Here is a 144,179-nt window from a genome sequence, read left to right as displayed (position 1 = left end):
ATAAAGTTTGCAACTTTATGACTCTCCAGGTCAATATGACCTTATAGTGACTTGGATCTGGTCTTTAGTCAAGTTTTGATGCCATGCATGGAGTTTAGGTCATATTTTCCCTTTTTGACCCATTTTGGTTTCAAGACATGCATTGGACATGCATGTCTATATAGCACCAACCTTTGGGTCGATTTTGAGGCTAGAATCTCTTTTGGAAAGGTTGGATTCCAGATCTCAAGGATTTTGTGCTTATTGGTTAAGCCCTTGAATCTTCAAGCATTGTGGATGGGTTTTTGAGCACATGGAGTAGCCCTAAAGGATAAAGTTGGAAACTTTATCCTTTTTGATAGCATTTGAGGTTAGATATGAGCCTTGGAGTCCCTAAAATCATAGGATCAGCTGAATGTATTAAGCTCGGGCAAACTCGGCGAGTTTGCAAGCCAACTCGGCGTGTTGGCTGGGATTTTACCGACCTTCTAATTACTGTAGGAACTCAACAAGTTTATTGGTACACTCGAGGAGTTGGGTCAACATGGACTGTTGACCTTGACCATTGACCTTGGCTTTGACCATGGTTGACTAAGTTTGGCTTTTGAGGGACTTATGGGTATTTCGGGATTTTGATGGAATTGGTCACATGGTGGTTGTACGCATTTGAGTCGGGAGCTGAGATTTGGAGTAAGACCTTATCAGTTCTGTACTACTTGTGAGGTGAGTTTTCCTCACTGTACTTACATGTCGAAGGCACCAAGGCCGGCCCTATGGATTTGATATCCTGCTATGTATACTCTAGTGTTGTAGTGATTTGTTAGATCAGTATCCTGGTATTTAGGATGTTGTTATGCTTAGTGATCTGTAAGATCCGTCTGTCTGTTTGCTGACTGGTTAGTAGTATGTTTATCAGTATTATGTGCACATGATTGGTTGGTGGCTGAGGCTTCACTGCTTTGTGGGTAAGCCAACAGGCCAGGGCATTCCAACCCGATAGTTGAGGGCCTAGGGTATTCCATCCCGATGATGATTGTGTTGGATTAGATGTCTACGCCCATAACTATTATTGGTATGTACTTGACCCGAGAGTAGCATGGTCCATTTGGGTTTCATATCATCAGGACAATTTATTAGGATGGACTCTTGAGAGAAGGTTATATATGATTTATTAATATATTATAAGTACTAATATATTAATATGAAATCATATGGTTTTAATTAGTATTGATCAAGAATTAATTTAGAATTGATTTAGTGATCAAAAGGAGACTAATTAAATCTATGGGGACTAATTATGTTAATTAGTTATATTTATGTGTGGTGGGCTTATGATCCATGTTGGACCAAGTTTATGTATGGATACAAAAAGAGTTGGGCCACATGAACCATGGATCATAAGACCCATGGGTATGGATTTGGGTTATATCCATGACCCTAGAAATCCCACATATAAATACATACTTCATTGCCCAAAATCGTGACTAGTACATTCTTGGAGTTCATGGTGGTTTTGGGTGCATGGAGATTATCTCTCAAGTTCCTCATTTGTCCATGATGTGTTATGATTCCACTTGAGGCTTCCAAACTATTGGGGCTAAGCTCTTAAGGCTAGATACATCAAGACTTTAATCACTACCATAAGGTGTGTTATCCTAACTAGATTCTTGAGTGGTATATAACAATTGTATGCTAGTTATAGATTTAATACCTTGGAAACTCCATTGCATGTATAATTAGTGAAAACATAGATCCAAGGTATTTAGGGTTGCATGAACACCTTAGGAGTGTTAGAATGCTCAAAACCTAACAGTGGTATCAAAGCCTAGGCTTGTTTTCAATTATACTTGATGTTGTTTGCTGAAAATGTCGAAAAACTGCTCACTGGACAATGGAATCGCTGAGTCCATGAAGGAACTCGACGAGTTCATGTGTATCTTCAACCAAGTCGCCGAGTCAGTTCATGCACTCGACGAGTTGGTGCTCCTGAGTGCAGATTTTCGAGTTTTGGTGCTGGAATTTGTTTAGAATCATTACCTTTAACTGTTTTGCACTTATAAAACCCGTTTTTAAATGTGGTAATGATTATGGTAAACCAATTTCAAAGTTATTATCAAAGTTTCAAGTTTTATATATGTTTATATGATTCTTGAAAATTGTTGATATGGATGATTCACGCTTATGAGTTTTAGTAGATCATAGGAATTATGTGCAAGTTGTTTGTTAGTGTATTTTTTGATCTCAATGACATTGAACGGACTCCATAACTTGTCCTCAAGTTATGGAACACCAAAAGTTTTGTGTTACCTTGTTTTATGAGTTAATTTAGATTAATGAAAAAAAAATTATGTGTTAGTTGTTTTCAATCTAAATTGATCTAAAAGTAGTTCATAAAATGTGTTTTTGTAACTTGTCCCCAAGAAGATTATATGAAAAGTCACATTTATGACTCTTAAAACTCATAAAATTGTCATAGGTTACAAAATGAAGAGTCTTTTTGTCATAAATAGTTTTATGAACTCCATAACTTGTCTTCAAGTTATGGATGTTCAAGAGTCTCTTCATTAAAGATTGTTAAACCCTTCATTAAACTCATAAGTTATGAAAATCTAAGAGTTTTGAAAAGTTTCAAAACTTGCCCTCAAGTTTTGGAATTTGCAAAGTTACCTCCCCATGTATACTTTAATTCCAAATTAAAACTTAGAATTTTAAACGTTTAAAATTCAACCTTATACTATTATAATATTAAAAGTTAATGGTTATATATATATATATATATATATATATATATATATATATATATATATATATATATATATATATATATATAAGATAAAGTCAATCTTACCGTTAGTAGGCCTCATTCATGAAGCCGGTCTCTAAGGGGGGGTACAAGGTTACTGCCTATAAAATGACAGTTTAATGGGTGTCCACTCTCACCCACCGCTTCCTTGACTGGTGGAGGGTCGTTAGCCGAACGGGTAGGATGGGACTCTAATTCTCCTTTCATTAAAAGTATAATGATAAATACTAAGTAACTAAACACTTATAAATTCCCAATCTTAGTTACTTAGGAAAATGTGAAATGGTGCTAACCCATGATATTACACTTTGCACCCTTGTTAATTCGTTAGTGGAGCGCGTGTGGTTAACCGGCACACCAACATGGGACTGACAATGTGTGGCAAAGGGTGACTTAAGTTTTATCATAGATCGGTGGAGCGCGTGTGGTTAACCGCCACATCGATTAGGTGATAAAATTAAGGGTACCAAGTCAATTTGCATGGTTATTCACACCTTGTTTGTGATCCTCGGCATCCCAGTCACAAACTTGAAAGGGCACAATCGAGATTTAAACATGCCATTGAAAGTTCAATGAATCTCAAAAGATATAGGAGTTTCAATCCAATTAAAACTTAATAATTTATTTTGTTTTTCATGGTGGAAATTGGTAAATCGTCATTTACCTACCTTCAAATATTTTGTAGCTTGGATTACGACATCCCTCTTCCAAGTTATAAAATAGTTTGTTGGGTCCTAGCCTTAATATTTCATATTGGGTGTTATGTTAAGGACTTAAATCAACTGAAACTTGAATTTCTCCCTCATAGATGTCTAAGTTCAGACAACTATGGTCTTCCTCATCCTTTTAGATAGAGCTTCACTTCCTCCACCTCCTGCAATAAGTCTCCCTGACCCACAAGTTCAAGGTCATTCAATCCCTAATTGGCAAGCAAAGTCTATATGTGCTTACATCTTGGAGATTAAGTCACATATTGGCAAGCCGTGATGTGACAACCCGAAACTTCTATCATGTACAATTGGTCAATTATATCAATATTAAACCCGATTTAATCACCATTTAACATCGTTTAAGAGTTTGATAAAGCATTCTAAGCCTCGTACAATCAAAGTTTGGGGTCTAGGTCGAGTAATACCAAGTCATAGTACAACATTCAGGCCAAACACTCTCTCGGGAGGAGTGTACGGCCATACACATGGGTGTGCGGCCGCACACCTACCCCTCAACCGTACACCCACCTCTATATATAGGAGGAGACCCCTTCATTCATTCTTTTTCCCTTTTGACTGCACACTACTTTCTCTCTCTAGAATCTTCATATAAGGACCCTCCAAAGGCTTCAAAAACGTAAGTATTCCATCATCTAGCTTGTTATACTTGTAAGACTTCTTGATCTAAGCCTTAATTCATCAAGTTTCATCATGTTATTCATCCTTTGAAAGTGTACGGCCGCACACCTTCATAAGGTGGTCGTACACACCTTAAAGGCTCTCCAAAGTGAGAGTTTGGCCTCCATTTGCTTGTTGGACTTGGTATTAGCCTTGAAGCACCTCAAAATCGACATTTTGGGCATAGATGAAGAGTGTACGGCCGCACACCCCTCTGTACGGCCGCAAACCCCTCTGTACGGCCGCACACCCCTTTGTACGGCCGCACACACATCCTCATGGGCCGTACACACCCAAAGGGTGGTCGTACACCTCCCTCATTCGATCATACCTGGTTCCGACACTTAGTTCAAGCATTTCCAGGTCCTTAGGGTGTTTTCCCGTCATGTTTAATCATGAAATACCCTAAATCTAATACATATATGTGTTACCATATGTTAATAGGATCCACTTGCGTACGAAACATTAGTTGACACTCAGCATCCACACCGACCTTACGCTCGGATCTTACGTCAAACAGTGAGTTCATACCCCTATGCTTTCATAGTTTTTAAAACATTTTCAGGGGGGAATACAAGCCAAACATAAAGGTTTTCACAAGTTATAAACTAATGCAATTTCAACGGTTTTACATTAAAAATTTAAATACTTTATCCCTTTTGTAATATGCGGAGCATAAGGGACGTTTTCCTAAACATAATTGCATAAGTTTTCAGAACAGTGCATGAACACAACTTACCAGTCAAACTATAATAGGTGTAGTTTGGGGAATTCATTAACGGTTTTACAGATTTCAAACTACGTACTAAGTCAACCACATAAACTATGACATATTTAGTTTATCCATTGCTACATATAGAAAACAAGAGTATTTTGCTAGATAATTATTTTTTTCTGTATAATTATTTATACTCTACACCGTATACAAATGATTTCGAACTCGAGAATAACCGAACTACACGTAAACTAGTTAATACAGGATTGTGAGACCTATCTTCATGGTACCCCTCGGGGTACTGGTAAATCCTCACATTTAGTATAACCAGAGTCTCCTGGAGGGAGAGGATGAAATTTGTGAATAGATCTATTCGGGACCAACAATCCCACACCTAAACTGTTAGCTACAGTTAGGCAGGCATGCTTGGGGTGACAAATTTTGTAATCGTACGACGCCTGAAGAAACGTCAAGGAGGTCATCAGTCATTTAGCATGGTTATGCGACTCACAATAAGTATAAACTAACCTTTATTTACGGGATTTTCCTTCTTCAATAGTTTTATTTTAAGTAATAAAACTACCTTACTTACTGGCGGTAGCCAGGGTTTTCAAACGGAACATACTTTACTTATTGGTGGTAACTAGGGTTTCGATACAAACGATATTTACTTATAATGAAAGGAAATCAATTTTACAAATTCAGTGACTAGTTTCCAATACAAAAACATGCTTATGAACTCACCAGCTTTATGCTGATACGTTTTCAAAACCGCTTGTATTCTCAGGGCAACGATAGACGGAGCATTTTTGGAGTCTCGTCTTTATCTTTTGCTACTTTTGATGTATACATATTATGTTTTCAAACAAAATGTAAATATACATATTGTAATGTAATGGTTGTGTTTACTTTGATTGCTATGTTACGATTGTTGTGATACTACGCATGACGTCACCCGCCCCCTGAAGTTTCCGCCGTTGTTTCAGACGGTTCGGGGGTGTGACAGATTGGTATCAGAGCCATTGTTTATAGTGAACTTAGTATACCGAACCTTACATGGTATACAACTATAAACACTAAGGGGCCGAAGCGATCTGCACTAAAAGTATACTTTAAAATATAAGTATTTTACAAGAAGTATACAAGTATACATACGTACCAGAAACAATATCATGAGTAGAACAAAACAAAAGTATTTGGATGTTGGACACTGCGGTCAAACCTGGGCAGTTATGTAGTCATGTCTAGGGTCAATATAGCATGATCAACTATATTTGTTCGAGACATGACCAACATGTGCTTGGGAGTGACTGTGATGTTGCAGCAGGCCTAAAACTTACCAAGTATTCATACCACAAGATATCGACATAACAAAACATACAACTTAAAATACTATATGAATATTCTAATTAGAGTCAAATACGTTGCAGAAACCCATTTCCAGTGTTGCTACTCATTCCTCTTAGCAATATTTTACTTGCATTAGTAACTTCTTCTTGATTATCGCTTAGTAGAACACTTTATCTATCAGATTGGGATATATCTTGTTTCATATATCTTTATTCAAATTCTGGGGGACTTATCATCCTCTTCTTCCAGATTATTTTTTTTATAGAACAAGATGCCTCCAAGGAAAAGACCCAGCAAAAAGAACAACAATCCCCCAACAGATCCGACACCGCCACCTCCTCAGTTTGATCCTGTTATGTTCCAGGCAGCTGTTATTGCCGTTGTGGCTGCCGCAATGTCGCAGATTAATCCTGGCGGATCTGGCGGGCCGGGAGGTGGTACTCATCCCCAAAATCATGAAGGTAGTCAAGGACACCAGAAGGAGTGCTCCTATAAAGACTTCATGAATGCAAAACCCACATCTTTCGACGGCAATGGAGGTGTTATTGCTTTGACTCGATGGTTTGAAAAGATTGAGTCTATCTTCGAGATTTGTTCCTGTTTCGAAGCCAACAAGGTGAAATTTGCCGCTTGCACTTTTACCAACAGAGCACTGACCTGGTGGAATGGTCGGGTCAAATCCCTAACCCTGCCAGTAACGAATGCTATGGGTTGGGAGAGCTTGAAGGAGCTCATGCTTGCTGAGTACTGCCCAAGGGGCGAGATGCAAAAGCTGGAGCACGAGCTATGGAACTTGAAGATGAAGGGTTCCGACATTGCTGCCTACACCACTAGATTTGAAGATCTAGCACTTCTTTGCCCGGGAATGGTCACCCCGGAAAGCAAGAAAATAGAAAGATACATTTAGGGATTGACGCCCCCAACTCAAGTAAATGTCTTAGCTGCCAGGCCAATCACTTTTGATAGCGCCAAATGCCTGGCGCAGACTCTCATAGATCACGGAGTTGATCTTGATAAAGTGACAGCCGCTCCTAAACCAGCGAGAGGGAGTGGTGAGAAAAGAAAGTTTTGGAAGCAGCGAAAGGGCCAGTCTTCGCAGCAGCCTTCTAAGAAACAACATACGGTGGCAGTTCACGCTGCTACTACTCCTGCCGCTACTCCTGCAACTCAAGCACCTACCAGTGGATATATTGGTACCCTCCCTTGGTGTAGCAAATGCAGTTATCATCACCGCATCCCCGGCCCATGTCGTGAAATGCTCTGCAGCAACTGTGGCAAGAAGGGCCACACGGCTCGAGGCTGCAGAACACCAGTCCAACCAACCAATCAGGCCTCTGGAGCAGGTATTGGTCATGCTTGTTATGGCTGTGGAGAAATCGGGCATTATAAGAGAGATTGCCCCAAGGCAACAACGACCGGTAACACGGGGAGAGTACTATCTATGGGGCAAGAGGAGGCAGTTGCTGACCCTACCGTTGTTACGGGTACGTTCCTCCTCGACAACTCTTATGCATGCATTCTTTTCGATTCTGGTGCGGAGAGAAGTTTTGTTAGTCATGCATTCAAGCATCTTCTCAAACATAAACCCCAACCTTTAACCAAAACATTTACCGTTGAGATGGCTAACGGTGAGAAAAAGAGCATTAACAACATGTTCATCGGATGTACCCTTACCCTAAACGATCATTCATTTCTCATCGACCTTATGCCAATGTCCATAAAAAGCTTTGACGTCATCATCGACATGGATTGGTTGAGCCCCAATCGTGCTGACATCCTCTGTTACGAAAAAGCTATCCGTCTCAATTTACCCTGTGGCGAAACCCTCACGATCCACGGCGATAAACTCAGTTCAAACCTCCGTATTGTTTCGTGCATCAAAGCCCAAAAACTTCTTCAAAAGGAGTGTCAGTCATTCCTAGCCCATGTCATTAACAAGAAACAAGAAGTTAAAGACCTCGAGAGCATCCCCGAAGTCTGCGACTTTCCTGATGTCTTTCCCGAAGAGCTCCCGGGAATCCCTCCCGAACGCCAAGTCGAATTTCGCATCGACTTAATCCCCGGAGCTACTCCCGTAGCTAAATCCCCATACCGTCTGGCGCCAGCAGGAATGCAAGAGTTATCCAGTCAGCTCAATGAGCTGCTCAGCAAAGGATTCATCAGACCGAGTTCCTCACCCTGGGGAGCCCCGGTTTTATCTGTGAAAAAGAAAGATGGATCTTTTCGGATGTGCATCGACTACCGCAAACTGAACAAGCTCACTGTCAAAAACCGTTACCCTCTTCCTCGAATCGACGACCTCTTCGACCAAGTTCAAAGAGCCAGTGTGACATCCCCATTTTCACGGCCAGAAAAGACCGATTTTGTTTATGCTTTATAAAAATCAGAGTACTTCTTTTAATAAAAATGTTGCGGAATTAGTTTCCAGTAAAACATGATAAATACATTATCAAAGCATTTTCGAAGAAATGTATTTTTATTCATTTTAAAACATTTGGGATGTCATCGTCAATACAGAAACATAAGCATAAACAGAACTTACATTCATTTACACTAGTGATCTACATCTCTTTTAAATCTCTCAGTGTAAAGTAGCTTCATATTGACACCTGTGATACAAATAAGCTTGAGTGGGTCAGGTTGGGAAACCTGGTGAGTATATAGGGTTTTCAACCCACAATAATATAATTATTATGTTTAAACATCAAACAATCAACCCAATTACCCATCCCCATTATCTTCTTTACTCTTAAGGATCTACCCTAAGAATCAACTATTCCTCGTTCATTCATTCCTAAGGAATCGGCACGAAGTCCATCGTCACCGGGGTTTAGGCACTAAGTCTGCATAGTCGCCAGGATTTATACAATAGGCACTAAGTCCGCATAGTCACCAGGGTTTAGGCACTAAGTCTGCATAGTCGCCATGGTTTATACAACAGGCACTAAGTCCGCATAGTCGCCAGGGTTTTGGCACCAAGTCTGCATGATCGCCAAGGTTTAGGCACCAAGTCTGCATGATCGCCAGGGTTTAGAGTACACCGGGTGAACACATCGTTCACAACACCTACAGGTTGCGAGTCTGCTAGCGTTCCACTGGACTGTCTAGAATAGTCCGTGGTTGTCATCCATACTCTGCTAGATGACGGGGAAATCATTTGGGAAAAAGGCTTCTCACATCGTCCACCTCTCACCCTTACCTCATGGTCTAACTCATCATCCAACTCATATGTCATCTACCCATGTTCTACCCAACATATTATGTAGATATAAATACATATACAGTTTAAATCATATAAAAGTTGTATAAAATCGTTCCTCCAGCATAGATAGCAAGTATACAGATAATATGCACACATAACACGTAATTTATATAAAATACTTCATATCTATGTGTAAGATGAAAGTAACTATGCACTCACTTGAAAAGGTGGTGATTCCGAACTCAGACAGCGCTTCGCTTCTTAAAAAAAATAATTTCCTTCGACGAAACCTAGTATTATTACCACTAGAGTTTAGTCTATTATTCGCCGAGACTAATTAATAGTCTAGCTATTATTACTATTATATAAGCGTTAAAAAATACTTATATAACCCATAATAATAGCCCAAGTACTTATTATAAGTTCCTAATAACGTTACTATAATTAAATAAAAGCTATATTAAAAATAGCGTAGGCGTAGCTCACTTACAGCGGGTTTTATAGAAAACCGGGCTTTGCTTGGAGCAGCGTTCCCGAGCCGAAAAGCTCTTCTTATCGGATCCGTCGAGTACTCCGGGGCTTCCGCCTCGTGCTAGGGAGGTTCCCTAGGCTTCTCGGGGGGTTTCGGGGCTAGAGAGAGGTTCTAGAGAGAGAGTAAAGAGAAGAAAGGGTGGAGGTGTGAAGAAATGAGGGTGGAAGGGGTTGTATTTATAGGGTGAAATATGGCTGAAATTAGTGTCACATGTCACCATCTAGTGGCAAGCCTTGGGGAGAAAGCAATGGCCAAGATTGTGCCACGTCACCCCTTTTGCAGCAGCACCCTGCCGACTTCTAAACCCGGTAACTTTCGCATACGAGCTCCGTTTTCGACGTTCTTTATATCCACGCATAGGTAAATATAAGATCTACAACTTTCATTTTGACTCCGTTGGCTAATTCTCGACCGATCTTAAATTTAACAATACGAGGAGATTATACTGTTAAATGTCCGCGTAAAATTCATAACTTCTACATACGGACTCCGTTTTCGTCTGTCTTTTTACCGTTAAGTTCCTATTAATGAGATCTTAAATTCTCCTTTAGGTCGCGTAGGCCAAAAACCGCTCGATCTAAAATTCGAGTTTCGGGTCGTGCACTGCTATACCAAATCTTAGAAAATTCATAACTTCCTCATACGAAGTCAGATTTTGGCGTTCTTTTTTGTATGTTCTCGGTTTAATGTATACTACAAATTTTGCTTAGATTTCTAAGGCTAAAAATTCCTCCATCGTAAACTCACTATTTATGTCTCCCGGTGCCATGCCGGTTTTGCCGAAAAACTTTGACGGGCCATAACTTCTTCGTTATAACTCGGATTTCGGCGTTCTTTATATGTACAGAACCCTTGTAACATATACTACCATTTGGTTAAGATTACTCCTTCTAAATAATCTTCCATCAAAACTCATTTTTGATGCTTATTGTCTCTAAATTGACTAGCCCGAATCTGCGGGCGTTACAGCCAGCTACTTCTCGAAAATAGACCTAAGATCAGGGTACCATCAGCTGCGAGTCCATGAGAGTGATGTCCCTAAAACAGCATTCTGGACTCGATATGGTCACTACGAGTTCGTAGTAATGGCCTTCGGTCTAACCAACGCACCGGCAGTGTTCATGGACCTGATGAACCGGGTGTGTCGTTCTTTCTTGGACAAGTTCGTTATCGTGTTCATCAACGATATACTTGTCTATTCCAGAAGCGAGGAAGATCACAGACAGCACTTGAGATTGGTGCTGGAAACTCTAAGGATGGAGAAGCTATATGCGAAATTCTCCAAGTGCGAATTCTGGATTCGAAAGGTAACCTTCCTAGGTCACGTGGTAAGCGAGGAAGACATACACGTGGACCCCTCCAAAATCAAAGCGATAGAAAACTGGTCGGCACCGAAGACGCCCACAAAAATTCGTCAATTCTTGGGCCTCGCTGGCTATTATCGCAGGTTTATCCAAAAATTTTCCAGAATTGCCAAACCCTTGACCACTCTGACTCAGAAAGGCGTACCCTTTTGTTGGAGTGAAAAGCAAGACACTGCGTTCCAAACATTGAAGCGGACCCTATGCAGCGCACCTATCCTGTCTCTGCCCGAAGGGACGGCAGACTTCGTTGTCTACTGTGATGCATCCAATCAGGGCTTAGGCTGTGTGCTCATGCAGCGAGGAAAAGTTATTGCTTATGCCTCGAGACAGCTGAAAGCACACAAAGTCAATTACACAACACACGACCTGGAGTTGGGAGCAGTGATCTTCGCATTGAAGATATGGAGACATTACCTCTACGGAACCAAGTGCACCGTCTTTACCGATCACAAGAGTCTACAACATATCTTCGATCAGAAAGAGTTGAACATGAGACAATGGCGATGGGTAGAGCTACTTAGCGATTACGAGTGCGAAATACGCTACCATCCCGGCATGGCCAATGTGGTGGCGGATGCTCTTAGTCGAAAAGAGTACACAGGTCGCAGTGCGAAAGCACTAACCATGACTATCCATTCCCACTTATCTGCACAAATCAGAGAGGCTCAGCTGGAAGCCCTAAAACCAGAGAACGTGACGGATGAAGCCTTGAGAGGAATGGATAAGAACCTAGAGATCAAGGGAGATGGAGTCTATTATTTCATGGATCGGATCTGGACCCAAAAGTTCGGTGGTTACAGGGAGGTTGTCATGAACGAAGCTCACAAGACTAGATACTCCGTTCACCCAGGTTCGGATAAGATGTACCTTGATCTCAAGAAACTATATTGGTGGCCAAACATGAAAGCGGAGATCGCTACCTTCATGGGTAAGTGCCTGACTTGCGCCAGGGTGAAGGTCGAATATCATAAGCCCTCAGGTTTGCTTCAGCAGCCGGAAATACCTAAGTGGAAGTGGGAGAGGATTACTATGGATTTCATCACTAAATTACCCAGATCCCCGAGTGGGTACGATACCATCTGGGTAATAGTCGACCGATTGAGAAAATCCGCTCACTTCCTGCCAATCCAGGAGACTTTCAAAATGGAGAGACTCATGCGGATCTACATTCAAGAGATAGTTCGACTGCACAGTGCGCCTATGTCCATTATCTCCGATCGAGATAGCAGGTTCACCTCGAGATTTTGGCAGTCCGTACAGAAAGCTCTTGGAACTAAGTTGGATATGAGTACAACTTACCATCCTCAGACAGATGGGCAGAGTGAGAGAACCATCCAGACCTTGGAAGACATGTTGTGAGCATGTGTCATCGATTTTGGTAAGTCGTGGGACATCTATTTACCCTTGGTCGAATTCTCCTACAATAACAGCTACCACACCAGTATCAAGGCTGCGCCGTTTGAAGCCCTATATGGCCGTAAGTGAAGATCCCCTCTGTGCTGGGCTGAGGTAGGTGACACGCAGGTAGCCAAGGGACAAGACCCTGACAGCACTCTCACAGGCCCAGAGATCATCCGTTAAACTACAGAAAAGATCGTACAAATCCGGGTACGACTGAAAGCCTCACGAGATAGACAAAAGAGCTACGCCGATAAAAGACGAAAACCCTTGGAGTTCCAGGTGGGAGATCGTGTTCTGCTGAAGGTCTCGCCCTGGAAAGGCATGATACGCTTTGGAAGGCGTGGAAATCTAAATCCGAGGTACATAGGACCATTCGAGATCCTCGCTAGGATCGGTCCCGTAGCATACAAACTCCGTTTACCTCAAGAGCTTAGTAACATACATCACGTCTTCCACGTCTCGAATCTTAAAAAGTGTTTATCCGACAAAACCCTTATGATCCCTCTCGATGAGATTGAAATAAACGAGAATCTCAACTTTGTGGAAGAACCAATCGAAATCATGGATCGGGAGGTCAAACGAACAAAACAAAGTCGCATCCCGATAGTGAAGGTTCGCTGGAATGCCAAGTGGGGTCCTGAATTCACTTGGGAGCGTGAGGATTCAATGAAACAGAAGTACCAGCTTTTTCCAAGTCCATGATTTGTAGCGTTATTCTTGAATTTCGGGACGAAATTCCCTCTAACGGGGGGATGATGTGACAACCCGAAACTTCTATCCTGTACAATTGGTCAATTATATCAATATTAAACCCGATTTTATCACCATTTAACACCGTTTAACAGTTTCATAAAGCATTCTAAGCCTCGTACAATCAAAGTTTGGGGTCTAGGTCGAGTAATACCAAGTCATAGTACAACATTCGGGCCAAACACTCTCTCGGGAGGAGTGTACGGCCGTACACATGGGTGTGCGGCCGCACACCCACCCCTCAACCGTACACCCACCTCTATATATAGGAGGAGACCCCTTCATTCATTCTTTTTCCCTTTTGGCTGCACACTACTTTCTCTCTCTAGAATCTTCATATAAGGACCCTCCAAAGGCTTCAAAAACGTAAGTATTCCATCATCTAGCTTGTTATACTTGTAAGACTTCTTGATCTAAGCCTTAATTCATCAAGTTTCATCATGTTATTCATCCTTTGAAAGTGTACGGCCGCACACCTTCATAAGGTGGTCGTACACACCTTAAAGGCTCTCCAAAGTGAGAGTTTGGCCTCCATTTGCTTGTTGGACTTGGTATTAGCCTTGAAGCACCTCAAAATCGACATTTTGGGCATAGATGAAGAGTGTACGGCCGCACACCCCTCTGTACGGCCGCAAACCCCTCTGTACGGCCGCACACTTTCATAAGGTGGCCGTACACACCTTAAAGGCTCTCCAAAGTGAGAGTCTGGCCTCCATCTGCTTGTTGGACTTGGTATTAGCCTTGAAGCACCTCAAAATCGACATTTTGGGCATAGATGAAGAGTGTACGGCCGCAAACCCCTCTGTACGGCCGCACACCCCTTTGTACGGCCGCACACACATCCTCATGGGTCGTACACCCACGGCCGTACACACCCAAAGGGTGGCCGTACACCTCCCTCATTCGATCATACCTGGTTCCGACACTTAGTTCAAGCATTTCCAGGTCCTTAGGGTGTTTTCCCATCATGTTTAATCATGAAATACCCTAAATCTAATACATATATGTGTTACCATATGTTAATAGGATCCACTTGCGTACGAAACATTAGTTGACACTCAGCATCCACACCGACCTTACGCTCGGATCTTACGTCAAACAGTGAGTTCATACCCCTATGCTTTCATAGTTTTTAAAACATTTTTAGGGGGAATACAAGCCAAACATAAAGGTTTTCACAAGTTATAAACTAATGCAATTTCAATGGTTTTACATTAAACATTTAAATACTTTATCCCTTTTGTAATATGCGGAGCATAAGGGACGTTTTCCTAAACATAATTGCATAAGTTTTCAGAACAGTGCATGAACACAACTTACCAGTCAAACTATAATAGGTATAGTTTGGGGAATTCATTAACGGTTTTACAGATTTCAAACTACGTACCAAGTCAACCACATAAACTATGACAGATTTAGTTTATCCATTGCTACATATAGAAAACAAGAGTATTTTGCTAGATAATTATTTTTTTATGTATAATTATTTATACTCTACACCGTATACAAATGATTTCGAACTCGAGAATAACCGAACTACACGTAAACTAGTTAATACAGGATTGTGAGACCTATCTTCATGGTACCCCTCGGGGTATGCTTGGGGTGAAATTTGTGAATAGATCTATTCGGGACCAACAATCCCACATCTGAACTGTTAGCTACAGTTAGGCAGGCATGCCTGGGGTGAAAAATTTTGTAATCGTACGACGCCTGAAGAAACGTCAAGGAGGTCATCAGTCATTTAGCATGGTTATACGACTCACAATAAGTATAAACTAACCTTTGTTTACGGTTATTTCCTTCTTCAATAGTTTTATTATAAGTAATAAAACTACCTTACTTACTGGCGGTAGCCAGGGTTTTCAAACGGAACGTACTTTACTTACTGGTGGTAACCAAGGTTTCGATACAAACGATATTTACTTATAATGAAAGGAAAACAATTTTACAAATTCAGTGACTAGTTTCCAATACAAAAACATGCTTATGAACTCACCAGCTTTATACTGATACGTTTTCAAAACCGCTTGTATTCTCAGGGAAACGATAGATAGGTACCCTTGCCAGCTTTTGGAGAAGACGAAGCATTTTTTGAGTATCGTCTTTATCTTTTGCTACTTTTGATGTATACATATTATGTTTTCAAACAAAATGTAAATATACATATTGTAATGTAATGGTTGTGTTTACTTTGATTGCTATGTTACGATTTTTGTGATACTACGCATGACGTCACCCGCCCCCGGACGTTTACGCCGTTGTTTCAGACGGTTCAGGGGTGTGACACGTGAGAGTTGGGTGTGAAAGTCTTATGGGAGTTGACTGTTAACTGGGTTCTTCAGTCACTTCCTAAGTCATATAGTGAGTTCTTGAAGGACTACTATGTGACAGACCATGACATGACCCTTAATGATCTTACATATTTGCTCGATGCTACTGAATCAGCAATGATTTGCAGCAATGGTAAAGCAAATTTGATTGGAAGATCTACTTCTCATGCTTCCATGCACATTGGTAATGGTAACATTGAAAGTCCAGAAAAGCTTTCTCTTCTCAATGGAAAGGGATCGGCCATGGTGAAGTCATTTGACCTAATGGTAAAGAGAAAGGCTAAGTCTAGACAATCAAGTGTACCATTTCCAAAGAGTCCATATGTTTCTTTTGCCAAAAGAAGGGACATTGGTTGCGAAGCTGCCCAATTTACCTGAAAGATCATAAGGATGGTAAAGTCAAAAAGTTTGACTCTACTTCAGGTGAAGTCTATTATCTAACTCTATGAAGTCTCTTTTGGAGATTCTTAATACATGATGTAATGTAATTACATTTTGATGTTTTAGAAGAATCAAAGGAAACCTAAAAAAGGGTATGCTGATTTTGATCGCGAAGATGGATTTCAATCGCATGGTTCGGTGATCAGAATTTTGAACTGCTTCTTAAAGAGTTATGATAGATTGCTTAGGAATAGATAACAACATATTTTTCATATGTATTTGCACTGTAAGGATAAGTTTTTCCGCAAGTTTTGAAATAAAAGAAAAGTTTTGATTTTATTTCTTTTAAGTATCATTACGATGGCATTTATGAAAAATTGTTGTTTATATGATTTCATTGATAGCAATATTGGAAAATGGATTTGATTCTTTCATTTGTGGTAGTGTCATAATTTACCAAATATGAAAAGATCCTCATCACCAAAGTTTCAGTTGGATAGAAACCTGGAATCATGCAACTTGTATTGTATGATGAATGAGAATTTTCATCTTTTGTAAATTAAGACTAATTCCTTGTTCGCATGTACATGTGAGTCAAGTGAAGGACTAAAGGATCGGGTACATTGGGTTGTGCGCTGGTCAGGTCCACCACAAAGGCTAATAAGGTTATTCATTATGATTTACTAAAGTTTAGTAAATATGGCTATACTTATAAGTTTAAGTGTAATTCTGAAATATTGGAAAAGTTTCAATGATTGGCAAAATGAATGAGAAGAATCAAATTAGGCAGAAAGATAAAGGTTTCTCCAATCTGAAGAGATGGGAGAGTACTTGAGTATCTTGTTTTATGATTATCTTAGTGATTATAAAACCATATCACAATTGATCCTCTAAAGACACCTTAGTTCATTTGTGTGGCTAAGGAGAGGAATCATGAACTGTTGAAATGGTTAAATCAAAAGATAAATCATACTTCGTTCCAAAATCAAGTCTTAGAGTCATACTCTAAGACTGTAACTTGAGTGACATAATTCTAAGAAAGGTTTATAACACTTATCAAATGTAGAGTAACATGTTTCTTACTCTTGTACATTTGAAATTGGTAAGTTGTGATGTTTTGGATAAAACATAAACCAACTAAGACCAATTGTGAGAAATAATTATCTTGATAAGAATCCGCAGTAACTCGTGAATATTTGTTCTGTCAAGGAATGGTTCTTGACAAGAGAATATCATATGTCAAGAGGACAGCGGCTTTAAGAGCTACGATTGCTAGTCGGGTTATGAAGTTGTACTTGCAATAATAGTTTTAGACTTATCCAAGTGGGAGACTATTGGATTAGATGTCTACGCCCATAACTATTATTGGTATGTACTTGACCCGAGAGTAGCATGGTCCATTTGGGTTTCATATCATCAGGACAATTTATTAGGATGGACTCTTGAGAGAAGGTTATATATGATTTATTAATATATTATAAGTACTAATATATTAATATGAAATCATATGGTTTTAATTAGTATTGATCAAGAATTAATTTAGAATTGATTTAGTGATCAAAAGGAGACTAATTAAATCTATGGGGACTAATTATGTTAATTAGTTATATTTATGTGTGGTGGGCTTATGATCCATGTTGGACCAAGTTTATGTATGGATACAAAAAGAGTTGGGCCACATGAACCATGGATCATAAGACCCATGGGTATGGATTTTGGTTATATCCATGACCCTAGAAATCCCACATATAAATACATACTTCATTGCCCAAAATCGTGACTAGTACATTCTTGGAGTTCATGGTGGTTTTGGGTGCATGGAGATTCTCTCTCAAGTTCCTCCTTTGTCCATGATGTGTTGTGATTCCACTTGAGGCTTCCACACTATTAGGGCTAAACTCTTAAGGCTAGACACATCAAGACATTAATCACCACCATAAGGTATGTTATCCTAACTAGATTCTTGAGTGGTATATGACAATTGTATGCTAGTTATAGGTTTAATACCTTGGAAACTCCATTTCATGTATAATTAGTGAAAACATAGATCCAAGGTATTTAGGGTTGCATGAACACCTTAGGAGTGTTAGAATGCTCAAAACCCAACAGATTGGACCCATAGTATGTTGGCATTCCAACCCGATGGTTGAGGGCCTGGGGTATTCCAACCCGATGGTTGATTGGGCCCATAGTATGTTGTTATTATATTTATGTTGTTTGCTATGCATTGGTATTTGGGGGAACTCACTAAGCTTTGGGCTTACAGTTTCGGATTATGTTTCAGGTACTTCAGAGGATCACAGGAAGGCGAAGGCGTGATCATGCACATCCTCATGTTTTGTTATAGGATTTTGGGATTACTTTGATGTTTAAACTCATTTTGAAAACTACAATGTAAACAAGTATGATTTTTGGTTGTTCGAAAAAGTTTAACTTTTCATGAATTTTTATGAGTGTTACAAGTTGGTATCATAGCCTTGGTTTGAGTGAATTGGAGGAACAATCGTGTGAATCCATTCTCAAACTAAGGAAAAAGATTTTTTAAATGATTTTCAAACGATTTTCAAAATAATCAAGGAGGATGCGATGTGTATGATCAACCGGAGCTAGTAAATAGACCCCAAAATACATTGCTATTATTTGATATTATGATATGTTAAAACAACATGCTAGTGATAGGCTAGGGACCTTCAGGATGTATGCATGACAGAATTGCCTAATTATATGATGCCTGATAGCCTAGGTTCATTCTCTAATGAAATTGACATCATTACTGTAGTTGCGTAGTGTATGTATCATGGTCATACATAACTAAGATCTTATAGCCTGAGAATGTTTGGTTTGGCCTTATTTCCTATTCTTGTTTGATGAAGGGCTTAGGGTAGGATCAGATATTCGAATATCTATAGGGCCCAATATTATGTATGGCTAGCATACACGAGTGTTGCAGGGTTGGTGGAGGTTTCATGGATGAGTGGTGTAGGGTCAGCCGGCCAGTTTTCATATGTGTAGTTATCCTCTAGGGTGTGACGATTGAGAGTATGAGTACGTTAAGAATTAATTTTAGGGTTGTTGTGGTGATCCTATGGGACAACTACGGGTAGGTGTGGAAGGTAGTATGGGTCCGTACTACTGAAAGCACAGGACCCGTACGCGTAACAGAGAAGTCACAACCCCTAGGGCTTCTTGGGATTTGGTTCCCCTGTTATATTATGTATGTTATCTGATATCTCCCTGGCATATTTTCAGTATGGTGACAACGGGGCGAGTTGAGATCGGATCTGGATCGGGATCTGGAGCCGATAGGCAGATTGGGGTAGATAAGTTGGATGCCCGGATTAGGGAGATTATTCATGACGAGGTTCTGACCATTGTCCGGGATGATGGAGTTCTTTGATGACAGATACTCAGCCATTGTTGGGACTGCTACTGCTACAGCCTCCGCAGCCATAGCAGCTATTGGTGTTGGACCAGGTCGGGTTTTTCAGTATCGGGACTTTGAGAATACGAAGCCCCTGACTTTCGATGGGGTGCAGGACCCGATCATTACCCTGAGGTGGATATCTGATGTGGAGGGATGTTTCTTTAGTTTTTCATGCCCTGCTGACCAGAAGGCCATGTGCGCTATGAACCTTTTGAGGTCTGGAGCGAAGGATTGGTGGAGGCTCGCTACAAGTTCCTATTTTGCTGAGCAGAGGGCTGCCGTGACTTGGTAGTAGTTTTCTGAGATGTTCCGCTCCCGATATGTTCCGCCGGTGGAGCGTGAAAGGTTGGCCCAAGAGTATCTAAATTTGAGATAGGGTTCGGAGACGGTGACGGAGATCACCAAGTTGCTCACGGAGAGAGCTATGTTCTGGCCTAACTTTGCTGTATCTGAGCAGGCTTAGATGACCCGTTACTTAAGTATGCTCAAGATGGAGATCAAGCAGTTTGTTTCTAATCAGCATTATGGTTCATTATTAGAGATGCAGGAGGTTGCCAAGCCGCGTGAGATTGAGATTGATATGCAGACGAGGGAGGCGAGACCGGGCCCGGCGCAGTCGCAGCCTGCGTCGAAGCGGTTTAGGGCCGCTAATCCCAGGTCGAGGAGTCATAGGGGTCGCACTTGTGGGAAGTGCGGCAAGGTGCATGATATAGCTTGTCGGTCTTCTTCGGGTTGCCACAAATGTGGCAAGCAGTGCCACATTGCAAGTGATTGTCGGCAGCAGACTCCAACTTCTGGCGTCAGACTTTGTTACCATTGTGATCAGGTGGGCCATATGAACTATGAAGGCCCAGTGTCCCTTGCTAGCTGCCAGGCCGGCGTAGGCTCTAGCGCCGGCTACGAGGGCTCGAGGGCGCGCTTTCCAGCTTACCGCCGAGGAGGCCAGAGCAGCACCGGATGTTGTGACTGGTATGTTTATATCCCTCATCTTATTGATTATGTCTGTATTATGCTTATATATTTGTACCTTTGGTAGGTACGTTTCTAGTGAACTCCTTGCCTGCTTCAGTGTTGCTTGACTCGGGCGCGTGTCGGTCCTTTGTTTCTTGGTCTTTTAGTAGGGAGTTTGCTTTTCCCTTAGGGGAGTTGGAGTTTCCGTTGCGAGTTTCTATCGCCAACAAACACGGGGTTTCTGCTGCTTCGGTTTATCAGGGTTGCGTTCTGGAGATCTTCGGATATCCTTTCCGATCGATTTGATTCCTATCCCCATGGGGGATGTCTGCGTGATTGTGGGTATGGATTGACTGAGCCGTTTCGGTGCCATGATCGACTGCGTGGGTCAGTGTGTGGTAGTTGGAACCCCAAGTGGGGGAGAACTGGTTATTTATTTTGGTTTATTAGACTTAGTAGTTTTATTTTATTTTGGTGTGTATTTAGTTTGCTTAAATTAGGATGTTAATTTATTTTTAGTTGATGTAATTTTGTATTCCATATTGATGCTCTTTAATCTTTTAGATTTTTGTAGAATTTTCCCCCTTAGAAAGATGGCAGTAAGTTCAGCCGCTAGGTCCGACTATTGTTTTGTCATGAGAGAAAAAAAGAGAAAAAGTTGTGAGAGTTTGAAGTTGATAATCGAGAGCCACGACTTTTAGTAAGTGTGGGGTGTGCGTTGATATTTGGAGGGATTATCATTCTAAGAGTGGCAATTTTGACTTCCTCGATTTCCTATAGCATGGAAGAGTTGTTCCCATGTCATGGAGTTATGTCTCAACGCGAATCAGAAGTATCATCCCAGCTGCCATGACATGGTTGACACTTTCCTATGTCGTGGGGGAGTTTTTCATCACAAGTGGAGATTGCCATCCTAGATACCACGACATGGTCGGCACTTTACCACGTCGTGGTCATGCTATTGTTCGCGATACAATTTTTTCCTCATTTGACGCCACGACGTGGTTGACACCTTCCTACATCGTGGTCACTATACATTGCATTATTTTGGAATCTTTTGCACCACATTTTAGAAGTCGGTGATTCTTGGTTTTATTTTCCGGCACATTCAAAGCAGCATTCCAGTTTCTAGTCTTCCAACAAATTTTTGGAGCAACTTTTAGCATCCCCATTTAATCTCGCCACTACTACCCCAGGGGAGTCTGTTCCTTTTTCTCCCTCTTTATTTTTGTGTTCTTTAATTATTTATGCATGCAATGGGGACATCGCATGAATTAAGTGTGGGCTAGGGGGTCGAAAGCTAAAAAGAAATTTTAAGATTAATTACCATTGCTAGATTGGAAAAAAAAAATAATAAAGACTTGTAAAAAGAGTCTAAAACTGAATCTAGTTAAAAAATTGTTGTATTGTTGTGTTGAGACCTAGGTTGCTAGTGTTGTGTGGGACAATCTAATGCGAGCCTCGATGTTTATTTGAGCCAACATATGTTCTAGTGTATTTGTGGCTTCCCTGTCCTAGTCAAATCATGGGACAAAAACATCTTGCTTGAGGGACATAATACGTTTAGCATCGTGTACCATAAATGTATCCAGGACAGCTTATGTAGTCATTGCACTTTAGACTAAGGTCTTTAACCAATAAGGGTTGAGGATTAAGTTCTCTTGCTTAAGCATATATTTTTATTAGGTTTTTAGTATTGTGTGAAAAAAAAGTGATTGCAAAAAAACAAAAAAGAATAATAAAAAAGAAGAAAAAAAAAGAAAACCGTTGAGTGACAAAGCATATAAAGTTGGAAGAAGAAAGCAAAAATCGCTATTAAGTATTATTTTATTGTAATTTTTCTTTCTAGGTTATTTTTCTATATGTATGCTTGGGAGCTTAATCAAAAATTACCTTGAGGTTAAGAAAGATTTATGATGATATATTCGGAGGGATGCATACAATGAATGTTGTTCAAAATAAGTGGGGGAGTGTTTATGAGGATCATAAATATTTGGGATTGGGGAAGGTCTTAGAAAATTTAGACACAAATATATGCATTGTGGTCTTGATGTAATGGATGAGCTCAAAATGGATTGTCTTGTGTGATGTTGGTGACTAGGGTTTTGATGTGATAATATGATAATTAAATCAGTTTTGCTTGGGGGCAAGCAAAAGACTAGTATGGGGTAGTTTGATAACGTCTATTTTAAACATATATTTATGAAATTTTCTTATTATTATATACTTTGTTTTTATGATATTTAGAACTAAAGGGTACTTATAATGCTTTAATTTATATTTTACATGTATAATTTGTTGCTAGGAGAAAAGATCTGAAGGATTAGAAAGTAGATTCAAGCCTAAAATCATTTGGTTTGTTGTTCTGATTATGATTAGCATTCCAATGTGATTCCATATGTTTTTTACTTTCTGATTTGGGTGTTAAAACCCTTTGCTTTGTGTTTATGATTTGATGAATTTTGAGAGTATGAATTAATTGCTATTTGGATTATTTATTCTGATTTAATTTATTTTGTCAAGTTTGATTGCAAGATCCATATGTGTTAAAGAGTGTAACTTTATTCCCTATTGCTGAATTAATAGGGTTTAGATGATCATTCTGACTGTGTTAATTTAAATCATAGTTGTTCATGATCATTGGTAATTATGACTACAGTTATATCAAAACATAGGGTTAGGAAATAAAGTGAGGAACTTTAATGTGTGTGCATGAGTAGATGATCATTTTTTGCATGATTTGATTCCTTTGATCATTAGGATTAATAAAGATCAAATCTTGCTTAATACGAAGTGAACACTGATTTGCATAAATTTTTGTTTACTGGATCACTGAATTAATAGTTGTGTTAAAATCAAAGGATTAGTAGTCTGATCATGATGTTAATTATATTAGGAATCGGTGAATAATGAATAAATATCCTTTGCACTTAGCAGTTAGCCAGTTTTTTGAGATGAAATCCAGTCTAAACCAAAGTACCTACACACTTAGTAGTTAGCTAGTTTTTTAGATGAAATCCAGTCTAAACCAAAGTACCTACAGAGATTATTCTTCAGTTAGTTTATTGCGATTTGTTGTTTAGTTGTTTGTTTGAGATTTAATTCCAATAAGCCCCTCTTTATGGCTTTTGTGTGTTTAGTGTAACCTATAATCAAAAACTTTAAATTCATTCACCACCGTTCCCCTTGTGTTCGACACCTGGTCTTACCACGACTATACTATTGCACTATTAGGCACATTGCCTAGTGTGTTTATTAGTCTGGTTGCGATAAAATCCATTTTATAAATTTAAAACTTGAGCAATTAATATATATATATATATATATATATATATATATATATATATATATATATATATAAACATCAATAATCCTCGACTCTAACGCCGAGCAACCAAAACTCCTATCCATATATATATATATATATATATATATATATATATATATATATATCATACGTAACAGACTCAACCCAAGAGTTCACGGGCCCATCCCAAATCACATAACGGTCCCCACCCAAACATACATAACGGGCCCCACCTAACCATACATAATGTGTCCAGCCCAACCATACATAATGGGTCCCGCCCAAGGAGTAAACGAGCCCAGCCCAAACTCCATTGCCATGAGCTACATACTGGTCTTCCATACAATTGTCAGGGCCCAAATCCTGGTCTTTAATACAATACAAAAGCCGTACATAGTCTGGAATCAGATAGACAGCCGAACAGATGATCCACCCAAAAGCAATAAATCATACAAGTGTTGGATTAATGTCTAAGTCCATAACTATAATTGGTAAGACTTGACCCGACCCGGCATGGTCCATTTGGGTTGCATGGCATCATGTATTTGGATAGACTATAATGAGAGAAATAACACTTAAGGTTGGTTAATATATTATAAGTTCTAATATATTAATAAGGTTATTTAATTAGTATTGATCAAGAATTAATTTGGAATTAATTAAGTGATCAAAAGGAGACTAATTAAATATATGGGTTGATTGTGTAAATCATTCATTCTTATATATGTAGGCTTGTGATCCAAGATTTCTTATGTTGGACTAAGTCCATGGGGTGACCCATGGATACTCCATGGAGGTTAAAATCCATGGAGCATAAGGAATGGGTAAAGTTATGAGTTACATGGTGTAACCCTAATAGCCACCATATAAAAGAATCCCATGGCTCAAGAAATCGTGCACTAATGTGTGAATATGAGGGCTAGACGATTTCAAGGAGTGTTCCATTTCTCTCAAGTCATTCCATGTGCATTTGGTGTTGTGTGAACCATTTGAGGTGTCACACTTGGGGCACTAGGCACTCAAGCTTCATGGAGACAAGCTACATCAAACAAAGGTATGTATTCTATCCATTTGATTACCCAAGTATCAAGTATTATATGCTAGATAGGGTAATACCTTGGAAAGTTCATAATTGCATGTATAATAGAGAAAACATAGATCCAAGGTATTTAGGGTTGCATGTACACTTAGGAGTGTTAGAATGCGCAAAACCCATCAGTGGTATCAGAGCCAAGGCTTGTTTTCTTGTTATACTTGCAAAATTAGCTGAAAAATCGAATTGTATTAGTTTAAAAGTTATGCTAATTACTTGAAAAAAATTTGATGTGAATTATCTTTGTTCATATGAGTTTATTAGATTAATAGAAAAGTTAATTGATTATGTGTTTTCAATCCATTTTAATCTAAGAGTTGATTCTAAAATGTGTTTTTGTAACTTGTCCTCAAGTTATATGAAAAGTCACATTTAAGTTTCATAAAACTCATAAAAGGTTGGCAATGGTTACAAAAATGAAGAGTCTTGTCCTCATTAAATGGTTTTATGACTCCATAACTTGTCCTCAAGTTATGGAGGTTCAAGAGTCACTTCATTAAATGATAAAATGTGTAACCTTAATTAGTTCCATAAGTTACAAAAATAAAGAAAAGTTACATTTTTTTATTAGTTTAAAGTCTTCCATAACTTGTCCTCAAGTTATGGAACTTGAAGGGTTTTTTTTTTAATTAAAACTACTTTAAACACATAAGTTATGGAATTAATTAGTTTTGAATATTTTCAAAACTTGCCCTCAAGTTTTGGAATTTGTAAAGTTTTCCCCATGAATACTTTAATTCCAAGTTAGCCCTTAGAATTTTAAAAGTTAAAATTCAACCCTTATACTTTATAGTATTATAAGTTAATAATAAATATATGTATAAGAGCAAGTCAGTCTTACCGTTAGTAGGCCTCATTCACGAAGCCGGTCTATAAGGGGGGTATAAGGTTACTGCCTATAAAATGGCAGTTTAATGGGTGTCCACTCTCACCCACCGCTTCCTTGACTGGTGGAGGGTCGTTAGCCGAACGGGTAGGACAAGGACTATAATTCTCCCTTCATTAAAAGTATTAATGATAAATACTAAGTAACTAAACTTTTTATAAATTCCCAATCTTAGTTACTTAGGAAAATGTGAATAAGGTGCTAATCCATGAAATTACACTTTGCACTTTGTTTAAACCGTTAGTGGAGCGTGTGTGGTTAACCGGCACACTAACCTGGATTTAACAAAGTAGGCAAAGGGTAACTTAATATTTATCATAGTATCGGTGGAGCTCGTGTGGTTAACCGGCACATCGATTGAGGGGTAAATATTAAGGGTACCAAGTATATTTGCATGGTTACTTCACACCTTGTTTTGTGATCCTCGGCATCCCAGTCACAAAACCTGAAGGGCACACTCGAGATTGAAACATGCCATTGAAAAGTTCAATGAATCTCAAAAGATCTAGGAGTTTCAAATCCAATTAAAAACCTAATTACATTATTTCGTTTTTCATGGTGGAAATTGGTAAATCGTCATTTACCTACCTTCAACTATTTTATAACTCGGATTACGGCATCCCTCTTCCAGTTATAAATAGGTTGTTGGATCCTAGCCTTAATATTTCATATTGGGTGTTATATTAAGGACTTTAGATCAACTATCTTGAATATCTCCCAAAAGATGTCTAGTTCAGACATTTATGATCTTCCCAAATCTCTTGGAACTTTACTTCCTCCACCTCCTCCAATTATTCTCCATAACCCACAAGTTCAAGGTCACTCAAGCCCTAATGGCAAGCAAGGTCTATGTGTGATCACATCTTAGAGATGAAGTCACATATTGACAAGCTGGGAGAGTTGGGTGTCAAAGTCTTGAGAAAGTTGGATGTTCAATCACTTTCTAAGTCACATAGTGAGTTCCTTTGGGACTACTATGAAACAGACTATGACATGAACCTTAATGATCATATCTATTTGCTTGGTGCTGCTGAATCAGCAATGATTTGGAACGATAGTAAAGCAAATTTGATTAGAAGATCAACTTCCCAAAAACTTTATGGACAGTGACAATGGTGACACTGGAAATCCAGAAAAAGCATTCTCTTCCCAATGGAAAGGGATTGGCCATAGTCAACCCGGTTGACCAAATGGTAAGGAGAAAGGCTAAGTCTGAGATAGTCCCATTACCAAAGGGTCCATATGTTTATTTTGCCAAAGGAAGGGGCGTTGATTGCAAAGCTGCCAAGTTTACCTAAGGATGTTAAAGTCAATAAGTCTGACTCTACTTCAGGTAGAGCCCATTATCTAACTCTGTTAAGTTTCTATTCTAAGATCCTCATTACATGATGTGACTGGGTCACATGTTGATGTTTTAAGAATCAAAGAATAGAGAGAAAGCTTAAAGGAAGTATATGCTGATTCTGATCGCGTAGGTGGATTTCGATCGCATCAGAATTTTGAAGCTGTTACTTAGGAGTTATGATATATTGCTTAGGAATAAATAACAACAAGTTTTTCCGTATGCATTTGCACTATAAGGATAAGTTTTTTCCGCAAAGTTTTGAAATAAAATAAAAGTTTTTAATTTTATATTTATTTTAAATATCCTTACAAGTGGCAATTGTGAAAAATGGTTGTTTATATGATTCCATTGATAGCAATATTTGAAAAAAAATGGACTTGATTCTTTCGTTTGTGGTAGTGTCATAATTTACCAAATAAGGAAAGATTCTCATTCCCAAGGCTTCAGTTGGATAGAAACTTGGAATCATGCAAGTTGAATAGTATGATGAATGAGAACTTTCAAGCATTGGAAAATTAAGACTTGTTCACATGGATGTGTGAGTCAAGTTAAGGACTAAAGGGATCGAGTACACATTCTTGTGCACTGGTCAAGTCCACCACAAAGCTCGTTAAGACTATTCGTCATGATTTACTAAATTTTAGTAAATATGGTTATACTTACAAGTTTAAGTATAATTCTGAAACATTGGAAAAGTCTCAATGTATGGCAGAACAAATGGGAAGAATCAAATTAGGCAGACAGATAAAAATTTCTCAAATCTGAAAAGATGGGAGAGTACTTTAGTATCATGTTTTGTGATCATCTTAATGATTAAAGAACCACATCACAATTGGTCTTCTAAGGACATCTTAGTGCATTCTTATGACTAAGAAGATGAGTCATGAATTGTTGAAATGGTTAAATCAAGAAGATGAGTCATACTTTGTTTCAAAACAAGTCTTAGAGTCATACTTCAAGACTATAAGTTGAGTGACATATCTTAAAGAAAGGTTTATAACACTTGTCAAATGTAAGAGTAAAAGTGTCCTACTTTTGTACATTTGAAGTTGGTAAGTTGTGATGTTTTGGATTAAACAAAGACCAACTAAGGCCAATTGTGTGAAGTGTTTGTCTTGATAAAGAATCCGCACTATCTCTTGAATATTTGGCAAGATAGTCTTATATGTCAAGAGGACAGTGGGAGTCTTAAAGATCCTAAAAAGAATTTCAAGAACTAATCAAGAATAAAACCTGAGGTTCTTCACTAGCACACGACTTGAGGTTTATAACCTATCATGTTGACATATTCTGTGCCCATTCCAGTTAAAGTTGGCTTTGCATAGGAGTTCTGAAAGTTCTCAATTGGTTGCATAACAACTTGGAAGCAATGGCAGGCCCTGTACTGCCAGGTGGCAAGAAGTTAAGATTGCATAAGTTCAGTCCATATGAGTTTGGATTTGTCATTATCCTTGTCTTGTGACTATGGTTTTGACGATTCACATGGATAAGAACACATACACCATAAAATCTAAGGGTCATAAGGTTTCTCTCCGATTCATGAAAATGATGGTGAGGAAACACTTCCACCAAGTAGATTTGAAGCAGATGGCAAAAGGTCTAAACAATTGAGACTATGATTACGGCATCCCTTTTCATAGTTCTGAAATTGTTTAGACACATATGCATGCTATCTAAGGAAAGGTATATGATTTTAATAAAGTTTTATCAAAGCATCTCGTATCAGAAATCTGAACTTTGGTAAGGAAGTCAATAAAGTATTGATTTCTAGAAGTCCAGCTGATTTCTGAGTACATGTCAAAGCTAGTGGGAGCATAAGTGTTATGCTAATAATCATCATGTTAGTAGGAGCATGATAATTATTGTTAGTGTTGCAAGTTAGCAATGTTAATTATAGAAAACAAAAGTTTCAATTCGTGAGGCTGCAGGGATTGAAAAAGTTGTTTTGCTATAATTAAGGGAGAGGATATACTTCATTTCAGTTCTAAAGGCTTAGATTGAGACCTTAATCATCTTTAGTCAAGAATATATATATGAATTTCATGTTGGATTGGTTCAACTTAAGGAAATTCTATATATTGCGTTCTCAAAAGATGATTATGATTACGGCATCCCTCTTCATAGTCAAATTTTGAAAAATGGCAAATAAAAATATTGTAGCAAAAGACTGGTCTAGAATCATGTCTTTATGTGAGACATCATTAATCGTGTACCATTTGCTTTGGGTACAGGATCGATTGCATGTGCTATAATATTTGTCATTTCTAAATTTTTCCAAATGCCCAGAGGCATTAAGAAGGGAAAAGGTCTAGAGTTGGATATGACTAAAATGATTAAGCAATTGTCGAGGACAATCTGAGGTTTACCAAAGATTGGTTGCTCAGGGACAGTTGGAAGTATAGTGCTAATTTTGGAAGGACCATATTGACATATTCTGAAAAGAGGCATCTCTTATTCAGAAGTGATAGTCAAAATGAGAATATGGAGTTGTCTCCATAGGTGGAATTTATCTGTGTAAGATTAGAAAACTTAATGCAAGAAGCATGTCCAAAGCAATGTACTTTGAATATGAGACTTAGTTAGTTGATCTCCATTGGAATACCTTATAATGACTGTTGACAAGTCTTTGTGACTTTGTACATATTCATTACAGGAGGGTCAGTGCATATAAGTTTAAAATCTAAACAGATTTCGATAAATGATAGGAATTTGAAATTCTCACATTTTTCGATAAGGATTTGGGAGTGTGAAATTAGAATCATTGAAATTATGTTCAATTGGTTTATTTCACAAAGTAAGGATCATAGACAAACATAGAGTGCATACTTGGTGTATGGCAAAGCTATTGTTTAAGAAAAACATAGTGTACATGCTTGGAGCATGGGACAACTAGTGTTTTTAATTCAAGTATAAAGTTGATAAAACCGAAATAATGAATAATGAGTAATCAGTATGGTGATAAATAAAAGTGTTTATTTATATTCATAGGGTTTGATACCATATTTGATTCATTTATTCTTGTGTTTCACTTTGCTTGTTTTGACTTCCAGAATAACTAAGTCGCTCTTCCTGAATGATTAAGTTATTCAAACCATCCACAGTCGGTCATATGTTGGAAGTAGATATGAATCAAGACTGTCATGGGTTGGTTTGTAGAGGTCCAAGTTGGTGGACAAAGTGGTGCTACAACACTCATGAGTGCTCATAAGTTCTGAGTATTGGATTCAACCCGCGCTCATTTGAATCACTTCATGGATTTTATCACGAGTGATCATGAGACGATAATATCTTATATTCTTCAAACCTAGAGATATGAGTTGTTACTATGAGTTGGTTGTACATTGATTGCACGAAAACGCATTCGGTAACTCGATGTTATAAAACGTGCCTTTGTGTATGATTCAACAAGTAGTAGAACAAGCTATATGAGTCGAAGTTTATCCATTCCTTTTACCTTCGGGATAAAAGCGATATATGTGGGCCCCTCGATGATTTAAAGATGATACATGTGAGTGCTTGGCCAAGCCAAGACTGATTTGATTTGTTCAATTAGTCAGTCATCATGAATCGGAAATCGGGAAACAACAAATGGACAGAGAGAATGATTGATAATCCATGTCTCAGTCCATATGATATCTAGAATGGAGGAATATATGATCCCTTATCTAATGGACAAGTCATTGACAAAGGTCAGAGTTCATCGACAAGGTCAGAGTTCGACAGAAGCTTTTGAGAGCTACGATTGCTGATCGGTTCCTGAAGTCATACGCAATAATAGTTTTAGACTTATCCAAGTGGGAGACTGTTGGATTAATGTCTAAGTCCATAACTATAATTGGTAAGACTTGACCCGTCCCGGCATGGTCCATTTGGGTTGCATGGCATCATGCATTTGGATAGACTATAATGAGAGAAATAACACTTAAGGTTGGTTAATATATTATAAGTTCTAATATATTAATAAGGTTATTTAATTAGTATTGATCAAGAATTAATTTGGAATTAATTAAGTGATCAAAAGGAGACTAATTAAATATATGGGTTGATTGTGTAAATCATTCATTCTTATATATGTGGGCTTGTGATCCAAGATTTCTTATGTTGGACTAAGTCCATGGGGTGACCCATGGATACTCCATGGAGGTTAAAATCCATGGAGCATAAGGAATGGGTAAAGTTATGAGTTACATGGTGTAACCCTAATAGCCACCATATAAAAGAATCTCATGGCTCAAGAAATCGTGCACTAATGTGTGAATATGAGGGCTAGACGATTTCAAGGAGTGTTCCATTTCTCTCAAGTCATTCCATGTGCATTTGGTGTTGTGTGAACCATTTGAGGTGTCACACTTGGGGCACTAGGCACTCAAGCTTCATGGAGACAAGCTACATCAAACAAAGGTATGTATTCTATCCATTTGATTACCCAAGTATCAAGTATTGTATGCTAGATAGGGTAATACCTTGGAAAGTTCATAATTGCATGTATAATAGAGAAAACATAGATCCAAGGTATTTAGGGTTTCATGTACACTTAGGAGTGTTAGAATGCGCAAAACCCATCAACAAGGACCATGCATTCAGGCATTAGACCAAGAGTTCTTAGGCTATCCATTATTGACTGCATACAAACCTTAGGGTAATCATTCAATAAATATACAATACTATCATTACCTTAACCAATCATGACACCTAGCAGTATCACATAATCCTCAGGCAAGACTTTATCTGTCTAGCTTACCATGACACCCAGTTAACTGCACCGCACATACATAACAAGGAGTTATCCTAGTCAACTAGCATACCGTACTCTAACTTTACCTTTATCGTACCATGCAAAGGATATATAATGGGATATGTGACATAGTGAGAAACTCACCTGAACTGAAGAATCAGACATCAATACCCTCTCAGACCTTGCACTCATCAAACCTACAAACCGACTAACACAAAAAGAGATGAATCTTCAATCAACAACCCAAATCCTCCAAGTTTGACCACAATTCAAACTGGTCAAAAGTCAACAGTCAACGATCAACAAAAGTCAACGGTCAACCAAGTCAATATCTAACACGTCGTGGAGACCTCTTCGCCACTTTGTGGGCATATCGGAGCAGAACCATCGACATGCAGCACATCACCATGTTATGGGCCCTCCTTGGCCACGTTATGGGCATGTCAGGATAAAAATCTCATGAATCATAACTCCACCACGCCATGGGCCCTCCTTGGACACATCGTGGTTGCTATTAGATCTCTTATTTCATCATTAAGAGCTTAATCCATACATATCTAGTCCATTTTAATGACTTAATGGATAAATTTTCCAAATTTATCCATTAGGGCCTCACCCCTAAGTAATATATACAACCTTAAGTCCATAATATGACCAAAACTTGTGCATGGGATCAAGAACACTCAAACTGAGACCTTTTTCTCTCTTAATCAGAAGTCCAAGACCACAAGAGTGTCACAATGAGCTCTGGAGTTCCTCAAATTCCAATATCATCATGAAGGGACCAAAATCAACTAATAAAGACCATAAACATGAATCTCAAATGAACAATGTCAAGGTGCAAGCTTTATACCTCCAATTGTCTAGAAATTTGAAGAAGATGATGGATCTAGACTTTATTTTTGCTTTCTTGAACCAAGAAGAGGTTCCTTCCTTTACAAGCTTCACCAAATCATGAAAAAAACCTCAAGTTCAAGTCACCAAGCTCATAATCATGGAAGAGAGGCTAGGGTTTCGAAATGAAGAGATTGAGGCTAATGGAGACGAACTAATCCAAGAATTACATGCTTAAATATGGGAAAACCACTAAAAAACTATGGGCTTGGGCTGCAATAGCCACCACATCGTGGCATCCTTCTTATTACATCGTGGTGTCCATCAGGACACGTTCCAAATACATGCCATGCCATGTCGTGGTCATCCATTTACCATGTCGTGGTATATGGTTTTCCTCAAAAACCATATATTTGACCTCATTAAATCTTCAGTTGATCTAATCTGGAAAATGAGTGTTATAACATCTTTTCCTTAAACCGAACCTATCTTAGTGAATAACCATTTTGCAGAATTAAGATTTATCTTTACTGTTGGCTAACCCTTCTAAAGCAGATGCAACACTGCTACCTTCTATTAGCATTCCAAGGCCATATAATACAATCAAAACATCACTAATGTCATCTACTATGACACATCAGTAGGATCACTCACACCCACCTTCTAATGTTGCAGATGCTGACCATACAACTCATGCTATAACAGAAGAAAAAATTATCGATACTACTATCAGAAGCGATAGTCCAGCTGTTGCCCCTACTACTGACAACAGTGTTATTCCGGTCAACCACTCTTCTCCTCCTATGGGGGTTACCAAACATACCCACTCCAGAAAAACATTTCCCCATCAACTTACTGACGGAGCTGTTCTATAAAACCCCAATTGGTGTGCTCTCTTTGTTGAACCTACATATCATAAGTTGGCCTTGTCCGAACCAAAATGGCATCATGCAATGTAGGCATAATTCGATGCCCTTCAGAAAAATAAAAAATGGGTTTTGGTTCCCCGACCATCTGGTGTAAATGTCCTGGGTTGTAAATAGGTTTTTAATCTTAAACAATATCCATATTGTTTTATTGATAAACATAAGGCATGCTTGGTTCCTTGTGGCTTCACCCAACAATATCATGTTGATTATCATGATACTTTCAGTCCAGTTGTGAAACTAGCCATAGTCTGGATCATTCTTTCTCTTGTAGTATCAAGAGACTGACATCTTCGACAAATAGATGTTAGCAATGCATTCCTATATGGTTTCTTAAATGAAGATGTTTACATGACGCAACCTCCAGGTTTTGAAGACTCACATCAACCTTATTATGTGTGTAAACTTCATAAAGATATTTATGATCTAAAGCAGTATCGTCACATATTGTTCTCTCGACTCAGTGACAAACTACATTAACTTGCTTTTTGTTCATCCAAAGTTCATACCTCCCTATTCTTATTTCATCATGGGAAAAATATTATTTACATCTTGGTGTATGTCTATGACATTGTTATTGTTGGCTCTTCTCAAGGGATTGTTGATCAACTTGTATGCCACTTGTCCTCTTCTTTCCTGATCAAGGATCTTGTTCGCCTCAATTATTTTTTGGGGATTGAAGTCACTCACAATTCAGGGGGAATCACTTTGTTACAACATAAGTATGCCTCTGAACCCCTTCGACGAGATCACATGGAGAGTTGTAATAGTGTTTCAACCCCCATGTCTATATCAAACAGACTTGCCCGAGACTATAGAAAATTTCTTAATGATGATGATGCGTTCAACTATAGAAGTATGGTTGGAGGTCTATAGTACCTCATTTTGACATGGCCTGACATCTCTTTTGCAGTCAATAAGGTTTGTAAGTATCTCTCAAAATCCACTGATATTTATTGGGAATCTGTAGAACGCATCTCAATATACATAAAGGGGACAATAAATATTGTGCTTCACATTTTGAAGTCCAACTCTACACTAATAAGTTGTAGATGCATGAAACTTTTGTCACATAAAATAACAAATATAAAGTTGTCATAGAAAATAAGTATGAACTTATTTTTTATACAAAAACAAGTTATCCATATTCTCCAAAAACTAAGATTTCCAAAAATAAAAAAATCTAACCAAACTTGCAAGGTGGCTCTGATACCAATTGTTGGGTTTTAGTTCAAAAATAGTTTCATAAAATAGAAAAATATGGCAACGGAAGACTTTAATTTTTGAAATAACATAAACATTTTATACCCACCAAGCATCTTCTTGCACGTTATAGAAAGATTAAAACACCAACCATAGAAAGGATGAAGAAATAACAACCTTTGTAGTTCTTTGGTTCCTCTTGGGAGGCTTGGAAGTTGATGAAGAATGTGGAACCTTTGAGACACCACCAATGACTCAACTTGATGTAGATGCTAGTCCAAAACTCTTAAACCCTTAAGCTTTAAGTTCATAAACAATATGAACTTAAAGAATGCTTTAAGATGCAAGTAACTTCAAGTGTTCTTAACTAATTAAGAGAGAATGAGAGGGAGAGAAGAAGTTTCGGCCACTTCTTCATGGAGTGAATGAGCAAAGAAGCCAAGTGCAAGCCCTTTTATTTATATGCATAAAGTGAAGTTAATAACCATTAGTTCCTTCAACTTTAGACAAACTTGTCCCCATGTCATAAGCATGTCCAAGCATGCCTTCTCCCATGCTTGCACCTTTTTAATAAACAAATTGGTAAGCCATACTTCTCTTCCTTTCATGCAAATCTCGAAATTATATATAAAAAGAGGAAAGTTAGTTTAAATTTTATAAACTCAAGGTTTATAAAATATAAACTTTGTCTTTTGAGTAAAAGACAAAAGGTTTCCAACTAGTCCAAAAAGTTGGGCATGACTTATTAATTCATACCATATGAAATAATGTAATGTTACTTACTAATAAAAATTATTATATCCATGAAATAAATAATTTCCAATTTAATTATAAGAGTTTCATTGAATATTTATTAAAATCAAATTCTAATAAATAATCAACTGTATCAAGTTGTTGTTAGTGTGACCCATTAGTATCATATGTTATTTAGCAATATCGCTTTAGTTGTAACAACACAAAATTTTACTGAAAATTTGAACTTTCCAAAATCAATCTGAGTAATCAAAAGTTATTCAAACATCAACATAGTTCACAAATTGTTTCAAATGATTTCATATCAGAATTCCCAGAAATCCAAAATCATAAAAATGTGAGGATGTGTGCATCACGCCTTCGCCTTGCCATGGTCACTTGAAGTACCTAAAACAAAAATCAATAAATGTAAGCTCGAAGGCTTAGTGAGTTACCCCCAAAATACCAACATATACCACACAGCAAAATAATAACAAACAACATGTATAATGAGCCTTCAGCATGACTGGACCGCCTCCTCATGGCCTACAGCCTATCTGGACCGCTCCCGAGCCTTCGGCATGACTGGACCGCCTCGCAGGGCCTACAGCCTATCCGGACCGCTCGTCGGGCCTTCGGCCTGACTGGACCGCCTCCTCAGGGCCTACAGCCTATCAGGACCGCCCTAGGTATGTTGACCTACAGCACGAAGCAGGACCGCCTGAACCCAACCCCCAAACAACAATTATGTGCACATGAATAACATACAAACAATAGCATGCATATAACAGTACAACCGATCTAACAGATCTCAAGCATAGCAATGATACTATAACCAGGACATCGACCTAACAGGTCACTAACATAGCATCCTAACTACCAGGATGTAAATTAGTAGGCATATCACATAAAAATCCGAACACAATCCATAAAGGGTCGGCCTTGGTGCCGTAGACCCTATTGATATGGTGAGGATAACTCACCTCGCAAGTAGTGCATAACTGAATTGGGAGTCTCCTGCCTCTATATCACCGACCACCCTGACTGCCTAAAATGATGAACACTAATTTAAAGAGTGGGCTCTCCAAAATTGCCGAAGGGTCCATATTGTCCATTTTTCCCAATTTGGGCCTAAGGCCCAAAATCAATGCACTTAACCCAAGTCCATATACACAAGCCCAATAATGGCCCAATTTTCCTAATTGGGCCTTACCATAGGACCCTTTTATCAAATATTGGGCCTACATCAAATATTCAGGCCCAACAAGGCCCAAGTCCAACAAGCCTAACAGCGGCCCAACCCAAAGCCCACAAGTCAAAAGTCCAAACTGAGGACGTACGCGGGGCGTACTCCTCCAGTACGCTGGGCGTACTCCTGCCCTAGGTTGACCGCCATCGGGGTGGTTGACCCCGTACGCTGGTCGTACAGAAACTACGCGGGGCGTATGCGGGGTTTCACAAAAACCCTGCTAAGTGCTTAATGGCTTAAGCACTTAAGCCCAACTTCCAGATCCATCGACCAAATGTGCCATTGAACCATAAAGTTTCGAACTTTATCACTTTGGACGTCCAGAAAGTTCTTAACACATGGTCTTAATCCATTAAGACCTTCTTACTTCATGCATGAGACAAATCTAGCTATTGGGACCTCATCTTTATCACTTAGGATATCTTCTAGGGTCTGAAAGGACAGCCCATTTCGCCCAAGACATCACATGCACCATTTTGGGACTTTTGGGACAAGAAGCTTCCATAAAACAAATAATGACTAGATCTATAATACACAAGCATGAACTTCCAAGCTTTTTACCTTCTGGAGCTTCTTGGACACAACACAACTTCAGATCTACAGCCTTGATCTCCTTTTCCAACTCCTTCGAACAATGACTTCACCTTCAAGGGTTCAAAATGCACACCAACTCACACTTCTCACATAAAATAGGGTTTGGAACGTTTTTCTGGGATATGGAGGCTGAGGATAAGTAGAGGAATGAGCTATAAGGTTGTTTATATAGTCCCCAACCCTAAATATTAGGTTTTCTCCTGACATGAGTACGCCCAGCGTACATGAGTGTACGCCCAGCGTACTAGGGCGCGCCTAGTACGCTCAGCGTACCCTTATGTACGCTCAGCGTACTCCTTCCTGACTCAAAGTGGCAACTTTAGTCCTCATACTTCTCATGGCCCAACCCAACCAACTCCAAGGACTACAATTGGCAACTTATAAAAGAGGAGGGATTCGAAATATACCTGCGAAATCCGGGATGTTACATTAATATGACTCTTGAGCATACTAGGCCTTTCATATGCTTAGATTATCACATGTCTACTGGTGGATTTGCAGTATTTTTGGGTCCAAATCTGATTTTGTGGAGCTGACGCAAACAACTTACTGTTTCTCGTTCAAGTACAGAAGCAGAATATAAAGCTTTATCAAATGGTACCACTAAAGCAATGCGTGTGCAATCACTACTTAAGGAATTGGGATTATGTCAATCGAGACCACCTATTTTATGGTGTGATAATTTAGGAGCTACCTATTTTACAAATAATAAAGTGTTACATGCACCAATGAAACACATAGAAGTGGATTTTCATTTAGTCAGAGATAATGTGGCTATGGGTGCTCTTGATATAAGATTTATATCTTCTAATGATCAGGTTGTCAATGGATTTACCAAACTAGTCACACATAATATGTTGGAGCGTTTTAAATAAAATCTAAACGTTATTACGGTTAAGATTGAAGGGGGATGTAAACAGAAGACATATCTGAAACATTGAAAATAGGAGTATATAATATTATTTATATTTATCTTTTTATGAGTTGTATAGATAGGGATCCTAAACTATTGGATCTATCTTTTGAAACTGATGTATATAAATATATGATAATATTCCTATGGGATTTCAAGGCAAACTGTTTCTTTTTCAACTCCACTTACTCAAATCATTCCATAAATTCCATTTCTAAATTCACCATTTACCCCAAACTAGATCCATTTTCAGTCAGCATGATACACCCAAAAGTTTCTCTAATTATTGCTTTCGTTTCACCACATACAAAATCAACCAAATTCTATCTTCCTTAAGAAATTTCAGCTTTCCAAAGTCAAACTTTTTGGCTAACAAATCTCATTTTGTTCATGTACTTAACCATTGCTAAACATTTCTATAAGGTACTTTGGTCTTATAATGGTATCATGGTTCCTAACATTCGAATATATATAATATGCATAAGTATCACAATTCAAGAAACTAAAGTAGGTTCTAATTTTGTTAATTACAAGATATACTAATTCTCTTGTCCTAATTTCAGTATTTTGTATTTACTTAATAACATACTTACTTTCAATAGAGCTCAATTATATTTGTTATCCCAAACATATACACTAAATTCATTTCTAAATCCATATTAACTAAACATTAAGAAATCCAACTATGTAATCCCAAACATATACACTAAATTCATTTGAAAGTGTATCTACAACTTTGATTCTATAATATAAAGCATAAAATAATAAACTCTAGGTTCAAGATTTTAATTTAAGAAAATCAAAATTAATTCCATCATACGCCATATAATAAAGAAGTACTAGTAATAGTAATGATGAGCACTTTAACCGGAAAACCAGACCATAACCAAAACTGAACTGGTTGGAACCGATTAGTGGTATTCGGTACAGTTCCTGGTTCTCCTAATTCATCATTTTTGGTTTTCGGTTCCAGTCCATTTCAGGCAAGTTTCGATACCAAACACCTTCTTAGATATAACACTTTCTAATAGAATCGAACCGGGATCGGTTAGTGGTATTCAGTTCGGTTCTCAATTCCTCATGTTCTCAATTCCTCGTTTAACTCTTCATCGATTTTTGGTTCTTCTGGTTTCGGTCCAGTCCGGGCCAATTCCGGACCAATTTACATCCCTAAGTAATAGATCCTAAAGGCATGTTAACCAACTACTTCAATTCATCACTTGTGCTTAAGGTTTAAGTCTGAACACCATTTTGAGTATGTAGTTCACTTAAACCAAAGATTTAATATCAAATGAAACACCCCTCATGTTGACTATTTTAATTAATAAATTCCAAAATAATTTTTAATGTTTCAAACTTCGCTTACATATAAAGATCCCAAAAAGCAAATTCTAAATATTTGAAAGTATAAAATGTCAAGTCATACAATAGTGTAATATGATAAACAATAGACAATAGTTTAAGTAAAAATTATCTCATACACAAATAGATTGTCTTATCATCAAAATATTCAATAAAATTCAAAAAGAAAACAATATATATAAACTCAATATATGAAACATAACAAAGTTCCCAAACTTCAACTCAACTCCAACTCGTAACATTAAAGTCCCTCTTTCTTAAGGGACAACCAATACCTCATCAACCGATCAGTCGCCAAGGACTTGTAGTAGATTCAACAAGAAGTGCCTTAGGACCTTAAAGTTCATTGAGGTATTGGGAATGATAATCCGGTCTTGGAATGTAGAAGTGATAGATTTGGTTGGTCAAGGAAAGCTAGCCGTAGTAAAGCTCGGGTTGCCGATTACTACCAGTAGGGATTGGGCAGAGGTAACGTATTACTCTTAATTATTGGAAAGTGTTGTTCACATGGGTTATTTTAGTCATTGGGATTGTCAAAAGAAATCGAATGGTATCTTTTGGCGAACTTTGAGTACATCGATCCTTCGGAAAGTGAGTTATTGAATTGATGATCCGCCCGTTCCGGTTAAGGGTTATAGTTATATGCCACGAGCCGAGGTGGCTTAAGGATTTGGAGTTGTATCATGGGAAGTACTTGGGATTATTGATCTCATTGAGAATTCGGGAAGTGTTGATCGGGTTTTGGAATGTGTTTGGTCACTAAGGTTGGCTAGTATTGGCATGCTAGTTCTTGTAAGCCCTGGTTATTAAAAGTTGAAATTGTAAGGTTGTGGGATGGATTGGGAATCCATCAAATTCTTTGTGGATTTGGAGAGTGTAGTCAAATCCAAGTGGGGGAGAATCGTTGGTCTAAGGGGAATAAGAATGGATATTCAGGTTTCTTTGCGCATCAGTCACCATGGTGGGTATGGGAATGGACCCAGGTGAAGGGTTGTATTAGAGCCTCTATCCATGTTTATGTCAGACTAAGGCTTCGGGATTTGAAGCATAACCCTAACACCTGATTAGGTTATAATTGGATGCGGGTTCGACTTATGGTGGTCATGGTCGGTATGGTTAATGGACTATAAAAAAACCATGGGTTGGGTCCATGGCAGTAGGGAAGTGTTGTAAGACTACGTCGTAGTCGTAGCATTCACAAGTTTAGTAGGCTGATGTGGAAATATTGTAAGACTAAGGGGTAGTTGTAGCATACATAAGGAGGATAGGCTGTCATGGGAGTTTTGTAAGTCTACGAATGGGATTGTAGTATTCACCAGAATGAGGTAGGCCATTGTGGGAGTGGGAGTGGAACTGAGGAATGATCAGTGCATGCCCTGGTCGGGGCGGATGGTATTGTCGGAAGATTTCTCTTAGTTGATATGAGGATCGTTGGAACCGAGGCGAGGTTACACCTGTACAACACTCGATTGGGTGAGACCCATGGGCGAGGCCCGTATGGTTATGAAAGTACGGGTGAGACCCGGTGGAGACTTGTTAGGGTAAGGTATTAGATTACGTTTAGAGTGTGACAACTCTGTGGTCAGTGATTGGTATTCCTGTGATGTATAGGCTAGGGTAGCCTATAGCAGTTAGACTCTCAATGGGGGCCTGGTGGTGAGACCAGGAGTAAGGTTGTTAGTCTCAACAGTGGAATATGGATGTTATATCTCAGTTTAGTGGAAGGTCGTCGTGGAATCAGGATCAAAAGGATTATTCTCATTTTATATTATAGTAGGAGGTCCTCGTTATTGTGCTTCGAAATGGTTCTACCTACATGGAGGTCAGGCAAGTGATCGGGCTTTGGAATTATAGCAGTAAGGTGTTGGTTCATCGGATATAGGATCAGTGATTTGTTCTTCAATAGGAGGTTTTAGTTGGGGTGTTTGGTTTCCATGAGGGTGGTAAAGAGTGATTTCGAGGACAAAATCTAATTTAAGTGGGGGAGAGTTGTAACACTCTGTTCTGAATCGTTTCCTAATTCAGGACCGTGACCCGAAGATCGGTTATCATAAGGCTTAGGGCCTTTGGGAAAGAGAGAATTAGACCCCTTTGAGTGTAAGAAATGTAGATCGAATGACCCGAGAGTTTGGTTTGTGTTTTGGGAGCCCAATGGTATATTCGTAAAGTGACATTTCGGGCCTTTTATGAATTTGTATTTAAGTTCGAAACGCTTTAAGTCAAGGGAGAGTTGATAAAAGTGTAGATCTTCTCCTTACCTTTCCGGGGATATAAGGATCGTCGAAAACGGATTTAGAACGAAGAACTTATGGCCTTCGGAAGTTTGGTGGTATTAGGGTTAAGCCTAGTACGTTGGGCGTACATAGGAGTACGATGGGCGTACTAGGAAGAAGGATCGCAGGTGCCTTAAGGAGTACGTTGGGCATACCAGGAGTATGCAGGGCGTACTCCAGTCAGGTGCAAACCCTAATTAAGGGTCTTGGAACCTATTTAATGGCCTTAACCCAACTCCAAACCCTTCTACCTTCAGCCTCCATCCCATTAAACCTTAGAAACGAAACCTTAGTCTCCATTGGTGTGATTCTTGAGTTTTTAGTGTGATTTCATGCATTTTGGTTCTCATTGAAGAAGAAGGAGCTTCTTGGAGAAGTGTGGGATTGCTTGAAGCTTGTGGATCCTAACCTTGTACATCTTGATCTACCTTCTAGAGGTATAAAGCTTCAAACTTTATAGTTCTCTAGTATAGATCTAGTCTTGGGTGGTATTTTATCATGTTTTGGTCCCAAGGTTGTTGATCTTTTGAGTAGAAGCTACTCCAGGACCTTTGAGCCTCATATTTGGTCCTTATTGAGTGGTTAAATCATAAAAATGTCATCTTGAGGGTTTTTGTTGATGCATGCATGTGTTGGTGTTCTTAATATGGATAAAAAACAAGGATTATGTCCCATTAAGTCATGCAAGGAGTAAAGTTGCCAACTTTACGTGTTAACTGTTGGATTAGGTATCTAAGACCATAACTGTAATTGGGATGTACTTGACCCGATAGTAGCATGGTCCTTTTGGGTTGCCTTAACCATAGCAACTTGACAGGATGAATTATGAGAAAGAGGTTGATAGATGATTTATTAATATATTATAAGAATAATATATTAATTGAGAAATCATATTATTTAATTAGTATTGATCAAAAATTAATTTGGAATTAATTTGGTGATCAAAAGAGACTGATTAAATGTATGAGGACTGATATTGCAATTTATTGTTAGTTGCAAGTTGGGCTGTGGACTCCTAATAGAAGGGGTGGAGGAATTATATGGGAAGCCCATAAGAGAATTCGTCCAAGGGGGGCTTCTATAAGGGTTCCATAGATTGCTTAAGGCCTAAGCAGAGAATTAGGGTTTCAGTCTAAAATCCTAGCAGCACGACTATATAAGGACCCCTTGACGAGTTGAAATCGGCCCCTATGCTTTCATAGAGAACCCTGGCTGATTTTAGTAGCCTTTATCTCTCTCTTGTTCATCCATTGCTAGTTGGTGTTTGTGACTCCATTAGAGGTACAACAATTGAGGCACTAAGCTCTAGAAGGTCAAGATCAACCAATCAACAAGAAAGGTATTCTTCTAACTCTTGTTTTATTCATTGAATCCGAAAATATGTATGCTAGATTAGGGTTTTGATTTGGAAAATTATTATGCATGTATAACTTGAGAAAAACCTAGATCCAAAGCAATTAAGGTTGCATGTGCACCATAGTAATGATGTAATGCTCAAAATCCATCATTAACACACCCCTTAAGGGTCAGATATGTGTTTGGATGCTTTTGTCTTAACCATTAAGAGCTTATTATGGATTTTGGGCCTCTGATGAGTAGTAATTTGGGCATATGTAGGAGTACGCTTAGCGTAATGCGTGTTTCGTGCCTCAACAGCTTGTACCCTGTGCTTCGGGGGTGAGTACGTCGGGTGTACACTTCTGGTACGCGGGGGTACTTCTGGAAATTCCAATTTGAGCCTTTTAGGCCTTGGGCCTTTTAGGGGTTGTGTCATGAGATGTTTGACCAGTTTTGGGAAGGGTAAAATGGTCTTTTATCCTTTAGTAAGATGGATCATAGATTGGGCCTTGGATTTTGGACTTTGGGTTAATTAATAATTAAGGTTGTATTATTTGTTAGTTGGTGCAAGATTATTCGACTCAACATCCCGAGCAGTATTCGATTATCAGCGGATTGAGGTGAGTTTCCTCACTGTGTTTGGCGAGTAGAAGGCACCAATATCGGCCCATGGTTTATTATGATTAGGATGCTAGTTGTCTACTTGACTCTGCATGTATGATATCTGATATGTATATCGGACGGGGCCTAATGATTATCTTGTATGATATTTATCTTTGTGATTCTTTCATGTGTTTATGTGTTTGTATGTATACAGGACGGGGCCATTTATTTACTGACAGGTATGTTCCGAGCGAGGCTCGATGATGGGTGGGGCCCATTATATGTTTAATATGTATGGTATGTGGTATTTTGGGGAACTCACTAAGCTTCATGCTTACAGTTTTCATTTTATGTTTCAGGTACTTCTGGATCGAAAGGGAAGAGCTCAGGATGATCGCATCGCACACACCATGATTGTTCCGCATTTTATTTGACTATGATGTAACTGGATGATTTTGACAAACTCTGATTTATTTATGGTTTTTATGAAAATGTTTTGGATGATGGCTTAATTATTATAAAAACAAAATTTTTGGTCTTAAATTTTGGGACGTTACATATAAATAATCATGATTTAAAATGTAAATTGACCTTAAAACATTTCAAACTATTTAAAAGAAATCCCTACTTAAAAACTCATTCTAAAAATGTCCTTAAATCAATTTAAAGGACAAGCCTGTTTTAGAAACTAAAATATCAAAGCATTTGAATGTAAAGAATGTTACACATTATACATATAGTATCCAAACAAGGTATACATATAGTATTTCCCATAAGAAATAAAGAAAAATTCAAAATACATTAATATATTGAGGATAAGTGTTCATAAGATATAATATTTACCTGAAGCACAACAGCTATCTTTAATAAGCTCTACTAAGTGTTGAAGGATCAAAGAACACATATACAAGCATGATCAACAAATAACCATCAATACAAGACCTAATTCGAACTATCAAACTACATAGTCTAAGTCATGTATACAACGGCTAGCAACTAATATGTAAGGCCTTGTAACACTACACCTAATGATATATTTTTGGTCCAACTTCGACCTCATGCCAATAATGTCTTGTTAAATCTTCTACAATACTTACATAGCTAGAAGAAAATAGTGCACTATGTTGAGGTTTTATGTCAAATCCAATTATGACACTTCCAACACCCATTTTTTATGATTTCTAATACTTATACTAGGTTCGAAACACTGAAAATTAAGTGATTACATTATGAATCATTAATATAATTGATTCATCACATAAAGATATCATCACCATTCTTTCCAATTAACCTTCAAAACACTATTCATGACTTTTATATTTGATTTCTTTTGATGATTTGAACATAGAATAGATAAAATTATATCCAAGTCATATTATGATATTAATTTCATAATCAATTTTGAAACTTGATAAATCTAAGAGTGATCCACCATTGTTAAGGTTCAAAATATCTATCAAAGCATCATAAATTCAAAAATGACTTTAATGGCTAAGTCCTTAACATTTATTTGAACTTAGGATGATGAAACCAAAACTCACACCATAGGATAAAACTAAATCAAACTACAAATTCATATTTCAATGAATAAAATATTGTTTCATCAAATCTAATGCTCAAAATCTTGTATTAGCTTTATAACATCAAATTTGGCTAGATTCATGGATCAACTTCAATAGATTGGAAATAGACACTAGAATCTATTAGTAAAAATCCACCAAAACTTCAAGATTTTTTAATCAAACATGTGATTCACCATTCTTAGGGGACATCAAATGGAAAAGAAGACTACCTCAATAGCTTGAAGTCATGAAGGTAATGTTGAAAACTATTTGGAACGTCTAATTGCTTCAAAGTTTTAAATCGTTATTCAAACACAAGGCTTAATGAGAAAGGAGTAGGATTGGGGACATAAGACATCACATCTTTCCATTATCGAAAAAAATAACCCCTTAATTTCATATTTTTCAAATATAATGAAGCTTCAAAATTAACTAACAAATTGAGTCTTAAAGTTTATAGATTAACCCCCAATATAGCTTATCTATGCAAATAAGGTCCACGACTAATTACAAAAAATGGGGGGGGGGGGGGTATATTTTCATTTTATGTTTTTTATTTATCTTTGACTTTTATACTCCAATGATAATCGTTTATCTTCAACTAAAATAAAAGATATAAAAATCAAATCACTTTTATTTTATATAGATTAATAAAAAAGAGAAAATGACATAAATGCCTTACGAAGTTTCTAGGGTTGGTTTATTTAGTCCTTAAACTATTTTTGTTGCTTTATAGGGGCATAAGGTAGGAAACAGCCTATTTTTTTAGTCACCATAACTTGTTTTAGCCAGTTTCAATGTCAAGTCAGCTATTTTTGCCACATCAGTCATTGGAAAGTCAACATCACATTTTGATAATTTCTTTGTTACCTAATCCAAACACAAACCCATCATCCTCTCTTGTTTTATCACGAGAAAATATTTCATTTCTTCTCTCTACTTCACCACCAAATCACCATCTCCCTCTTGAACTACCTGAATCCTTCCCTCCTCTTCCATTTCCAAATCCATTCTCTTTTCTGGAGATGAATTTCAATGAGTTTGCTTTGTTATCCACGCGTTTTGTGATTCAACATCTGTTCACGGAGGTTTGTCCCTCTGGCTTGTAATAACATGTAACCGGATCTCGAATCCATGGAGTACTCGATTTCTTTGAGTCATCACCTCCTTTCTGCATCATTAAAACTCCACTTCCCCTCATACTTACAAAAACGCTCCCCTGTGTTACCGTTGCAAATCCATGTCTGTCAAGATCATCAAAAACATAATCAGGTACTTAATCTCCATATCAGATCTCAAACAGAAAGAATATAATCAGTTAAATATATGCAACGCAAAACTATTCTTTGATTTTTTTCTCTCTTCTTCACCACCAAATCTGTGACATCCCCAATTTCACGGCCAGAAAAGACCGATTTGTTTATGCTTTGTTTTATAAAATCAGAGTAATCCTTTGATTAAAAGAGTTGCGGAATTTGTTCCCAAAATAAAATATGATAAAATAAAATTTATCAAAGCATTTCTTAAAGAAATGTATTTTCATTAAATAACAAAATCTCGGGATGTCATGTTCCGATACAAACCAAAAGCATAAACAATATAAAATAGACCTTACAACAATTATTTATAACTACTGATCTATAATCCAAAATCTCTCGTCAAGTCCACCAACTTATACCCTTGTGTCATTACCTGTAATGCAAAAAAAACTGAGTGGGTCAGGTTTGGGAGCCTGGTGAGCATATAGGGTTTTCAACCCACAATAATATAATTATTATATTTAATCATCAAATAATCAACCCAATTACCCATCCCCATTATCTTCTTTATTTCTTAAGGTTTTACCCTAAGAACCAACTATCCTTCATTCATTCATTCCTAAGGATTTACCTAAGGAATTGGCACGAAGTCCATTGCTGCCAAAAGTTTATCTATCAGGTACTAAATCCATAGCTATCAGGTGCTAATTCCATAGTCACCAAGGTTCACTTAACAAGCGCTAACTCCATAGTCGCCAAGATTTACTCAACAAGCGCTAACTCCATAGTCGCCAAGGTTTACTCAACGTGCGCTAACTCCAGAGTCGCCAAGGTTCATCAAATAGGCACGAAGTCACATCGTCGCCAAGGTTTATACAATAGGCGCTAACTCCATAGTCACCAACTATCCCATCTACCCATGTTCTACCCAACATTTTCGTAGATACAAATACTTACACAGTTTAAATCATTTAACATTTATTTAAAACATTAATTCTATGCCCATCTCAAATAGACAAACAATATATAAACACATAGCACGTATTTCATAGCAAATACTTCGTATTTATGTGTTAGAAGAAAGTGACTATACACTCACACATATAAACAACAATATACTTAATACACTCAAACAATACTTGTATTATTATCGTGTTTATGAAAGGAACTATACACTCACTTGATCAGAAGATGATCGGACAGCACTACGGCTTGTAGAAGTAGTATTCTTCGGTAGATCTGGAAGATCTTCACAAAAACCGGCTTCTCGCGGGCAGAGCTTCGGCTCGGGAATTTCACTTCTCGGGATCTTCGGGGCTTCGGGACTTGATTCGGGTCTCGGGAATGTTACCGGGGCTTCGGGATATTTCTTGCACGTAAAACGGGGTAAAAACGAGTGAGAGAGAAGTGTTTGAACAAAAGAAATCGGCAGCCATCGACATTTATTTTTAGGGTGCTGAAACCTCGATTACGCTGGGCGTAAATCTAGGTACGATGGGCGTACTCAGTACGTTGGGCGTACTAAGCCTTACGTTGGGCGTACGCGACGTCATTGCATGCGTATGTACTCGAGTGACGTCATTGCATGCGTAGCTGAGGCGGTTCCGGGTACGCTGGGCGTACTCCAAAATTACGTTGGGCGTACTCGATTAAGGAGACTTCAAACTTGCGTAACTTTCGCATATGAGCTCCGTTTTTGACGTTCTTTATATCCACACGTAGGTGAGACTATACTCTACAAATTTCATTTAGACTCCGTCGGCTGATTTTGACTTAATTTTTATTGTATTATTTTTAGTAGGTCGGGACAGGAAACTCCGTTATAAATTCATAACTTCTTCCTCCGACGTCCGTTTTCGTCTGTCTTTTTACCGTTGGACTACTATCAACGAGATCTTCGATTCTCGTTTAGATTGTTTCGGCTAGAAATCACTCGATCTCGAATTCGAGTTTCGGGCTGCCAACTGCTAAGTCGAAATTTAGAAAAATCATAACTTCCTCATACGAAGTCAGATTTGGACGTTCTTTTTATGCACGCTCTCGGTTTAACGAACTCTACGACTTTCACTTAGATCGCTAAGGCCAAATATCTCTCTAAGGTAAATTCACCATTTACGTCGCGCTGTGTCGTGCCGGTTCTGTCGCGAAACTTTGACAGGTCATAACTTCTTCGTTATAACTCGGATTTCGGCGTTCTTTATATGTACGGAATCCTTGTAACATATACTACAACTTAGTTAAGATTAATCCTTCTAGATAATCTTCCATCAAAAAGTCATTTTTGATGCTTATCGTCCCTAAATTGAGTAGCCCTGATCTACGGGCGTTACAATTATCACCCCCTTAGGATGATTACGTCCCGGAATCATCAACGAAATAGGGCTTGTAAAATGATTCCAATCTTCTGACTTAAGTCAGATGTTACATCGAACTTGGTCCTCTGGACCATGTAACCAACTTATCGTAGTCGGACTCAATTTAATATGACCACTAGGGTCGGAATAACCATCATCCTACTAGCCATTACCGAAACAAGGGTAATGACATGCTTGAATAAAACGGAATCAATTACTAGCTTCTTGGTAACCTTGTGACTTTCCCTGATCCAAGTGCGAGTCATGTGCTTCCGGTAGTATAGATCTCTACTACCATTCACACCTACTCATACTCGTCCCAAGTATTGTCTCGCAGTCAACCAAGTCACCATACATAAATCATATAATCATTCAACACATCAGATAGCAAAACCAGGGTTTATATTACTTCTTGAAACGATTACACAAAGGTTCAAGTCCACCCTATACTATGCCACTACTAGGCTACACTTCCTGATACAGACTTTATATATTGATATGAAGTCTTCATCTTTTAATCCTCCCATCGTTTTCTGCTTCGTCGAGGAGCATGTGGAATGCCCTTGGTTGTGGAGGTGTGTTTTTCTTTGGGCAATCTTTAGAAATATGCCCTTCTTCGTTACATCTGTAACACACCTTCTTGATAGGTGCGTAGTTGTTGGCGTAATGCCCTGTCTTCCCACATTTGTAGCAAGTCATCTCCTCGCTACATTTCCCGAAGTGTTTCTTTTTACACTTCTCACACCACTTAGCTTCATCTTTTCCCCCAGATTTCGAGAATTTTCTTTCTTTGTTGATTATTGAAGATCCTTCATGTTTCCTTTTCTCTCCAACTTCAGCTCTCTCCAGACCCTTTTCTTTTATTTGGGTCTCAACATTCTTGGCTGCCCAGATGGCGGCTTTCAGAGTGGTTGCTTGCTTGACTATCGGACCAAAGTCCGCTGGTAATCCATTGGCAAACTTGTTGACCTTGGAAAGTTCAGTTGGAATTAGGTATGGAATAAGCTTCATCTTCTCCGTAAAGTTTGTAGCGTATTCAGTGACACTCAATTTTCCCTTCTTCAGATTCTGGAACTCATTGTTGATTTCCAGAAGATCCTGCTCAGAGCAGTATTGCATTTTTAGTTGCACCACGAACTCTTCCCAAGACATCTTGCTAGCTTCCCCCTTGGGCATCGAACCAGCCAGTAACTTCCACCAGCTCAGTACTCCAGATTTTAACAGAGGAATTGCAAGAGCGGTCTTCTGTCTGTTGCTACACTCGCAACTTTCAACATTGTCTCCATCTTGGAGATCCAGTCCATGATATGCACCGGTGTCGGGCTCCCAGAAAGACACGGTGGTTTGGATGCCATGAAATCCTTATACTTGCATCCATGTCCGTCATTTCCTCCATCCTGGTTGTTTTGGCGAACTATTGGTGGGTTGGCTTGACCAACGGTCCCACTGTAGTTCCCTCCTTCCGAATGCCCTCCATTTACTTCGGGCTCTTCCACTTGAATTGACAGTTCTTCACGATTCTGTCGAAGCAACCGCCTGGTCTCCTCCATTTGACGATCCAACATCGCCTGCATCATTGCTTGTACACCAGCCATCGTCATTGGCTCAGGTGCTGTAGCTACAACAGGTATTTGTTCAATCACGGGTGGTTGATTCCTGTTCTCATTTGCGTTTCCAACTCTGTTTCTAGTTCTTTCCATTCTTGATCTATACACCGAATAAGGTGAATTTAGATCCTCATTCACGATAGATAAATATATCATCCTTATCACTCCGAAACGTTTACATGCTAGTTCTAATATCGTAGTCTGACGCTTAGAATCCTAAACACATAAGGTTTCCAGATCCGGTCGGCAACAGACCATAGATCCGAACAAACAATATCATATATGGCAAACATATAGCATTTAGCACAAAAAAGCATTTTAGGCATCTTTCCTAAAACATACTAGTGCTCGTGTCAATTTAGGCGTACTACCTAAAATATAAAAGACACACTCAACTCACAATCATCGTTTAGCATCCTAAGTTTAAGTCTAGAAATTTCTTACAAATTCCTAGTTCGCTTAAACTAATGCTCTGATACCAACTGTGACATCCCCAATTTCACGGCCAGAAAAGACCGATTTGTTTATGCTTTGTTTTATAAAATCAGAGTAATCCTTTGATTAAAAGAGTTGCGGAATTTGTTCCCAAAATAAAATATGATAAAATAAAATTTATCAAAGCATTTCTTAAAGAAATGTATTTTCATTAAATAACAAAATCTCGGGATGCCATGTTCCGATACAAACCAAAAGCATAAACAATATAAAATAGATCTTACAACAATTATTTATAACTACTGATCTATAATCTAAAATCTCTCGTCAAGTCCACCAACTTATACCCTTGTGCCATTACCTGTAATGCAAAAAAAACTGAGTGGGTCAGGTTTGGGAGCCTGGTGAGCATATAGGGTTTTCAACCCACAATAATATAATTATTATATTTAATCATCAAATAATCAACCCAATTACCCATCCCCATTATCTTCTTTATTTCTTAAGGTTTTACCCTAAGAACCAACTATCCTTCATTCATTCATTCCTAAGGATTTACCTAAGGAATTGGCACGAAGTCCATTGCTGCCAAAAGTTTATCTATCAGGTACTAAATCCATAGCTATCAGGTGCTAATTCCATAGTCACCAAGGTTCACTTAACAAGCGCTAACTCCATAGTCGCCAAGATTTACTCAACAAGCGCTAACTCCATAGTCGCCAAGGTTTACTCAACGTGCGCTAACTCCAGAGTCGCCAAGGTTCATCAAATAGGCACGAAGTCACATCGTCGCCAAGGTTTATACAATAGGCGCTAACTCCATAGTCACCAACTATCCCATCTACCCATGTTCTACCCAACATTTTCGTAGATACAAATACTTACACAGTTTAAATCATTTAACACTTATTTAAAACATTAATTCTATGCCCATCTCAAATAGACAAACAATATATAAACACATAGCACGTATTTCATAGCAAATACTTCGTATTTATGTGTTAGAAGAAAGTGACTATACACTCACACATATAAACAACAATATACTTAATACACTCAAACAATACTTGTATTATTATCGTGTTTATGAAAGGAACTATACACTCACTTGATCAGAAGATGATCGGACAGCACTACGGCTTGTAGAAGTAGTATTCTTCGGTAGATCTGGAAGATCTTCACAAAAACCGGCTTCTCGCGGGCAGAGCTTCGGCTCGGGAATTTCACTTCTCGGGATCTTCGGGGCTTCGGGACTTGATTCGGGTCTCGGGAATGTTACCGGGGCTTCGGGATATTTCTTGCACGTAAAACGGGGTAAAAACGAGTGAGAGAGAAGTGTTTGAACAAAAGAAATCGGCAGCCATCGACATTTATTTTTAGGGTGCTGAAACCTCGATTACGCTGGGCGTAAATCTAGGTACGCTGGGCGTACTCAGTACGTTGGGCGTACTAAGCCTTACGTTGGGCGTACGCGACGTCATTGCATGCGTATGTACTCGAGTGACGTCATTGCATGCGTAGCTGAGGCGGTTCCGGGTACACTGGGCGTACTCCAAAATTACGTTGGGCGTACTCGATTAAGCAGACTTCAAACTTGCGTAACGTTCGCATACGAGCTCCGTTTTTGACGTTCTTTATATCCACACGTAGGTGAGACTATACTCTACAACTTTCATTTAGACTCCGTCGGCTGATTTCGACTTAATTTTATTGTATTATTTTTAGTCGGCCGGGACAGGAAAACTCCGTTATAAATTCATAACTTCTTCCTCCGACGTCCGTTTTCGTCTGTCTTTTTACCGTTGGACTACTATCAACGAGATCTTCGATTCTCGTTTAGATTGTTTCGGCTAGAAATCACTCGATCTCGAATTCGAGTTTCGGGCTGCATACCGGTACGTCGAAATTTTGAAAAATCATAACTTCCTCATACGAAGTCAGATTTGGACGTTCTTTTTATGCACGCTCTCGGTTTAACGAACTCTACGACTTTCATTTAGATCGCTAAGGCCAAATATCGCTCTAAAGTAAATTCACCATTTACGTCGCGCCGTGTCGTGCCGGTTCTGTCGCGAAACTTCGACAGGTCATAACTTCTTCGTTATAACTCGGATTTCGGCATTCTTTATATGTACGGAATCCTTGTAACATATACTACAACTTAGTTAAGATTAATCCTTCTAGATAATCTTCCATCAAAAATTCATTTTTGATGCTTATCGTCCCTAAATTGACTAGCCCTGATCTACGGGCGTTACAAAATCGCCTTCTCCTTCTTGAACTACTTGAATCCTTCCCTCATCTTCCATTTCCAAATCCATCCTCCTTTTCTGAACTACCTGAATCCTTCCCTCCTCTTAGCAGACCGACTTTATAGTTGTGTTTGGATGCCCTTGTTGAAAACTATAACTGGGATTGATTTGTCAAATTAGGGAGCCCTAATTTCCTAGATTACGAGGAAGATTGCTACTTTAGTTTGTAAGGAAATACCCGAGTGAAAACCTCACGGCTCTCATGAAGAGATACCTCTCCGATCTAAAACCAAAAGGTTCAACCACCGCTACATCCATCACTCGACAGATCACAGAAATCACCGCCCCATGCCAAGAGTTTGCGGTGATCATGGACTTTGGTATTTTGTGAAGGATGAGGAACGAAATGGAGGGATGAACCAGGAAAACGTTGTCGTAGATTTGTGTAAGATCCAGTTTCTAGGTATTTGAAGAACGAAGGGAAGATGATTTATCACATACATGGGTCAAGGGAAATGGTGTCTTAAGAAATGCTTATGTGGCAAGGGGTATCCGGTTTAATTCTTCCAAAAGAACCTAATAGACCCAACAAAAACTAGTTTATGCCCTCATAAAGCAATGAAAATACTTTAGAGACTAAATGGACCAACGCTAGAAACTTCGTAGGATATTTATGTCATTTTCCCAATAAAAAAATATAAATAAAAATATCACCTCCCAATTACAAAGGTTATATTTAAATTAAATAGGTAGATTTCAATTTTTATCCATGGTAAATGGTGTGTAACTTTGTTATACTACCGAGTTATTACAAAACTATTTAACTTTTATTTTATAACTTCTGATCATCCCCTATACGATCTTGTGTCTCTAAGCCAAACCACCCTACCCCAACCCTATGGCCTATACCTACCCACATCTCCTCTCCTAGTAATATACCGACTTTGATCATCTACTTCTCATCTCCTATAAATTCTTCCCTCTGTCAAACCACACCACATGCATATTAATCTATCATGGCACAATCGTCGAAGAAGTTCAGAGGTGTCAGGCAAAGGCAATGGGGGTCTTGGGTATCTGAGATCAGACACCCACTCTTGTAAGTTCACCATTTTTCTCCATTTTCTTTAATAACTTACCAATCATATTTTACAATAATTTTCGTATATATGAAGTTATGGAATAATTTCTCACTTGATGTTAGCTCTTTATAATGAAAACAAATCAACATGGTATGTTTAATAAGTCACTTTTTTCAAAGTTTATTCTGTTTAATGAACATACTTTTTACAAATGTAACTAGTCACTGTTTTGCAAACGAATTTGTTCGTTATTTGTGGATCATTTATCTGGTGGTGTATAATATGCATGTGTATGGTGAATGTGCGTAAAAAAAATAATCCTGGTATTTAAATGTAGAAGTTAAGAATATAAAATGACAAAAGAATATATTTCTTTTTGTGATTTTGAGTTTCATAAATTCAAATTCAATAATTGATATTATATGAATGTAAATAGTGCGAGTTGTCGAATGTCGATGTTGATACATATATATATATATATATATATATATATATATATATATATATATATATATATATATATATATATATACTTCTTGTTAAAATATTTATGTAATAATTGATATGGATGTATAAACTTTGATGCAAGTTGTACAACAGGAAGAGAAGGATTTGGCTAGGAACATTTGAGACGGCGGAGGCAGCAGCCAGGGCATATGACCAAGCAGCCATTTTGATGAACGGCCAAAGCGCAAAGACAAATTTTCCGACGACCAACAAGAACCTTTCCGGCAACGTTCACCACTCTCCGTCATCATGCCAGACAGAGATTCCGGCAGCCACACTTGCTGCCAAACTACGTAAATGCTGCAAGGATCCATCACCTTCACTCACATGTCTACGTCTTGATAGTGATAATTCACATATTGGAGTATGGCAGAAACGCCCTGGAAAAGGGTCAGGTTCAGGTTGGGTGATGAAGGTGGAGCTTGGTGGCAAGAGAAAAGATCAAGGGATGGTGGAGGAAACAATATCTCCAATGGTGGCAGTGGTGGAGGACGACGGTGCTTCAGGTGATCATGACATAGATGAAGAAAATAGGGTGGTCATGCAGATGATAGAAGAATTGCTAAACTGGAATTCCACTCCACCTTCACTTTGTATAGTCAACAATTAGCAAGAAACAAACTTTTCTATGGATTAACAAAGAAAATCCCTCCTTTTCTTGAGATGAATAATTTTTCTTGAATATGTAAAAAGAATAATATAGAAAATCCTACGGGATTCTTTGAAGGTATAGACGACATCAATTCCTTCACAAAAAACAGTTATCCGTTGGTAAACCTAGCTAGCTACTCATGAATCATGATGTTGAGAGATTTATCAATGTACCTTGTAAAAAGATGTAATTTTAATTGTAAAAGATGTTGTTAGTGTTTCACAAAATAAGCCTATAAGCTTTTATCATAAAGTACAAAAGGCTACATTGATCTTTACCAAATTATGTGATATGATTGTGACTTCTTCAGATGTTTATATCTAAAGAAGTGAGAAATTGAGGGGTTTTATGTTAAATTTCATTGTTTTTTAGTGTTAAAAAAGGGATAGGTACTAAGGTATGTATAGTTATGTACTTTCTAAAACTTGAAAGTCTGGCTGATTTAGGTTGAAGATAGAAATTTTTATCATAAAAATAGATAAATCTTGATAGTAAAAGAATAGTTAGAAGATGGTTATGATGCAATTTATAGCAAGTTCAAGGGCCTAGATAACCCCACAAAGGAAATAACTTTAACCCTAAATCCCCAATCTTTGTTCATTTATAGAAAATGTTCAGGTTAGGCTATATGAGTTTTAAAGAGTATAGGGCCGAAAATCACAGTGAATTACCAAATACGGCTCAATCCCTAATAGTGTCTTCACCTTCTTCATTATTAATATGCATATATATGATCCTAATGAAGGTTATATAAAGCTAACCACTAGAAAATAGCAATACTTCAAGCACTATAAAACAATATACATACATTGATCATATTTGTTAATTCCTAGTGTTTGAAAGACAATAGAAAAGAATGTTGATTTCATTATAGATGAGACAAGTTTCTAAAATTTGTTGTGATTAATGCACCAAACTATCATCTCATTTAATGCCAATACATAACAACAATTATCTCTTACGTATTATGTGACAATTTTGATTCCTTATCGTTAACACAAAACCATTTATTAGTGCATCGAACTTCGTTTTCATGATAATTAATCAACTTGAAAACTATTGACTTCAACGTTCATACCTTCTTAATATGACATATTAATCATATATGAGTATTAACGAATCAAGTTGAGTTTGACATTTAGTGTGATGTGGATACATAATTTTGACAATCTAGTTGCACAAAACGTGATTAAATTAAAGCATCAGAGAGGATTGCAATCATATTCAGAGAAAACACGTTTTATTTCCTCTAAAACATGGTTTCCTAAAATGGTCCTTAATTACTAGTTGAAATTAAAGGAGTACATGAAACATTTAGGTCATGACCTCTCAATTAGAAAATGATAGTGAGATACACCTACAGAGGTCTATTTCATGTCCTCTCATGGTTCCTACTTCTTTATTATGATTATAATATCATCAATGGAAAAGTCTCCATATAGCTATCATCCTAATCAATTCTCTAGCTCTCCATAATTCAAGGCCACAAGTAAAATTTTATAACTTTTAGATACAATTTATGGTTCACATAGTGGAAGTACTCTATAAACCGACAAAAGAAGATCATGTGTATGTTCTTGTGGTGGTTTGCATTAGAGATCTAACCAACTTATGTGTCATTAAAACAGTTGGAAGATGACATTTTCTTTGTGGTGGATCATGAGACGACGAAATGTTATTGAAATAGACAGAATTATGAACCTAATCCGACAAAAATACAAAAAGCATAAATTAAATAAAAAAATGAAAAAAAAGAGGATGATATGTGATATCTTCACATTCTATATTAATGAAAAACAATCTAAGTCTCTAACCTAATACAACATCTTGGTGATCTCACTCAATTATTTAAAAAAAAATGTATTAAGTTTGATATATTATAGGGCCAGTCACTAAAATGCCTAAAAAGTGATAATAGAATCAGAAAACAATGGGTTTTGACCCAATTCAAAAAAAGATATCTCAAACTCTTCGAAATTCTATTGATTGGACACTTTTTTCAATAATAATAAAATAACATCACAACAACAATATAATCTTTCTGTCAGAGTAGCTACTAAATTCTTTTCGATTGAGATTAATTGTATATTTATTTTGCCCACTGAGTAATTCCACGGAAGGTTTTCAAGTAAGTTTTACAAGTTGTTCTTTTAATATTTTATGTCACATCAGTGTGATAGTATTTTATGTATTTTCTAGTACATTTATTATTTCATGTAGTTGCATTCCATTTACATTTTAATTTCATACATTTTCAATATTTTTGGGACATTTTTTATAAAATGATGGCATCGGATATTTGTGCGTATCTTAAAGTGTTGCAGGAACATTTGAAGATGACAATATGCTTGATGTTGATAAAGCTTCCGTGTAAATTTCAGGAAATCGGGGAAGGAAAAAAATATTTCTATTGAGTCGTAGAAATATGTAAACAGAAAATGTTTAATTCTTAAAAATTATGTTAGAGTATCTTGTATCGGTGCGATACGGTCTTATAAATGACTATATATGTTGGAGTCTCTCTCCCTACAAGTTTTTTTTGGAATAAAAAAATAATTTTAGATCCACATATATTTACATGGTATCATAGTTCACGTCCTGCACCCTTGTGGCTCAGCACATCCCTATCTATCCTCATCGAGTCTCTTCTTATGAAGATGCAATATTGGCTCCATATATATTTACAAACTAAAAGATAAAAAAGAAAAAAAAATGTTTTGTTACACAGTGTTGCAGAAATCGGCCTTGTCGGCCGATTAATCGTTTGACGGCCTTGAACCGATTGCGATTAGGGTGCTTGGCAGAAATTAGGGATGGAAAAAACCCCACACCCGATGGGGAACCCGAAACCCGCACCCGTTTTGACTGGGGAATCCCCACATTGACCGGGGATGGGGGCGGGGATGGGGAATCCCCGAATAAAAAAAGTGGGGATGGGGATGGGGATGGGGATGGGGATAACCCTAATCCCCGACCCTAGACCCGCCCCCGATATCTATTAATATAAAAAACAATAAAAACATATATTTATAGTACAATTTACAATATATAAAACTTGATCCAAAGTAACCTAACTCATTAGTAATTACTTGGTTGAAATTATATTTTTTTTTCTTTTATCTAATTTAAACTCGTGTATAATTTTTTTCTATTTGGTTTATCTATTTTACCTCAAATATCACTCTGATAACTTTTTTCTATTTGATTTTTCATGTATTTATTTAAATTTGGTAGAAAATTTATTTATATTTTTTATGCAATCTATGTATATTTTTATATTTTGTAAATCTTTAAACTTGTGCTGGTAAAATTGAAATTTAAAGTTTTTCTTTACGTAAAAGTTTTCATATTAAATAAGAAAAAAAATCCCCGATTCCCCGCTGGGGATCCCCAGTCCCCGTTGGGGGTGGGGATATGGGTTTATTTATATTCTCCGATGGGTATGGGGATGAGGATGGGGATTGGAATGAGAACTCGGGGATGGGGATGGGGATTGGGGTCCCCTGTATTCCCCGCCCCCGTTGTCATCTCTAGCAGAAATTGGTCAAAATCAGTCAAACTCGGGTTTGGCGGTCTCAGCGGTCATACGCGGGAAATATTTTAAAACAATTCAAAAAATTTATTTTTCAAATATTAGACCAAAATTTTAAATTTTCAAAATTTTAAGTTATCAAATTTTAAAATATTATATTAAAATTTTCAAAATTACAAAATTTTAAAAAAATAAATTTTCAAATACTTAATTTTTTAGGAAATATTATTTTTTTTAAATAATTTTATTAATAATTTAGGGTCCCCGATTAATCTCGCCCTAGTCCAATTAATCGCTTATCGTCAGTCGACCGTCGAGTTACTGCCAAGTGATATTTACAACCTTGGTTTTACAAAAGATGTAAAAATAGCTTGCAGAGTTGGAAGACGTTTATAACTCTATAGCTTCTAAAGTTTGTCAACTTTTTTTCAATTTGTTTAAAAAAAATCGATTCGGGTTTTTTGTTTGTTTTTTATCGAATTTTTCAAGTTTTTTATTTAATTTTTCTTGTTTTTTTCAATTTGTTTTTGTTTTGGATTGTTGTTTGTTCTTGGTTGATTTTGTTTTGAATTTGAACATTGTTCTTATTGACTTTTGGCACATGATGGTTTTCGAAGTTGGTAACGATGGTGGTGATGGTAATGAGTAATGCTATGATATGGTTACTCGTATGATTTAATTTAATTTAACTTTATTTAGATAAATAAATAAATTTTAGCATACAGGCTTAAAAGAACACATACATTTTTCTTTATGCAGATTGTATTGAAAATTTAATGGGTAAATTACAAGTTGTCAAATTCCAAGCATCCCACCTTTAGTGGGAGGAGTAACTAAAAATGTGTTATAAGTTTTTTTTCTTGTTAAGCCTTTAAACTTTAAAGACTTTAGTGAATACTAGAGATTAACCAAACTTACACATCGTGATACGTTAGGTATAGTTAATAAATACAACTCTCAACGGACAATATTGTGATACGTTATAATCAAATCTGATATAGGTGTAGTTAATAAATACAGCTCTCAAGTCTCAACGGACAATATTAGGGATGTCAAAAAGTCTCGTGGGACCCCGATCACGTGGGGGCCCCGTCACGTATGGGGGCATTTGTTGAAAAAAATCGGGGACGGGGGCGGGGGCGGGGGCGGGGGCAAGGTTAACCCTCGTTTTAATTTCGGGGGCGGAGGCGGGGGTTGGTAGTCCCGTCCCGAAACAAACTTTGGGTCAGATGAAGAAAAAGAAGCAATTTTGAAGATTACATGGTTCGTGTGTTTTTGTTTGTATTTAAACATGTTGTGTAATTGGGTCAGATGCTAAAAATAGCAACAAACTTTGCCTGAATTGCAAGAAAGAGCAATGTACTTTTCGGTTTACGCAAGTCGTGTGTTTCTTAGCCTATTACACGAATCGTGTTAACCATGGCGCATCTTTATTAAGGCTAAGAGGGGTTGTGGCCCCCCTGAATTTTTTATTAGAATAGTCAATGGACCAATATTTTTTATGCATAGCAGGCTTAAATATTTTAAACTTGGGTTGTGGCCCCCGTGTGCAGTCTGAATCAGAAGAGCAAGAGCAAAAGTCAAACGATCTAACAAATCGTCAACAATCATCGCTCAAACTCTAACCCAGTAACCCTCGTTGAGTCGTTGTCACTCCATCCTTCGTTGATATGATCATCGATTCATCGCCCCTCCCTGCTCAGGTATGTTCTCAATTATCAGTTCTCTCTATTTATCTATTCTCTCTTCTCCTATTCAGTTTTCTTTTGTGTTGATTTCAGCCCCCTGATTTTTATGTTCATAAATCATAATGATTTCAGATTGTTAGATAAATTGTTTATTGTTAGATAAATTTTACATAATTTAGGAGCATTGTTAGATAAATTATTGCATAATTTTATTATGATAGATGAATATTGAATTTAGGTTAGGAGCATTGTTGTGTTAGAGAAATTGTTGCAGAATTTTGCTTGTTGGTTTATAAGATGATGATTTTAATTTTGTTTTTATTGATACAATCATATAATTTCATGGGAAAAATGAAAATCATTGATTATTTTTTCAATATTTAGCTTTAAGAATTGTTTGGAAACTATTTATTTATGTTTTACTATCTTTGTTTTGCAACACTTAACTTGAACTTCATAATTTTCAGACATTGTAAATTGCAAAGGGTAACCATATATTAACCACAACATAATTCTTCAAAGAAAACTTCAATTGTTCAAGGGTCTCATATCTCACTTGATTTGCCTCATAAGGTTCCATACTTCCTTTTTTTTCATTGTATTCAATGTTAAGACCTTCATTGTTGCACCATTCTTGCCAAACTCTTCATCAAGGTTACTATAGGGTCCATCACTTTTGTACACCCTTCCCTACAACAGCACCACACCGTTCAACATTTTGTTGTCATGTAATAGATTTAAATGTGTATCATTTTGAGTGTTTCTCATGAAACCTCGTAAAGCCTCCATCTATTTCAACATCTAATGAGACCCCACTTTCATGGTCATTATCATGGTATTTTACCTTACTCTCGTCCATATTTTCACTATTGATATTAAATTTCATGGGACAAGATGCCATTTAATGAGCTGTGAAAGAGAAATAGAATTCACAAAAAAAGTGTGAACATCTAACAAGGAATCTAACAAGAAATCGACAAGAATATTGAACAACTTACAGTTTGGAGGTTATAATGTCGTGCAAAAGTAATTTGATTTCCATATAATCGTCCAGGCTTCGATGATTTGCTATTTGAAAACACGTTTTGGAGGGTTGGATCTTATTTATCGATTTGTAAGTGTTATGTATTTAAATGTCTGAGTCATTAAAGTAAAAACTTGTTCTTGGTTGCATTTGTCCTTTGTAAAAATGTCACCGTTTGGATTTAATGGCGTAAAATGAAGCGAAGGAAACTACACATGGTGCATATACACGTGGTAGGTGTTGATTGGGATGTTTAAGGAAATGCCTTACCAACCATATATCAATAAAGGCATGGAAAAGGACCACACACAGTCACACAGCAAGCCAATATATAAAAAAAAAAATTTATATGTAATATACCCATTTGCCAATTGCCATTTCTTCAAACCAAATTTCCCTATATTTAACACTAAAAGTTATTTTATTATATTTATAAACCATACTCATAGTCTCATACCATGACAAATGGTCCTTGCCGACAACCCCAGAAAACTGTACTTGGATCTGACTAGCGTGGATCAACATCGGTTTTTGGTTCAAAACGCTGATTATTCATTCTACTACAATTAAAGTATTTTTTATATTTTTATTTTTTAATTTCAAACGTGAAATGTTCTTTATTTTTATATTTTTCATATTACGAACCTCAAAAAAAATTATTTGGTCCATACCCTCGTTTAGAAGAAAAAAAAACCATTCCAATCCAATATCTACTGAAACAATCTCACTACTCAATGATAGATATGTGTTACTGACTATCTTAGTATCTTACCTCCCTAACCCCATTTGTATGAGACAAATGTATTATTGTTGTTCTTATGACATTTATAATTGAAAAATCTAAAATTTATCTAAATTATCTGAACAGATGTCTTATATGGATTCTATAAACAAATTTTAAGTACATTTGCTTTTTTTTCTTTTATTAATTAGCAAACTATTTTATGTTTGAAATTAAAGTGATCCGTTCATTTTGTGACAGTTAAAAACAGAAGTTAACAAGACATTGATTATTGCAGTTGATTGCCTGCCCATTGGGTAATCTTGCTCAGCCATCAATCCAAGTTTGAAAAAAGTCTATACGACCATAGACCGAGTCAACTTTGATAAGTCAAGATAATAACTACGACAAACTTCACCAATTCGACTGTAATCTATTCTCAATATTTTTTAGAAAACTAAAATAGTTAAATAGGGATTGTTATCATTTTTTATACTTTATGTATAAAAAAACAATTTAATAGAAAAAAAAAAAGTCAGAAAAATACGACTTTTGAATTTTCATTAGGTCTCACCTTTTACAAGTCCTTAAATATATATTATATTGAACATGATATCCGGACAGCATTTCATTGCATTACTAAAGAAAAACCAACACATTCATTCAAGGAGAAAGTGGCAGAGTGGTCGTGCAGCCAAAAACATGTAACAGTACCTGTAACTGTAACAGTAACAGTAACAGCAACTAAATCACATGCGGTCAGCAAGATATCGCCCAAGCGAATCAATCGGTTTACACGAATTCCCGTCTCCTTTTCCCCTTTTCTTAATCTTAATTCTCGCGAGATAATCAGCTGCAATCCATGCAAAACTCAAATTCACAGTTTCACTTCCCCCATCAGGTTCTTGCAAATCCAATGATTCCTTAACCCAATCCGGATGATAAGTAACCTGGTACCAAGCCGATGCCTTTCTCTCAAACATCACGTTTCTCTCTTCTTCCGGAAGCTGGTCAAACTCAGGACCTAAATGGTCAAACACCTTCCGGAAGTCTTTCCTTAACGCGCTATAAGCATGCTTGATTCTTTCTTTCATTTCCCCTTGTTTCTTGCTACTGTGTTTTGGCATTGACCAGATATGACCCGTGACAATTTCTTCTTCACGGGCCACCTTGTACTGTCCGAGAAGACCATTTAGTTGTCTGTCATATGATAGCTTAGATCCCCATGCGTCTTTTATAAAGTTTGAAGCTTCTAGAATCTCGAGATCTTTGTCATATGGAACATGGGTTGGGAGGATGTGAAGCTCTGAAGATGGCATGACATCATCGTTGTAAACGTCTTTGATTTGGCGATAGAGTTTCCCGAGGATTTTTTTGGATTTGTAAGATTGGAAAGTTTCTTTACCCATGTAGTCGGGGTATAGCTTTGGTCTCAGCTGAGGTGGCATGCTGACAATCTTCCCGGTTTTTGGGAAATCGACGGCTGTGGCGGCTAGTTCTGCTAGTTTTACGCATTTTTCATCCAGAGCTCCGTAATCGCTCATGTCAGCATGGACCACATGGGCGTTGCAAATTGTTCCAAGACTGTCGTTGACCATGTTTTTTGTGAAAAACTCTATTATGTCCTGTTGGGAAGAAAAAGTAAAAATGTAGAGTTAGATTCATAAGGTCAAAAACCAATGGGGTTTGACTTTTACTAATTTTCAACTTATTAAAGTATGTACTTTCCAAAAAAATTCATATCAATTTCAGCTTTCGAAAACTGCTATGTTTAAAGAGCAAAGTGAAAGTCAATCAAAAAGGTGGTACACCATGGAACCATTTAAGAAAAAAAAAAATGACCGTTTTGCCCTTGAAAAACTTCCTCGATACCCAATACAGCATATCAAAAGCTAAAGCAACCAGAAGGTTAAAATGGGTATATCAAAAAGTTACCGAGTGTTTAACATCGCGTGGCAACTGTTTAGCTTCAGCAGCAGTGTACTCCATAGGTGGCCAGCTTGTTTTGCTAGGTGGGATAAGCATTTCATCCCAGGTAACAAAATACAGATCCCCATCAAGATCGCTTCCTGAAGCTTCATCCGTGTGGGGCCTATCACCCTTCTGGGGAAACACCAAACAATCAAAAAGATGTTCCAGTCCCGGAACATTCACTGCTTTCAAAACCCTAACATCACCCGGATGAAGACACGGGTTTTTCGCAATTACCACATTACCCTCAATCACCTTCAAATTCCTATCCGTATCACAAAACCTCGACCCGTGTTTTGCAAAACAGTTCTCAACAGATGGATTCGATACTTGAATAAAACACTGACCTTGTTCAAGAACACCCAATTCATCCAAACACCCCATTAACCACCTTCCATCTTGCACAAAAATTCTTGATTTTTCCCTCAAATCTTCAAGTTGAGCAACTCGAATACTACTTAACATCCCCCTAAGATGAGGCTCACTTTGTGGTTTAAAACCCGCACCCAACATTATCGAAGCTGTGTTTCCACTTTCTGCACATGAAGCTGTGAGGACATCAAATGCAACATCAGTGTCTGTAAGCATTAAGTTCAATTTCTTCACCATTTTCATTTGCATATTCCAAAAGATATCATCTTCCACATTCAAAGCCGAAAGTAAAGTTATAATCTGTCTGTTTAAAAACCCGGGTTGTAACCTAGTCCAAGAACATATTTCAAGAACTGTATGATCAGATTCGAATTTATTCATACTTGGCCTTAAAGAAAGTTTTATATTATCTCCTTTTTTATCAGGCCACCACACAACTACCCCTTTACACCCTGCATATCTAATCTGATATGCACATGGTTGATTGTCTTTCAATTGTAGTTTTTCAGCAACTTCAAGGGCAAGTTCGGGAGAAATTTTCCCAACCCCATCTGAGAATGTATACCCGTTTCTTTTAATGTCTTCGAGTTCCAAATCAACCTCATGTCTCGGGACCTCAACTGTCGCGTATGTTGATGAAAAGCATTGTCCCATTCTTGCAGCACATTTCGCGACATTTTTGTTATTGAATTTCCCCATCCAAGAGATTATATCTTTACAAGTAAGCTTATCTTTTTCAGCAAAAAACCATGCGGATCGATCACGTAATTGGTTTGCAGAAAAAGCTAAGAAAGAGTATTTTCGCCCACATAAGTAAAACCCTTGACTCAAAATGTTCTTCACACGTCTAAACATGGTTGTTTTTTGTGCTATAAAACTCGATGTTATGTCTTTAACAATGGGAGCAGGGTAGAAATTGAGAACATGGTTGTTTAATGTTCTCATACCTTCATCCATGAAGGTGACACGTAAAAACCGATCAGAAACATCGCGATAGTGTCGAAGAACACGGTTTGAAAGTTCAACTTCTGGAGGCAAACAATAAGCTTTACTTGGAGTAATGATCAATCTTCTCACTTCAATGATATCCTTTTGTCCTCCTTCTTCATCAATCAGTTTAGGGTTGTTCATCAGCCATTCTTGAACGATTTTGACCCGTGTAAATCCATCATACACGGGTCTACGGTAAGAGCAGATGTGTTTTAAGGCAGCAACAGTCACCTCCTCTTTCGCATCCCTAAGTAAATCGAATACCTTTTCTGTGAATTGATGTTGATTAATGATGCACTTATTTAACACAGCATTCACCAAAAACAAGACTTTGAAGGGTATGTCCATCTTGTATTGAATGCAGAAAAACGGGTCCCGCAAAGGGGATCCGAAATCTGGTTCGTTTTCAACTTTTAGATTTTTTTTAAGGTGATCGATGTGTACCCTTTGTTCTTTAAGAAACTCCAAAGCTTTTTTTACTTTTGGGACATCACGGATCCGGATCAAAATACGGTAGGTGTTGCATCTCCCAATCGCGCCACCTGGCGTGAAATCAGTGGTCCGGATCCACGGATCATCATCATCCAACATTTCAGATGGGTGTGTAATAGCAATGTCATCATCTGCTGTTCTGTAGGAGATCAGAGGAGCTGAAGCTAACTGGAAAACTAACACCAAAGATGCCTGTGAATAATCCATGTACTCTTTGATATCATTCACATCTCTTGCTAAAAATTCCACTTTGTAGTTGCATTTAATCACAGCATGATCTTTTGTCCCCTTGAAAGAGAAAGCTGTGTCTTTGGTAAAGAGAAACTTACAACTACAGTCAAACGGGTCAATCAGAAAGTCAAGCCCAGAAGAAGGCCCTCTCCAGCCTACTAAAAACTCATCCCGGCTAGCTAACAGCCCAATTTCCAGAACCACATTTGACAACTTGAAGGGCGTTTTCGTCCTTCTACGTTGGTTCATTCGGTAAGGATTTTCTGGCCCTAAGTTAACCTTTAAATAGTTGTTGTCCAGAACGAGTTCACATTTGCCTTCAGCTTCTTTTATAGAGTTGACTGAATCAGGATCAACGAAATGGACAAAAGCATGGGGCTCTACTTTCTCGTAATCATTCAGTTTTTGAATGTTTTCCAGGTCAGCATCAAATTCAGGATAAGTGTCGGGAGGTGTTGAAGACTTTTTTAGCCTACACCTCCAAACTTGTCCTGCTTTTGCTTCAATGTAGTCCAAAAGCCTCTTTGCTGTGATATTATTATCAAACCCTCCTATACTGACTTGTGTAACCACTAGTTCCTTATCACTTCTCTCAGACTCCATTTTTTTCTTTAAAGATGTTTGAGTGTAAAGTTTAGAACTTTATAAGAAAGGGCTTCTTTCTTGGATCATGCAAGTGTTAATATGAAGGTCAAACCTGCAAATGATTTACACCGAACTCACAAGTGTTAATTCATTTTTATTATGTAAGTAATATAGTTTTCTCCTTGAATGAAAAGCAGGGAAATTTCGTGTAAAAGTAAAAGGTTAAGCATATTCGAAAATACATGTAGCATATAAGCCCCAAATAGCAAATACTAAAAAAGCAAAATGAACAAATATAATGTGTGTAAAGATTGATACTCTCATTGGGGAATTTCATCGAACGCCTTGTGTTCATAAATAAAAAGGAGGTCAAATATGTATAAATCATCAAAGAGATCCAAGTTGTAGTAGAGGAGATCGACTAACAGTTGGTGTTTATCATTAACATAAAAAGAGTCATCAAACAAGGGTTTATACTAGGTTAATCGATTTCTTTACTTCTTTACTTCTAAAAAAGAAGGAAAGAAAATGTATCAACATTAAAACATTCAAGAAAACATGGATTAAGCATAATTCATGAAACTAGTAGTTTGAAATGTAATATTTGACATTCAAAGGCCAAATCGCATAAAATATGGAACGGCGAGAGTAATGAAATCACATTATTAATTAAACCCTTCTTTCATTGTGCTTCACCATCACTGCACGCAAATTGAAAACCCACAAAAGAAACAACTTTCTGATTCGAAGTTTTATGATCAGGGCCCAATTCTCAATCGCAGTAAAAACAATCAACAATCAAGAAGTAGAATACTGGAAAATTCTCATAATCGAACCCTAAAATCATGGATTTCCCACTAACCTTTAGTTCATTTGTGAGAAATGATGAAACTCATTTCAGAAAGCGAATGATACACTGAGAAACAATTAAACTGAATGCGATCAAAAGGGATGAAGAAAAGCAAACAGACTGGTGATTGTACTTAGAATAATAGAGGGAGGACAACTGGTTCTTTTTTGTGATACTCACGCGGGAATGCCTTCTCTCTTTCACCAAAAATGGGAATACAGACGAGAGAAAAATACCGAAAATAATCACCTAATTTTTACTAAATTATACAAATGGTCCTTTGTTTTGAAAAATAGTCACATGTTCGGTCCTATTTTGTATGTGGATGCTCGTGTGATTTCAAAGACTTCTACATTTGCTTCCTTAAGACCAACTCTATTTGTTTTTTACCGTTTAGTCTAAGCATATGCCTCGCATATCAGGGTACTTTCTTTGTTTCTTTACTCTCCCACTCTCCCTTCACTTAGGATTTTAATGTAACATAAACCTTCAATTTTAAATCATTATTGTCTTTTCTTTTTGCACATAGTTGGACCCTCTTCCTAGAAAATATGATCAACAAAATGGTGATTTGTTCAGAAGGCCCACATGTAACCATGACATCTTGGACGGATCTCAACCCATGCAAGAGGTTTTGGTCTTGTCCCCAATTCGGTTCAAAGCCCAGATGTATCAGAGGGTTAGACCCTTTGATGTGCCCTATGCCACGTGATGTAATTCCAGGTTTGATGTGATCTAAACCAAATGTTTCTAGTCTGATGACGGTATCAGGTGTTGTCATCATTCGTTGAAGTCGAAGTTCATGTCACGTATGAAACATAGGTGGAATTATGAATAATTTAAGAGGATATTAGATTTTTTGTTCAAAAAAAAATGTTATCTAAGAACAAGTTTGAAGAATTTCTAAAACCAATGTGAAGAGGCTTAGAGGATGGAGTTTATGTTTTCAGGATTAATAATATTTTTTGGTTTTACCCTTTCTTAACTCAATTTGACTCCTAGTCCTCTAATAGTAAATCTTCAAGGTGTTAATTTGCAATGGTTGCTAATGGAAACTCGTTTGGGGTTGATAATCTTTTTTGTATACATAAAATTCGGTTTAATCCCGACTCTGTCCCCGGTTTTTTTTTAAAAATTATCGTGGACGGAATCGGGGTCCCATGGAGTTTTTGATATCCCTACTCATGCTCATTGATAAAGATTTTGGTATATATTTTAATAGTTTTGAGTAAGTTACATGACTCGTCCTTGTGGTTCGGTCTAATATGCAAGTTTTGTCCTTAAATATAATTTTTCATTCGGACCGTCCTTCAAATATGTTTTTTGTTGCGGTTTTGGTCTCTAAATGATTTGAAATGACTAAATTATCCTACTGAGTTTTTAATCTTTTTTTATTATTAACTTAAATATAAACTTTTAATAAAGAATGTGGGTCTCACCATTATGGTTGTCGAAACCAACAAAATAAATATTATAAATCTTGCACGCTAAAATAGTGTATAGTGGCAAAGTAATCGTATCCACGGAGATTGGTTCAATTTATGACTCTAAAAAAATCTCTTTGTGCAAATATTTGTGAAACAAAAATAAAAGTAAAAAAATGGGGTTTTGATCTTTTGATTGTTTTAAAGAAACTAAGGTTACACTAAGATATAAAAGTTGCAAGTAAACAAGTAAATAATTCATTTGAATCAAGAAGAGAAAGATGGTTGATATTGGTATTCACCACATACACAGTTAGTTAACTTGTCGTTAGATGTTATGGTGCAATATTTGTGATTTTATTTAAATTGGTTATAGCAATTTATAAGCATAAATCACCTCAACTCTCCTTTGTTATTAAAATGGCTAGAGAAGCTTACAGCACATTTCCTTAATTAAAGTCACAAAGTCAGTGAAGCATTTCCTTAATTAAAGTCACAAAGTCAGTGAAGTATGTAATTTTATGAAAAGCAATTAGCATAGAGTTTTAAGAGTCACCAAGTCCAAAAAGTAATCAAATGCTTACATTACCATTATGGAGGAAATATTTTTGTGGCCTAAGTGAAATGAAAACAAATCAAATATATATTCATAAACTCATGATTAGATACAAACAAACATAGAAAATATGTTTAACTAGAAATTACTTCCATAAACTTGAACCACAAGTCCATAAGTTATCTTCAAAATAATTAGTCATCCACGGATTAAGCCAACATCAACCAAAGATAAACTTAGCCTAACATGACCAAATTAAAGAAAAGTAAATTAGTTTAGAGTTACCAAACATAATCCAAGTGAAAACAAGATGAAAATGATGTGTTCTTTAAGTTCTTCTCCCCCTCCAAGAGCTCCTAAGATGTAGAGAAAAACCTTGAATTTTTGGATCCAAAAATAAGCAAAAGAAGCTCACCAAACTTTCCCCATAGAGCAGCCACAACTAAAATTCCAAATATGCCCCTACGAGCTCACGCGAACTTTACAGACTCATTCGGACCGCATGAGTCGTGTTGAATTGAAGGATCGTTTCTTTTTAAAGGCTATCTCCCTCCATCTCTTCTTGTATTTGGTTCGGCCCACTTGAATGTCTTCTAGGCCCAATTGATTGTCAACAAAACACTTCCAAATTAGCCCATATCTTCCTTGATCTTTCATAGTCCAAATCATCACATCCTCTTGGATCAGTAGCACATATGATTCTATCTTGTTCTTCTTATTTACATCAAGCCCAATTGCTATCATCCACTAATCTGGAAATACACTGCAAGCTTTAAATAGCAAGATCTCACACTCGACCATCGCTCAACATTGAATAGTCTTTAATAAATCCGCAATTAAACTCAAAAGACTAGAAAGTATCTGATACATATACAAAATAACAAAAAGGAAAATATGCATGAAGATTAGCTAAAATGAAATGAAATATGCTAAAATAAACTCTAAAAACAAGTAAATAGAATGAAAATATCACACCACCTATCTATTCTCCCATCACCCTTAACATGTTATTGGTACGTCCTTTTTGATTCTTTTGTTCTTTCTTTGACACCATACCCAACATATATAAACTTTTCCCTTTTCTATCGTTGCAACCTCAGCCCTCCTTTATCGTCTGCAACCTCAACCCTCCTCAATTCACCAGTTAGTACCCTAAAGAAGCATTAGTAGGACTTTTACCATATTCAAGTATCACTATGAGATTTCCTATTTACGAATGGTTTTATCCTTGCATCTTCATTTTTTCATTTGGTTTTATACTTGAATATGTGTTATACAAATAGGTTTTTTTTGTATTTATATATTTTACACCGTCTTGTAAAAATCGATCTAGGCAGCCTCTTACTGTCTATGATTAATGTTAGTCGGTCGAGTTAGACGGAGTCGATCTTGGGCGGCTGTAGACGGTCTAGACGGTCTAAGCCGGTAAAAAAATCAGACAGACAAAATTTTCAAAAAAAAATCTTTGATTAGTCAAATTTATATTATTGGGTGACTAAATTATGACGATTGATGACTAAAACCATTAAAAAGATCATCAATTAGTCTAAAAATTATTATATACAATAATTAAATATTTAGACGGCTGAATATGCCTAAGTTTTATGGTTTTTTATTTTGTTAGGATATAGGTAATATTTAATTAAAAAAATCTATTACAATTAAGGGTCTTCGCCTAGGCGTTGATTAATCCCCACCTAAACCGATTAGTCCTTTAACCTCATTCAATCGCCCGACCACCGCCTAACGACTTTTACAACCTTCATTTTACACAAGTTGGTGGTGATCCTCTCTACAATTCTCTTTTTGCTTTCTGATCTCGCCACTTCTCAATTCTCTTATTTTTGTAGTGGCTTTGTCGGTCAGAAAAGACAAAGCAAATCCTAGTTTTGGTATCTAATGTTTCTTTTGTTTAGGTTTTATAGGGTTTAGGCTATGAGGTGGTGTATTACATTTCTTTCATTTTTTTGTCTGTCTCATCGTCAATTCATTTTCTCTCACTCTGCCCCTCACCAACAACAATTTTATATCTTTGACTTGTTGCTTTTCTTCACGTGTTGTCTTTTAGATGTAGTTTCTCTTTTTCGAATTCCATATACACATTAAAGTTGGAATTAAAATGGTCGAACGAATTAGCCATTTTTTGGAAATCCAACTTATCTTCCGGTAAAGTAGAGGAAAAACCTTTTCTTCTTGGCTTTATCTCGACCGATCGGGCGGATAATTACTTCAATTTCAAGCTCATCGTCATCGAAGTTGAGGTTAATCCTAACACGAGCTTCCGAAAAAGCTGTGTAGTTGGAGTCAAAAGTCTTTAAATGTTTTGAAACACTAGCATTTTGATCCACTGTTTCCACCAAATTCCATTTTGGGTTTTTTACAACACCTTTCCAGAACTCAAAAAATTCGAAAGGTTTCTCGTTATTTTTATTTGTATTCCGTATATCTGAAGTGCCTAGTCAACATGTGTCCTATCACTTTGACGGTTTTTTCGATGGTTGCACAAATTCTTATACATTCTATTAAATTCCATGACTATTTTGTTTTACGTCACAAATTTTGGTCATAATTTATCTTTTGTTTGGTATTCACCAAACTTTATTTCTTTGTGAAAAAGCTCCGTCGCGCTTCACAAAAAATGTGGTGATGTTTGCATGTTTCTATTCTTTTAGATCGAGTCCTCTTTCGCACGCTCCATCTTGTTTGGTGAAAATGACATATCCAGTCCAATTTTGAGTTTTCTTGTAGGGATAGTCCTCTCTGTTTCATTTTATTGTGAACTAAATGACCTGTTTCAGCTAGTCCCCATAAAAAACCGAGACCAAACCGGTATAAAAAAAAAAAAAAAAACGTCTACTCAAATAGACGGACTGTTTTGTTTTGAGATTGACCTGGGCTAGTAAGTAGTAACAACACCATGTCCTCCGTCGCATGCCTTAATTAGATGTCACGAATTTTGTGATTATAAAAGAAAATATATTACATTATCGATTCCTAATTATCAATTATCGTCCCAAGAAAAAAAACAACTGTTCATCTTATTCCTCCTTTGTTCAAAAATCAAAGGCTGTTTGTTACAAAGTTTTGGGTGTTGCTAATTCACTTAGCAACTTCTTCAACAACATAAGTTTTCTTCCATACCTCCTCCCTCTCCTTATTCTGTTGCATCGGGGGTAGTGAAAACGAGTTTACAGTCGAGCTTCCACTTCGAATCTCTGACAAAACTCTAAGTGCTGAAAGAGTCTGTTTCATGTATGTGTTCTCCCTGTTCTCAATGTCAACCAGTTCTTCAGGAACCCTAACAGAAGACGACTCCTCATTTGGTTCAGAACTCCTTCCTTCTTCTTTCCTGTTTCCTGATTCAGATGGGGATGAACTTTGTTGCTTCGTGGATAAAAATTGGTCCAGCATCATCTCACACTTCTTAACAAGATTGTTTAGAACATCAGTTTTGTAAAATGGCTCATTCATAACTTTTTGGATGAAAGGCACACGAAGAAGAGCTCCGCTTAGTTTATCATGTTTCTTCAGTATCTTCACTAATCCTGTAACATGATTTGAAACTGTAAAGAAGGAGATACTAAATTGTTTGGAGAAGTGAAGACTGTAGAGTTTAGTGAATACCTGTGTAATTGAGTGCACTGTAATTTAACAAGAGAACTATCTCCCCATGTAAATCTGCGAGGTCTCTAGCAACTTTCTTCAACTCTTCACTCGAATCCTTGGCTGCGATCAAGTTACCTTCTAGCACCTTCAAAATGATTTGCATTAGATACGTGACAGTATGCAGGATTTGTGCACGATAAAGGGATAATCCAACATTATAACACTAATTGGTTAGATTCATATGAAGAACCAACAACTGAAACGAATTCAATAACAGAAATGGTGAAGTTTCGAAATTTCAGATGAATATCGAATTTCCATTTGTTTATGGAAGAGATAACGTAACATTTAGCAATTAAGATGTAAACAGGAACAATCGCGTAGATCTGTAATATAGGATTTGATAATAGCACGATCGAGATGCAGGTATTGACGATTCAATTCGAAATTTAGAAATCAAAATTACCTCCAGCTTGATGATATACCACTCTTGTTTTTCAAGAACGAAATCGTTAAGCTTGTCGGTTTGCTCCTGGCACAATTTCACGAAATCAGCAACCGCCTTCTCGTCCGCCACCGGCTCAATGTCGTCACCGGTGCTCAATTTCATCCTCTTGTTACAGCGACCGTCTCTGGAGTAAACCCGCTTCAATTGCTTCTTCAGATCTTTATAAGACAGAAACTTATCTCTCCAATCCGGCATCATCTCGTCGATCAATTTATTCAGAAGCTTACGGAATTGCATCTTGTTCGACGATTCCACCTCTTACCCTAGAAAACAAGTCGAAATTTGGGAATATGAATGACTTGGTATAAATCACAAGTCTGTTCCAGATGTACGTATATATACAGAGAGAAATAGAGGTTTGACAATGGCTTGGATGGATAAAATATTGGATTGTAACAATCAAGGAGGATATTCGGCGATCGATCTCATTCGTGACGAGTATTCTCCATGTTTCCGAGGTTTAAACCGGCCAGCTTCACTAAAAACAAAGAGAACTCATTTGTCATTTTCTCTTTTTTGCCTTTGTTAAAGATATGATCTATGATGGTTTGTTTTTAGGTGGTAATCACAAAATTTTAATAATAAGGACATGAGGTATGGACTTCATTTCACGATTAGGATGTGGATCCTACGTGGAAGAGATGTTCATTAGTGAACACCACCCTCAGTGGGTGTAATGGTGGTGTGGATTGAAGCCACTCACGGGTTCTCACATCCAATCAAAACCATTTACATCTATCTCTCTCTTCCGTTTCTCTCTTGTTCACTAATACCATTTCCAACCTATATTGAATGCATTGTGAACAAGTCTTGATGATGATGTGGAGAGATGTTCATTCGTTACCATACCCGATGGCCTAAGAAAAAGAAAGAAAAACTAAATATTTTTTAAGACCACATCTTACGGGATAGCGGTATATATGGTATGGATTCTGATTATGATTGTGCATTGGCTTCTCTTCGCAACAAGCTTCCGGATTTTGACCTTAGCAGTTTTACTGCTAAAGACACCCCCCCCCCCTTAAATCCCAAAATACACTGGCAAGTGCCCTTTTTCATAACATTGTCCAAGATATGGAAGTGCATCTCAACATGACGGTTCGGCAGAAAGCGGTTTTCCAGTGCTTACGTGCACCACATGCTCAAGATTTTCTTCTAGTTATCCTTATAGATGGGCTTGACCAACATATGTCTCCTGTGGAGTATCGTACTATTCTCAAATATCGACTCATGATCCCAATATTCTCAGCTGACGAGATATGTTCGATGTGTCGCAAGGCATGTTTGGATTCTTTTGGAAAGCATGCAGTTCACTGTAAAGAACTCTCGGGGTTCAAATACAGACACGAAATGGTTAGAGATGTTTTGTTTGACATATTTAAGCGTGTCGGGGTTTTCGCTAAGAAAGAGGCACCTGTGAATTTCTTGACTGACTCGGCAGAAGGAAGGTCAACCCTCATACCGACTGACATTTTGATTTTTGGATGGGTCGGAGTGAAACACGCATGTATGGACCTTACAGGAGTATCCCCTCTCGTGGGCTTGAGGCTAGGGGTTTCACGGCAGGATAGACTGCTTTTAAAGTTCCTACAAGCAAAGTCACCAAACATGAGAAATCGTGCATGGAAAATCAACACTTGTTCATACCATTTGCATTTGATACGTTTGGTTTCCTCGCACCGGATGCGTTAGAGCTTCTTAATAGAGTACAACAGATCATGCATAACAATGTTATATCCCCTAGATCAATAGAGGTAGTCGTTAAAAAAATTAGTTTTACCATACAAAAAGGCTTAGCGGTGAAGCTTGTTGCCCGTTTGACATCTCACTCGCTCGCTGTACGATGATAATTAAATTAATGAATTACGTTGGTTTAAATATTTTTTACTTTTTATTTATATTTATCTTCTTGCTTATATCAAATAATAACATGTGGAATTTATTATTATTATTTTTTGATTTTCTCTATTGATTTTACCAATTCTCTTAAGCTAGTAAGTAAAAAATATATATAAACAAAAGATAAAAGAATATTTGATTTCTCATATATTTGATTTTTTCAATTTAAAGATAAATCAAGAAATTTTTTGGCTTTATTTTTCAACTCAACCATTTTGACCTCCTATAAAAGATCATTGGGTTTTTAGGACAACACAACAAACTCTCATTTTTTTATGAGCTAGCACATTATATGCCTTTTATTATTATTATTATTATTATTATTATTATTATTATTATTATTATTTTAGTATTTGGACTAGAAATTTGATATTTGGATGTGAATAGTTCAAGGAATTTTAATGAGACTTTAAACTGTATCAACTTGAAAGAACCCATTTCTAAACTTTCGTATTTCTGAAAGACCCAAACTTTCATACTTCACAATATTGTTACTCCAAAAACATGCTACATGCATATTCATATATAATATTTTACTTTGATAATTTGATTACAAAGGACTGGATACAAACCGACTAAGTTTTAATATTTTACATAACTACCCAGGATATTATAATTTTATACAAACATAAACTGAAGTACAAAAGTACAATTACAAACTATTCTAAATCTTCCAACAGTATACTATCATACTGCTTATTTATCTCCTGCAATTGTTAAACATGGAGAGGGGTAAACGGTGACACTTAGTGAGTTCAATAATAGATACAATATAACGTTATGCCATATATACACTTCAATATGGAAGAAGCAAGGAGGAACAAGGAACAACAAAGGCATATGTGAATAATGCGAAAAGTTTTCTATATCAATCAATGAGACATAACAATTTCCATACTTGATATACAATCAATAAAGCTTCAGCACCAGTGGCACAGAAAATACTCAGGAATATCATTTTGATAGAATATTCAGGCTTTCAGCCTTATCTTAGCATACTGCCGAAGCCAAAGTGATGCCTATGTCATACACTTCATGCTCAACGGTACATACCAATACCCAAGTGATGCCTATGTCATACACTTCGTGGTTAGAGGTATAGCCTTGCTATAAAAATAGCAGAAATAATAACACGAGATGATAACATGGAAAAGCACATAGCACATATAACACATAACATACAATTGTTCCTATATATTAAACTCAGCGTGAAATAACCGGGGGTTAAAATAGTAATTTGGGCAGCACTTCGTTACTATAATTAGCTTTCTTCGTTGAAAACCGGGAGTTTTCTTGAAAACCGTGCCCTGCGAGGGTTGGGGTTCAAACCGAAAAGATAAATTTCTCTGGCTCTTCGGGCACTTCGGGACGTATTTCGAGTGCTAAAATTGATATCGGGGCTTCGGGGGATGTCAAAATAGTGAAAATATTGAGAAATGGGTGAAAAATGTCAATTTCCTAACATTAGCCGGGAGGTCTCGCAGGCACTATTTATAGTGCGAGGTCCGGATCCGAAGCGAGAGGAAAGGAGGGCAGGTGGCGCGAGGCTCGGACACGCGGCAGCAGGAGCGAGGCTCGGACGCGAGGCAGCTGGCGCTCTTCGGACTCGACACGGAGGAGACACGCGTCGGAAGGCCATTGGGCCGCGCATCGGAAGGTCTCCGGCTGAGTCACTACGTCGGACACGAGGCGCGTCTGGAGCGAATGACGTGGCGCGCATGGAGCGAGTGACGTGGCATTTTCGGGTGAAGCTTATCCATGCGAAATTTCTCGAATTTTGTGGCAAAATCTTCTAAAATTCATAACTTTCGCATACGAGCTCCGTTTTTGACGTTCTTTATATGCATGCGTAGGGAAAATTACGCTCTACAACTTTCGTTTAGACTTCGTCGGATAATTTTGACTTTATTTTTAATATTATTATTTTTAACAGACCGGGACAGGAAAATCCGTTAAAAATTCATAACTTCTTCATCCGACGTCCGTTTTCGTCTGTCTTTTTACCGTTGTACTACTATTGACGAGACCTTTGATTCTCGTTTAGGTTGTGTCGGCTAAAAATCACTCGATCTAAAATTCGAGTTTTTAGCTGTCTATTGTTAAGCTGAAACTTAGGAAAATCATAACTTCCTCATACGAAGTCAGATTTGGGCGTTCTTTTTATGAAAATTCTCGGTTTAACAAATACCACGACTTTCATTTAGATCACCAAGGCTAAAAGTAGTTTATCAAAAACTCACTTTTTACGTCATTCGGCGTCGTGCCGGTTTTGTCGCGGATCTTCGATTGGTCATAACTTCTTCGTTATTACTCGAATTTCGATGAAGTTTTCGCCTATATGCTTCTAATGAAATTATCTACGACTTTGGATAATAAAATTTTACTTATTTCAAATTTTATATTTTCGTTAAATTTCGATATTTATCTTTTAATTGGAATTTCATAAGACTTCCAATATTTTCCGAGTGATTCAAAACATAGTTTTACTTCATTTCTAGTAAAAACTATCCGTTAGAGCTCAATACTCAATATCACATAATATTTCATAATATTATTTACTTAAAACACGATTTCAAAACATGTATGTTACACAACTATATCAACATGATGTTAAAAATGCATTTTTATGAGAAATTAGAAAGAAAAAAATGTCTAAAATGAAAATTACGAATATATGTGATTTGAAGTACATATTACTATATGACGACATTTTGGTTTGATGGTTTGAAAATGAGTAATTTGGATAATCTAGATGATTAACATTCTTTAAAGCCAACATTTTTAAAAGAATAACTATGATTGATAAGTAGTATAGTTTATAACCAAAATAATATTTTAAGTTCGATTTAACTTATGTATTGGACTAATGCAGTTTGAGCCTACTTCCTGTGTTGGACCCATTTTGGGATTTTTGGCCATTACATATTTTGGTCCTAATTACTGGAACTGCTTATTCATATAGGTTGGTCAGAATTATGGACAGAGATTACTCAGTGTTGGATCTAGTAATGGCTCTTTGGTCTGACGTTTGAAAATATGTGTTTTTTTAAACAGAAAATGTGCATTAGCCCCAAAAAAAATGATGGGCTTATTTTATTGTATTGGACTCATGTTATTGTAGTAGGTTTATTGTTGGGCTTAAGACCGTTAAAAAGTTAGAACATATTGTCATTTTGGACTTGCGATCTAAATAGTAATTCCCTTATGTATGAGAATGTGTTTGGAGACAAAATTTTGGAATGGTCCGCAATATGTAACAACCTATTTTCATCTTATAGTATAAATGACCGGTCACATAAATAGACGTCTTTAACAGAAGCCTGATAAAAGTCATAGTAATCGCAAAACCGAGAGCATGCGTAGAGAGAACGTCTGAATCTGACTCCATAAGAGGAAATTATGATTTTTAGAAGCTTCAGTGCAGCAGTGTACTACACAGAAACTGAAATAGAGATCGGCCGATTGTTAAGAAAAACAATCTAAACAATAATTGATGATCTCGTCCATATGATTTCGTCGATATAAAGGCAGTCGAGAACGAAATTCATATGAGATGGTTATGATTTTTATACGGCCGTTAACAGTCTAAGCCTGATAAAAATACAACTTTAAAAATAAAGTCAAAATTAGTCGAGAAGTCTAAATGAAAGTTGTAGATCTCGTCGATGGTTACGCATATATATATATATATATATATATATATATATATATATATATATATATATATATATATATATATATATATATATATATATAACCCGTAGAAAACGGAGCTCGTACGAAAAATATATTGAATTTTTCAGAAATCAGAAATCTTTGCGCGTGGTGGGATGTCAAGTCCACCAAGCAAATTACACCATTTGTTTGCAAATAAAACGTAATATAATGGTAAAAAGGGGTATCGATCCTCGGGGAAATGGTTGTATTCAATCACCAATGCAATCCAATAAAACTAGTGTAAATAAACTAACTAACTACAATTAAACTAAAGGAGGGGGGGGTGTTGTGATTGCTTGAAAACTAAAAGACTTGAATAACAAAAAAGCTTGCAATTAAGCAAGATGATGAGATGCTCAAATATTGGAGAGAATTGGTTAACCAAGGCAATTCAACACAATGAACATTTATGTGTTTATCATTAGGATTCAACATGAAGCTTATCATTCATCCCAAATTGGTTATAGCAATCATGAAACATGATATGCCAAGATTCCTCATAGGTAGTATGGAGGTTGGGTAAGCCCATAACACACCTTCTTAATCAAAATCAAAGATCCAATTGAAGCAATTGAACCCTAGAAGTTGATTAGCCTTAAGAATGGAGGAATCCCCAATTCCTAGAGGATGTCAATGCTTACACATCCATAAAGGAGTTATGATTCATAAGCTAGAGATGATTTCTACCATCATAAAGCCCTTGTTCTAAGTAAATTCAATGATTCAATGCTAAACCAAAGAAATAAACTAACAATTGCTTATGTAAGTACCAAGCTCATGATCAAAGCATTAAACAAGCATAGGAAATACGAACTAGAATCATAGACGTAAGATAAATGATAAATAAACATGAACCCTTCAAAAACCCACAAACATTCAAAGGTTTTAGTCAAGGCTAACCAAAATAGAGAAATTAGCCACTCATGGCAATAGAATAACAATCACAAAAGTCTAATTGCATAAAGAAACTACCAATAACTTGGAAAGATGAAAAGAAATGAGTCTCAAGCTCCAAAATTGCCTTCTTCTGGTCTCTAATGGTGTAAAATCGAAGTCATAGCTGAAAGATCCAACCCCCAAGGTAAATGGCAAGCCAAATGACCAAAATGCCCAAAACTGGGCAGTTTCACAGGTACCCGCGAGCATGAAAATCCACCCGCACGAATATTGCTGGAATGCTATTGGCTCATTTTTCCTCCACTAACCATTCCACTACCCAAGATTCCCTTGGTCCCCTCCATATCCCACATGATTCAAATTAACCAATCATCTTTTAGCTTCAAATATGGATGCTCCAAGCCCAAAATAACAAATCCATGACCCATCTTCACAAGCCCACTTCATCCAAGTCTTTAGCTTTTTAAGCCCAAATCTCCTTTAATGGATCCGTAAAGCCCAATAACGCCTCGGAAGCCCACAAAGCCCATTCCAAGTTAATCCACAACCGTAACAAGCTCCAAAATCCTACAAAATTTCTCATGCAAAATAGAAAGTCCCCGATACGATCCATGATAAAGAAAAATAAAGAATATACAATGCAATACTAATAAAAAGAGCTAAAAATACTATAATAAACTAATAAAAATAAGGAAATAAAATAAGCTATCAGCGCACAGCCGCACGCACAAACTAGATGCACGACGTGCACCGACACACCACCCAGATTTCGCCACGTGTCACTTTCTGCATGGAGCCACATCACCACCCCTGACCAATTGTACGACGCGCCCCCAACCATGTGCGCAACGTACACCCCAAAATTAGCTATAAATAGGCGACGATTTTCATTCATTTCTCACATATCTTTTCCTCCATAACCTCTCTGGAACTCTCTCGTACTCTTAGTCCTTTTACTTTCTAGTTTCCGGCTACTTTAGCGAGGTCCTGGAGCGGATGAGATATAGAGCTTTCGGATCAGGGTTCTGCCTGCATAATTCCCGGTTTTCACTAGGATCCTATAAGTTAAGCTACACTTTCAGTGTAACTTATATTTATATTCATAGTCGTTGTTATGGATATATAAATAAGATTTATCATTAATTCCAGCTATAATACCGATTTATCTACTTACGGGAGAGGTGTCTAGAATGGTCACGTTGGCTTGGTTGTTGGATTTCAGAAAGGCTATACATCGAAATGATCATGCCTCCTGATTGTCCGACCTGCCTAATCCTTATTTGATAGAACATTCGGTATTCATTGGGATTAGTGAAGAATCTAGTTTTCATTATTGGATCATCATACAAATTAATAGGATAAAGTATTATAGGTTAATACTTGTTTGGCGCACTATCTTCCAGTTGAATCGTCAGTAGAATCGCCTAGATAATTGTCAATCTTCCAAGTAATTGTCCAGGTGAATTACCTCACTATATTGTGTACTACAATATATATCCATAGATAGTTGTCAATCTTCCAAGTAATTGTCCATGTGAGTTACCTCACTATATTGTGTACTATAATAAATATCCATGTATGTTAGGATATAAGAACCAGTAGGATAGGTTGGTAATATAGTATCTTTGGGCCTAATGTTATGCTTAAGTTAGTTGGAGGTGGTTGCAATATGTTATTAGGCAATTAGATTAGTTTAGTTAGTTTCCTGTTTGTGGACTATTTATCTGCTTGCAATATATGTATTCATATGTTATGTGGATAGTCAAGGTAGCGAACCAGCTTTATGCTGAAGGCAAAGGGGTGAGTTAATGGCAATAGCAACTTAAGCGATTGTGAGCCTAGAAAAGGGCAATAGCAACTTAAGCGATTGTGAGCCTAAATACTCAAAAGGCGAGGTGATGCCAATAGCAACTTAAGCGATTATGAGCCTAGATACTCGATATATGCATGTATATCTATTGTGGTATATGACATTTTAGGAAATTCACTAAGTTTCGTGTTTACCCAGTTGAATATAAATGTTTTTCAAGAACTTCAAATGATTCGTAAGAAGTGCAAGGCTTAGCTGTACACATGCACATTCACAAAATGTTTCCGCACAATGTAACAATATTCTGATATATTTTAATAAATAAAAAAGAAAATTTTGGGTTGAAAATCAGGACGTTAAACAATATATGTCAAAGAGAAAAAAAAATCTTACAGTGGAAGACCATTCGTTTCCATTTTGCAAGTTGCAAAAACCTAATATATGTTATATTTTACAAGGTTTTAAATGTGTGAGGTGAAATGTAATCTTTACGAGTCACGTGATGTCATATTGTTTCTTAAAATACGACTTAAGTCGGTATTTTTATATATTCAAATATTACTCAATTATGTTGAACAAATCGAATAGACATAAAAAGAAAGATCATACAATTATAGAGTTATATCAAATATATTATATTTTAAAAAAATATTATATCAACAACTACTAATAATAAATTAACAAAACTCAAGGGTTTAATGTTGAATAAGAAAAAAAATACATCTTGAAAAAACTATTGTCATAGCATGCCCCTCCATCATTTTTGGGCACACTAGGCCCAGATAACACCATTGTTGCGATTCGCGAAGCTAGAGTCACGTGTTGTCGTCATCACAAATCTTGACGCGTCATGATGCGCCTTTTAGAACAATGATATTCGTAATAGATGTTAAAAACTTGATTGAAATATTATATCAACCCCCCCCCCCCCATTTTGTCATCGTTGTGATTATTTATCAACCCTTTAAAAATCTCGCCATCCGTGCAATAGTAGGTAGATCGGTACAGCTATGAAAACCTTGATGCTCTATTTTGTTCTCAATTTCACTTAAGGAAAAAAGTGGAATAAAATAGAAGAAATGTATGTTCTTGAGTTTCTTTTTAAGGAAAAAAGGTAAAGAAGTGTGTTTTCGATTTTTTAAAGAGGTGAGCAAAAAAGAATAAAAAGAAAGAATATATATTTTTCTCTTGAAATTTATTCGCTCCGGTTTAACCTTATATGTATGAATTCCCTCCCACTTCATTTATGTTCCTTCTTCTCCCTTCCTTTTGTTTTTAACCTTTGCTTATTAACTCCAGAACCAGGTGTAAACTTTGTTCTGTATTCCTTATGTTTTATTTGATACGAATATTAAGGTGTCTAAGAAAGTTTTAAAAATGAACTTTCTAATTTATTATCGGTATGGAACCGATATAAGTTAAAATGAAAGTTCAGATAATATTTTTTTTAAACAATGTATAGCGGTCTCACACCTGAGAAAAGTCATTCTGGATAAGTTACTCTCCCCCAACTTATCAAAAAATCATTATTTCATTAAACCTAAAACTTTATTTTGTAACATTCAGTTTTGAGGTACATGATTTCGAGGTTTTCTTTAGCATTTGGATGTAATCACGACATGAGCAATGCCTCTCACGCCGTGAGGCAGTGTTAACTTGTTGACCTACTTTCTTTGATTCTCACAGCGTGAGCCCATGTTGCTTACGACGTGAGAGCGCCCTGATGACCAAAACCCTAAATTTTTGGTATTTAATGAAATGAGAGGGCTAGGGTTGTTCACCCTCAGCCTCCCTCACACTCTAAGCCTCCATAAACCCTGATATCAATCATTCTTGAAGCCCTTAATCATTTTGGTGCACTTTCTAGCTTGAAGAATGAGAAAATAAGAGGAAAGAAGTGCTCTAGTGGTGGAGTGGGCAAAGTATCATCATCATCATCATCTTTTCTTGTTGTTCGACCTTTGTAAGTATCAAAAGTTCAAGCTTTATGGCATATTATGGGTAGATCTAGGATTTTGTCCATATTTCTTCATGTTAAGCATGCTTGAGTGAAGTAAATCCATAAAGTTAGCAACTTTATGGATTCCAAAGGTTCCTTGATCATCATATTGTCTATACCTAGAAGTTGGAGTGGTATAAGAGCCATGCATGAGAGTTTTATGAATATTTTCCACTTTTTGACCTAGAATGGGTTGGGTCATGCATGGTGCAAGCATGGGCATAAAGCAAACATTTTTATGGACCTTAGGGGTCCCCTTTAGCTTCTAGATGAGATGGATTCAATGGCTTAATGGAATAAGGACTTAAAACATTGATTTTTGGCTTCAGACTGAAGTCACGATGTGAGACATAAGGTCTCAGGAAGTGACAACGGAAAAACCCGCGAATGAGTTGTCTGAGCCTGGAGTGAGTTGCTGGAATCGGACCTGGTCGACTCTCACGACGTGACCAAGGAATGGTCACGACGTGAGACCTTATATTAGGGTTTTGTCCAATGGATTTAACCCAATTGACTATTGACTTTGACCAAGTTTGACTTAGGGGTATTTCGAGTATTTTGATCTGTAATCTGAGATTTGGTCACTCTTATTTGTAAAGTGACCGGTAGAGTTGGTTTCGGAGCAGCATGTTGTTTCAATTTTTACCCGTCTATGAGGTGAGTTTTCTCACTGTATCCATGGGTCGAAGGCACCAATTTCGACCCATTATTATGTATCTATGATGATAGCTTCTATGTGGCTTATATGTGTTTGTATCTTGGGTTGAAATATACCCCATGGCGGGGCCCACTATCGTATTTTCGGGTTGAAATAAACCCCAAAGCGGGGCCCACTATTGTATTATTGGGTTGAAAGATACCTTAGGGCAGGGCCCATATATATGTTGGATTAGGTGTCTAAGACCATAAATATAATTGCTATATACTTGAATTGATAATAGCACAGTCCTTTTGGGTTGCCCTCAAACCTAACAATTGGACAGAATGACTTTTGGAGAGAGAGACTGATTTATTATTTGATTAATAAATTAAAATAAATAGTTTTATTAATATATTAGGAGAATAATATATTAATTATAAATAGTAATATTTAATTATAAATTAATCAGAAATTAATTGGAATTAATTTTGGGATTAATTGGATTAATTAAGGGACTATTTTGTTATTTATTAATAGTTGAGATAGGAAGGCTCTAGAACCTCTTGAAAGAGGTGGACGAAAATCTCTAGGGAAACCCTAGGAGATTTCGTCCAAGGCCCTAAGGTAAAGGGATTGTGTTGTTTGGTCACTAAGCAAAGGGATCTAGGGCATATCCCTTAAACCCTTGATTTGGCACCAAGTTTCCTCAACTATATAAAGAGCTTTTTCGCCCTTGATTTTGTCCATGCCTTCCCTCCACAAGCTTTGGACGAAATTCCCTCCTCTCTCCTAAGTCATTCTCTTGCTAGTTGGGTGTGATTTTATTAGAGGCACGACACTTGTGGTGCTTGCTTCCAAGAGATCTTCAAAGGAATTTCTAGTTGTTTGCTATAACAACTAAAAGGTATGAAACCTTTTCAATAGTATTTTCGAAAATATACTAGGGTTCTTAGGGTTTCTTTTAGATGTTCTTAGTTATAGGTTCAATAGAGAAAACATAGATCTTGTTTTAGGTTGCATGCACACTTAAGAGTTTTGAGTTTGTTTGTTTTGCCTAAAACCCATCAGTGGTATCAGAGCATTTGGTTTGTTTTCTGTTGAATAGCTATAATAGAAGAATAGATCAATTAGGGGTTATAAAAATTAAACCCTAAAAGGTCATGAATTTCGACGAGGGTTAGGGTTTTAGAAACCCTAGCCCCCTTCCCTAAGTTTTTGAAAACCCTAGCCTTCCTCCCCAAGTATTTTTGAAATATGGTAGGATTATTAGGGTTTTTCAAATTTGGTAATTATCATTTTACTTGCCTAAAAAGAGATAAGTAAAATTGGAATAAATCCTATAAGGGGGTATAAGGAAACTGCCTATAAAATGGTAGTGTAATGGGTGTCCACTCTCACCCACCGCTTCCTTGATTGGTGGAGGGTCGTTAGCAGAAAATGACTTGATAGGACATTAATTCTCATTTAATAAGTATAATGAAATAAAGTAACTAAATTATTTTATAAAATCCCGTTCTTAGTTACTTTAGAAAAATGTGAAAAGTATGATAACCCATGAAATTACACATTGCACTTTATAAGTCATTAGTGGAGTGTGTGTGGTTAACCAATACACTAATAGGGACTAATAAAGAGTTGCAATGTGTATCTCATAAATTATCAATGTTGATGGAGTGTGTGTGGTTTACCAACACATCAATTGAGATGATAAACGACATTGAGGTTACCAAGCACGTTTGCATGGTTATTCACATCTTGTTGGTGATCCTTGGTATCCCAGTCACAAATAGATATGCATAATTTGAGATTAAACATGCATTGAATAGGTTCAATGAACCTTAAAAGACCTAGGAATTTCACCAAACTTAATTTCTTTAAAAAAAATCGTTTTCCATTGGTGGAATTGGTAAATCGTCATTTACCTACCTTTATAAAATTTACAATTAGATTATGGAATCCCTTTTCTAAGTTGTGAATTATATAGTTGGATCCTAGCCTTAATATTTCATTTTGGGTTGCTATATTAAGGATTATTCTTATCTAACTAAAACTACCTTCTTTTTACACATGTCTACTCCAACTGATGCTTCTGCTTCCTCCTCCTCCAACCACCACAACTTCTCCTTGCTCTCAATCTGCTCCAAAGTTACATTGGATGGTTACAATTACAATGATTGGATACAGAACATTAATATGGCCCTTCGTTTCGAGAACAAAGAGTATGTTCTCGAGAAATAACTCAATGAAATTGACGAAGAGAAGGCCACCCCTGAAGAAATTTCCGCGTACAAGAAACACTACGATGATGCAACAAAAGTTGCTTGCATCATGGTCGCCACCATGACTCTTGATTTGTAGAGTTTTATGAGGATTACTGGCCATATGAGATAAACAAGGACCTTATGGAAAAGTACCATAAGCGAGCTCGTCAAGAAAAGTACGATGTGGTAAAGTCCCTCATAGCAAGCGAAATGAAAGATGGAGAGTCTGTTAGTAGTCACGTGCAAAGAATGCAACGATACATGGATTGCCTTATTAGGCTAAATGTGCACTTTGACGAGGAGTTGGCTATTGACATAGTCCTAAACTCCTTACCAAGTTATTATGATCAAATCATCTTGACCTATCATTTGAACAACAGTGAGATTACATTGGCCAATTGCAAAACCTACTGCAGACTGCTGAGGCAGGAATGAAGGGTAAGAACTCAAACCTTAATCTTGCTAGTGCTCCCGTTCTGGCCATTGGTCAAGGAAAGGGGAAGAAGAGGAAAGGTCCTTCCAAGCAGAACTGGAAGGGCAAGGTCCATGTTGGGTCATCTAGTAGTGGCCCAAAGGCCAAGCCCAGTTCTGACACTCCTCATTCTTCTGATCCCAAGGAGGTCACTTGCTTTTACTGCAACGATAAGGGGCATTGGAAACGAAGCTGCCTGAAGTATCTGGAAGACATCAAGGATGGTAAAGTGAATCCATATTATGTAGGTATATACATTATTTTATATAATGACTCATCATCTTCTCGTTCTTGGGTCCTTGATACAGGATGTGGATTTCATATTTTTTCTGATTTGCAGGGGATAAGAGAAAGTGAGGAGGTGGAGCACGGAAGAATGAAGATGATCATGGGGAATAGTCGGTCTTCACATGTTACCAAGATTGGCGTTTATATTCTAGTGCTTAGTAATGGTGTTGGTTTAGATTTAATAAATTGTTGCTACTCATCAGAAATGACAAGAAACATTATCTATTTTCATGCATTGTTCAGACAAGGGTTTAGATATTCTTTTGATGATTTTAATGGTTCTATTTCTGCTTATAAAAATGTTGTTTTTTATTTTGAAGCTTTACCTTGTGATGGTGTGTATGAAACTATAATGTTTGTTGATAATTTAGGCAATAATGTTTTTCATATTGATTCGTCTAATGGTATAGACAAAGCGTACTTGTGGCATTGTCGACTTAGACACATTAACAAGAAACACATTGCCCAACTCCAAAAGGATGGAGTGTTGGAATCATTTGACTTAAGGTCAGATGATACATGTGAATCTTGTCTTTTGGGAAAGATGACAAAATCACGTTTCATTGGATCTTATGAAATAGGTGAATGTTTGTTAGATCTCATACATACAGATGTATGTGGACCTTTCAGATCATCCACAAGGGATGCTAATCGATTCTATGTCACTTTTACAGATGATTATAGCATATATGGTTATATCTACTTAATCAAGCATAAGTCAGAAACCTTTGAAAAGTTCAAAGAGTTCAAACAAGAAGTCGAGAATCAATTGGGCAGGAAGATAAAGATGCTTAGGTCCGATAGAGGCGAACAATATCTTAGTATCGAGTTCAACGACTATCTGAATGAATGTAGAATAGTTTCATAATTAAATCCTCCTAGGACACCCCAGTTAAATGGTGTAGCTGAGAGGCGTAATTGGACCCTGTTGGACATGGTTCGTTCCAAGATGAGTCGTGCTTCACTTCTAATTCATTTATGGGGGTATGCCTTAGAGACAGTCACCCACATCCTCAATCTTGTCCCTACAAAGAAAGTTTCCAAAACACCTCACGAAACATGGAGAGGAAAGTTCCCTCGTTAGCACATATCAAAGTCTGGGGTTGTGAAGCTTTCGTAAGACGAGAGACTCATGACAAGCTAGCAGCTAGAAGTGAGAGGTGTATTTTCATTGGTTACCCAAAGCATTCATTTGGATATTTGTTCTACAGGCCCAGTGAGAGCGTGGTCTTTATAGCACGACGAGGAGTCTTGAGAGAGAGAGAGAGAGAGAGAGAGAGAGAGATAGCTCATATTCAAAGAGGACAGTGGGAGTACCATTGACCTTGAAGAAATTCAAGACTCAACCAGTGATGGAACCTTAGATGGTACTAGCACTCAACAAGAGGAAGAGGTTCATGTTGAACCGATAGACCAGTCATTACCTCTCAGACGTTCCAGTAGAGTTAGAGTGCCACCTCAGATTTATGGTTTCCATATAACTGCAGAAGGTGATACGTTTATTAGTGATCAAACATTGATAAATTTGGATGAGCCGACTAGCTACAAGGAAGCAATGGCAGGCCCTGAGGCTGCTAAATGGAATGGGGCAATGGACAGCGAGATCAAGTCCATGTATGACAACCAATTTTGGAATTTGGTTGATAATATACCAGGTTGAAAGACAGTTGGGTGCAAATGGATCTTCAAAAAGAAGATAAACATGGATGTAAAGGTATACACACCTTTAAGGCTTAACTGGTTGCGAAGGGCTTTACTCAAACCCTAGGGGTTGACTATGATGAGACCTTATCACCAGTAGCCAAGATAAAATCTATCCGGATAATGCTCGCCATAACTGCTTTTCATGACTATGAATATTGTTAGATGGACGTCAAAACCACTTTCCTTAACAAGAAGTTGGCTAAATATGTTTACATGAGTCAGCCAGAGGGTTTTGTAAATGAAAAGTTTCCAAATAGAGTGTGTAAGCTTGATAAATCCATCTATGGATTAAAACAGGTGTCTCGCACTTGGAATCTTTGCTTTCATGAAAAAGTCAAAGAGTTTGGTTTCTGTAGGAGTGGAGATGAGCCGTGTGCTTATATCAAGGCTATTGGGAGTATAGTGACTTTTCTGTTGTTGTATGTCGATTACATACTACTCATGGGAAATGACATTCCAACTGTGCAAGAGGTTAATTCTTGTCTTGGAAAGTGTTTTGCCATGAAAGACCTTGAAGAAGCAGCCTATATTCTTGGGATAAGAATCTTTAGAGATAAAAAGATGAGACTAATTGGACTTAGTCAAAGTACGTACTTGGATAAAGTACTGAAGAGGTTTAGTATGGAGAATTCCAAGAAAAGGAGAGATACCTATGCAGAGCATTACCAAACTGAGTAAGACTCAAAGCCCTAGTACATATGAAGAGATAGCTTATATGAGTCGGGTACATTACGCTTCAGCTATAGGGTCGATCATGTACGCTATGATATGTACTCACCCTGATGTGTCCTTTGCTTTGAGCATGGTCAGTTGCTATCAGGGAAAGCCCGATAAGGCCTACTGGACTGCGGTTAAGAACATTCTCAAGTATATACAGAGGACGAAGGACATGGTTCTTGTCCTTGGTGGCAGTGATACATTGAGAGTGAGTGGGTACAATGACGCTAGCTTTCATACAGACAAAGAAAACTTTCGTTCTCAGTCGGGATGGGTGTTCACTCTAAACGGTGGAGCGATAACTTGGAAGCGTTCCAAACAGGATACAGTGGCTGATTCGACCTGCAAATCAGAGTACATAGATGCAAGCAGTGTTGCAAATATCGGCCTAGGCGGCCGATTAATCGGCGCCTAGGCGCTTGGCGGTCCTCTACTGTCGATGTTTATAGCTAATCGGACTATATAATCAGACGTGGTCAAAGTCGGTCAAAGACGGGTCTAGTCGGGTCTAGGTGCCCAAATCGGTCAACCAAGTCAACGTAATTTAAAAAAATTTAAGGGCAAAATTGTCAAAATGTAACAATTACTTCTAGGGTTAACTTACGATTTCTCATTTGATGCACTAAAAAAAATCGACATTCTCTCTGGACTCAAACCAAGAACGAGAACGAAAGATGTGAAATCGGCGCATCTTCTTCTTCCGTTCACCTTCGACTTTAGCTCCGACCTCCGGTTCGTCATCACCTTCGAGCAACGATGTCGCAGTCCCCTTCCAAGCTCCAGTTATCATCACATTTGACAACGATTCTTGTTCACGAAGTTCTCAGCTCCAAAATCAGCTCCTCTTACGACTACAACTCCTCTCATCGACACTAATCGAGTTATCCAGCAAAGGTTAATTTTACTTCTCTATGAAACTTCTTCTGTTAACAACAATTTATCCAGAATTTGTTGAAAAATAGCATTTGACAGCTTTTCTGTTAAGAAATTTACTGATTTTAGGATTGATGTTACTCAAAGTTACATTACAAAGGAAGGAGATGAAAAGGAAAAACCCAGTGAAGAACAGTTTAGTAATTTCAGAGTGAAGTTAGTGGATTTGACTATTGTGACTCGATCTTATTTTGAGAATTTGGTGAGGGCTCTACAGAGTGGGCTTTCGGAGGTTGGAAAAAGTGGAAGTGGTTCGGACCAGGGTGCAGCAGGTGGTTCCAAGGGTCGAACCAGGGGGAACGGTGGTGCTGATGGTTCGAAGAGGATGAAGATCACAATGAGGGTTGGTGAATCGTCGAGTGGTGATTATGATTTGTGAAAAAATTTAAGCTTTGATTATGTTTGGGGATGTTTGATAGATTTGAATTGTATGCACATGTATTTTGGGTTTCTCCTTTTATTAATGTTATATTTAATGTTATATTCTTAGGATTAATGTTATATTTAATAGTTTTTTAATAGTTTTTTTAATAATTAATGGTCCCCGATTAATCCCCATCTAGCTGATTAATCGCTTGACCCAAGTCCATCGCCGAACGATTTCTGCAACCTTGGCTGCAAGTGAAGCATCAAAGGAGGCAACTTGGTTGAAGAACTTCATCAGTGACCTCGAAGTTGTCCCGACCATTCAGGAGCCAATGGAACTTTTTTGTGATAATGAAGGAGCGGTTACCTTAACTAAGGAACCAAGAGATCATGGCAGATCAAGACATAACGACAGAAAATACCATTTCATCAGACATAGAGTAGACGAATGTCCCTTTATAGTGAAGAGGGTATCATCAGAAGAGAATCATGTAGATCCTTTGATGAAGGCTCTGAGTAGGGTCAAGCACAGTCAACATGCTAGGATCATTGGTCTTAGAGATGATATTAGTTTTAGTAGTTAGATAGTTAGTTTGAAACTTGCAACAAAGTAAATATAATTGACTTTTGGTGATTAAATAATAGAGAATTATTTATGAGTTTTGTTTACTGTCTTTTGTCAATTGTTTATTCTTGTGTTTCGCTTTGCATGTTTTACATCCTGAATAATATGATTATTCAAACTCCACAGTCGTTCGTACTTTTGGAAGTAAGTAGTGAATTAAGACTGTCATGAATTGAACTGTATATTGTCTAAGGAAGTTAGACATATCAATAGTATTGTTACAATGTTCATGAGTACTTAGAAATGGATATTTAAGTATTTGATAAACCCACGCTCAAAGAATTACTTCATGGAATCTATCACGAGCAATTCTGAGACGATAATATCTTATAATCTTGAAACGGAGATATATGAGTTGTAATTTACAAGTCGGTTGTATGTTGGTAATGTGTAAACGCATCAGTAACTTGATGTTATAAAACGTATTGCCACGCATGATTTGATGAGTAAATGGTGCAAGCATATAAGTCAAAGTTTATTCGTTCATTTTTCCCTGATGGGAAAAACAATATCTTTGGGCCCCTCGGTGATTTGGTGTTGACTTATAGTGTCGGGCCCGACCATGACTAAATTGATGTGTTCGATTAGAAGTTCTATGTTGTCACAAATCAGAAATCGGGAAACAAAGTATTGGACTATGATATTGATTCTATTCCATGTCTCATGTCTGAATGATATCTAGCAGAACGGAGGATTATATGATCACTTATCTTAGGACATGTAACTGATTGGGTCAGAGTTTGGTAGTGGCTTTTGGAAGCTACAATTTGTTTATCGATTAAGAAGTTATACCGACAATCATAGTTATAGACTTATCCAAGTGGGATACTGTTGGATTAGGCGTCTAGGCCTATAACTATAATTGGTATATACTTGAATTGATAGTAGCACAGTCCTTTTGGGTTACCCTCAAACCTAACAATTAGGCAAGATGACTTTTGGAGAGAGAGGTTGATTTATTATTTGATTAATAAACTGAAATAAATAGTATATTGATATATTATAAGAATAATATATTAATTAGAAATAGTAATATTTAATTATAAATTAATCAGAAATTAATTAGAATTAATTTTGGGATTAATTGAATTAATTAAAAATACAGGGATTGTTTTGTTATTTATTAATAGTTGAGAAAGGAATGCTCTAGAACCTCTTGAAAGAGGTGGACGAAAATCTCTAGGGAAACCCTAGGAGATTTCGTCCAAGGCCCTAAGGTAAAGGGATTGTGTTGTTTGGTCACCAAGCAAAGGGATCTAGGGCATATCCCTTAAACCATAGCTTTGGCACCAAGTTTCCTCAACTATATAAAGAGCTTCTTGGCCCTTGATTTTGTCCATGCCTTCCCTCCACAAGCTTTGGAAGAAATTCCATCATCTCTCCTAAGTTATTCTCTTGCTAGTTGGGTGTGATTCCATTAGAGGCACGACACTTGTGGTGCTTGCTTCCATGAGATCTTCAAAGGAATTTCTAGTTGTTTGCTATAACAACTAAAAGGTATGAAATCTTAAACCTTTTCTTTAGTATTTTCGAAAATATACTAGGGTTCTTAGGGTTTCTTTTTGATGTTCTTAGTTATAGGTTCAATAGAGAAAACATAGATCTTGTTTTAGGTTGCATGCACACTTAAGAGTTTTGAGTTTGTTTGTTATGCCTATAACCCATCAATATATTGATCGAGTTGAAATACACCCCAAGGAGGGGTCCATATGTGTATATGGGGTTGCAATATACCCAGGGTTAAGCCCAACTATATGTTTGGTATGCGGTACTGTGGGGAACTCACTAAGCTTTGTGCTTACAATTTATGTTTATGGTTTCAAGTACTTCTAGTTCGAAAGGGAAGACCCGACGTTATGGCACATCATCCTCCCCTCATGATTTCTGCATTTTGAATAATTGTACTATGATGTTTTAAATATTATATTTGATGATGCATGGTTTTTGGAACTATTGATGAATGAAATTGATAATGCTTGAATGAAAAATTTTATCACTATTATTGGGCTGTTACATATTCATCACGACCCCATTCCAACATATATCATATCTATCATCCACGGATACTCTAAAGTCACCCCCTCCCGACCCCTACTTGCCACAGTAAGCCATTGTCACCCCTGTGAAGCCATCATACACGTTCCATTGCTACGGCCTACACCGTCGCAGGCCAAGTTCTAAATTTTTTGAAGTTATATTTTCCCTTTTTTGTAGGGGTACTAATGAGCCAAGCTACTTGTGAGCTACTCGGGATCGACTCATTAAAAGCTCGACTCGAAACCGATTTTAAACGAGCCCGAGCCGAGCTCGAGCTTAATATTAAGCTCGTTTATTAAACGAGCTCGAGCCTATGTCACTAGGCTCGATTAGGCTCGCGAGCCTAAACGAGCCTTTTATATATTTTTATATATTAAAATAAAAATATATTCGGGGAATTAGGGATTTAAGGTATTAGTAAACGAGCTTCATAACGAGCTTGAGCCGAGCTTAAGCTTATTTAGACACGTGAAACAAAAAATGAGCCGAGCACGAGCCCGTTCCGAGCTTGTATAATTATTTACGAGCTCGAGCCGAGCTCAGTACAAGAAAGCTTGAATCGAGCCGAGCTCGAGCTCGAGCTCGAGCCTCGTATAACTTAAACGAGCCCGAGCCGAGCCTGACCATGCTCGGCTCGGCTCGGCTCGTTTGCACCCTTACTTTTTTGCTTTCAGACTACATAAATTCCAGAATTTGCAATCTGAAATACACTTTTTCAGTCCGTAACGTACGGGTGTGAAATTCCAGACCCGATACTTACCAATCACCAGCAGCCCCGGAATGAACATAACTACTCCATAAATGCAATATTATGGAGTAAGTGGTCATTTTACAAAAAATATAAAAAGTTGGTTATCGTTACTAATTTCAAGGTTAATAATTGATATCAATACTTAATCTTGAACATCCCTACAAAGCCTACGCTGATTTTTTGGTGTAGTACACATGGTTATAGAACACAAATGATATTTTTTGTGGATATTTTTTATCCTTATATGTCTAAAAGAGTTCAATTACCAAATATTTGTTAAGCTTTGAATCAATATCGTTGCTCTGATACCAACTTAAAATGACAAATAACCTTTACTAAAGATGTTATTACTTTTAAAACTAAAACTCACTACAAAATACGCTCAACACTCATAATATTCCAGATCAAAACAACTGACAAACAAGAACAACTACGCACAACTTTTGGGTTATAGAATGAAACCCTAGCTAAGAACACAACCCCAACTGTGAGAAACCTTGTTCGAACAATATAGAGAAACACCTAGTGAGTGAGTGTACATGAAACAAATATTAACACTATGCAAAGTTACAAACAATTATATACTACAAATTAGATTCGAGAACAAGTATGACCCATATCAGAATAACCTATGTCATTCTTCACAACTTTGGAGATAATGAGATGCAGACCATGAATTCCATCTTTTACTCACCTTCAGCTCTTTCAAACTTAAAATAATAGTATTTATTAATCTTTAAGGTATTAAATAAAGTGAACCATTGCAATAGTTTTAGAATTGGTATTAGTGAACATTTGTGATGGTTTAATAACCATTGTAACTGCCAATTGACAGTTATAGTATTATTGTTATATAAATATGTGTGTAATCAGATGTAAATGCTTGTTTTGATATTAATAAAATGAATTATTGTTTTCTAGTTTAGAACCCACATTTTTTTCATGTATATGTACAATAACTTTCCTGCATAACTCTTGATATTCAAAGGTTGATCCAATAATATGACCCGGGTCGGAAATAACCTTTGTCATTCTTCACAACTTGGAGATAGTGAGATGCATGTTGGTGATTTTAGTGTTACTGGACATTTTGGGTAATTGGAACTAACATGTGAACTAAAGGGCTTATTATTTGTACTATATATTATATGTTTGGTGAATGCATAGTGCATGCATATAAAAGATCAAATTATAAGTCAGTACGGCAAAACGACGGAGGTTAAGGGGGTCGCGACCCTAGCGGGGTCCAAGAGGCAGAGCCCTTGGCGGTCGAGGGTCAACGCCTCCGTGCGGTTTGGGGCAACACCCCAAAAGGTCTTCGGAAATTTGAATTAGTTTCATTATGGAAAAACCGAATTCTAGTAGGGTAATTACAGTAAGATTGAAAACTGTTGTCAGTTTTGGAAACCATTGATTAAGTTGTTAAATTTGTGACTTTCCTAACTAATTTAGAAGATAGAAACTCTAATTTTTCATGCATATATAGGACTCGTCTTTTGATTCGTATAGAACCCTTCTCAGCTCTTCTTCTTCTTGAACAAACTCAGAACTCTCTGGCGGTTTGGCTTGTGTTTCTGTGCCAAGATACACAAGTGTCTTTTTGGATTATCCTAGACTGGATTTCCTGTAACCCAGACATAAGGTGAAAATATCAGTTTGGAAAGTGAACTTACATGATCCATAAGGAATCTGGTTCTCCACCATCATCCTACTTACTGCTCCCCAACAATGCATGCCATGAATTCCATCTTCTACTCACCTTCATCCCCTTTCAACAATCTTCAGCTTAAACAACATCCTATTTGAACACTTTTTGACCCTCTTTTCATACACTTAACCAAATTAAATCAGTACCTAATAATATTTGATTTACCTTATTTAGTTTGTAGATTAATAATGAAATATTAATTATTTCAACACTTATTGTATGCCAACTCATGTTACTCCTGTTATTATTTCTCAGGAATAGGTCCACATGTTGGGGTTAAATATGGGAATAACAAGATTTTCGATGTCCGGAAGGTAGGGCCTATCAAGTCCCATAGGATGACTAAGTGAGTGTTAATCGTGCTATGTTATTCGAAACTAGAGTGTGCCTATTTTTATTTGTTTCTTTTACAGTTGTACCCACTTTCTAAGGTGTATCAATGCATGTGCACATGGGACACCAAACCATTGTTTCGGTTATGGAACGGTCGTCCCATCACATCAATGGTAATGGGCGTGATATCATAGTCCCGCCCAAATCACCCCTCTTTAAATAAAAAAAAACTTTAAATTTAGTTATTTTCTTTACCATTTACTACGTTTTTTCTAGGATGCTCTTCTTCGAACTCTTCTTTGATAATGGTTGGTGATCACTTAGCCATCGTTGTGTCTACGGTTACTCCGAATTCAATAGAGTGTGTTATTCCCTATAATTGTCGTCGATAGACATCGTAGACATCTCTCCTCTTGCAAGTATTATGTATTCTCCAAGCGGAAAGGTTGGGTGTATGTTCGGCTTCTTGAAGCTTATCTTCGTCTTCCTCCTACGAATTTTTTTGATCATGTGATAGAGCACTATTGTATTCACATGTCTCAGTTATCTGTCGATAGAGTTTGAACTTTCGTGTCTGAGTAAGCATGACTTCGTCAAAGGTCCGTTTGTTTCAACGATATCACTATATCACTCGTAGTGGTGATTGTTATACTTTCCATTTGCGGAACCTTTTGCTATTTCATGAAAACTAATTGAATGAGAGATTTTTTGTGTGGTATGAATGTTATTTCATAAAAGCTGAATTGAGAATCATTTTGCTATTTCATGTGGTAATTCGGTATGGAATAGTAGTATAGCAGGTCATGAATTGTGAATTGAAAGAATCCTTTTGTTATTTCATGTGATGGCTTTTTGTCAATTTTAAGATGGTATGAATATTTTATTTTTTGGATGGTTTGTTGGTGTTTATTAATACTTTTAAACAATAAGGTAAAATGATAATTATTCACATTCAACATATCCGTTAAGCAGCCTTACCAAACAACATGTTTTCATTTAGAGTTGGATTCAAACCTTTGAATCATTCAAAGGTTGCCAAACAACTTCTAAGTGATTATAGATGATTAGATTCAAGAAAAGTTGAAGTGGATATTAAAGAACTTCCTGATTAGATAAATACTACACATATAGTACGTATTATTTACCCATCAAATTACTTTTTCTGCCCCTCCTAGTGCACTTGTTTTACAGTTTTTTTTTACGGAAATTGTGACTGATGTTTAGTTGTGTCCTTGCATTGCTTCTTAGGAATAGTTGACAATTAATGGTTTATGAATTATGATGTTGCATCAATTTGCATATGTTCACCTTTTCGTATGTTTTATTCTGTAGCAACTTTTGTAAACCATTTGTAGACTTTTTTTTCCCTTTTATGATTGCCTTTGTGATCACATCCGGTGCATAATGTATTATGTAGTTGGAAATGTAGATCTTTAGCATGCTTTTTTTACTTGTGTTATTACAATGGTTTAACATGATGATATAAAGATGTGGTGTTTTGTTTAATAATGGTAATAAACAATAAAACAAAATTTGAATGCGAAATGTTATATCAAGATTAATTCATGTCAAAAGATACTCACGTTGTGTCGATAACAGTCATGCTAATGCTAAATCATCGTGTGATCGGTTCAAATCTTGTTTTTACATAAATTGAAATGAATAACTAAATTAAAAGGACTTTAAGAGCAAAGTAAATTTGGTATGGACTAAAATAGATATTATAAATAGCTAATTATGTTAAACATATTAATCCTGAAAAATACAAAATTAAGTATTATCACAAGATACCTAAACAAAATCTTTATGAATTTAACGCATAATTGTATCGGCTGCAATAAGAAACATATATTCCAAATAACAGTAAAAGAAAGCAAGGTAAGGGTCATTATTTCTGATTTATCATAAATGACAAAAAAAAAAAAAGATTCGACTTTTGTTGAATAAAAATCGAAATACTTCACGATTTTGACATTTCATAAAAGGTAAAAGACAGCGCTTTTAATAAATTAGTGGATGATATTTTAGATATGTTACAAATAATCTCACAGTTTACCCAAATGTTATTATTCCCCTAAGACAAATAAAGTATGTGTTAAAGTTTCATTAGACAAAGGCCGTTTTTGGAACTACATATAAAATTACTCATTTCACGATTTTGAAATTAAAGACATTTGATATTTCAAACAAATAGAGTAATAAAACAAAAAATGGTGAAATGGAGAATATCCGTTGATACTTGATATTCTTTAATATGTAAAGTTTAGATTCTAGCTTCAACATCTTGTTTTCTCTTTTGGAAGTTTTAAAACATTAAATTTCAAGTCAAAATCATGGACTCTTCCCTCACTTCATTCAATACATACATATATCATATATGTATAAATATTCACCAACTATTGATCAAGAAAAGAAACTACACAATACCAGAGAATTGTATTTCATACACAAGTCATTCTTAATATTATATATGTGTATAATAAGTAGAATGAAAATGCTACTTTTTATCATGTTATTGCTTTGCTTGTTACATCATAGCCATGGTGGTGCTTATAATGTAATGAATTATGGCGCCAAGGGCGATGGAATGACTGATGATACAAAGGTATATACGATCATTTACACTTATTTTCCATAAATTTCATGTCTTAAAAAATAAATTATTCAAAAGAATAATCTATTTTTTAAAATAAAGCATTAAAAACAGTAGTTATTTGAATAAGCTTTTAACAACTTCCAACTATTTACCTATAAGTCTATAACCTATATTTTGATTATTCGACTTGTAATCAATAAAATACAATGAGTTTACCTTTTTGTTGTTTAATTTAATTTTTGCAACAAGGCTTTTGAAGAAGCTTGGCAAGAGTTATGTAATGATGTTGGACCAAAGTCAAGGTTGATCATACCATCGCCCCAAACCTTCTTAGTGGGCCCAATCAACTTTCAAGGCCCGTGTAAATCTCCAAATATCTATTTTCTGGTAATCCTATTCCCCCTCCCAAAATACAAACTTATATTGCACATACAAATTCATTCAAATTCTTTTTGTTATATTTCAAGTACATCAAATTGTTATAAAAGAACAAAAAACACACAAACTTGAAAACCATCATTAAACTCACATTTACTATTTTGAGCAGATATTGGGTACAATCATCGCCCCTGAAAACCCTAGTTCATGGGGTAGTTGTGAAACCGGGGCATGGCTATTATTTTATGACGTTAACAATCTTATTATTGATGGTGGTGGTACTATCGATGGTCGTGGCAATGCTTGGTGGACCAAATCTTTGTCTGATGTACATGCATTTTAGTTTCTTTTTTAGATAATATTCACAATCATTGATTTTCAAAACTATAACTATACTGATTTAATATATTTTTTGTAGATAACAGAAGAATCTACATGTTCAATACCACCAACGGTAAGAATCTTGTTTAATAAACGTTATTAATTAAACATACACTAAAAACGTATTGCTACAGAACAATGTTTTATTTACTATATATTGTGAATTTTGACACCATAATAAGTTATTTTGCAACGTGTATGTAGGCGTTACATTTTGAAAATTGCTATGGGCTTCGATTAAGACAACTTAAGCATCTTGATAGCCCTAGAAATCATATCGGTCTATCCAGATGCAGTAATTCCGTTATTTCAAATTTAGAAATAGTTGCACCTGCAAATAGCCCAAACACCGATGGCATCGACGTGTCACTCTCAACCTACATACATATACACGATTCCGTTATTAAAACCGGTACATACTTCATATAATATTCATTGTCTTTGGTTTACCTTTACATTTTGTTCTATTACATGACAACACATCGTGCTATAAAACGTTAGGTGACGATTGTATTGCTCTAATCAACGGATCCTCTCAAATCAATATTACGGGCATAAATTGCGGTCCGGGCCATGGTATAAGGTAAAATTCAAAGTCGGGTCGGATCAATGTTATGGGTCAAATATGTGTTGTTGCTTATTGTTATTTTTTCTTTAATCTTGTAGCATCGGAAGTTTAGGCATAAATGGGGAATATGATACTGTGGAAGGTATTTACGTACGAAATTGCAACTTCACCGGAACACAAAACGGAGCAAGAATCAAAACATGGCAGGTAATAGGGTATATCAGTAGGACAAAAATTGCAATTTTTTTCTCTCTCGTCATCATAAGTAGTCCTAGAAAGCTTGTCGAGTACTGTTAAAACTCGTTATCTACAATCATACAGGGAGGATCTGGATATGCTAGAGATATTACATTTGAGCAAATTACACTTCATAATGTGAATAACCCGATACTTGTGGATCAATACTATTGTCCTAGTGGAAATAATTGCCCTACAGAGGTAAAACCCTTTCTCAAAGATTAATCACTCAAAGAATTGAATTATGAGCTTATAATTTCTGATTTGCAGGGTTCAGCAGTGAAAATTAGTGACATAACTTACAGATTATTTCAAGGAACATCGTCATCTCGAACTGCAATAAATTTTGATTGCAGTAACAAAGTAGCATGTTCTGGTATTTCTTTGGATCAGATTAACATAACATCAACTGTGACTGGAGAAAATACAATTGCACGCTGCAACAATGCTTATGGGGCAAGTTCTTCAACAGAACCTAGTGCAACTTGTTTGTTACATTAAATGTTTGCACGAATTATACATTGTGTTAACCCGACATTGTTCGTGGTTTAAGCTTAGGATCAAGCTGATTAACTATAGAATTAATGTTTATGTCGAGTTAAAGATCTTGATAGTTGTTATGTAATCATGTAAAATGCAAGTTTAGTATGTGATGCAAATGACATCAAGTTTCACCAAAAGTCTTTACATGAACAAATCCCATCTCTAAAGTGATGAAATCTATTTCTATCTCTAACAACAATCTCCCGATTATAAATCTTGGAAACAAACTTTGTTGCCGAATGACAATCGCTACAAACACGCAAGTTTTTCACAATGCGTATACGAGTGCCAGGTGGCGTTTTCAAAAGCGCGAATGCAATAGCTAATTTTTCACTATGTCTATTCAAAGCATCTTCTTTATCCTCTTCATTGATATCAAGTAACACCTCTGAAGTAGTAGCAACATATCCAGCCATCTTCATCTTCCACCCCATTTCATCAATCATCTCATGAATCTCTTTATCTAAATCATGTGTTCTATCACCCGAAACAAATTCATACATCTTGTTGTCTAATTCTATCATTGTACTCCCGGGAATCTTTTTTATTCCCTTTTCGCCCATCATGTCTCTGATTTTCTTTTTCTTTTCCCAATCGGACATTTTCCCGTATATATTCGAAAGCAAGACATAATTAGATTGATCCAACGGCTCGTATTCGATCAATTTTTTTGTGATGGTTTCACCGAGATTGAGTTGACCGTGTAGACGACACGCAGCGGTCAACGTCCTCCAGATTATCGGGTTTGGGTCAAGGGGCATTTTGGTAACAAAATCTAGTGCCTCTTTGACTAATCCTGCTCTACTGAAAAGGTCAACCATGCATCCGTAATGCTCGATTTTGGGTTTTATATGGAAGTTTGAAGTCATGGAGTCAAAGTACTTTTGGCCTTCGTTGACTAAACCTGAATGACTACAAGCTGAAAGCAACCCGATAAAAGTGACATCATCTGGTGGGACCCCAGAAAGATTCATTTTTTCAAATAATGAAGCAGCTTCTAACCCACGTCCATGCATTGCCATGCCCACAATCACAGAAGTCCAAGAAACAATGGTTTTATGATCCAAGGTTTTGAATAGCCTTAAAGCTTTATCCATGTCGCCACATTTAGTGAACATATCAATAAGGGCATTAGAAAGTTCGATGCTTTTTGGAATCTTTTCTCTTTCTATATAGTTTTCCACCCACTTTCCAAGCTCTAAAGCGCCTAAATCACTACAGGCGGAGAGAACAGAAACCATGGTGATCTCATCGGGTTTAACCCCAGCAATCTGCATCTCCCTAAACAACTCAACAGCACTGGTTGACTTTCCCATGCGTGCGTACCCACCGATCATTGCACTCCAGGATACAGAATCCGACTTAGGCATTTCATCGAACACTACTCGTGCATTCTCAACCCCACCACAAGAACAATACATGTGAACCATAGTATTCAAGACATGTATGTCCTCATCAAACCCAAACTTCACAACCTTACCATGAACAGATTCGCCTAAACGTAACCTCCCGACACCCGCGCAGGCCTTGAGGACAAATGGGTATGTGAACTTATTAGGGGTAACATCATTCCAAACCATGGTTTTGTAAATATCAACAGCTGTGATCTTGGATTGATGGGTTTGCGCGTAAGCTCTAATGACGGTGTTGTAAAGGAAAGTATCGTAGAGATGTGTTTTAGCATCCGGAGAGAATAGGATGGATGAAGCGTAGTCAATGGCATTGAGATCGGATGATGTTGAAGTGAATTTGGTGAGGACTAGTTGGTTGTCTTGGAGACCCAATTTGAAAATCTGTGCATGAATTTGGTTGAGATTAAGGAGTGTAGTGCAGGTTTGGAGGATGGATAAACATTGTTGTTCTGCTGCTCTTTTGTTGACGATGATTTTGGATGCTGGGAAGTGCATTTAATGTAAAGACAAACTACACAAAGGAAGAAAAGTCGGTTTTGTGCTAGTCTCTACTATTATAAACTCTTAAATTATCTTACGGCATTTCGAAATCACTGATTTATGCATTGAATTAGGTTTCCAGACATGGGTAAAAAAGAAAAATAATATGATAATTAAAAATGATAATGAAAAGTTAATGATTTATAAAAGTTTATCCTTATTTTTACATAACCACACCTATTTAAATTGCATAAAACCAAACCGATAAACCTATTTATTCATATTTGATGTTAGAATTCTACAATTACCAAGGTGTTTTTATCATTTTTTATATTTTACTTAATGGAAAGATGCCTCGATCAAGTAAGCTAGGTATAAGTTTTTTTTTTACCTAATGCAAATATAATGACATAATAAGTAAAATAAGAGAAAAACTACAACATTTAAAATTATAAACTGAGCCACACCCTTTAAACAAACCATCATTGAGTTATCAAAATCAGTAACCTGAAGGTAGTCACTATAAATTATATGCAAATACGTATACATGAGAAGAAACTAAAATGAAAAATGATAACTACCTCCACGTTATAGTTTATAAAAAATAAGGCAAACACCTTAGCTACATGCATAGATACCCTACTCCCAATACTAAAGAAATTAGTCTACAAATGGCTTGCATTATCCAAAACATTCATACTCTTATTTCTCTTTCTCATTTGTACTTGTTGGTTGACATATGCATTCATCATATGACATAAAAAGTAAAAGCAACATAATTTATTATTATCATATTTACAAAATCCCAAAACTAATTCACAAAGACAGTAAACCGATTAAATCACCTCTTTGTCGAACGGATACACTAAATATATAACAAAAACTCAACACATATGGAACAGCAAATGATTTGCTCGTATAAATTCAAATAACTTCCATGATTCGACATATTCTTGGATTAGAGCCGAAGCGAGAGGGACAGAGGGTTTAAAAAACAAATTACCCAAAAATCAGGGAAAATGAATCTATTCATCATCGCCATCATTATTCCAAAAGAAGGAAAATCTATAGAAAAAAAAAACGAAAATTAACCCTAACAGTTTGACGAGCGATGTTACTTACCATAATCCAAAAACCAAGTCGAACTGAAAGACATGGTCTAATCGCTTTGACTCAAGCTTGAAGGTTTTACCTTGTATAGAGAGAAATGGCTTGTGTGGTGGCTTCATGGAGTTTCCTTTTGATTGAAATCAACTGATCTTTATCTTCTTTGGCGTGAAATCAGAAAAAAAAAAAAAAAAAAAAGGATCAAAGTTTCAGATTTGTAGAACAGGATGAAAAGTTATGGCTAGGTTTGAATTTTCAATTTGAATATACGAAGAATGAGAAAATATGGCCTTAAATTCGGAGATGATTAGAATGAGGAACAACATTAACGTCACAAAGATTTGACAATAATACCCTTATACAAGAAATGAACTGAATATAATAAGAGGGTACTTTTGAAATTTAACATTGAACCAGATAAGCTGTAAACAATGTCACGTGTATAAAAGTTTCTTTTATTAATAAGGGAGATTTGTATTCGAATTATAAGCATATTATTATGTACGTTATGGTTTAAGGTACTCATTTAATCACAACAATGCTATAGTCTCCGTTTTCATATTGTATAACCATTAACATATTTTTGATATTGGTTGGAAATATGAAAACCACCTGTACTTTTCAGTTTTCATAACACGATTGTTGCTTTCCTATTTATCACTTTATCTCATAAAAAATGTGAGTACCGCTATATTCAATTCGAGTATCTATCATTTATTTATTATAATAAAAGATGTGAGTACCGCTATATTCAATTCGGGTATCTATCATTTATTTATAATAGTATGGCTCTGTACTATACTCCGATCATATATAGAACCGAACTTGATTTTACCACTTAAATACTTTGATCTATTGGTCTATATTGCCCATTACTCACTTTAAAAGCATTTAATATAGCATTCTACAAGTTCATCTAACTTATCTGGAGCTTCATAAAACATTTAGCATGGTAATTCATTTCTGTCACATGTTGCATAAGATTCTATCTAACTAAGGTATAGCAATCATGTAACTCATTCACACTTTCCATAACTAAAGTCTAAGCCAAGGAGTGAAATGATACAATCCTAAAGCCCTGTTTGTTTACCTCGTATTACCTCTTAATAATATATAGGTCTGAATTTATTGGTGTTTGTTTATAACTTTATTTGGCATCTGAATCTTAAAATCATCATTTATTCGGTCAGACATGTAACCATAAAAGGTGTGTTGCCTGTCATACCCCCAAACCAAAACGGTGGAAACGTTCGGGGCGGAGGACGTCATGTACAATATCATAACAATGCACAATAGTAAAACAAGCAACAACATCATCCATTGCATTAATAATATAGTTGATACAAGTGTGTTCTGTGTAAAGTTGTAAGACACCAAAAATATGTAATCAACAAAATAAAGACGAGTCTTGAATATGCTCCGTCTTCTCAAAAACCTGGTCATCTGTACCTGTCTACTGGTGACCTGAGAATACAAGTTATTTTGAAAGAGAGTATCAAGATAAAAGTTGAGTGAGTGCATAAGTATTTTTGTGTCAAATGTTTGCATTAGTTTCACGAAAATGTTTGTATATGTAAAGTAAAAATGTTTGTATCTTTCTAGAAAATCCTATATTTTCTACTTAAATGAAAAGTAGTCTTCTACGAATACTCAACCGTTTTGTATGCTTGTTCTCTCGTAAAAATGTATGTTTTTCCAAGTTTATGACTATCTTTACTAGAAAAATAGTTTGCATTTCTCAATGTGTGAATATCACAGTATGAATGTAATGGAAAATGAAGATGTACAGTAGTGTTGTGAAAAATACTTTACTGAAGCACTAACTACCTTAAAACCAATTAGTTAATTAAGGTAAAAATGTGATTAGGTTATAACCATGCTTGATTGACTAGTATAAAACACGACGTTCTTCAGACGTCGAAAATGGTATGACATTTGTCACCCGTAGACCTGCAGGTCCCACTGTAGCTACCAGCAAGGTGTAAGATGGTCAATCCCGTATAGATCTATACACAAACTCACGCTCTCCCTCCAGGAGACTCTGGTTACAAAACGTGACACAACAAGTATATTGTTATGCCATGAAATAGTGTTTCACATTCTAGTTGTTCTGTTCTTGTTATAGTATGTATGTTTATTTATGTTCTTGTTATAGTATGTATGTTCCTTTCTGTTCTTGTTATAATATGATTGTAATGTAATGTATAGTAGTAGTATGTATGAACTGACTCATGTATGTTTCACTGATCTAGAAATAGTAAGTAGTAATCATCTAAACTATACCTATTATAATTTACTAGTATGATTGTTTGACTGTTTCTGATTTGTAGAAAATACTCAATTACTCACCATAAGCAACTAAGTTAAGTATGATCCTTAAAAATGGGTTTAATATTCATATATGTATTTAATGAGTATAATTATGATTTAGCCGACAGTCGAACTAATGATCCTACCCTAAGCCCACAACCAAATAAGGAACAGGAGTCAAGGTGTTTAGCAGTAGTCCTAAGTCCGTTAAAGCATACTTATACGTAAATAAATAGACGAATATTATTTTGATATAAAAGAAGTCTAAAATAGTTTAAAAGAGTTTTAACAAGTTTTTGAGTATAAGAAATCCTTTTGTTTGTTGTTTTCACACGTAAATGGTTAACACATTTGTATTGTGTTCTACTTGTATTCTCCCCCTAAAAGCATTTAAAAGCATTTAAAATTGTATTTGTAGGGGTATGAACTCACCTGATGTGAGTGATTCGAATGAAAGTTCGATATAGGATGCTTGGTATCACTTAGTGAAGTCCCGTGCACAAACGGATCAATGAAGTGTTAGAACTGAAAATGGGAGGCTGAAAGATGATCACGACCAAGAGTGAAGGGTTCACGGCCCTTGAGTTGATCACGGCCTAAGAACACTTGAGTGTTCACGGCCCAAACTTGAAGGGTTCACGGCCAGAACTCTTGAAGATCTTTGATGAAAAGATGATGAATCAAGATGGAAGGCAAGGAACTTCTCAAAGACAACAAGAAAGGGATGAGTTACTTACGATTTAGAGGGGAAAAGAGAGCTTTTGGTTGATGATAGTTGAGAGAAAACTTGATGTTCACGGCTAGAAGATGAAGAAATGATGAGAAAATGAGCCAAACTCTTATATATAGCATGGAGTTCACGGTCAAGGATGGGTTCACGGCCGTGAACCTAGTTTGCGGCCGTGAACCACTCTTGAAGGGGTTTCTAGCTCGGATGCAGTCCACTGATCTCAAGCTATTACTTCCTAACACCCAAACCTTAGGTGTACAAGGCTTAGAAACTCATAAAATAATCCTTAACACAGTAAAAGGTAACAGAAACAAGTCTGACTTTTGATTGATTTGATTGACTTTTCAATATAGGAATTTCGAGTTGTCACATTGCCCTTTTTTCCCTACCCTTGTTGTCCCTTTCTCTTCTTCTTTCATCCACCGAACACCAGCCTCCATCCCTCTTCTTCCTGTATCTCTGACGTCACATAGCATCGACGCCCATCGCACAAATCCGGCCACCATTGATTGAGCATGGGAGAAAACTGACTCCTACTTGATCTTTGGTGTACGGTAGAAACAGAAACACAAATAGAGAAAGAAGTCGAAGGGTAGAATAAGTCGCTTTAGGTATGTACCATTCTTCAGTTTTAACTTTTTCTCTCTCCCCCAAATACGCTGAATTGTCGATTTCTGGTTAAAATCAGGCTATTATTTGTGCTGATTTTGCTGAATCGCTGAAATTATTTGATGGAGTTATGTTATGATGTTAAGGAATCTGTGTTGATTTTGTTGAATTTTTTTCCCTGGGCCGAATTATGTTCTAATGCAAAAATTTTGAAATTATCCTCCACATTTGATGAAATTATTTGTTGACTTTGCTGAAAAGTTCATGAAGTTTGAATTGGATGATCTACTAGTAGGATTGAGTATAGTATTGAATGTTGGATGTCTTTACTCTCCATTTGTTTCTTTTCGAGTAACATACCTATGTTTGACTCCATTTCATAATTAAATTAGAGTTTCACAGTTACTGATTTGGATATATTATGAATTCATGTGTATTATGTGCATTTTTATGATCATGAGGACATGCTTTGTGCAGGTTGTTTAGAAACCACCCCAAGCAACATGGATTTGCAAGGAATCGATCAACTTCCAGTTGTTGTGTGTATGTTTTTTCTTTATATTAACAACATTTTTCATTCCTGATTGTATACATTTTTCATTATTTTTGTCCAAAATTGTAACTGTTTTATGTTTGAATGTTATGAAATTTAACAAACATTTGTCAATCTTGATATGATGCTTAAGCATTCATATCATTGAATCAAAAAATCGAATTCAAAACCGATAGATTATTAAGGTTTCTATTTATCAATAAAGGACGTTCGTTGTGTGTAAAATGGTTGAAGTTGAGAAGTATGACGTATTGTATGGAGAATTTTTTTGGTGTCATGTTTGAGTTGAAAGATATTTGTTATTCGATACTTTAAATCTTGGATGTTGAACCTTATATAAGTTTTTACACTGTCTAGTTTTTTGTATGGTGTTTAATTGTTTTGTAATTATTCAAGGAGTTGGTTCAGTTATTTTTTAAAATGGAAGCATTAAATTTAGCAAAAAAACTAATAATAGAGAAGGGTAAAATGATCATTTTCATCATTCAACACAATAATTCAGAGGTTCCAACCAAACAACATGTTAAAATTCAGATCTTAAAAATTCAGACCCTTTTAGAAATTCAGACCCCTTAAAATTTTAAATCCTGTCAAACAACCCCTAAATGTCTCTAATACCAAATTGTAACACCCCAAAAATTTCAAACTGTTTCAAAGCTATGGTTATAAAATCTTTTCAGGAATTAACCCGCATTTAATAAAAACTCGGTACCATAAAAGCATTTACAATTAAAGCATTGTGTGTTACTATTTGTTAGGCGTGTCAAACCCAACAAATAAAGGGTACAAATGACTCCTTAAACACTACTACTATGCACTAAAAACGTAGTACAAGGTGAGTAGGGTCGATCCACAGAGACACGGGACAAGTGTTTATACCTTTTTGCGTAAGGTACAAAAATGGTCACAGAATGGGGGGAATTTATAAGCAATGATTTAAACTATAGAATAAAGCAATAAGTAAATGATTGATTAAGTGAAATAAGTTGAAGATTTGTAAGTACTCCAACTCTATGCAAGACAAATTAGCAATGTGATTCCATGGATGACAAGATATTTGTTTAATTCTATCTAAGTTGGTACTTGAAAGTGTTAACAAGCTCTAACACTTCCCATTCACCACAATAATTAACCAAAACAAGCTCTTTGATTAATCCTAACCTTACCAATCTAATCTAAACAAACTCTTAGAATTAGGTTGAAAGATTGCATTAAACTTTATGTGAATGTTCCCAACAACACTCAATACTCCTCATAAGCTCGGGAGCATAAGAATGTGTGGATAAGATTTACACTAAATTCATTCAATAGAAATCAGTTTAGTTCTTGTTACCTAGTCCAATTTACAAAACAATTACGGATTTTGCAATTAGATAACTTGAATGATCTAACCCTAATTCAAATGGCCAATAAGAATCACAATTAGAATCAAACATTCGATTGAAACAAAATCAAATTCACTAGATAGAAAATTGAAAGAAAACATCAAGTCATATGATTGAAATCACAACTAGAAGTCAAGACATAAAGTTGGAGAATCTAGGGTTCTAGCCACTCATGACTAGAACAAGATCACAAATCTAGAAAATGAAATTAAAGTTCTTACAAAATGAAATCAAATGTTCCCAAGTGTTAATCAACTTCAAAGTCCTCAAGAAAAATCGCCTTCTCTACTCCAAAAGTCGACCCCCCAAAGTAAAAAGTCGGTTCCCCTCTTTAAAAATGGTGAAAAACTGCTTTAAAACCCGCATTTACGTTTACACGGCCGCGTAAATTAACATTGTCATTTACACGGCCCGCGTAAACGCAAAAATATACTGTGCAGAAATCTACGTTTATACGGCCCGCGTAAACGCAAGGCTTGCATTTACACGGCCGTGTAAATCTCTGTAAAGCCAAAATCTTCATTTCTTTGATATCTTGCTCCTCGGTGCTCCGCAAGTCCTGAAATTTTGTCCGCAACTTTTATTTACCTCCTCCAACAATATCCTACCTCCAAAAGTCCCTGGAATATCACAAAAGTATGTGAATGAAATTACCTCATGAAAAATCCCGAAAAACATGCAAAATGCATGAGTTTAAGCCTATATGCAATGTACTTTTATGAAATAAAGCTACAAAATGGGTACATGAAATGCACCTAACACTATTAAACATCAATACAACAATAACAAGCAAATAAGAATCACATCAATACAATAAATAAGGAACTTAACAAGTTCCACACCATTCTCTATCTCTCAACTTCTAACTTTCATATATCATCTTTTCTCCTTAAGTGGAACCTGGGATACACGACATTAAAAAGAGATACTTAACAATCATGTCTCGTGAGATACGTGGGTTTGCGACCCAAAACCTTTATCATATTTTTATCAAAAATATTTCAAAGCATTTTCATGTAAATTGTCTCATACATAACATAACATATCATATCATATCATTTCATAAGACATTTTTCCATATTCTATTCCATATCAAAACATTTTATTGGACTTAACATAATTCAAAAGGCATTTCATTTCACATTACATTCAATTATTTCATTAACGACTAATTATGGTATTAAATCGTTGCCATTTTTATACTTAAGGTCTACGCCCAATAAATGAACCACTCCCAGGTCTAGACCAAGGTGGAAAGAACAAATCAATTTATCAAGGCATCGTATCAATTAGGACATCTATCTCTTATGAGGTATCATGGCCCGAGCAGGTTTCATTGTGTCTTTTTATCTTTTTTGTAGCTTTCACATTCCTCGTCATCAATACACATATCATCATTTTCAATAGCATATGTTACTAGAAAAATATACTTTAAAAAGATAAATTTCACATATCAAAACATTTGTTCTTCCAAAACATTCTTTACTTTCAAAAACGTTTTTGCCTTCAAGACATTCTTTTCAAAAGCATTTAATATTTTCATTTCGAAACATTTTGTATATCAAAGCTTTAGTATTTCATTATCATAAAAATCATTTTGTCATGTACCCCAAAGTGGGAAAATTCCACACGTACTCACCTCAAGCATACGAAGGTTAGCTAGTCCTCTTCTAGTTCTTTTTCTTAGATCAACACTCTCAAACACCACATATATAACATGAATGTGAAGGTCAACAAAATGACCAAAATACCCTTCTAAAATTTTTAACATTTAGATATTCCCCACAGACTTATTTACTTCCTATTAGTTTATATATAAAGTTTGAGGGCAATCGGATGTCATTTACTAGGTTTTCCACAAAAAAATACACTTAACAGAACATTTAACACGCCCCCATGTCAAATGTGTAGGTCACCTTTTGTGCAGAATTTTGCTAAAAGCTTTGTAACTTGTTCCCTAGACCTCCAATGGCCACCAAATTTTACCAAGTGGTTATTAAAGACTAAATAAAGGTTATCAACTTCTCAAATACTCAATTAAACCCTATAATCATGATTACTTAATCATTAGGACCTTTATCAAAATGTTAAGTTCATAATGCTTACAAACACTCAGATGAAAGGGTTAGGAGCTCAAGTTGCTCAAAAACGCTCTTCAACCAATATGATGTATTCACAAATCATTTAATACATCATTGGGTGTTTCCATGTACATAAAACCACAACCAATCTCATTGTAAGTACCTAATATAACCATGGAATCCTTAATTCCATTCCATGTTCCCAAATTACCCTTGGGCCAAAACAATCACTAAAGCTAGAACTTCACTACCATTCATTCGTGTTAATGTTCCAATAACATATCTAGAGTGTCAATTCATGTTCATGAATGCCATTCACTTATTATATGTCAATCATTATATAATGGCAATAGATTTCCTAAAATGCCCTTTTGGCCAGTTATTCCATAAATTCAACTATATATCACCCAAGCCTTCATGTTCTTGCATTTAAATCATATTATTAGTATCATTTCATGTTTACGAGTATCATATACTCATCAAATGCTCACATACAATTAATTCTGTTGTTTTCATCACAATTTCCCTAAAATCACCTAAAATTCACGTTCATACTTGATTCCACCATCATGGATGTGATTGAGCATTCCAATTGGGTTTATTGACATCAAAAATCATATAAGTCATTGAATCCATTCCAATCTAACATATAAACATGAAATCCCTTATTTGAATTTTTAGGGTTCATGAGGGGTTTCATTAAAATCCTCAAACCCATCAATATGATGATTTGACTGAGATTGATATTGAGATCATCAAAACAACTCAAGAGAGGTTAGAAACCAAAACCCTAATCAAAGAATCAAACTAATTTCGACATTGAGGTTTTCCCCAAACCTTGAATTCGAAATATAGAGTTAGAGGATAAGAAATTATACCTCTCAAGCTTGATGTTACTTTATATCTTCAATTCCTAGCTTGATTCCTCAATGACCACTCTAAATCTTCCTTTGCTTAATAGAATTCACCATTTACCTCTCTCTTTCTCTTAACCGCGTTATTTTTTAAGCAAATGGGATCGAAGACCCATTAACTAGTTTTGAACTTTATCAACTTGCCACTTTCGGTCCCTCATTTCAAAACCTCTTTCAAAATAACTCCAAACTAACTTAGAAGCTTTAATGAACTTCCAAAATGGCCCCTCAACATCATAATCTTCGCAACTTAGTCTAAGTTATTTAAGTTGGTCAAATCTCTAGTCAAACCTAAGTTTCACCCGATTGTCACAATAATCCTTTAACTTTTAAGATGTTATAATTTTCACTTCTAACCTTCCAAACTTCATATCAACCAATGATATGCTTACTTCTTAATGCTCTAACTATATACACCATCTCTCTTCTATTCACTTTATTTATTTAATAACCAAGTCTTAAATTTTAGGATGTTACAGACTGTTGGTATTATTATCAAAGTATAGATGAAGCTTTAAAGGATTATTACGTGGGAGCTTGGATGTTTGTACGTGTGGAGCTTTAATTAGATACACTAATGTCTTTGGAACTTGTACTATGACATTTATATGCTCTTAAATGACACACTTGTGTTCAAACCTGTATAATGAGGTGTATATTCGATTCTTATACGCTATATATAGATGGAGAGAGTTAGGTTTTATGTCATTATTGCATAATACGCCCTTTAGATTATTTGATGCTCTTTGTTTTCTTAGAACTCTTAATTAGTGTTCCAAGTTCTTGCTCACTGTTAGGATAAAACAATATTGAATAAAGAGTGTAGTGTAGGATATGTGTAATGAAATTTATTTTGTAAGATAATCGTTTTAACGAGAAGTTGATGGTTATAGTTTTGTCACACTTAAATAAGAAACCAAATCACAAACATACATCTAAACAATTGAAAGTTAAATACCAACAAGTTTTTAGCCTAACAGTATGATGAAATGTCATTTTTCGATGAGGTTAATGGTTTAAGTTCCATCTTGAACATATATGTTATTCGATTTAGAGTGGGTGCATTGCCGTTTTAAAAAATAAAAATAAAAAAATGAAAGTTAAGTTATAGAAGAAATAGAACAATGACAATATAGTGAGTTGACAATAATTTATAACACTTTAAAACTAAACAATGTTAAAATTGGAGACAAAATCTATAATAAAACCACGTTAAAAAAACTATTTTATGCAAGTTAAATTTTTCCTAAAATTATAACTACAAAAAATAAAAAACCACACTTATTACGTATTACTTTTGCAATTTCTTTAAATGAATTTTTGGCTGACTTTTTTTTTAAAAACTAAATTATAAAAAGAGCATAAAAGAAATTATAAAAGATAAGAATACCATGTCGGGTGATCCAGGAACAAAAACGCAACAAAATTTAAACTTAATAACAAAATTTTAACAAAAATTCATTACACTGAAAATGTATATTCTCGTTAACAATGTTTTTTTTTTTTTTTAATTGTTTTTTTCATTTACTTTAACAATTATGATACGTCGTTTTTTTAAATTATATAAACCGGTCATGACTTTTAAACTCATATAATTCTCCCGCCATTGCTACATTGCCGCCCATTTTGTCCCGGTCTCTCTCTCTCTCTCCACGTTGGTGCGGCGCAAGTTAGCATCCTGGATCTGCAATAAGCATATCTGCTCTTCTACTTCTACAGCGAGAACCCCGTATCTCTGTGCTCTCCCCGAAAGTCTTAAAATATCAAGCTTGAATGGCGGACGCCATTGATTTCTCAAAAACACAGCGTATAGTTCTTCTCGTAGACCTCAACCCATTTCTATCCCAATTTCCTAACCCTAATTACATCACCTCCATTCTTGCTACCTCCAATATTCTTTTATCTCCCCCCCCTCTTTCATCTTCTCTTTTCTCCTTCAAGCTCTTCTTCTCTTCTCTCTCCTCTCTCGATTCTGTCTCTACGCTCCGCCATCTGCTTCCCAGTTATTCTTCTGCTTCTGTATCCTTCAATTCTCCTTCGCAAACCCTAGATTCTCTCTCGCACACCCTTAATTCCATCTCTTCTACCAAATTGACGTATTCCCCTTCAAATGCTTCACATATAGCCAGCTCTTTGCTTCAACTCGCTCGCGACTATGGCTGGGAGTTCGATATTGAGAATCTTCCAGGTAAAATTCACTCTGATCCCATCGATGTCCGCTCAAATTTGGTTATTTTGTTGTCGCCAGTTTGTAGATCGTTGAAATCCTTAGCTGAGTTTGTGTCTGTTGATGTCGATAATGATTGCTTGATGAATTTAGATGTTTATGGTGCTAAGTTTCGTGACTGCTTTGGTGCTGTTAATGATGCATTTAATAGTAAGGACATACATTTCTGTTGGGTTGACATTCATAGCCACGAAGAAGAAGAAGCCAAAAACAATAAATCCGAGAAGCAATCTGCTATTATTGGAAATGAAATTAGGAAATTTGGTTGGGGATTTTGCTCTGCTGATTCCATTGTTCTAGGTTCTGCGCTTGTTTCTTTCGGGTTGATATATCCAGTTATTGGGATCTCATCTAAGTTGCTAGATTCTCCTAAATTAGATAAAAGGATCCGTGGGCAATTAAGTCTCGAGATTTTGGATGTCCATGGTAAGCCCATAGAGTGGAAATGCTGTGATCTTAATTTGCTGCATCTAAAGGCATCATCAAAGCCTAGCTCAAAAGCTGAAGTTGTCAACTCTGTGAGCACATTTTTGGGTAATTTAAACAATGGAATTATGAAGTTGCACATCACATCTGTTCACAAGTACACCGTGTGTGAAAAACTTGAAGAATTTTCTTCAGATCATTTTTTAGTTCAATCTGCAAAATCTGCCAAAAAGGAGAAAGATGGTTTAGACATTTTTTTGGCTGATAAGGTTCTTGAACAATTAGCCAGTGAAAAATCTGAGTTCTTTGAGAAGCATTCGGTTCCAACATGGCAGATTTTACTTAGTTTTCTTTATAGCAAGGGTTACTGGGCTTTGTTATCTATATCAAATAACAATGGGGATTCTCACACAGGGATTCTCAAGCCATTCACAGTTCATTCAGCTGTCCTCTTGTTCTTAGATCATAACAATGCTCTTGTTCAAAAAGATGGTGGATCAAACCTCTTGATAGAGAATAAACTTTCTCAAGGTGACTTTGATTCTCAAAAGGGTACTTCCCCATCTGGAAAATATGTTCATTTAGCTGGTGGAAAGAGAAGAAAGATTAAAAAACACACACATCGGGACCTTACATGGAGTGCATTCTGCAAGGCTGCATACGAGCTTTTAGATGTGGACTTAACAGAGGTTTATTTTGCCAATGGCTTGAAAAAGTCAAAGAAGTTGAAGTTTCTGAAATGCTGGATGACAGAAGTGAAAAACAAGAGCTTATCTTCCAATAACATACCAGATAGATCATGCAAAATGGGTCCAGATTCAATTCAGCAAAAAGAAACAGATGTAAATGAAGATATTTCTGCAAGCCATCAAGAAAGCGATGGGCCTCTTACATTGGCTATTAGTTCTCAACAGTCAAGAATCCAGGGGGATGCTGATTTTGAATCTTGTTCAGAAACTCCAGAAGCTTTTTTCAGTAGTTTGCCTAAGAGAATTCAAGAGGGGCTTGAATCTGATGGTGTGGACTTGAAGATCATGGCAGAGAGTTTTGTAAACTCGTCCATTTATTGGTTATCTCAAAAGCAGAAAAATATGGAAAATCTTGATGAATCTTGTTCTGCTCAAGTTGCTGAAATCATACAGTTACTACTAACAGAGCCCAAAGATTTAAAGGAACATAAAGATAATGATCCAAGTTCTACCTCAAAATACCTAGTCAAAGAGTATCCTTTTATTCTTTTTATTTTTTTACATATTATTGGTAAATTGGTAATATATCTTTATTTGGTCTAATCTTTTCCTTAATAAACTTAAAGATACGAATTACAAATTTTGCTCCGGATGGAGATACTTCAGTCAGAATATGCAGGGAGTATGAAGGGGAGTTTGAAGACGAAGCTTGTGAAACAGATTTGTTCCCTATTGGAGATCTTTCAATACCTTGTGGAAGGAGGCTTTCATGGTGATATCAGTCTTTATGCGTACGTCGAGAAAACCATAAAAACAAGGTACTTCGTTTGTTTCTTTGATTATTTGATAGTTTCCACAGTTTTTGTATCCAAGTTCTAGCCATTTCTCAGTTGCCCACCAACTGTTTGATAATTTGCTTGTGATAAATTCAATTTTCAGGTATTCACAGAATCTGGAAGACGTGGTGAAGAAGATCTACGATGAAATGGACCTGTTACCATTTGGTGAAGAAAACGAAGATCAGGGTATGATGTTGAACAGCGAGGATAGTAGTCACGAGATGGCTGCTGCTAATAAGATGATGATTCACGATTCATTATTTTTAGAAGATGAACCATCGCATCCTCCAGTTGACAACTTCGATTTAGGAGACACAGAAAAGGATGATGAACAAAAGTTAATTGAGGCTCGTGAGAGGAGAGAGAGGGCTAAAAGGTTCGTATCCACAGGCCGAAAGCCCGATTTGCAGAGGGTTTGGGCTCCGAAGCCATTACAAACAACCAAGGTTAGACCCGTATCTAATAAAGAATCCAAAAGGAAGAAACAACGGAGGGCTGGTTATAGCGTGGTTTGTGAGACTCCGATGATAGGCGGCGGAAGAGACAAGAAAGATGAACGGGGTGGTGGATCTAATTCTGTTTACAAAGCTTTGTTTCAAGATGACATGTGAATAATGAATGAGATCCAATCATTACTAATCAAGCTTTGACGAGACACCCAAAAGAGCATCAACCCAATGATGATGCTTAAGTTTGTGTTTATTAACTTCACTTGATTTTTCTTTGTAAAGTCTGGACTTACAAATTAATTAATTAAGTTATATAACTTGGCAAAGGCTAAGTACAGAACATTCGTATTCATCTTTTAATGATAACATACTTCTTATGTGTGGATTGTTATGAGTAAATATTCGTTTATTGGGACCAGATTTAGCAACATACTTTACTCTTATTTGCTTTCTCCAAAATATGCAACATACTTCATCTTAGAAGCACAAATTCGCGAGCAATGAGTTACAGTTTTAGAAAGTTCATTACTTAAAAATTGACAAAATAAATAAATTGAATGACTAAAAATGGTCAAACACATTTCGTTGGCCATTTTTACCTCTTCTTTTTCAATAATTTATTTGTAACCCAACAATTTATTCTCGTACTTTATGCATAAGTTTTATTTTTAAACTGCTTGGAGTTAATATTATTGTGATATACTATAGGACGAATTATAGACGTAAACGACACCGTGCCGAGCTCATCATAGATTTGGAATTAACACTATTTTGTGGCTAAATCAAGGACTGTGCCTAAAATCTGTCGTTTTATTCTATTAATTTATTGATCATGTATATGTATCTCTGCTACAAATAAAAATTAAATAATTATGTTCAAATGCTTAATTAATGTAAGATGCTACAAATAAAAAATTAAATAATTATGTTCAAATGTTTAGTTAATGTGAGATAAGGCCATTATTTTTGGTCATTCAACTTAGTAATAGATTGCAATTCACTTTTGGTTTTCTAAATTCCTAATTTATGATTGACACATTTTTGTCCTTTGGATTTCAAATTTCATTTTTCCAAAAGTGATTAGTTTTCTTGCATCTTTGGTTAGCTAATTGAATATTTCAAACACATAATTTAACTATGAACTCCATGTGAACTCAATCCGAATTCCGAGGTTTTGTTGGTTTATATTTTTATTGTATCAACGACAATGCTCATATTCAAGTCAGGTTTTTGATCTTGTGGGATTAAGTATTCAATTTGTTATGCAAGAAGGCAACAATAAAACAACACATGGATTTAGGGGGTGTTTGGATTAGCTTATTAGCTTTTATTTGTGGTGGGAATAAACAATAAGCAATAAGGAAGGGGGGAGATGCTTATTAAAATTAGCTTATTTAGCTTATTTCTAACACAATAAGCTTATTTTTAAGGATTTTATCCAAACAATTAAACTTAGCTTATTGTGGTGGAAATAAACAATAAGCACCGTCTTTTTTTTTTCCTATCCAAACACCCCCCTTAATGTGGTTCGGTCGATGTGACCTACTCCATATATAGGCAGGAAGCCGAAAACCGAAGAACTCTTCTATTACCAAATTATTTTAATAGTGATTATCACATACGACTTAGGGCCTCGACCCTAAGCCTACTCCAAACATTTCTCACATCAGTATTTGATGTTGGGTTTCTTCAATTTGTTTCGGGTCGGGTCACCAAATTCCAAGTTATACATTAACATAATTTTATGATTTTAATATTCTTTCCAATATAGATTGTCAAGATCAGAAATCTTACATAAGATTGTTTTTGTATTTTACAAGATTGTGATCATAAGATCGGATCGCGATCGAAAGATCCTAACACACAAACTAATTTCTTTTATATGGGTTGTAACTTATATCAAATATTAACACTCAAATTCATAAAAGGAGCTGAACTTGAACTTCAAATTTTAGAGAATCATAAGACCAAATTTCTAATATTAAGGAATAAATATTTATTGTACAAGAATACCATATGTATTAATATTAAGCATCATATGTACAATCTTAAGATATTTATTGTACAAGAATACCATATGTATTAATATTAAGCATCATATGTACAATCTTAAGATCTTACCCATGATCTTACCATCTAACAATCATACACAAATGTTACCCTCTAACTCGATCTTGTTAGATCAAAATCTTTTTTGGATGGTAGGATCATAATATTGTATGGGTCTTACAACCAAGATCACAATTTTAAAATATGTTTGTGGTTGTTATCAGTAGTCTATCCAAAATTTTATATTATCTTAATGTATCAATGATGTGGTAAACAGTTTTAATTTAGTTATATAAAAGTAAATAATAAATAGTTATAAAATCAATTTAATTAACTGTTTGTTAATTTGATAATAGAACCTTTTTAGAACGATTATCAAATAAATTTTAAATGATCTTTTATTAAATGTGTTGCGTATGGATTATTACTAATCTATTCCATTTATAATTTGTCCCATTTATGTATAAAATTCTTTGATTTCCCTACAGCTCTTTGTTTCTTTGTAATTATAATTTCCGAAATCCAAATGGAGGACTGAGGAGTCGTTGCAATCTCGTAGTCAAGTTGACATTTATAACTCAAAGAAATTCTCAATCGACATCCTACAATTTGCTTTCTCCTCTAATCAAACACATAACCACGTCAACTAAAAAAAATCACCAATTGATGATGATGCTTTCTCCCTATCCAACACATACTATGAGAGCGTAAATGTTTTCTGAGTGCAATGTTAAACATATGTTTTCTACGGTAGACATATATTTTATTTATGATTTAACTTGATGACTACGTTGTCTCATGCATATTTGTTATAATAGACTTCCATTTTTTTTTTGAAAAAATGTTATCGTAAGTATTTTGTAAAATATGAATTTTGAATTGTCGTAATTTTAGTATGAAGTAAAATATCATCGTGACATGTATAACAATCTTGTAATTTATAATATTATAAATGAGTCGGATATCTATTAATCTTATGGATAAGGGTATAAATTTGATTATTTAAAATTATATATGTTACAAAATGGTTTGAATCAAATTTTGAAATTTATAAAAAGGATTTGGATCAAAGAACTGTGAAGTCTAGCTAGCTTTATATTCCTTATCCAACTCCTTTTCATTTAAGCCTCATCAATTGCTAGTATGTTTGAGTGAAACACAATATTTTTACTATTTTTACTTTGTTCAGCTTTAGTCCTTTCAACAAACACAATGCCATGATTAATTAAGTTAGTTATATTAAACATAACATCATTATTTAATCTTTTATTTATTAGATTTTTTTTTAAACCATAATCACATTTTTAGCTATTCACATTATTTGTTAAACATCTATTATATAATTAACTTTTTATTCAAAAATCTATCACCAAAAGTATCCCTTCGAAACCTTTAAAACGATCTCTCAAATTGACTATAAATTTTATTTTATTTTCAAATTTCAACAACTTTCCACAATTGTAAAAGGGAGAGATTTTCGAAAGATATGGGGAGTAACTTGCAATTTACGAAAAGTTGGAAAGCATATAAACTCATTTAATTGATAAACTCCTCCACTTTCTCAAGTCTTTGGCGGTGGTTGAATACTTGAATCAGAGAGAAAGGGAGCAACCGACATTGAATTGTGAAAAAAGAGTGAATTCAAGAAAATTTCTGCAACATCTGGAGGGGTAACCGGTTAGTGAGTGTTAATTAGGATTAAGACACAGATTTTGTAGAGAAATCATGTTGGATTCGGTTCATAGACAGAAAAAAGAGAAGAAAACAGGTATATATATTGTCTAAGTTTCATACTTCATACTTGAATCTTCGAGAGAATGATTCCAATTACTCAAATATCATAGTTTATCAATTACACCTCACAAAAAACTTGTAAACAAATTCCAATTTTTAAAACTATTCCACAATCTCTTTTTTCAGTTTACAGTTCTGAATCCATTGATTAAAAAAAATACTTGAAATCAGTTGCATGAGTGTTTAAGTAAATTAGTAATCACAGTATTTGACAGAGATAAAGAGAGAATGAGGATGAAAAGATTTCGTTTCACATCCCACATCGCTTGGAGTAGAAAGTGTTTCCGATTATTTATACATCAAATGGACTTCAATTATCGCCGAGTTTGGTAACGCGAGCTTGTGACTCAAGTGAGGGCTTTAAAGTGGGTTGGACTGAGATTGAGTCTTGTTTGGTTGGGTCAAGCTGTTGCAAAATCTGGTTTGCCCGTTCCAAGTTCGGAGTTGGATCAAGTGGCTAGAGCGAAGGCTTGGGCTTCTTGGTTCCTAGAGCAGAGGGCAATGCGTTAGGCTGGCTTCACAGAGCTGCGATAACTTCCCGCTTCGAACAGTGGAAGGATTACAAATCGGTGCTCTCTTGGCCCAAATAATCAGCTTGGCTCCTTCTAAATGGACTCCCACTTTTTTCTTCTTAACAATATTTTAACTAAGTTGATTTCAGTTGGACAATTGGTGGTGGAAAGTGGAAGGTATTCAATGAGAATCTGGTTATTGCCCAAGGCTTCATACGAGGGTCGTTATACATGGTGTCGATGAATGAGAAAGTTGGGTTCACTGAATCTACTAGAACTAAGAGGGTTCAATTTGCAGACTTGAAGCCTGGAGCTACAGGGATGTCAGCTGAGCGAGTTCGGAAGTCTAAACCGAATAGAGATTTTGGTAAGAGCATGAGTCGTGTTCTGGGCACTGGGTGGAAACAATAATGGGTTTGTAAGACTGAAAGTCGAATGTTAAAGTCTCTCCTGGGAACTGCTGATTTTGGAGAATGTTTATCCACTAAAATTCTCTAGAGTCGATGGTACATGCTTGTAGAAGTCGATTGAGATTGGGGATGTTTCTATCGCAACTTCTGCCCATGACTGGGTATGATATGATCGATATTCAGTTAGGGCTCGGGGGAGCTTTAACTAGTCGCTCTGGTATTTGATCGAGAGGGACGGCTGCAACTAAGGGAAATTGATTGAGTTTTAGCTTGTTCTTGGGAAACTGGAAGCTTGGAAGACTTGTTTGGTTTGAAGATTACTTGAGTTACTGTGTTGTTCATGTCTCCAACTAAGAGATTGTTGGGTTTGTATAGTCATGACAGACAAGTCATTTAAAGTTCAATGGCCAAAAGTGTAACTTGGTATAATTAACAATGAGAACTGATTCGTATACAATAATTTTTTATCATACACAACAATTGGTGTTTTAAAATGTTGTATTGTACAACTATATAATGCATGAATTGTTGTGTATGACAAAAAACTGTTGTGTTTACTTTGGTAGACAACTCAAAAGTCAAAAGGATATCTCCATTCTTGGACCAAGTAATCCATATCCTCAAGCTTCTTTTAATATGCAATTTATTGATTAATTGAAAACTCTTCTGAATATTGTAGAATTCAAATTTTCTCCTTTTCAAATAGGATATTATAATCCTAAAAATTTTCTTTGGTCGGTATTTTCTAGTGATCTTATAAAAACAACAAAGTACATTGCAATTTGGTGTAATTTGGTCTTTGAATTATTGTTGAGATGTTGGGCGCTTATGAACATTCCAATATTTTTGGTTAACCTTGCTTGAGCCTGTTTTATTGACTATAATTATGATTGTTATGCTCGAGCTATCCAAGATTTTGAAACGAACTTTTTTTTTTAACATGTTTTGCTTACTATTTTTTAGCATAGCTTGAAGTTACTCAAAAATTGGAATTTTAGATTGGACAAACAATTTTCTGTTTAACAAGAAATAGCGTTTGGAACTTCATATTTCTTGTTTTTAAGGCAACGTTTGGTGAGTGAGTCTGAACGGAAAATGACTGAATAAAACCATTTTAGTTGGCGTTTGGCGAAAACAGAATGGGACAAGGTGGAACAAAAACCAAGTTAAATTTTAGTCCCACCCAAAAAGATAGAACAAGGTTGGACAAAAATGTTAAATACTAAAATACCCTAATTATCACGTTCGTATTTCCCTACGAACACCACATTAGCACAAACATCACCAACCTTCACTTTCGTTATCATCACACTTTTGAAGAACATCTCCACCGTTGAAAGAAAAAAAAAATCACCCACTATTACTACAATAAAAAAATGCTATCATAATTCAAAGCCATTTGGTTTCTCCTATATTCAATGCTCTTCTGCAACCAATATATATATACCAGACGAATTCTTGCGCGTTGCGCAGCGAAGATTAAAAATATATTGTTAAAATATATGTTTAAAATGGTTATGTTATTGACATTAACTTTGAGATAATATTTTTACACAAATATATATATATATATATATATATATATATATATATATATATATATATATATATATATATATATATATATATATATATATATATATATCTTCCTAATAAAAGTCTCTCTAAGGTGCTACATGTCCCTCTTATAAACTCATTCAATCCACGTGTAATTTTCTCACATCTCCTCAGAAATCTTTTCCCGCCCACTGCATTAATAACGGAAATCAAATACATAGAAAACGTTTTAATCAAATCAAAATCATAGAAAAGGATAATTTGAGAGTCTCCTACTAATTAGCAACTTTGTTACCATATTCTAAGCAATCTTTTTTGAATCTTTTTGAATTTATTTATCTTTTGCCCATTATATCTGCATTATAATAGGAATGAAATAATGTTTGCGATTTTATCATTTATCATTTATATAAATATAAATCTGTGATCTAAAAATCTTTCTAACCTTTGCGTCTTTCAAAGTTTGGTTCCTCTATACGTCTTCTTCTATGCGGCTCTGGTAATTCATTTTCATCTATACTTCTTATTATGTAACAGTAAGTATTGTTCTTCTGTTACAGTTCTCATTCTCCTCATGTTATGTGTATATGCATCCGTATACGACATATATGTGTTGCTTTTTTCTAAAAAAAAATTTAAACTGTAGTTACCCATCAGCCATGTTCTATACGGATGGACTTCATACCACTGAATCTCTATTATACGTGTCAATCATAACAAATAGTGATATTGATGCATCGGTAACAAAAAGTATACTGCTTTTGTTTCTATAAACCATAAGGCTGCCTTACCTGTTGTAGCATCAACGTAATGCTCCCAAATGATGTGCAACCTACTTTGATTGAAAATTATAATTAGCAGTAACTTATTTTTATACTTTTATGTGTTTGATGTGTAAGTGTGTGTGTGTGTGTGTTTTATCTGTTTATTGGTTTATACTGTGTGTGATTGTGTATGTGAGGGCCGAAAATCTTATTACTTATTGTTATTGTTACTTTTTTGATCTTGTGTGATGTTTAATTCTGTTTTTCTGTAGAAAACTGAGAATTCTATTTTATAGCAACTTACTTCTAAAATCAAAATCATTTACAAAACTGTACTTTACAACAATTTTCTTTAAAAAAATTAACTCTAATTTATATGTCCGTTCATCGATGTTAATATGTGTTATTATATTTTTTTTTGTAAAAAAGTTGGTTTGGTATGATGGGATGGATCTTTTGATTTATGGTTTTTTCTTATTAAGCCATTATAGTAAAAAAAAAAAACATTAACACAAACATAACATGATAACATACCATTTCATTCCTTTTTCTGATTCCATTCCATTATACCAAACCAACCTTTGTACAAATCAAATCTTTTAAACAAAAATTACATATGAAAAATAGTGATAATTCTTACCTGTATTTGATTATATGTAATTTAATCATATCTGGAATGAACTTCTGCCCACCAAAGCCAGGTTCCACAGTCATTACAAAATCCATTTTAAAGGATTTTCACCTCCAATCTATGAACCAGTGAAAAAAAATATAGTTTAGTTATTTCAGCCAACAAAACAACCTACATAGGGTAATTTATATCCCCCAATATCATATTTACATAAAGAGAGATAAAATGATATTTTGAAACACCATCAAATACATAAATGTACATTATTTGTGTTATATTTGATTAATTATTTTAGCAACATAACATTGACAATCATTTTTATATTTCTCATCAAATTTATATAATTTCCTATATTTTCAGATAAATGGCTGCACCCAATGTCACTTTGCACATATTCATGTTTGGAGAGGTATATGTATTTTTTGTTTCTTATACATTCATAAAATGTTTTGAATGCATGTTTTGGATTTTTTTTGTTATGACATGATGAGTTCATAGCATCTTGCTTTCTAATATTTTCTCAAATTATTTCAGCCAACTTTTAGGGTCATACCATGACAGATCCATGTTGATTCATTAAGAAGAGAAAAACACAAGCATTCATATTTATCAAGACGCTTTAAGACTTTAATCAGTACAAATTCTGAAATATATTTTGTAATATATTTCAATCAAACACCCAATGTTAGAATACTGAGTAGTTATGAGTCAGATCGATAGATTTAACATTAAATGTCCAAAAGAAAATGACTTGCTTTAAAATAAATAAAAGAAAATATACCTTTAAGAAAACAACATCAGCTTTAGGAATGGCTTCAAACATGTCCCCACAAATTCTTATATGCTCGAGATTATTATAACCAATGTTCAATACCAATATGCCTACAAATCATAGGAATAGGCTTATATAAATTTGGAATCTTGCATAAATAAACCAAATGTAACATCCCAAGTTCGGAACAAGAAGTGAAGGGTGTTAAGTGTAAATAAAGGAAGAGACTCGACGAGTAGGTACGCTTACTAGCCGAGTCGGAGCGGGTTTGGATCGCGAATTAAGTGACCAACTCGCCGAGTCGGAGGCTTGGACTCGACGAGTTGGTGCTGGAATGAGAAAACCCTAATCTTAGGGTTTGCACCCTATTTAAAGGACTTTATGTCCCTCTTCCAGCCTCCTAAACCCCCAGAGAGTTCCAGAAAACCCTAATTTCGTGTGAGGCTTCATTGTTGAGGAGATTGGGGCTTGGAAAAGGAAATTGGTGGAAGGAGCTTGATAAATTGGAAGCTAGCATCAAGGGGCTTGTAAAGATCTGGGATCTACATCAGTTTTGGGCACATCTCTGAGGTAAGGAGCCCTTATCTTAAGCTATTTCCTTTTTGGTTCATCCTTGGTGGTTGTTTTGGGAGTTCTTTAGCTTGTTTTGAGATCTATTTCGGATTTAGAGTTAGATCTGAGGTTGCTACTCCAGATCTAGACTCATGATGGCCTAGGATGTCATAAAGCTTCAGTCTTTGAGTTGTTGGTGAAGCCCCTTTGTCTAAAACCCAAGCTCTAGTGTGTTTTGGGCCTATATCTCCTTGGTTTCACGTAAAGTTTGCAACTTTATGTGAGGGTTAGGCTGTAGAAGAGTGGATCTATGGATTGGAGCCCCTGCATGGCTCGAAAAGCCTATGTATGGATTGAGAACTGAAGAGACTCGGCGAGTCACATGGGTGTACTCGACGAGTTGTATGAACATGTGCATGGACTCGGCGAGTTGGAAGAACAACTCGGCGAGTCTGTTGAAGATTGCCTTGGACTCGGCGAGTCAGGTCGCAGAACCCCAAACCTCTTCTGGTTAAGACGCAGATCAGTGAGTCGAGGGGTGACTCAGTGAGTTGGACAAGATGGGACTCGAAGATCGTTGGACTCGACGAGTCTTGTGGTGACTCGGCGAGTTGAGTCGTGTTCTAAGAGTTTTCAGAGTATAAGGACTCGACGAGTCAACGGGTTGACTCGACGAGTAGGGTCAGTCAGGAAGTTTGACTTTGGCCTGGACTTTGACTTTGACCTTCAAGGGTATTTATGGAATTGGTTCTTTGGTAGTGTTCTGTGGTGAAGATCGTGTCGGTGGTCGGAGTAGGTTGGTCTTATCTTTCCAGTCGGCAATTGCAGGTGAGTTATCCTCACTATATCGACAGGGTCTACGGCACCAAGGCCGGCCCTTTATCGGATGGAAATTCGGGTATTGTTGTTATGTTATTGCTTTGCTAGATCTGCATCCTGGTATTTAGGATGATGTTATGTTAGTGACCTGGTTAAGGTCGGTACCCGGTATATAGGGTAATGCTATGCTAGTGACCGGTTAGGTCGGAATCCTGGTTAGGATGTTGATATGCTATGTGATCTGTTAGACTGATAGTCTGGTTAAGGATTTGTTATGTGATGAATTGTTTTATGTGCACATGGTTGTTTGACGGGGGTTGGGTTGAGGCGGGTCCTGCTTTGTGCTGTAGGCCAACATACCCAGGGCGGACCGGATATTCCGAAGGCCCAGTGAGCGGTCCGGATAGGCTGAAGGCCCCAAGAGGGCGGACCAGACGTGCCGAAGCTCGGAGAGTGGACCAGGCCGACTGAAGGCCCGGTGTGGGCGGACCAGTCAGTCATACTGTAGACTCAGAGAGTGGACCATGTGGATTGAAGGCCCGGTGCGGGCGGACCAATCACACTGTAGACTCGATGTACATGGCTGGACTGGGAGGGTGGACCCGGTGGACTGAAGGCCCAGTGCGGGCGGACCAGTCACACAGTAGACCCGATGTGCATGGCTGTTCTATTTGTGATATGTTATGAGTATGTTTATGTGTGGTTGGTATTTTGGGGGTAACTCACTAAGCTTACGGGCTTACAGTTTCAGTGTATTGTTTCAGGTACTTCAGGAGATCGTGGCAAGGCGAAGGCGTGATCGTACCGCTCCTCATGTTTTATGATTTATGTGATATGGTTCTGGGGATACTCTGATGTTTAAACTATTTTGAAAACAAGATGTGTGAACTTAATGGTTTTTGAATGAAATAAAAATGTTTTAATTTGGCTCAATTTTTATGGATGTTACACCAAAATTGTAAGATAATATAATGCACTTAAACTAAGACTTCAAACAAAGCACTACTGTGGAACTAAAGATTCAAGTAACAGTCAAAATAATCAATCAAGAAAAAATCCACTTATCAATTACTTCTCCCTCTTATATAAAACAATTATATATATGGCCCCTTTAAAAAAAATCCACTTCTATCTATGGTCCCTCTAAAAAAAATAAAAAATATATAAAAAAAACTAAAAACATTTAATCTGCACCTTACATTCAATGGCCACGTAAAAGTTCATTGTGTCTTATACAATAATTTAAATTAACGGGCATGTATATATTTCCCTAAAGATATGAAATGAAGTGTAAATTAAATAATAAGCTATAACTTAAAATACATGTGTTTTATTTATTTAATTATGTGTCATTTAAAATTTAATGATATCATTTTATATATTATGATCAACAATTTTATAAGTCACTTTAATTATATAAACACTTTGTACAATTTTATTATTTATATAAATTTCAGTATTTGTTGTATTTAAATTTATATTCATTCTTTAAAATTATAATTTTGTAGCATATCGATTAATACAGAATGTCAAACCACTGACGTTTCGTAATTTCAACCAATAATTATGTCATTATCATATTACTAACAAAACATATACATTTATTAATTAAAATATTTTATTATCAATTCTCAACAATTAAATTATAATTTAATTAAAATTATTTTTTAATTTTTCATCCGTGGTGCCCACGAGTTATAACCTAGTATATATATATATATATATATATATATATATATATATATATATATATATATATATATAATCTCTATTATTTTGAACAATAATATTTATTGACATCAACTCACATTCCTCATTAATAGAATTAAATATAATTATCTATTTAGTATTATTTTTAACAATTATTATTATTGATTAATTATATTTTTACTTATGCGATCATTTTCTAATTTCAATAATAATATTTATTTAAAATACAATTTATTTATAGCTAAATGTAATTTATAATTTGATGTTATTATCATTTAAAATTGTTATTCATTAGTTTTAAACCACTCATTATTAATAATAAGTTAAAGAAGACTCTTAAGAAACACTTAATATTATTATTAAAATGTGAAACATACACAAAATAATAAAGTGATAAGATAGACAATTTGCATTTCAAAAGAGACTTGCATGGATAATATGACATATCCATGTAATTTGATTTTATTATTTATAATTATTGCTTATTAATTTTAAAACCACTTGTTATTATTAATAAGTGAAAGAAACTTTTAAAAAACACTTATTGTTATAATTAAAATGTTAAACATATATTAAAATATAAAGTGATAAGATAGACAATTTGCATTTAAAAAAAAGGCTTGCATGGATAATATGGATAATATGACATATCCATGATTTTTAATTAATTATTGTTTTGAAGCAACATGAACATACAAACATGTATACAATAGTTAATTAAATATTATATATATCATCTTCCATAACATATGATCGATAACATGAATCTAATCTAATTTACATTAAAATTTCAACCACAACATACAATGATATTCTTAAAAGAATACTTAAATCAAGAAAATACAAAAAAGAATTAGTATATAATAAACTTACAAATTAAAAACTTCAACATAATAACATGGTTCGAAAAATTGTTCAAAGCCCTCAAACCAACACAAAAAACTTTAAACTTGTTTTCTTTGTGAATTTTGTATATGATTTGTATTTGTGTGTTTACCCAAAAAGATTGACCTTTTTATAGTAGAGTATCCATTAATTGTCGTTAACCAAATGCTAGACAAACAACATATCCGGTCTAGTTTTGTGTTGTCCAGTTCTACCTTGTCCCACTACGAAACGCTAACTAAGACTAGTCGTTATGGGCCCGTGGAGGGGCGCTATTGCTGACATGGCAGCACCTCAACGGCGTTACCACGGGGGGAACACCGCCCCCTCCAGCCGTTATGTGGTGCTTCGTTATGGTGGCAACGGATGATAACGCGTTTCGATTTTTTCAATTTCTTCATTTTACCGTTGACAAACGGTAATATTGTTTAAATAAAATAAAAAATTCTTTACCTATAAAATCACCACTTTCCTCTCTATTTCATATAAATCACCACTTTTCTCTCAAAACATTCCAAAAAAAAATCTTTACCTATGCTTTCAAAACATTCCACAAAAAAAAATGAATCTCTTCGATGATAGTGACGACGATGATATGTTTGTCACTATGATGTACGAGTATTGCACGAACGTGCTAATACAACTAGATCCAGCTCCTTTATTAACCAGACGTGCGACGTTAAACAAAGATCGCGAAGAAGGGCACATACGTTTAGTTCACGATTATTTTGCGGATGATTGTGTCTACCAGCCACACGATTTCAAAAGAAGGTTTTGTTTGCGGAAAAATGTATTTGTTCGGATAGCCGACGCGTTGGAAAGTAGATATTGTTTTTTTTTTTTTTTTTTTTTTTTAATATAGCTTTTACATTATTTTAATACATTGCTTCTTTCAAATATAGCTTTTATATATTAAATATACGTTTAGGTATTAATTTTTCCAAATGAGATATGACGCTAGAGGTAAACGAGGATTTATAGGGTTGCAAAAATGTGTTGCTGCAATTAAACTTATGGTAATGGAAGAGTCGCATGATTCGATTGACGACTATATGAGAATGTCTGAGAGAACTGCAAGAGAAAGTTTGTATAGATTGGCGAGAGGTGTTGTTGAAACCTTCGGTGACGTTTATTTGCGCAAACCTTTGTTGAATGATATACAACAACCATATGCGGCGCACGAAGAAAGACATGGTTTTCCGGGTATGCTAGGAAGCATTGATTGCACACACTGGAACTGGAGAAATTGTCCCGTGGCGTGGAAAGGCCAGTACGCAAGTGGTCAACATGGAACACCTTCGTTGGTATTGGAGGCTGTTGCGTCCCAAGATTTATGAATTTGACATGCTTTTTTCGGGGTTGCGGGTTCGAATAACGACGTGAACGTTCTTGATCAGTCACCAATTTTCGACGATATTTTGTCAGGAAAGGCACCAGATACTCATTTCACAGTGAATGTAAATGAATATAAGTTTGGGTATTACCTTACGGATGTAATATATCCAACATATTTCACATTCGTGAAGGCGTTTCGACACCCAGTAACACCAAGAGAAATTTTTTTCAAGAGAAAACAAGAAGGAACACGTAAGGATGTGAAACGTGCTTTTGGAGTTCTGAAGTCGAAATGACACATAGTTGAACATGTAGCACAACCATATCAGTTAGACGTTCTACAAGATATTATGTATGCATGTATCATAATGAATAACATGGTGGTTGAAGATAAATAACGAAACATTGCGGAGTATTCTGCTTCGGAGCCCAGACACATGCAATTTATATAGGGTCGTAGATATTCAAGACGCACGAAAACACAGACAACTTCGAAAGGATTTGCCTGATTTTATGTATGATGGAAATGAAAACGATAAAATTAGGGGCAAAATGTAATTTTTTTTAAATGTTATGTTTTCATAATGTTTTTTAAATGTTTTGTTTAATTTAAAAAATAAGTTTTATTTAAATAACATGTTTTAATTAATTAATTAATTTTGTTTAAAAAATAAAAATTAAATCGAAAAAAATAAGAAAAAATAATTACATGGAAAGTTAATGGAAAGTTAAAGATGATATAACTTGTCTATTTCCTCGGGTGTTATAACACGACAATGAACAGTGAACACCGAGTAAACCTTCGATATTTTCGCCCATTCTTTTTGATTGCCCCTCAGGTACACCATGGCGAAATGAATATAAGTTCAAATTCATTCAAATCTCGCCTTAACAATCATGTTAATCACAGAAGACTTGTGTATCAAAATCTTGGACAAGTGCCCAGATATCAAACAATTGAAAAAGATACATTGTAGGTTAATTATTGATGGAAACCTCGTCTCAGCATCGCATATTGCTCTGAAATTAATGAAAGCTTATTCTGAATGTCGCCAAATCGCAGTTACCCGCCAACTGTTTGACGAATTTCCTCAAAAAGATGTAGTCTTCTTCAATGTGATGATTAGAAGCTACGTAAACAATGAATTCTACGAAAAAGCACTTCGTATGTACAGAAGCATGTTCAAGTTCAACATTAACCCTGATCATTTTACAGTTCCTCAAGTTCTAAAAGCATGTTCCGTGTCTGAGAATTTGTGGGTCGGATTACAAACCCATGTTGCTGTTCTCAAGAAGGGTCTGCATTCAAATCTTTATGTAGGGAATGGATTGATCACAATGTATGGAAAATGTAACCAGTTACTGGAAGGACGCCAGGTGTTTGATGAAATGCCTAGTAGAGATATCGTCTCCTGGAATGCTATGGTTGCTGCCTACGCCCAAAACCGGATGTTTGAAGATGCATTGGAGATTTGTAAGACAATGATGCAATGTTCTACCTCAAAACCTAACGCAGGCACCATGGCCAGCCTTTCCCCTGCTTTAACAACTTCTACTTCATCTACCAACGTGATGTTTATGAAAGAAATGTTCATGAATCACGCTCGAGAGAGTTTAATTTCATGGAATGTCATGATAGCTGTGTATGTCAATAACTCGATGCCTAAAGATGCAGTTAATCTTTATCAACAAATGGAGAATTACGGAATCGACCCGGATTCAATCACAGTTGCTAGTATCCTACCCGCTTGTGGAGATCTTTCAGCTTTATTACTAGGAAGAAAGATTCATTCATATGTAAAAACAAAAAGGCTTCTTCCTAATCTAATAGTAGAGAACGCCTTGATTGACATGTATGCTAAATGTGGATCTTTAAACGAAGCACGCAAGGTGTTCGATGAAATGCCAACAAGAGATGTCGTCTCCTGGACTTCCATGGTCTCTGCTTATGGCATGACTGGAGATGGTGAAACTGCTATCACAGTCTTTTCAAATATGCAAAATTCCGGAATCGCCCCTGATTCCATTTCCTTTGTTCCAGTTCTATCAGCCTGCAGCCATTCCGGATTACTAAACCAAGGAAAACATTTCTTCAAATTGATGACTGAAGAGTATAACATCATTCCAAGACTCGAACACTTGGCGTGCATGGTTGATTTGCTAGGAAGATCAGGAAGAATCAATGAAGCTTATGATTTTATAAAGAAAATGAAAACAAAACCAAATGATAGAATCTGGGGTGCTTTGTTAAGTGCTTGTAAAGTTCATTCCAACATGGAAATTGGTCTTGTAGCAGCAGATCATCTCTTTGAATTGGTCCCTGAACAAGCAGGGTATTATGTTTTATTATCAAATATATACGCAAAAGCAGGTAGATTTAAAGATGTGACAACTATTCGTTCAATCATGAAATCAAAAGGAGTGAAAAAAGAGCCTGGTGTTAGTAATGTTGAGCTTAATAATCAAGTTCATTCGTTTCTTGCTGGAGATCAATCTCATCCACAATCTAAACAGATTTATCAAGAGTTGGAAGTACTTGTGGGGAAGATGAGGGATTTTGGGTATGTGCCTGAGGTGGATTCTGCACTTCATGATATAGAAGATGAAGATAAAGGAAATCATCTTGCTGTTCATAGTGAGAAGCTTGCTATTGTGTTTGTGATTATAAATACTGAAGCTTTTACGCCTATACGGATTACTAAAAATCTACGTGTTTGTGAGGATTGTCATATTGCTGCTAAGCTTATTTCCAAGATTGTTGAGCGGGAAATTATTCTTCGGGATACAAATCGGTTTCATCATTTCAAGAACGGGATTTGCTCGTGTGGTGATTATTGGTGAGATTTTTGGGTTGAGTTCAAATGAGAACATCAAAAAAGTAGAGATTAGAGAATTGTGAGAACCAATCTTGATCGTTGATGATTTCTAATCCAATGGCAACAATTAAGATTAAGAAAATTGTTGGGCCATTTTTGTTGATTTTTGACTCATTAAGGTTAAATTGGTAATTATGCATTCCAATCCAATAACTACCTTAATTGGTAATTTTCGGGTGCGGTTTGAATACTGTCAAACCGCACCATAAAAACCGCAAGAGACGACAATATTTAATATATTATAATATTTATTAATAAAAATATATTTTGTTCAACTTCGACCTCTTCAGTTCTTCGCCACTGTGCATGCATTATGTTTTGCTATATTGTTATAAAATTTGACATTTGTATCAAAGTGCATACCATTAACATTTTTCCTTTTGCTTATCACAAGCAAAATGCAATTCGAATCAAAAGCCACCTCTATCTGTATAAACACTAATGATTAAGTAACGCAATTTGAGATTATAAAACCAAATCCCTTGTTGCATCAACATATAATGCAGATCTCAAAATCGTAATATCATAAAGAAGTCTATATATTTCGATAAGAATCTACCAAATAACGTATAACTATTTCACAAGCATATTAAATACATTTAGTGTGGGTAATTCTATGGGGTAATTACTAATCTAGCCAAATTAAGAAAGTCATTAGCAGTTTTTAGCCAAAAATTAGTAAATGTCCAAATATAGCCCACGAAACCGTAGGTTTCGAGTTTCGTCTACTGTTTCGTGTTTTGTATAATTTTTTTTTTTTCATTTTCAACATACAAAACCGTAGGTATCTCGAAACCTACGGTTTCCCTAACCGTAGGCTACGGTTTTGTCAAAAAAATACTTTTTTTTTTTTTTTTAAAATCTACTACTTTGGGGGCTTTAACTACTGTTTTGTCAAAAAAGCTACTGTTTTGTAAAAAAAAAAACGTATTTTATGGGAAACCTACGATGTACAAGTGTTTACTGCACAAACTGTGCAGTAAATGCTTGTACGCCGCAGGTTTCCAAAAAACCTACGGTTTCCTTTTTTTTTTTTTTTTTTGTTTTTAAAAAAAAAAATATACGAATACAAAATAAATAAAGTCCGATGCTATTGAATCGATTTAAAAAAAAAATAAATTCCGTACGCTTCATACGAAACCGTAGGTGTACAAGTCGACATTGCACAATCTGTGCATTGGACACTTGTACACCGTAGGTTTCGTATGAAACCTACGGTTTTATATATTTTTTTTTTCGATTTTTTTCAAAAAAAATTTAACCACATATACAAAACCTACTCCTAATCACAAATACGGTAAAATTTTGATGAAAAGTAGACAAACCTGGTTGTTTTTCGGATGCTCCATTGAGAGAAAAAAGTAGCCAAACTTAAGAAAACAATAGGAAAAAAGACATAAACTGAAATTTTTTTCATTTTATACTTTGGGCTAATGGGCCATGAAAAAGTAAACGGGCCCGTGAAACAGTAGCCCATTACCACGAAATAGTATTTTTCGGGCTTAAACAGTAGTCAACCATAAGTTGACTACGATTTTGTGGGCTATTTTTGGCTATGTGAGATTTTTTGGCTATTTTTTGATAAATAATTAACAAAAATGGCTAGATTAGTAATTTCCCCTAATTCTGTGGTATCCACTTAAGATTGTGTTGAGTTGTCAAGTTATCAAGATGATGGGTTTTCGTATCTACATTTAAAATTTCAATTTAACTTTAAATTCCTTATTTCAAGCAATAGCAACTTCTTCGTCTTCTTCTTCTGGTTCTGGGTGGTTTAAAATGGTGACTTTGTGCACCTCCGCATCAGGAGGAATACTTGTATGAGTTTCTTGCTGTAAATCATCATTAATGGAGGAGATCTGGGGCTCTTTCAAATGAAGAGGATCATGTTGGTGTTGGTGTTGGTAGGATGCCATTGAGGAGGCCAAATGGTACTTTGATCGATACAGAGAATCAACAACATGGGCAGAATCATAAGCATTCACCTTTAAAACGCTCCCACATGCCTCAAGCACCTCAACAATAACTTCTCCCATCTTCCCCCCTACAAACCATAAGATTTGTGGAAATGTTATAAGATTCATATAGAGAAAAAGAAAGGACAGATAACTAGATAAGTAACGAATAACATACCTTCTTGTTGTACATCAATAATAATCTGGGAGATTCCTTCCATGCTTAACCCGTGGTCACCCGCCTTTTGGATGGCTGAATAAAGTAATAAACACTTTTAAACACATTCGGATCAAAGCTTCCCATGTTGACTCAGAAGATGATGAAGATGCCACGTGTATAGAAGAACAAGTGTCTCCATCTCTAGGTAATGTAATTGCATCAACTCTTGAAATAAAACTACAGTTTAAACATAACTAAACAAGTGCCTATACCAAATAGCAAGCAAGATGTGGGAAACGAGGGCAAGAATGTATGAACAGGGATTGGGTTTGTGGGGGTGATGGTGGGCCCCTCTTTATGTAACATCCTAAAATTCAAGACTAAAAATTTCATTTTTAATTTAATAATTATAAACCATTTGTCTGAAAATATTATAGAAACAACTCATATCTAAAACCAATATATCAATAGTCAAATCATGTCATGATAAAACAACATCAGAGTATAACTCTCGAGAATCTCATGTGCGGAAATCATGTTGTGATGCGTTGCAATCTTGTCGGCTCCTTTCCTTTCGAAGAGGTACCTGAAACCAAAACTGAAAACCGTAAGCACAAAGCTTAGTGGCTTCCCCCATCATACCACATACCATACAATAAACATACTGTCAGACATATCTGGGTGCCCGACCTACCCTGCTGAGCATACCTGGGTGCTCAACCGACCCATGTCAGACATACCGGGGTGTCCGACCTACCCCTGTCAGGCATACATGGGTGCCCGACCTACCCATGTCCGGCATATCTAGGTACCCGACCTACCCTCCGGTTTATTTCACCCGGTTACAGGGACTATTTCACCCATACCACCACCACATAATAACATAGCAAAAACATACTATTAGACATATATGGGTTCTGGTCTACCCCTTCGGCCTCTTTCAACCGATAAACGGAGACTATTTCACCCCTCCTACCACTATCACATAATATTATAGTATACTAGCACATAAATCATAACAGATAGTGGCATACCAGACAATTATCACAAAGACAATTATCTCAACTAAAACCAACTACTAGTGGGCCGGCATTGGTGCCTTCGACCCACTTCTACTGGAAGGTAACTTACCTCGAATATCGGAAAGTAGCTAAAAATCCTCGGCTCCGACAATCCACCCAACTCAAGCTCCTATACATAGAATATTCCCTTTAATTTCCCTTTCATACTCATAACCCCTTAAGGGTCAACTCTGGTCAAAGTCCAAGTCAAAGTCAACATCCTGGTCAAAGTCAACATTCTGGGTTGACTCAACTTGCAGAGTTGGCTCATCAGCTTGCCGAGTTCCATAAATCATAAAACCCTGAAATCGCGATCCGACTCGTCGAGTTCTTTCACAAACTCGTCGAGTTCCTCCTATCAATAGAAGCGGGACTTCTCAATTCAGCTCGTCGAGTCCGTCCTTGAACTCGTCGAGTCCTTCTTTTACATAATCGGGACACTCCGACCCAACTCGTCGAGTTCTTCCGTCTGATAAGCTTTCTTAATAGATTAAGCCCCCATTCTTTAGATCCAAGCTCCATACTTCATATATATACCGAAAATGTCCTTTTAAGGGTAAAGTTTCTAACTTTACCCGTTATTACCCTTCCTTAATGGATTTAGCTCAAACCCTAACTCTTTAAGACTTAGATCTTGATCCAAAAGCCATTAATACTTCAAGCTAAGGCATACAAACTGAGATCTAGACCCTAGACACTACATGAACACGTAAAGTCTCTGACTTTCTCTCCATGCATGGCCTTTTGGAGCTTAAAAGGCCAAAATGATATCCTAAAGCTTGCTTGGGGCTTCAATGGCCATAAAGTTTGCACCTTTATGTGAAGGCTCTAGATCTGAAAGGGCATTCACTTGGGACGTCCATTCCCCAAGGATCAAGATATTTGGACCAAAAACCCAATAAAAGTGTTAAGAAGGAGATCTAAGCAATCATTTCGCAAGTTTGAGACTTGCTTACCAAAAAGTGACGAGGATAAGGTGAAGTTTCTGGATCTACAAACTCCTTCTTGAGTCCTCAAGCTTCTTCTTCTTCCATAAGCTTTAAACACACAAAACTCTCTCAAGGATGGCTCACAAACTCACAAAAGTGTATTAGGGTTTCGTGGCTAGGGTTTGGGACAATGGAGGTTGTAAATGAGGCCAAACCCTAGAGCTTAAGTTGTTTAAATAGGGTGCAAAGTCCCGATTTTAGGTTTCCCAAACCCAATCCAACTCGTCGAGTTGGTCCCTTCCAACTCGTCGAATTGGTTTTCCAAAAACATGCGGCCTTGATTTCCAACATGTCGAGTTCTTCCCCATCGACTTGACGAGTTGCCTTTCTTAATTGAATGTTTTTCTTTCCTTAATAGGCCTTCTAGATTCCGGGTGTTACACTATATTTGTTGTATTATAAATAATAAAATAAAAGAGAAAAATGTTTAAGAAAAAAGAAAAACACAAATTAAAAGGGTAAATTAGTCTTTTTCAAGTTTAACGAGGACTAATTTCACAATAAAACTTCCTGAAACAGGACCATTCATCCAATTTTTATAGGTTTGGACCTGTTTCCAAAAAAATGTGTACCAAAAAGACCATTTTTGCACTTTCCTCTTCTTTCTATTTTAATAGATTGTCAACTTAAGTCAATAATAAAAATCAATGCTTACCTTATTCCATACCCTAATTTAGGGTTTTTTGATGAAAGTTTTAGCTCCAATAGTAGAGCTTCCATGAAAGCACGATGCTTTTCCATAAGAGGAGAACTGCAGTCCTCGATAAAAACTACAACCAAACAATGAAAGACACGAGCAAATGCAGACTTATAGAAGTCGGCCTGCAGAAAAAAAAATTATAGTTATGTAAACAACTTAAAATTAAACTTTAATCTAAAATTAATGAACGTATGTATTTGCTTGGCATGTCGGGGATTATCCCAGCAATATCTATAAAAAGATACTGGTTACCATAATCAACTTATTGTCCTAGTTCCCATGATGAGTTAATGACAAGATGTGTAGGCAAAAGGAACAAGTGGAAAAGTTTTTTAATGACAACATCAGGGGAATCAAGAAGAGCACTTTAATATTGGAGAACCTCTTTCATAATTCAATGGAAACATTACAGCTTGAGCTTATATATGCCCAACAACAGTTGTTTTCAAAATATATGTAACGACCCAAAACTCAAGGGCAAAAATTTCATTTTTCATTATAGTCAAACACAAATTTTACTTCATCCAATCATTCAAAACATTACTTAATTAAAACGTTTATCAGAGCTCATCCCAAAATCACATAATGAGGAAAACACGGGTGTGTGTGCTGCGATCAAGCTGAGCCCTTCCTTTCCAAAACAATGATACTTGAAACCATAAACAAAACTGTAAGCACGAAGCTTAGTGAGTTCCCCAGAGCATACCCCACACAATCCACATAACCACATAATCCATATTAGCTATAACAGCTACATAAACCATATCAACTACATAAGCCATGCATATAAACATATAAGGATGCCGTGGAAACCCTCCAAGGTCTTACTCCAGGACGGCGTGGGCTCCCCCTAGGGTCTTATACCTTCGTGCCATGGGCTCCCCCATGGTCTTTACGTGGAATGCCATGGGCTCCCCCCATGGTCTGATATCCAACTGCCACGGGCTCCCCCGGGGTCTTCCATGTAAATGACAAAGAGTCACAAGCATACTACATATCACGGAACATAACTATCCTACTACATAACACACACACACACATATATATATATATATATATATATATATATATATATATATATATATATATATATATATATATATATATATATATATATAAACATATAACGATGTCGTGGACTCCTTCCAGGGTCTTATACATATGTGCCATGGGCTCCCCCACATGGTCTTAGCTATTTGCCATGGGCTCCCCCCATGGACTTTACATGGTATGCCATGGGCTCCCCCATGGTCTAATAACAAACTGCCACGGGCTCCCCCCCCCCCCCCCCATCGGGGTCTTCACATATCTACTCAATAACATACTAGCACATCCACATATACATGCATATCATACATATCAGTAGTGAACCAACAATACCACTACAACTAACTGTTTGGGGCGACCTTGGTGCCTTAGACCCATTGATATGGTGAGGAGACTCACCTTGAATGCAGAAGCTTCCTGAAAGAAATCCTTAGCTGTTGTCTTGTCCACTTCCTAAGCTATCAATACCAAAATATCACCCAATTAGCAATTAGGTTCTATACAATGATCCATAATCCATACTTAAGCAGTTAAGAGCTTTACGTCTAAACTTCGGAGAACCACCAAATGAAGCTCTTAATGCACAAAGTTGGCACCTTTATGCATTTGCATGGCTCAAAGGGTCTTAATGACCAACTTAACCCAATAATACTCATCTAGGACATGCATGAATGGTTTCTAGCCTCAAAGATTGCAACTTTATGGGCTTATAACCTCTGAAATGCTAAGAGTAGCAACTCAAAGCTCCTGAAGTGGTGTCTACCCACTAGATCTTGCTCATGAGGCCAAAAAGGGACCAAAAACCCACATATTCATAAATAACTACATCTAGTGATCAAGCTCAGAATTTTTTACCTTCTTTGAGCTGAAAATGTTGCAAGAAGTCTCGATCTACAAGCCCTCCCTTAAACCACCACCTTGTATTCACCTTCCACTTCTTGAAATGCACCAAAAACCACCCAAAATGCACCCACAAATCTCACAACACTCTTGGATGAAGCTACCATTCGAAATTAGGGTTTAAGGCTCTGAGTATGAAAGAGAGGCGCACCCCCTTGGACTTAAGGTGCTTTAAATAGTGAGCCAACCCTAAAAATTAGAGTTTTGGAGATCCTGGACGTACGCTGGGCGTACGTCTTTCGCACCCGCGTTTAACTTATCCAGCACTACGTCGGGCGTTCCCCGGCTTACACTGAGCGTACTCATTGTTTGTCACCCTTGCATGCATGCTGAAATACAAGCTTTTCCCACCCAGGGACCAAAAGTACCAAAGCCTTCAAACTATCATAACTCCCTCATTCTAGGTCCGTTTCCGACGAACCTTATATCAACGAAAAGGCAACGAGAAGCCCTACACTTCTATCAACTCATTCCTTTCTTAATATCTTCCAAACAGAAATACATTTTCCACAAAAGCCCAACTGACACTTTACCGAAATACCCCTAGGCTCCAAAACACGAACCGAACACGCGAATCACTTCTAATACATCACCCGCACCCAAATGGGCCTAGATCTTACCTTTTCAAAAGCCCTAATTCTTATGATGACCGATCTTTGGGCCACAACCTCAGACTAGGAATCGATTCGGAACAGGGCATTACAACTTTCCCCCACTTAAATTAGATTTCGTCCTCGAAATCATTCATTACCATCCCCGACCTACCAGACAACCTGAGCAACACGACCACAACCCGAGAATACCACAGCCTTCCTAAGGCAACCAAAACCATACCTAACAGAAATCTCCAACCCAAAGAAAACGAATCTTTAATCTGTTGCAGAAGACCACCTCTATCCTTCCGAAACTCAAAACTCCAAATTGACCTAGCTTCCTGACAACTGCCCACACTGAACCATCATCAAACTTATTCCATAAGAAAACCAGCCTAGATAAAATAATTTCCACCCGTAATACCTTGAGGCTTCTAAAAGAACAAGGTTACTGATCAAATGCGGCTGCAAAACGCTCAAATTGACAGGAGGCTCAAATAATCCTTCGAGTTGGAGACTCGTCCCTGCAACGGTTAGACTCAGACGAGAGCTGTGTAACATGGTCTAATTAGCCCCTCTGAGATTATTTAATCCAAATGCAAAAAACTTAGCGTATACCTCGAATACAAGCAACTCCACACACGAATCCCAAGTCATTAAACCCACTTCAACTCTTCCTGCTACTATCTGCTGCTTCTCATACGTAGACGAGAGCTCCCTAGTCCCAACTTGTCTGCCCACTACCCGAAACACCGGACACCTCACCGATTGCTGAGCCAAAAGACACACACACAACAATCCCACGCATATCCCGAAAAGAAAACCGACTGGTCGAAATTGCTTCCACGCCTTGCCATCAAACTTTTGCTAACAGAATGAATGCTACATGACCCACTGCAGACTCACCTCCCACCCGGTCTTCAACAACCCATCTTCTCCTCACTTCAGACATGCTATGGCTCTTTCACGGATAAAACCAACCCAAGACACATCACAATAACTCAAATTGCCATCAACTAAACCCATCCATTACCCTTGAACCTGGCGATTGGTGCCCTCAGCGTATAAATATCTCAATCCTTATTCCGCTGGAACGCAAAATCATGCACTAAACATGCGCGATACCCGACTCGAGATCTTACCCAAAACCGATTCGATACACTCACTTGACCTAACATCTACGAATCTTCACCTGCATATCGTTATTGGATAAGGTGTCTAAGTCCATAACTTATTTGGTATATACTTGACCCGACCCGGCATGGTCCATTTGGGTTGCACTTCACCCAAACTGTTTATGGATAATTTTATGAGAATTGTATACTTACGATTTATTAATATATTATAAGTTATAATATATTAATATAAAGTCATGTTATTTAATTAGTTTTAATCTTGAATTAATTATGAATTGATTTAGTGATTAAAAGGAAGACTAATTAAATCATGGGCTATTGTATTTATATGGTGTGGGCTAATGCTCATTTGTTAATGGGCTAAGCTTATATGGAAGTCCATGGAGCTTTTAACCCATGGATCCTTGGAAGAGGAAAAGACATGGGTTATTAGGGTTTCACCCTAACCATGCATACTATATAAACAAGCTTATGTTGCATGAAAAACCACCATAGTGTGTGTGTAATAGTGGTGGCCAATCTCTAAGTGTTAGTATACTCTCTCATACATTTTCCAAGTTTGTGGTGATTTGTGATTTCCATTTGAGGCATTCACATTATTGGTGCTTGGCTCTCAAACTCCAAGGAATCAGCAATCAACAAGAGGTATGTAATTCATCTAGTTCTTTTATGTTT

General features: G+C 36.4%; 6 protein-coding genes, 1 long non-coding RNA gene and 1 pseudogene across 7 annotated transcripts; 5 read left to right on the top strand and 3 right to left on the bottom strand.

The window, feature by feature from the left end:
• Positions 1-54,309: 54,309 nt before the first annotated feature.
• Positions 54,310-55,974, top strand: LOC145148278 (ethylene-responsive transcription factor SHINE 2-like). Its single transcript, XM_079075128.1, has 2 exons — positions 54,310-54,534; positions 55,118-55,974. Exons 1-2 carry the CDS (start codon positions 54,452-54,454, stop codon positions 55,632-55,634), a joined length of 600 nt encoding a protein of 199 aa, XP_078931254.1. The 5' UTR covers positions 54,310-54,451; the 3' UTR covers positions 55,635-55,974.
• A 7,195-nt stretch (positions 55,975-63,169) lies between these two features.
• On the bottom strand, positions 63,170-68,354 carry RDR6 (RNA-dependent RNA polymerase 6). Its single transcript, XM_079075126.1, has 3 exons — positions 68,145-68,354; positions 64,577-67,394; positions 63,170-64,266 (listed from the first exon to the last, which is right to left on the bottom strand). Exons 2-3 carry the CDS (start codon positions 67,298-67,300, stop codon positions 63,391-63,393), a joined length of 3,600 nt encoding a protein of 1,199 aa, XP_078931252.1. The 5' UTR covers positions 67,301-67,394; positions 68,145-68,354; the 3' UTR covers positions 63,170-63,390.
• Positions 68,355-73,128: 4,774 nt separating this feature from the next.
• On the bottom strand, positions 73,129-74,740 carry LOC145148262 (SPX domain-containing protein 2-like). The gene is made up of 3 exons (XM_079075127.1): positions 74,185-74,740; positions 73,737-73,863; positions 73,129-73,657 (listed from the first exon to the last, which is right to left on the bottom strand). The coding sequence occupies exons 1-3, from the start codon at positions 74,461-74,463 to the stop codon at positions 73,212-73,214; spliced, it is 852 nt and encodes a 283-aa protein (XP_078931253.1). The 5' UTR covers positions 74,464-74,740; the 3' UTR covers positions 73,129-73,211.
• A 25,137-nt stretch (positions 74,741-99,877) lies between these two features.
• LOC145115683 (putative polygalacturonase At3g15720) lies at positions 99,878-102,044 on the top strand. The gene is made up of 9 exons (XM_079052036.1): positions 99,878-99,988; positions 100,229-100,366; positions 100,527-100,685; positions 100,776-100,811; positions 100,943-101,150; positions 101,240-101,321; positions 101,405-101,513; positions 101,628-101,744; positions 101,814-102,044. Exons 1-9 carry the CDS (start codon positions 99,878-99,880, stop codon positions 102,042-102,044), a joined length of 1,191 nt encoding a protein of 396 aa, XP_078908162.1.
• Positions 102,045-102,170: 126 nt separating this feature from the next.
• LOC145105365 (pentatricopeptide repeat-containing protein At4g21065 pseudogene) lies at positions 102,171-104,033 on the bottom strand (annotated as a pseudogene).
• An 11,247-nt stretch (positions 104,034-115,280) lies between these two features.
• Positions 115,281-118,623, top strand: LOC145148230 (LIM domain protein). The gene is made up of 3 exons (XM_079075124.1): positions 115,281-117,542; positions 117,636-117,827; positions 117,949-118,623. Exons 1-3 carry the CDS (start codon positions 115,441-115,443, stop codon positions 118,457-118,459), a joined length of 2,805 nt encoding a protein of 934 aa, XP_078931250.1. The 5' UTR covers positions 115,281-115,440; the 3' UTR covers positions 118,460-118,623.
• Positions 118,624-121,924: 3,301 nt separating this feature from the next.
• LOC145148219 (uncharacterized) lies at positions 121,925-122,765 on the top strand. The gene is made up of 2 exons (XR_013729119.1): positions 121,925-122,114; positions 122,356-122,765. It is a non-coding gene; the product is annotated as an uncharacterized LOC145148219 (long non-coding RNA).
• A 10,105-nt stretch (positions 122,766-132,870) lies between these two features.
• Positions 132,871-135,238, top strand: LOC145148203 (Tetratricopeptide repeat (TPR)-like superfamily protein). Its single transcript, XM_079075123.1, has one exon. It carries the CDS (start codon positions 132,985-132,987, stop codon positions 134,926-134,928), a length of 1,944 nt encoding a protein of 647 aa, XP_078931249.1. The 5' UTR covers positions 132,871-132,984; the 3' UTR covers positions 134,929-135,238.
• Positions 135,239-144,179: the final 8,941 nt, after the last annotated feature.

This window comes from Lactuca virosa, chromosome 1 (assembly GCF_052849685.1).
Source record: "Lactuca virosa cultivar CGN04683 chromosome 1, Lactuca_virosa_CGN04683_v6, whole genome shotgun sequence".
Taxonomy (NCBI): Eukaryota; Viridiplantae; Streptophyta; class Magnoliopsida; order Asterales; family Asteraceae; genus Lactuca; species Lactuca virosa.
The sequence above is the reverse complement of the archived record's forward strand: the minus strand, read 5'-3'. Positions and strand labels throughout refer to the sequence as shown.

Excerpts from the sequence above, each read along its gene's own strand:
- LOC145148203 (XM_079075123.1), top strand. The coding sequence starts at position 132,985 with ATGTTAATCACAGAAGACTTGTGTATCAAAATCTTGGACAAGTGCCCA.
- LOC145148262 (XM_079075127.1), bottom strand. The coding sequence starts at position 74,463 with ATGCAATTCCGTAAGCTTCTGAATAAATTGATCGACGAGATGATGCCG. Across the intron at positions 73,864-74,184 it reads GGTATATCATCAAGCTGGAG|GTGCTAGAAGGTAACTTGAT; the intron begins GTAATTTTGATT and ends ATCATTTTGAAG. Across the intron at positions 73,658-73,736 it reads CAGTGCACTCAATTACACAG|GATTAGTGAAGATACTGAAG; the intron begins GTATTCACTAAA and ends ATCATGTTACAG.
- LOC145148278 (XM_079075128.1), top strand. The coding sequence starts at position 54,452 with ATGGCACAATCGTCGAAGAAGTTCAGAGGTGTCAGGCAAAGGCAATGG. Across the intron at positions 54,535-55,117 it reads GAGATCAGACACCCACTCTT|GAAGAGAAGGATTTGGCTAG; the intron begins GTAAGTTCACCA and ends GTTGTACAACAG.
- LOC145115683 (XM_079052036.1), top strand. The coding sequence starts at position 99,878 with ATGCTACTTTTTATCATGTTATTGCTTTGCTTGTTACATCATAGCCAT. Across the intron at positions 101,322-101,404 it reads GGTCCGGGCCATGGTATAAG|CATCGGAAGTTTAGGCATAA; the intron begins GTAAAATTCAAA and ends TTAATCTTGTAG. Across the intron at positions 101,745-101,813 it reads GAAATAATTGCCCTACAGAG|GGTTCAGCAGTGAAAATTAG; the intron begins GTAAAACCCTTT and ends TCTGATTTGCAG.
- LOC145148230 (XM_079075124.1), top strand. The coding sequence starts at position 115,441 with ATGGCGGACGCCATTGATTTCTCAAAAACACAGCGTATAGTTCTTCTC. Across the intron at positions 117,543-117,635 it reads TCAAAATACCTAGTCAAAGA|ATACGAATTACAAATTTTGC; the intron begins GTATCCTTTTAT and ends ATAAACTTAAAG. Across the intron at positions 117,828-117,948 it reads GAGAAAACCATAAAAACAAG|GTATTCACAGAATCTGGAAG; the intron begins GTACTTCGTTTG and ends TTCAATTTTCAG.
- RDR6 (XM_079075126.1), bottom strand. The coding sequence starts at position 67,300 with ATGGAGTCTGAGAGAAGTGATAAGGAACTAGTGGTTACACAAGTCAGT. Across the intron at positions 64,267-64,576 it reads CACGCGATGTTAAACACTCG|GACATAATAGAGTTTTTCAC; the intron begins GTAACTTTTTGA and ends TCTTCCCAACAG.